A 144,179-nucleotide genomic window follows, 5' to 3' on the forward strand; every position below is an offset into this window, starting at 1 on the left:
ATAGTCTATAATTAGCATCAGCATCTGCTGTGCGATGACATGGTCTGATGTTGTAGTTATATGTCTGTGGACACACTATGTGGCCATAGTTATATATCCGTGGACATAGGGATGATGCCGTAGTTATATGTCTGAACGTGGTGTGATGTTGTAGTTTTATATCCATGGACACGGCGTGATGTCATGTGATTTTTAAAGAATATCTCTATTTAGAGCATCCAGAAAGTGATCTTTAAAATTCCATATTGGGGAGAGGAAGTGGCTCAGTGAATAAAAGACTGGCACTGAGAGTTTGGGGGAGCCTGGTTCAATTCCCGGTGTCGGCTCCTTGTGACCTTGGGCAAGTCACTTTATCTCCCTGTGCCTCAGGCACCAAAAACATAGATTGTAAGCTCCACGGGGAAGGGACCTGTGCCTGCAAAATGTCTCTGTAAAGCGCTACGTATAACTAGCAGCGCTATACAAAAACATGTTATTATTATTATTATTATTATTATATGGATGATAAGAATCTTTCAACATGGGCCTTGTGCTGCTTTGTTCACGTAGACCACTCTGGTATGGCAAAACAAGTGAAAGCTCAAACAAAGATCCTTTATGGCAAGGGTGGGCAAAATATCCGTCCCGCCAAACCTTTCTATCCAACCTGCCACAGGTAGGGCCCCCCTCTCCTAACACCCACTCCCCGGGCCCTATCTGTGGAGCGTGTCCTTACTTTGTGCGGCACAGTATGTGTTGGCGGCAGAAGCAGTGGCAGCAGTGGTCTCCCTCCATTGCCGCCGCGCACATTGACCCGCATCACAGGTAGGGCACCGGTGGCAGAGGGAGGCCTGGGATGGGGTGGGGAGGATAGAGAGAGAAGTGGGGGAGAAGGGAGAAATATTAGAAAGAAGCGAGAGTGAAGTGAGAGAGAAGGGGAGGGGCATGAATGAAAGAGAAGGGGAGGGGAGAAGAATGAGAGAGAAGGGGGAGAAGAGTGAGTGGAAGGGGGGAGAGTGAAAAAGGAGAGGGAGAGTGAGAGAAAGTAGAGTGGGGGAGAGTGAGTGAGAGAAAGGGATGGGGAAGAGTGAGGCGAGGAAGAGAGAGAAAGGGCCTTTTCTCCACATGCCCTTATGATGAGAGGTATCATCTTAAAATGCGTTGGGACAGGGGCTACACTGATTACCGCAAATCCCCTTGGTGTAAGGATTCGGGGAAACGTTCCTCGCAACGTGCCCCCTCTACAGCTCCCGCAACCACCGCTGCCTCAGCCCCTAGTCCAGCTCTTCCTCGCACGGCTGTGCCCGCTGTGACTTCCGGGTTCCTCCAGGGCTGTGCGCACCAGCCCGCTGGCGTTACAGGGCGCGCGCGGACCCGCGCTACTTCTCTGCCTCCTGTGCTTGGCCCCACCCCCGGCTATCGCGGGACGCCGCACAACGCCCACAAGCAGCGCAGCTACCCCTGACCTTCCCCCTGGCCCTGTCTTCCTATCCTTGCTGCTCAGAGGATGGGCCTCTGCTCCTTCCTCTCTCCCATTGGCCTTTGCACTGTACGTAGTTCCGGTTCCCACGTTCAGTCAGTGCTTAGCATAATCCTCTGTAGCCTTGTGCTGTCTGGTCTTGTGCTAGGCTCTTTCTTTTGTATTCCAGTTACCTCGTTCCTGACCCAGTCTGTCTGCGCACCTCCTCTCGATCTCGACATTGGCTTACGGACTCGACTACGCTTCTTCTCTAATCCTTGGACTCGGCTAACGGACACTCACTACGCAGCTCTCTCTACTCCCAGACCATTGGTTTACGGACTCGACTACGCTACATTCTACAACCCAGGATCCAGCAAGTACCCGACTAACCCTTCTCTACAGCCCAAGTCCCAGCTGCGCTCAATACGACACTCCGGGCACGCCCCCGCTGCTGTGGGTGTGTGGTGTTCCCCTTCCCCACCTCAGTACCGGGGTCTTGTCAGGTTTGCGGGCAGCACGAGCGTTATACTTGGGCTGCCACACCATACCCTCCCGTTGGAGCAGCATTATGGAGGCGGGCCTGGAAAATGCCAGATCAGAATGCATTTGGGAGCAGAAGGGCCACAAACCTTTTGCAATGTTATTTTATACATTAATGGACTTGGGAATGTAGTATATTTCAACATTTTGAAAGCAATTATAACACCTGTACCCTATATATTTACAGTACCATAACTTATGTAACAGGATCCCCCTTGAACCCCCTTACTTGCGTTCTGTTGCAGGGACCTACGCTCCATGTGCAAGGAATGGCAGGGGCGAGTGCATTGCCGGGGGCTCCCGGCGACATCAGCTACAGGGCGCCACCATGTTTATTGTGTTTGCGCATATGCGAAGGCTCGTGCATGCGCAGAAGCGCCAAGGCAGCCATCTTGCGATTGGTGAGGGATTGCGCATGTACAGAAGGTGGCCGGCGGCCATTACAGAAGTGCAGAGCTTCCCAGAGTTCGCGCAAGCGCAGGTAGGGCTAGCGGCGGCCATTACATTGTCGTGCGTGCGCAGCACCCATAGCGCACGCGACCCTAATGTTAAAGAGGCCCCTGGGGAACTACAACTCCCAGCAGCCCCAAGGCCTGGAGCACATGTGATGCAACAGCAGCCAATAGGGCTTAGAGCTTCCCCTGCAGGAAAGGATACATTGTTGTGTGCTGCAGTGAGTTGTCAGTTGAAGCTGGGTCACAGACAGGGGAGTGTGGGTAAGTGTATGGAGCCAGTGGCTCATGCACTAGGCCATACATCCCCCTTAGGCCCCAGCTAGGCCCCAATCACCTCAGCTTGTGGTTACTACAGGGACTCCCCTTAGATAGGGACAGGGCCCTGTAGAACCCAGACAAGTGAGGGTGCAGCCAGGAAGCGTGGATCTCCTGGTATTGCTGTGAAGGTGAATCACTATGCAGCTGCAGAGATGAGAGACTTTCTAAAGGTGGATCACTCCATGCGGGAGCCACCCACCGCCAGGCAGAGTTTCAGGACATCGCCGAGATCGCGGAGCGGTGGATCCTTTGTGAAGTGCCTGCAGCCCCAGGTGCTAGAGCACTGGACGCAAATAAATATATTAGAAAATTAACAGTCAAACGCTTTTTTCTAAGCAAAAATGTGGAGTCAAGAATGTCTAACATTAAGCCTATGGTTGAGAAAGAAAGTGAAACATTTAAACATACAACACTTAAGAATAAATCTTTATTCAATCCCACCTACTGTAAGGGAAATCACTTAGATGTCTTTTATAACCTTATTGTCAAGGACTTTGAGGAGCTCTCAAAAAGTAATAAATCTAAGATTAGAAATAATATGAACAAAGAAGAAAGGTCTGCCTTAGAGGAAATAACAAATAACACAAATATAGTTATAAAACAGGCAGACAAGGGAGGGGGGATAGTCATCCAAAACAGAGATGACTACCTAAAAGAAGCCCACCGCCTTTTAGGAGACAAAAAGACATATGACATCCTACCAAACAACCCTACAAAAACCTTTACGGATGATCTGAGAATTCTCCTAGATCAAGGCAAGGAATTAGGCATATTGAATGAGAATGAATATAAATTTCTATTTAACGAATGTCCCCAACTACCGATCTTTTATATATTGAGCTAAAGAAATTTGCAGACAGTTAGCAGAGCCCAGCTGTATCTACCGTTTGGGAACTGTCTTTCTGCTGTATTCACGGAGGCATAGTTTTGGACCGGCGTTCCCCCTACTCTCCGCTCTACTCACGCCCACCGGAAGTCGTCACTGCCAGGCCAGGAAGTGACGACAGACGCCATCCATCTGGCACCGGACGAGGGGGCAGCCTCGTGGAGGACAAGGAAGCGGAGTGAAGTGAGGGATCTCTCCATCTGCCGATCCAATACCCTGGTTCCTAAAGATACCATGATGTGAATGTGCTCATTTAATATATTGTGAGTACATTTCCTGCTCGTCTTCACGATAAAACTTTGTGTTATTTGGTAAAGCACTATTGTTTCCCTTATCTTTGTATGATTGCATATGACTGATTGGAAGCTGCTGCCAGAGTGAAAACATCATCTTGCCTGACACCACCCCTATCTGATGTATGCTGCTGTTTGCTGCAGCCCAAAACCTGAGGTGTCCAAAGATCCATCACAATTACAAACCTGCTATTATATATCTTACATTTTGTAAGTAGGTTATCTAAAGAGCCAAGTTTCACATATTGACATATATTTATTTTTCATACCACACTATGATGAGTTTTGTATTTTTTCTGGGTGTTCCTGATGCTGCTGCTCCCTTCCTGCCCTGGATCCTGCTAGAGCACTGGGGCAGGTATCGTATTTTAAGTGCACCAACATACATACATCAGGGATGAAGAGACCCTTTGTGGTTTCGAAACGCGTTGGATTGAGAACATTTGCGAACCCTCTATATCCCAGCACTTCCAGAGAACCGATCCGGTGTCCTGCGGACTTGCGACGAAGTCTCGCGATCTTGTGACGTCACAGACCCGGAAGTGCTCGACCAGGACGAAAAACCGCGTGTACTCCGCTGCTCCGTTACACACGAGACTCATGCAGTGACGGGCACAACGCATACAAGCGGAGGTCTTTTTCTGGACTGCTGAAGCTGCATTAGCCTTTCTTTAAGGCGAGAGGCCAAAACACCAACGTTTGGAGTGGAGATTTTCCAGGCCCTACACCGAGGTTATTGGAGTGAGAAGGAGAGAGCCACGAGACCATCACAGGCGTCCGTTGGTGTTTGGGTAACAATAACCCTGAAATGCTTGTTTAAATTTTGTTTTATGTACGCACAATACTTACCTTCTTATTTTGGTTACTAAAGATATCATTTAATGCACTATGAGCGTTGTGCGCTGTGTTTCTTGTTTTTTTGGCTGCACCATATAGTATTGTTCCAGAGGATAAACCCCATGCTCTCACTGGCGGAGGCTCAGGCCTCCTGTGAGCGTAACAGGTAAAGCACCACACTGGGTAATACATATAGATTCTCCTCACATGCACCCTATCTGCGATTGGGGGGGGGGGAGGGGGTTGTGAACTGTGTTACACTTACAAGTGAGGTTCAGTATGAAAAAGTGACTTAGCTGCCTAAGCAATTAGCATGAAATTAGCATGATATCACAGCCCTTGACAGGTCACCAGTTGAAGAGCCTGAACCTAAGGGATCTGTTTTGCGCTCTGTGTTTTCACATGTTACACATCCCAATACACTTTATTGTACTGATCGAAAGATTTCCAGTAGTTTTGGGTGCCTGGAGTGCATAGAAATGTCATTGTAAAATGCTATATTTCAGCAATGTTAAAACAAATAGTATCCCAAACACTGTTTTAGCTCCTTTGCTCCATGTTCCTGCACACGGGTTAACTTCCATGACACATTTGCTTCTCTTAAACTTCTAAAAGTTGAAGGAGTTTTATGACCAATGTTTAGAGGTAAATTGCTCCACTTATTTGGCTGGGAGGGATGAAGCAGCACAAATCATTTTGTAAATCACTCTCTAACAACATCCTGTATCTTTCCTATGATTTGTATGTGCGTGTCCAGCACAAACTCTAAGAGCCCAAGCACTCTTAAATAACACTTTATCCAATAATTAGAGGAGACGTCACCATTTAAGAACGAGCCTGAAAAAAGTAAAGAAAGGATGATAAGGATCTACAGAGTCATATAAAGGTAGACAAAGATAATCGGTTAAAGACTGTAATTATGAAGAAATGTCCGCCCCCCCCCCCCGTTATCCGATGCAGTCCTGTCTTCGTACCTCTCCCGTGTTCCAAAAAGGGTTGCAAAGACGGGACACAAATATTTCAAATCGTATACACATCTATTTTTTCATGCAGACCACTTAGCGTTGTTATTATTAGTTCCTCCCACAGTTTTGTAGAAATGTTGATTTCACATACCAGTGTCAAATCCCCCAAAATGCAGGTCTCCTCTAGGACAGAGGTACAAAGGAGGGCTCTACTAACAATTTCGGGAATGCAATTCTTCCTTTATTGTGACAGCCAAGAACAGAAGAATAGACTTTTGTAAAATAAATCTTTTGTTCCTTAAGAAGAAACTGTTAATAAAACAGTAGTGGTTCTTTGAGTTTGCATATAAAATATGTAGGGTGACCAGATTTTGAAAATGAAAAACCGGGACACATTTTTTTTTTTTTTTACATAACAGTTTATTTATTGTAGTACACGTATACTTTACTACCATTAGTCCTTGTTACATAGTTACGTGTGTGTGAGTGTGTGTGTACACTGTCACGGTAGCTTGTGACAGGCTGTAATTTACACCAAAACTATATATAAATATATATATACCTGGGTTTGAACTGGGACGAGACATAGATATAACAAATTGTATTTATTCCTTAGGATAGGTGAACACAACAGATATGTACAAATAACAGCAAAATATAGACACTTACTTAAAGATTATGACAGAAGGCCATCAGGATACAGACTGGGCCACTTCTCCCATATATTTCAGTTGACATCACAGCAAGACAGGCAAAGTTATACAGCAATACCTGCATCATCCCAAGACCTTGCATAAAGACACAGGCCTGATGACATGCAGACATGAAGATCATGAAGAACATTTGCATGAAGAACAGTGGGTAAAAGGTGGTTCTGACTTATATATCATTTTAACCCCCTCTTTCCCAGATACGGCGCCGTGCCGTCTAGCAAAAGTCCCTTTGAAGCTTTTGAAGCTCATTTTGGACTTCCAGCTTGGGGTAGCCCCCCATCAATAAACCCTTTGAAGCAGGGAGGACATTTGTCATGTTCACTCCTGCAGGAAACCTTGGTGTGTAAGTGTGAGTTACCACGTTTACAAAACCATCCTTGTCCCTGCTCATTATCATAACAGGGGGGGGAGGGGGGTTGCAGTCTTTCAGAACTCAACCAAAATTTCATATTTACTGCAAATCACTCCCTAACTTGAGTTCAGTAATACATACAGGCAGGTGAGATATATTAATACATTCCGTCACACCTGACGCTCGCAGAGAGACCAAACATTATAGTGTAATCTGAAAATTAATAGAGATATTAATATCTGGCATTTCTTAGCGGTTACATATACAGTGTTTAGACCCCAAAAGATATGCTAAATCCCACGGATACAAATATGTAATTCTTATCATTTTCAGCCAAGGACATCTCATAATATTCTTATATTTAATAAGGACACCCATTCAGATATCCTGCTTGGGGTAGCCCCACCCTGGCCCCATCAATAAAACCTTTTGAAGCAGGCTTTTGGCTTCCATTGTGAGTGTGGAGAACCAACACTTAACCATTCCCTTGTGCCTGCCTCCCGCATAAACAATTAGGGCAGTTACCTTTTGCTGCTTCCTGGGTCTCGCATAACAATACCCCTTTGAAGCAGGGCTAAATTCTAGCATCCAGCTGGCCCATTCACACCTCCCTTTTGATATGCACTTTTGCACTTCCAGAGAGGAAGCTTGCATTACAAAGGGCCGGCAGAGGCAACATTTGGTTCTGGTATGCATTTCAAAAGTGCAAAAAGTCCCTTTATCAAAAATATATGTCCCTCTTATGACAAAGTTATATTTTTAATATACGGGTACTTGGGGGGTTCCCCTGAGGCTGCACCCCAAGACTGAGGGGCTGGCTTACGCCGTTCCCAAATTACCAATTTTCAGGTAACTGTTTGTTCAGCACTGCATATAAGATTAACCCCTTAAGTCCCAGTGGGTGGGTTATGCAGCCACTGATCCAGCAACAATACATTTACACAGGAGAATAAGCATTTTCATGTTATAACAAGGGTTAAATCACATTTCTGGGCCTCAGCCCAGTTAACCCCTTGTCTCCCTGGCGAGGTTAGAGTGGGCCAATTGGGGGGGTAACCCCGTTAATCCCGAGCCAAACCCTCACGATCATCACACCTCCACCGCTCCAGGGGCCCTGGTACCCCAGCGGCCTCCCCCTGGCCCTGGGATACCACTGGCGCTCTTGGAGCACTCAATACGTCCTGAGGGGTTGACCTGGCAAAATTGTCCTCCGGTAATGACCAGTACATTGTCCTGCAAAGCCGGGCATTCTCCTTTGCCTCCCTCTGGCCCCACCCAGTGCCTTGTGAACCAAGTCCATGGTGAAAGGGGCTCCTGTGCAGACTATGCTGCACATTGCCCAGAAACTGGCATATCTCTGCACCAACAGGAGACCAGCTATCCAGCACAGACCGTCGCTTCCCTGTCAACCAAGTCTGGGAAAGGGTTATGTCACCATTCTGTAGGGACCCTACCTGCCCTGGCTCTGTGTCCACCCGTAGCTGCTCCGCTATACTCCTGACTCTCCTCCCTGGCTGCCTATCTACCCACAGCCCTCTCTTTGGGAACCCTAGGGAATCTGTCAGGGGGGTCACTCCTGGCCCGTCAGAGTAAGGGACTTTCTGCCTACCTAGCCCATCCCTAGCTTTTGCCAGCTGCCTGACACCCCACTGACCTCCTATCTTTCCCTGTTCCCCAATGTCTCCCTGCCTAGCCTCCCCTAGGCCCAGCACCTCAGCCCCTGCTGATGACTCCTGCTGCTTACCTCCCTGCAGCCCACCTGCACTCCTCTCCTCCCTGGGCAATCCTAACCCAGACCCTGGAACTACCTGAGTGCACCTACCTCCCTGACCTTGTCTCCCCCTTACCAGGGATGAGCTCAGGGGCACCTCTCCAGATGCAACCGCCTTAGCGCTTGGCTGGCAGGTATCCCTGGGGTGGCACAAGCCTGCCACTGCCCCGGATACCCCCAGCCCATAGCCAGGCTGCAACAGGGGGCTGCCGATCTGAGAAACCCCCTGAGGCTCTGCCAGGGTAACGGGAAACTCTAGCTGCAATACCTGCTGCTTTCCCTCCCTGGCTACCACCAGCCCTTCTTCTCTCACTGAGATCTGAGGCTGGCTACCTACCTGCAGCCTCCCCTCACTCCGCTTTTCCCTAGCTAACCCTAACCTGGGTCCTAGGGACACCTGAGTGAGGCCATCTCCCTGACACTGTCTCCCCCTTACCAGGGATGAGCTCAGGGGCACCTCTCCAGATGCAACCGCCTTAGCGCTTGGCTGGCAGGTATCCCTGGGGTGGCACAAGCCAGCCACTGCCCCGGATACCCCCAGCCCATCGCCAGGCTGCAACAGGGGGCTGCTGATCTGAGACACCCCCTGAGGCTCTGCCAGGGTAACGGGAAACTCTAGCTGCAATACCTGCTGCTTTCCCTCCCTGGCTACCACTAGCCCTCCTTCTCTCACTGAGATCTGAGGCTGGCTACCTACCTGCAGCCTCCCCTCACTCCGCTTCTCCCTAGCTAATCCTAACCTGGATCCCAGGGACACCTGAGTGAGGCCATCTCCCTGACACTGTCTCCCCCTTACCAGGGATGAGCTCAGGGGCACCTCTCCAGATGCAACCGCCTTAGCGCTTGGCTGGCAGGTATCCCTGGGGTGGCACAAGCCGCCACTGTCCATGATACCCCCAGCCCATAGCTAGGCTGCAACAGGGGGTTGCTGATCTGGGAAACCCCCTGAGGCTCTGCCAGGGTAATGGAGAATTCTAGCTGCCATACCTGCTGCTGTACCTCCCCGGCTATCACTAGCCCGTCTTCTCCCACTGAGAACTGATGCTGGCTACCTACCGGCAGCCTTCCCTCACTCCACTCCTCCCTAGGTACTCCAAGCCTGGATCCTAGGGACACCTGAGTGAGGCCATCTCCCTGACACTGTCTCCCCATTACCGGGAATGAGCTCAGGGTTGCTGGTGCAGATGCACCCACCTTAGCTCCTGGCTGGCAGGTAATCTGGGGGTGGTCTAACTGTGCCACAACCCCTGGTACCTCCAGCCCATCGCAAGGCTGCAACGGTGGGGCTCTTAACTGAGAGTCCCCTTGCTGCTCCGCCCAGGTAATGGGGAAGTCTGGCTGCCCTACAAGCTGCCCTTCCTTCCCCTCCCCTGAGAACTGATGCTGGCTACCTACCTGCAGCCTCCCCTCACTCCGCTTCTCCCTAGCTAATCCTAACCTGGATCCTAGGGACACCTGAGTGAGGCCATCTCCCTGACACTGTCTCCCCATTACCGGGAATGAGCTCAGGGTTGCTGGTGCAGATGCACCCACCTTAGCTCCTGGCTGGCAGGTAATCTGGGGGTGGTCTAACTGTGCCACAACCCCTGATACCTCCAGCCCATAGCTAGGCTGCAACAGTGGGGCTCTTAACTGAGAGTCCCCTTGCTGCTCCGCCAGGGTAATGGGGGAGTCTAGCTGCCCTACAAGCTGCCCTTCCTTCCCCTCCCCTGGTACCCCTATCTCCTGCCACCCCCCGGTCACCCCTATAGTGAAACAACAGGGCACAGTCATAGGGAAACATAAGTCAGAGTCAGTCTGCGACTTGGTCTGGCTTACCTTGCTGGTCCCCGCAGAGACCGCCGCCTTCGTTGGTCCCAATTGCAGGGGGACTGGAGCGGCCGCCGCCGGCCCCATCTGGGCTGGGCAGCACCGGGCCGCTGCCGCAACAGCGCCCGGGTGGCGTACAGGTAAAACGGTGCAGGACAAGGGTCCCAGGTCTTTGTGGAGGAACACAGCTCCATGCAAACTTGGTAAAATAACCCCCTCCCGCAAACCCTGCCTCTCCCCCCAAATAAAACTGCCGCCGGCAGGAGGCCAGAGTGGCGGCTTCTTCTCTGCCGCCACCGCTGGTTCTCCGCTGGGATCAGGTGGATGGCCGCTGCTCTCCGCCGCTGTTGCTGATGCAGCCCGTCCAGGTTCTCCAGGAGACGTCCCGAGGAGGGTTGTCGCCCCGGCTGGGCAGGAGCCATCAGAGGATGCCGCTAACTGGGTCATCTTTTACGCAGCTCGTGAGCGTTGGCCCTGAGGGGCTTCTTCGCCTGACCGCGCACGGTCAGGGCACTGGGCATTATTGTGGCCCATTTGTTGGCAGTGCCGCAGCAACTGCCGGTGCTTCTCCGCCACCGGTGGACTAACCACAGCAAGGGGCAACGGAGTCCAGAGCGGAGTTGCCGGAGTGCCGGGCTCATTCCAGAGCTTCTCCGCCGCCGGTGGACTAACCCCAGCAAGGGGCAACGGAGTCCAGAGCGGAGTTGCTGGAGCGCCGGGCTCTGGGAGGGGATAAGCGGGTCGGATCATTGCCAGCTTCAGCTGCTCGAGCCGCTCTGCCGGGGACATCTCTCCCTGCGCAAACATCAGGGCCAGCAATTCTGGGTAAAATGGACTGGCCGCCGCAACGGCCAATACCTCTCCTGGTGCAAGACTTCCATGGTCTCCGAGACCACCCGCTCCCTCCACAAGTCTCTGCCGTCCCTGCTCTCTGGGCGGTGTGATGGTTACAGCAGCTGCAGCTGTGGATCTTTGCTCAGCCTGCCGGGTTTCATGCTCACCGATTGCTGTCTCTCTCTCAGCCTTGCTGGCTGCTGGTCCCCGCGCCGACTTGATGCACTCCTTCGGTCTCAGAGCCCGGCTCCAGTCAGACGGACGGCCGGCACTTTGGTTCTGGAGGCAATGCTTCTCACAAGTAGGGGAACAGTGAGGAGGTGCCATATCTTGTGTTATACACTACCGACACACTTTATCACTCTGCGGCCAGATCCGCAAGCCGGGAGATTTCCCGGCTTGCTAGTGGCCGCCCCTCGGCGTGCCGCGCGTCACCGACGCGCGGTCACGCGTCATCGGGAGCCTGCGCCCCCTGCACGGGGAGCCGGCAGACCGATCGCGGGACGGCGGCAGGGGGTTCCGGGGGACCCGGCGGACCCGGCAGCGGTAGGGAGAGCGCCCCGATCGGAGGGCGCTCTTCCGCTGCTTCGGCGCGCGCCCGTCACCCTTCGGCGCGCGCCAGGATACTGCTGCGGCCAAGAACGGGCAAATGCTCGAATAAACTTGGCCGCAGCAGTATGTTGTACACTGTGTGTTCAATATCTTTAGTCCCAGGAACTTGCAATTACCATTAAGTTCCCACTGGATCACAGTACCCCGCAGAATACTGTAATCTAGGTCCAGTTCAGTCCCGCCAGCTGCCACCAGTTAATTACAAGTTTGTCACGGTAGCTTGTGACAGGCTGTAATTTACAACAAAACTATATATAAATATATATACCTGGGTTTGAACTGGGACGAGACTTAGATATAACAAATTGTATTTATTCCTTAGGATAGGTGAACACAACAGATATGTACAAATAACAGCAAAATATAGACACTTACTTAAAGATTAGGACAGAAGGCCATCAGGATACAGACTGGGCCACTTCTCCCATATATTTCAGTTGACATCACAGCAAGACAGGCAAAGTTATACAGCAATACCTACATCATCCCAAGACCTTGCATAAAGACACAGGCCTGATGACATGCAGACATGAAGATCATGAAGAACATTTGCATGAAGAACAATGTGTAAAAGGTGGTTCTGACTTATATATCATTTTAACCCCCTCTTTCCCAGATACGGCGCCGTGCCGTCTAGCAAAAGTCCCTTTGAAGCTTTTGAAGCTCATTTTGGACTTCCAGCTTGGGGTAGCCCCCCCATCAATAAACCCTTTGAAGCAGGAAGGACATTTGTCATGTTCACTCCTGCAGGAAACCTTGGTGTGTAAGTGTGAGTTACCACGTTTACAAAACCATCCTTGTCCCTGCTCATTATCATAACAGGGGGGGGGGGTTGCAGTCTTTCAGAACTCAACCAAAATTTCATATTTACTGCAAATCACTCCCTAACATGAGTTCAGTAATACATACAGGCAGGTGAGATATATTAATACATTCCGTCACACCTGACGCTCGCAGAGAGACCAAACATTATAGTGTAATCTGAAAATTAATAGAGATATTAATATCTGGCATTTCTTAGCGGTTACATATACAATGTTTAGACCCCAAAAGATATGCTAAATCCCACGGATACAAATATGTAATTCTTATCATTTTCAGCCAAGGACATCTCATAATATTCTTATATTTAATAAGGACACCCATTCAGATATCCTGCTTGGGGTAGCCCCACCCTGGCCCCATCAATAAAACCTTTTGAAGCAGGCTTTTGGCTTCCATTGTAAGTGTGAAGAACCAACACTTAACCATTCCCTTGTGCCTGCCTCCCGCATAAACAATTAGGGCAGTTACCTTTTGCTGCTTCCTGGGTCTCGCATAACAATACCCCTTTGAAGCAGGGCTAAATTCTAGCATCCAGCTGGCCCATTCACACCTCCCTTTTGATATGCACTTTTGCACTTCCAGAGAGGAAGCTTGCATTACAAAGGGCCGGCAGAGGCAACATTTGGTTCTGGTATGCATTTCAAAAGTGCAAAAAGTCACTTTATCAAAAATATATGTCCCTCTTATGGCAAAGTTATATTTTTAATATGTGGGTACTTGGGGGGTTCCCCTGAGGCTGCACCCCAAGACTCAGGGGCTGGCTTACTCCGTTCCCAAATTACCAATTTTCAGGTAACTGTTTGTTCAGCACTGCATATAAGATTAACCCCTTAAGTCCCAGTGGGTGGGTTATGCAGCCACTGATCCAGCAACAATACATTTACACAGGAGAATAAGCATTTTCATGTTATAACAAGGGTTAAATCACATTTCTGGGCCTCAGCCCAGTTAACCCCTTGTCTCCCTGGTGAGGTTAGAGGGGGCCAATTGGGGGGGTAACCCCGTTAATCCCGGGCCAAACCCTCACGATCGTCACATACACGTGTGTACACGTGTGTGTGTCGGATGACCTCACTAATCGAACAAAAAAAAAAGCCAGATGTGAATGATTCTGAACCCATTAACCAGTGTCAGGATGCCCCCTCTTCACAATTTCTAAAGCAGCATTCTCACCTAGGATCTTACCTGATCCGCAGTCCCTCAAGGTACTATACTGGAGGGGAGGTGTTCCCTACCTGTCTTCCGATGTCTCCCGCGTGAAACTTGAGTCAGATCTGGAAGAAAGCAGGGTAGGTTACTTCGGTGTAGGTAAGACATAGAGGGTGAGGGAGATAGGGAGGGAGAGGGAGACAGGGAGGGAGAGGGAGACAGAGAGGGAGACAGGGAGGAAGGGAGGGAGAGAGAGGGAGACAGGGAGGGAGAGAGAGTGAGGGAGACAGAGAAGGAGAGAGTGAGGGAGACAGGGAGGGAGAGAGAGAGAGACAGGGAGAGAGGGAGAGAGAGGGAGGGAGACAGTGAGGGAGAGAGAGACAGGGAGACAGGGAGAGAGAGGGACAGGGAGAGAGAGGGACAGGGAGGGAGAGGGACAGGGAGGGAGAGGGATAGGGAGGGGGAGGGAGAGGGACAGGGAGGGAGAGGGAAGGAGAGGGAGGGAGAGGGAGGGAGAGGGAGACAGAGAGGGAGACAGGGAGGGAGAGGGAGACAGGGAGGGAGAGGGAGACAGGGAGGGAGAGGGAGACAGGGAGGGAGAGGGAGACAGGGAGGGAGAGGGAGACAGAGGGAGACAGGGAGAGGGAGACCGAGGGAGACAGGGAGGGAGAGGGAGACAGGGAAGGAGAGGGAGACAGGGAGGGAGAGGGAGGGAGACAGGGAGGGAGAGGGAGAGACAGGGAGGGAGAGGGAGGGAGACAGAGAGGGTGAGGGAGACAGAGAGGGTGAGGGAGACAGAGAGGGTGAGGGAGACAGAGAGGGTGAGGGAGACAGAGGGGGTGAGGGAGACAGAGGGGGTGAGGGAGACAGAGGGGGTGAGGGAGACAGAGGGGTGAGGGAGACAGAGGGGGTGAGGGAGACAGAGGGGGTGAGGGTGAGGGAGACAGAGGGGGTGAGGGTGAGGGAGACAGAGAGGGTGAGGGTGAGGGAGACAGAGAGGGTGAGGTTGAGGGAGACAGAGAGGGTGAGGGTGAGGGAGACAGAGAGGGTGAGGGTGAGGGAGACACAGAGGGTGAGGGTGAGGGAGACACACCCACAAACTGATACACCAACCCACTGATACACACATACACACACTGATACACACACACACACTGATACACACACACACTGATACACACACACACACACTGATACACACACACTGATACACACACACACACACACACTGATACACACACACACTGATACACACACACACACACACACACACTGACACACACACACACACACACTGATACACACACACACACACACACTGATACACACACACACACACACACATACTGATACACACACACATTGATACACACACTGATACACACACACACACACTGATACACACACACACACACTGATACACACACACACACACACTGATACACACACACGCACACACTGATACACACACACTGATACACACACACACACACGGATACACACACACACACACACACACACACTGATACACACCCACTGATACACACCCACTGATACACACACACACACTGATACACACCCACTGATACACAAACACACACACACACACTGATACACACACACACACAGATACACACACACTGATACACACACACACACACACACACACACACACACACACACTGATACACACACACTGATACACCCCGCCTCCGCCTGCACCACCCGCCAGCCCCTGCACCCCCTGCGACCGCGCAGCCACCACTGCCTGCCCCCGAGCCCATCTCCCGCACCAAGGGGACAGAGGGAAGTGAGTGCCAGGAGAGGCAAAGGTGGGAGCGCTGGGGGGCAAAGATGGGAGCGCCAGGGGGGCAAAGGTGGGAGCGCTGGGGGGCAAAGGTCGGAGCGCCGGGGGGCAAAGGTGGGAGCGCCAGGAGAGGCAAAGGTGGGAGCGCCGGGGGGCAAAGGTGGGAGCGCGCAAAGGTGAGAGCGCCGGGGGGCAAAGGTGGGAGCGCCGGGGAGCAAAGGTACAAGGTGGTACAAAGGCAGGCGCAACCCCGCTACCACCTTCTATTACCCCCCTCCCCCTCCTGGCTGGGACCCGGGACAGAAGGGGGGCACTCACCGCGCAGCCGACAGAGGAGCCAGGAGGAGCGGGAAGACAGACACACTCACGTGTGCTCTGCACAAAGCGGAAGCCCCGCCCCCGGCTTCCTCTGACCTGCCTGCGACCAATCCCCTGCGGGCCGGCCGGCATTCTAAGTCCCGCCCCCGGCATTCTCCTTCATTCAATCCCCCGGCAGGCAGCATTCATTCATACACACACACAGAAAATACTTACCGGCCGCCGCATTCTCCTCACCGCCGCTGCCCCGCAATACCGGGACCAGGGACAAAAACCGGGACATTTCCGGGACAAACCTTAAACCGGGACAGGACAGAAAAAACCGGGACTGTCCCGGCAAAATCGGGACAAATGGTCACCCTAAAATATGGTGGTATTTTGAGTTTAGGAGTAGAAAAGTAGGGCTCGTCCGTACAGCTCAGTGAGAATTTAATTAGAAATGTTTTGCCAAAGTGCTGAGTGCACAAATGTAACTTCTTGCCACGTCTCGGGTAATGTGCAGTGCAAACACTGGGGCCTTCAGATCGGAGTAGTCACCGAGTATTAAATCCCTGGATGATAATGTGGATAATCCCTGCTGATCTGCACAGCTACTAAATATAGACATACATTAAAGCATTGCTAGTCTTAGAGTAAGAAGTTGGTCCTGCGGATTCCAGCAAAGGCTTTGCTCTCTTGCATAAGAGGCACAGAGATCACAGCTCCCACATACAGGCTTCTTACAGGTCCCTGTTGGTAAAACTATATCAGCTGTGTCAATTTGTATGTATGTAATGTATAACTTTATTGATATAGCGCCATTAATGTACATAGCGCTTCACAGCAGTAATACATGTGACAATCATATAAATAACAAATAATACAAATAATGGGAAGAAGCGCTTCAGACATAAAAGTAACATTTAGGAAAAGGAATCACTGTCCCGAAGAGCTTACAATCTAACCCCAGGGGGTGTATGGCATAGAGAAAAAGATAACTGCCAGGTCCAAGTGTAGAAAAACAACATAACATTCGTAAGACCCTTTGCTGCTACAGTAAAGCAGGGCGGAGCTGACCTATTTGCTAGTGAAATGGCTGCAGTAGAATTATACATACATGAGTCTTCATTGAAAGCTATAACAATTAGTTAGAAATCAGCGTGACTGTCTGCGCATCACCAGTCATAATGTTCAGACGTTTTATTTAGGGGAGGGAGCATAAAGAAAAAAAAATACACAATCTTTCCCTTTTTTCAAGCGAGTCCTGGGCATAGAGTTGAGATGACAAACATAAGCATTTCACATCACAGGTCTCACTTTTATACCTTCTATGAAGGGCAGCCACTTTAAAAGCTGTCAGTAGTGTATTCATTAAGGAGAATGTACAGTACAGTATCTGTGACGATTCGCAGCATGAAAAGAACATAATCACAGTAAAAAGTGTGAAAAAAGTAGTTTCAATAATAAAAAAAAAATGTGTTTTTTTGTTTTTTTAAACAGAGTTTGTGAATTTGTCCTTATAAAATGAACTGGGCAAATTAACCCAATAAGGGAGATATAGGAAAATAGGGAATGTGAGTTCCCAACAAAGTATTCCACCCTAAAATGAATAATTGTACTCACACCTTTCAGTATGGTATATTGTAAAGTAAAGATCTGAGTTGGTATTCTTTGCAGTAACAAACGCGTAATTAAAGGACAAATTAGCACATAATACATTCTTGTTTATCACACTTACACACAAATCAGATGCCCGAATAGATATAAATGGTAACTCGTTTATAAATACGTACATATTAATATAAATATATATTGGTGATACCATTTAAATCTCTTGGGACAGATCATCTGATATACTGTGGTGTGTGTATATATATATATATATATATATATATATATATATATATATATATATATATGTGTGTGTGTTCGACAAACCTATACATTTGCACGCCCCGGGCAAGTGGATTTAACATCGTGGCGAGCTGTTTTTGGCCCAAGCAGCACACGTGTGGTACTAGGTGGCGAGTAGATTTTTTTGTTCGACGAGTATATTTTTTGGTGATTTGTCGACCACTGTGTGTGTGTGTGTATGTATGTATGTATATGTGTGTGTGTGTGTGTGTGTGTGTGTGTGTGTGTGTGTGTGTGTGTGTGTATATATATATATATATATATATATAATATGGATCAAGAAGGGCTGAAGAAATAACAATAATCTGTGAAACCATTGCATTTCAGGCTACAACTTGTCTGTGGTATTACTGTTGTGCTGGACACAGTGTAACCTTACTAAACTTGTACTACTGTTCTCTGTGGGTGCTGAAAGCTCAGTCGTCTGGACTAGACCAGAGCGGCCTCTTGCTTTCTGGGATATGTAGGCTGTTGGCTGCACATACTGAGCAAAGAGAGCTGCCCACGTTCGTGCTGCAGACTACAACTCCCATGGTGCAGCGGGACACAGCTGAATCCTACCTTGTGCCACCTGTTATTGTTTAAATGTCCTGTTCACGTCACAGTCACTTGATTTGTCCTGGTTACATCACAGTCACTTGGTGCAGGCAGGATTCTGAGCACAGGTAAGGAAGGACTTGTGCTGTGACTTTGGCTAACAGAGTGGTTGGTGTATATGTAATATTGTGTTTTGTTAAACACATTATGATTAGTTATAATTGTATGATGGAGCTTATGTGAGCAGAGAGGTCAGTGGGAGGAAAAGGTGTAGTGTGTGTAGTGTGTGTGTGTAGTGTGTGTGTATAACTTACCCCTTTGCTGCCAGAGAGGCAGGCAATGTACAGTATTGTGTGGCTGAAAAAACATAATGAAATGAAAATAGTTAGCGGCTTTGCTGCTTTATGGCAGCGAAAGTGTTAAATCACTTTAAAAGTATTAAACATCGGGTTATTCAATTATAAGCTCTTAGCGACCGGTGCTGATTTGTACTTGTGTACATTTTTAGATTTGATGGATTTGTTGTGGTGCTATACCTGTTCCTGTAAAGTACAGTATGTCTATATATATCCCTTATAAGGTGAAACACATTGCTGTTCTTACTAATGCTTGGGTGCTAGGGGGACTAGCACATACTGCACATTTCATTCTGTAGAAGTCCATTTAGAGGTGCAGTTGGGTTCAAGCCACAGTGCCATTTGTGGAACTAGGTTCTGTACAAATCATGTAAGTCAGAAATTACTGTAGACTACGTTAGAGCTACTGATAGGAGATGAGACTCCCGAATACCGTGCTCAGCTATGTGGGATTCCTTGCAAAGTTGTATGCAGGTAATGTATCATATACAAGTAGTGTTCTAACATCCAGGAAGGAATAGTCTTCTATAACATGTATACCGTGTAATCCATGAGAGTAACCCCTTCCTGTGTCTGCAGGACCTGTATCTACAGGTGAAGTCAGTAATAAATGTCTGACTACCTGAGAACAGTGTATTGTCCCCTAGGAAGCATGTGGGTACATAAAAGGATAAGCCCCTAGCCGTAATGAAACGGGCTGGGGTACTCACGGTTGAAGAAGTGGATATTCCTTCGGTGTGCGTCACGCTAGTAATAAGCGTATGTAGAAATCCTCAGAGAGGTTGGAGCGGAGCACAGCAGAGTGGATGCAGGGGCTAGACACCAAAGTAGATAAAAATCCTTTATTCCACGATCAACATCATGGTAGTGGATGAATGAAACTCTCTTACGCGTTTCAGGCTTTCGCCCTTTATCAAAGAGAACCAAATCATACTGCAACTGCCCCGCTGATATAGGTCTCTCCCCCCCGCTCCCAGCTGATCATAAAACTAAGTAAGCAGTCCAGTCAGTCCAAAGAGGTCTGCATCGATCCTATGGAGCCTGCGGGAGGAGAGTTGATCCCGTGGAGCACAGAGTGGTAACATGTCCCTAACATGTCTTGCCTGATATTGATTTCATAGATGTACGTGCGATACTTACCTGTCTTTTAAATACAATATTGTTTATACATTGCACAATGAGGTTTTTTTTGGGCTGTCTTTTTTCTGTTTTTGCACTAGTTTGGTCTGTGGAGCTACACCACGAGACAGCAGCATCGCCTCAGTTTTGTTAACAGGTTTTTTTTCTTGTTTATTAATCACAAGGGTATGGTTATATAATCACTTTGCACAATTATCACGATTTATGAGCGCAGATCACTTTCTTTTCTATCTTATCAGGAAGTGGCTACTAAATAGGACCTCCCTGAAAACCAAATATACTCATACATTCAACTGTTAAACTATGGTAGAAGCCTTCATGACTATAAAAGACATATTCTGAAACACAACGCTTTCGACAGCTACTTTATGCAAGACAGGACCCCCAAACACTCCTTAGCAGACATGTATAAATTAACCTGTAAATGTATACACCTGAATAAAAAAAGATATTTAAAAAAACAGGATTGTTTTCTTTCATACGTCTGGTGCGATTGCCAATAATGTTGCACCACCTTTGCCTTGATATGTATACCATATCTCCCTTCTTTTTAGAGGTTCGTTCCAAGGGCACCAGGCTTCTTTTTTTAGAAGTTAATATTGGGTATGTAGCGGGGTACCCCCTGGCTACTATTCTACCCAATGGGCTGGCAGTAAACCCTGGTATTACAGGCTTGCCAGTAGTTGGTATGGGGTTTTCCCCTTCACCTTTTGGTACTGCACTTGAGTGACAGCAGAGGGTGGCACATCCTGTTGTAGCTTTGACATCCAGTGTACATCACATAAAAGTATCACTTGTGAGCACATTCACATCTCAGACAAGTCTGCAACTTGACATTCCCCATTATCGCTAAGCATACATTAATTCCACTGCAGCCAGGGATTCTGGGTAATGACATGGAGACCCATAGAGACTGTGATGGCAGATACAATAGATTTGTTCAAAAAAAGGTTGGACATCTTTTTAGATAGGAAAGGTATACATGGATATACCAAATAAGTATACATGGGAAGGATGTTGATCCAGGGATTAATCCGATTGCCAATTCTTGGAGTCAGGAAGGAATTAATTTTTCCCCTTAATGGGGTTTTTTGTTTGCCTTCCTCTGGATCAATAAGTATAGATATATGATAAAGTATCTGTTGTCTAAATTTAGCATAGGTTGAACTTGATGGACAGAAGTCTTTTTTCAACCTCATCTACTATGTAACTATGTAACTATGTAACTATGTAACATGCAAATGTGCCGTGTGTCGCATTTTTTGCTTATTGTCCATTTTAACATGGATTAATATTGGGTAAAATCAGTGAGCAGGAACACCCTTTCTATTTATTTGTAACTTTTATTGTGGACCAAAAAACAGCAATTTTAATGCAAAAATACAAAATTTTCTCAGTGAGACGCATAAAATCAGTGAGAGGTGAGGTCTGCTTTATGACAGCGCCATGTTAGATAGCTGCAGGTTGGACTCTTACCCACCCTGTTACCTTTGTGTTAGCATTAAGAGATTAAAGCAGCAGTTCCTCCTGCTTTCTTCCAACCTGACCCAGAAGGGTCCCCCCCCCCCAGAGCTCATCCATGAACATGTGGGGACCCCCCCCCCAGTTCAGAAATGGTGAGCCAGCTGCCCACCGGGCAAACTAATAGACACAAAATGCCCATGGGTCAAGACTTGCTCTTGCAGTCAATAGAAATCTGCGTATTTCCTGACGGCCTCAGGACTTTCTGTTGATGAATTTGCAACCATGTTCGTCGTCATGGTGACAATATCTGCCATTAACCCCCCCCGCTATATTAAAACCAGCACACAGAAACGACAAATGTCGGGCACTGGGGGGTGTCCTTGTATGTTGGGGGTACATGGATCTGCTCCAGGGGACCCCCGGCTCACGTAGGATACATTTTTATTTTAGGCGGGATTTAATCTTAAAGGCTCTATCCAATTAATGATCATTAAAGGCTGTGCACTTAAATATATATATTTTTGTTTGTTTTTGAATAATCTTGTATTATGCAGTGAATCTTTACAACAAGATCATAACAATACATCAGTCATTTTTCAAAAGAAAAAAAACCGTGCACAACGGCGCAGCGCATAACCCCATACACCTCTCATACATTTACTTTTATAAATATTTTCCCAAAAGTAAAAAAAAAAAAACTGAAGTGCACAACGGCACAGCGCATTACTTATCTGTATGTCATGCATTTAGTTCAAACAAAAAGGAAGATGAATGCTGCACTCCCCAACAAAGAAAATAATGATAAATACCGGTGCTCCTGGTATTAAGCCAGTATGATGACGTTTCGTCCCCTATGACCTTTCTCAAATGCTAATGGCATGATCATGCCATTAGCATTTGAGAAAGGCCATAGGGGCCGAACCGTCATCATACTGGCTTAATAAAGTCTTTTTTCACAAGCAGAAATCCGTAGTGCCCATGCATTTAGTGCAAAACATGTCATATATATACATCATCTCAAACTTTATTTGCACAGACAAAAATTCAGGGCCGTCAATGATGGAGTAGGCTTTGAGCAGGCTGTGAATCGGCCTGCGACAGTCCTGCACCAACATCCTCTTCCTCCCCTTGGTCAAACGTTCCCTGGCGAATAGCAAAACGTTCTTGAAACAACAAATTAGACGCCAACCGTTTTTTGTGTGTGTGTGTCTGAGAAAAGTCAGTGGAACACTGAATAGTACGTTGTGTACTTCCTCAGTATACAATCCCTTAGTTCAGAGTCCAGAGTTTGCACCAAGGCCCACGCAAAGGAGCAGTCCCAGAAGAGGTGAAAAAACGTTTCCTTCACTGGGTTGCACCTGGGGCAGTGCCTCACGTGGCTAAGTCTACTTTTGTACTTGTCGGCCCTCACGGGGAGTCCAACGTGTATGGCCCAAGTAAGTGTGTCTTTTTGTATTGTATTGTATGTCTTTATATAGCGCCATTAATGTACATAGTGCTTCCCAGTAGTAATCAAATAAATAACAGATAATATAAACCGGTCATGGGAATAAGTGCATCAGACATAAAAGTAACATTAAGGAAGAGGAGTCCCTGCTCCGAGGAGCTTACAGTCTAATTGGTGGGTAGGGAGAACGTACAGAGGGGCGTCTGCAGGGGGCCAAGCTTTATATCATTTGTCCAGTATTATCCACAGTGCTATTCATCTGCTTCTTTAAGCAAGTGTGTCTTAAGGTGGGTCTTAAAGGTGGATAGAGAGGGTGCTAGTCGGCTACTGAGGGGAAGGGCATTCCAGAGGTGTGGGGCAGTCAGTGAAAAAGGTTTAAGGCGGGAGAGGGCTTTAGATACAGAGGGGGTAGAAATAAGACATCCTTGAGAGGAATGCAAGAGTCTGGATGGTGCATAGCGAGAAATTAGGGCTGAGATGTAAGGAGGAGCAGAAGAGTGTAAACCTTTAAAAGTGAGGAGGTAGTTTGTGTAACATTGTGTGTTTTTGCCTTTTCCTGTGAATAAATTTACAATTTATTTCATTAACTCGTTTTGCTCAAATGCATGATCCTGGTAAAAAGGTGTAAATGGCCTGGTATCCTGTGACACTGACTAAGGGATATCTGGATAAATATCTAGCAGGGGGTAGCTAGAGGGAGCACAGAAGGATTATACCAGGAGGAGGACAGAGCGATCACACCAGGAAGATGTGAGAGGGATTAAACCAAGATGGAGAGAAGGTCTAACATCATGATTCTAAGGCTGCGCTTATAGTGCCGGCGATGCGACGTCGCCTGAAAACAAAAGCATTGCCGCCGTCACAAGCGCTTATAGTAAGCGCGGCGCGACGGCGGCGACCAACAATTTGGAAGCTGATAAAATGTGATTTTTCAGAGGCTGTCGCCACATGTGACAGCCTCTGAACAAATCAATCGCCAGGTCGATGAAAGTTAAATTATAACTTTTGCGGGTGGCGACGGGTGACGTCACCCGCTGCGTCTACGTCGCACGCACTATAAGCGCGGCCTTACATCAAATACTAGGATTCCACTCAAACAGAAAACTATGCAACCATCTTTGAGGATATTCTAATTTATTGGGAAGTCGTCGCCATTTTGTACTATTTTTGGACGTGAGTATTTATCTTAAAAATAAACGCTTCTTTAACATGGTGAGACCAGAATGCTGAGTACTGTGGTGCTGGGTTAATCAAAGAAATGACATAAGGACATTTTCCAGCCCTTTTTCTAGCCGTCGGGTCATTAAACTCGTACAGCCAAGGGAACAATGATAGATTAATGTCAGGACACACCGCTACAGGACAGGAAATCACTTTATATTCTCAAACTGATAGAAAATATACAGTAGTTTAGACCCACAAGTTGGATTCATCTTGATGTTGCACTTTTGTGGAACTCATTTTCTTCCCATGAATCTCTTCGGGGAAACCTATTACTGGACATCTGAAGTTACCTGTTCACAACTGCTTCACATGAGACACTGGAGGCCTCGTTTTTTTATTTTTTTACATATATAAAAATGTTTATAAACGGTCTATTCTGTTTGTTTTTTGTAAGCACTACTGTAGATCTATTTTAATCCTATTCCATTTTAGATTTAATAAATCCTGTTTTGGGGCTCTAACTGAAACATTGAATTGACGGTCTTCATTTGTGGGCACGTTTTGCCACCCTGCTTTTCTTAATTGGGCTCTTTTTCTGATGGCAAGCGTGCCGACGGTGGCAGCGTAATTGTGTTGTGGTGTGAGGACTTTTTGGGTTGTACCTGCTAATTTTAGTGCCTGTTTGCTGAGGTGTGGAACAAACTGGGTCGCTAGTTTGTGGTTAAACTCACACATCCACATGGGTGGGTGTGTATATGACCGGCATGTAATGTGTTTACGAAGGAATGAGACTTGCTCCAAATAATTGAGACTTGTAAATGACTAAAATGAGTCAATAAATTGAAGACCCAAACACCAAAGCTCTAATTGCACTCCTGGAGGATTCATATGTAGAGACCATTCTGTTTTCTGGCTCACATTTATTTATAAAATGTTTTACCAGGAAGTAATACATTGAGCGTTACCTCTCGTTTTCAAGTATGTCCTGGGCACAGAGTTATGATTAGTGTTGGACTGTGTCCTAAAAAAAAAAATTCAACCGGGTATCGGGTACTCGGAGGATTTGGCGCCTTGTACCCGGCTACCTGTTTTTTTTCACTTACCTGGCGGTGGAGGAAACTTACCTGGGGTGGAGGAAGCCCGCGGCGACATCTGAACAGGTAAGCGGGGGCGGTGGGGCAGCATCAGCGGACAGTGTGGAGCCCGGACCGGGAGCTGCAGCCAGCTGTCCAATAGGAAAGCTTCTCCTGCTCCGGTCACATGGTCCCAGCTCACAGTGCAGTATGGAGTCCTGCAGCTCCCGCGAGCGGGCTTCACACTGACGCTGATGCCGCCCCACCGCCCCCGCACCTCTGCTTACCTATTTAGATGTCCGCGCGGGCTTCCAGCAGGTAAGCAGGGCCGCCAACAGCGAGGGACAAAGGGCACTGGCGCCCCGTGGGTCAGGGGGGCCAGGCCGGGCGCCAGTTAATTAAATATTTTTTTTTTTAAATGGCGGCGATTACCCGCGGTCCCGGCGCGCATGCACAGGGCCCACTCTCCCCCTCCTCCCTCCCCCCCCCCACGCTCCCAACGTGGGACGGAGGGGGAAGGACCAGATCCTCCTGCGGCCCGCATCTCCCCACCGCTCCCAACGTGGAACGGAGGGGGAAGGACCAGATCCTCCTGCGGCCCGCATCTCCCCACCGCTCCCAACGTGGGACGGAGGGGGAGGACCAGATCCTCCTGCCGCCCGCATCTCCCCACCTCTCCCAACGTGGGACGGAGGGGGAAGGACCAGATCCTCCTGCGGCCCGCATCTCCCCACCGCTCCCAACGTGGGATGGAGGGGGAAGGACCAGATCCTCCTGCGGCCCGCATCTCCCCACCGCTCCCAACGTGGGACGGAGGGGGAAGGACCAGATCCTCCTGCGGCCCGCATCTCCCCACCGCTCCCAACGTGGGACGGAGGGGGGAAGGACAAGCTCATCTTGCGGCCTGCATCTGCCCCCCCCCCCCCGCTCCCAACATGGAACGGAGGGTGAAGTACCAGCTCCTCCTGCGGCCTGCTTCATCCAGCGGCCAGCTTCCCGCGCTCCCCCGGGGCCCACCTCCCGTCGCCCTTCCCCCCCCCTTCCTGTGCCCCTCCGAGCCCACCTCCCGTCCCGGGCAGCTGCCGCGGGGATATCGAGGGCAGGAGAGGAAAGCGTCCGGCAGAAAGCGCTGCACCCACCCGGTCAAGGTAAGTCACCCCACCCAGTCACTGCCACCCACCCAGTCACTGCCACCCACCGGCCATTCACCCACCCATCCACCGTCATTCAACTGCCATTCACTCACCCACCCACCGTCATTCAACTGCCATTCAACCGTCACGCAACTGCCATTCACCCACCCACCGTCACTCAACTGCCATTCACCCACCCACCGTCACTCAACTGCCATTCACCCACCCACCGTCACTCAACTACCATTCACCCACCCACCCACCGTCACTCAACTGCCATTCATCCACCCACCCACCGTCACTCAACTGCCATTCATCCACCCACCGTCACTCAACTACCATTCACCTACCCACCCACCGTCACTCAACTGCCATTCATCCACCCACCCACCGTCACTCAACTGCCATTCATCCACCCACCCACCGTCACTCAACTACCATTCACCCACCCACCCACCCACCGTCACTCAACTACCATTCACCCACCCACCCACCCACCGTCACTCAACTGCCATTCACCCACCCACCCACCGTCACTCAACTGCCATTCACCCACCCACCCACCGTCACTCAACTGCCATTCACCCACCCACCCACCATCACTCAACTAACATTCGCCCACCCACCCACCATCACTCAACTAACATTCGCCCACCCACCCACCGTCACTCAACTGCCATTCACCCACCCACCCACCATCACTCAACTGCCATTCACCCACCCAACCACCGTCATTCAACTGCCATTCACCCACCCACCCACTGTCATTCACCCACCCACCCACTGTCATTCACCCACCCACCCACTGTCATTCACCCACCCACCCACTGTCATTCACCCACCCACCCACTGTCATTCAACTGTCATTCACCCACCCACCCACCCACTGTCATTCACCCACCCACCCACCCACTGTCATTCACCCACCCACCCACCCACTGTCATTCACCCACCCACCCACTGTCATTCACCCACCCACCCACTGTCATTCACCCACCCACCCACTGTCATTCACCCACCCACCCACTGTCATTCACCCACCCACCCACTGTCATTCACCCACCCACCCACTGTCATTCACCCACCCACCCACTGTCATTCACCCACCCACCCACTGTCATTCACCCACCCACCCACTGTCATTCACCCACCCACCGTCATTCACCCACCCACCCACCGTCATTCACCCACCCACCCACCGTCATTCACCCACCCACCCACCGTCATTCACCCACCCACCCACCGTCATTCACCCACCCACCCACCGTCATTCACCCACCCACCCACCGTCATTCACCCATCCACCCACCCACCGTCATTCACCCATCCACCCACCCACCGTCATTCACCCATCCACCCACCCACCGTCATTCACCCACCCACCCACCGTCATTCACCCACCCACCCACCGTCATTCACCCACCCACCCACCGTCATTCACCCACCCACCCACTGTCATTCAACTGTCATTTACCCACCCACTGTCATTCAACTGTCATTTACCCACCCACTGTCATTCAACTGTCATTTACCCACCCACTGTCATTCAACTGTCATTTACCCACCGTCATTTACCCACCTACTGTCATTCAACTGTCATTTACCCACCCAACCCACTGTCATTCAATTGTCATTTACCCACCCAACCCACTGTCATTCAACTGTCATTTACCCACCCAACCCACTGTCATTCAACTGTCATTCAACTACCCACCCAACCCACTGTCATTCAACTGTCATTCAACTGTCATTCAACTGTCATTCAACTGTCATTCAACTGTCATTCAACTGTCATTCAACTGTCATTCAACTGTCATTCAACTGTCATTCAACTGTCATTCAACTGTCATACAACTGTCATTTACCCACCCACCCACTGTCATTCATATTGTCATTTACCCACCCACCCACTGTCATTCATATTGTCATTCATTCACCCACCCACCCACTGTCATTCATATTGTCATTCATCCACCCACCCACTGTCATTCATCCACTCACCCACCCACTGTCATTCATCCACCCACCCACTGTCATTCATCCACCCACCCACCCACTGTCATTCATCCACCCACCCACTGTCATTCATCCACCCACCCACCCACTGTCATTCATCCACCCACCCACTGTCATTCATCCACCCACCCACCCACCCACTGTCATTCATCCACCCACCCACTGTCATTCAACCAACTGTCATTCAACCACCCACCCACTGTCATTCAACCACCCACCCAACTGTCATTCACCCACCCACCCACTGTCATTCACCCACCCACCCAACTGTCATTCACCCACCCACCCAACTGTCATTCACCCACCCACCCAACTGTCATTCACCCACCCACCCAACTGTCATTCACCCACCCACCCAACTGTCATTCACCCACCCACCCAACTGTCATTCACCCACCCACCCAACTGTCATTCACCCACCCACCCAACTGTCATTCACCCACCCACCCAACTGTCATTCACCCACCCACCCAACTGTCATTCACCCACCCACCCAACTGTCATTCACCCACCCACCCAACTGTCATTCACCCACCCACCCAACTGTCATTCACCCACCCACCCAACTGTCATTCACCCACCCACCCAACTGTCATTCACCCACCCACCCAACTGTCATTCACCCACCCACCCAACTGTCATTCACCCACCCACCCAACTGTCATTCACCCACCCACCCAACTGTCATTCACCCACCCACCCAACTGTCATTCACCCACCCACCCACTGTCATTCAACCACCCACCCACCCACCCACTGTTATTCAACCACCCACCCACTGTCATTCACCCACCCACCCAACTGTCATTCACCCACCCACCCAACTGTCATTCACCCACCCACCCAACTGTCATTCACCCACCCACCCAACTGTCATTCACCCACCCACCCAACTGTCATTCACCCACCCACCCAACTGTCATTCACCCACCCACCCAACTGTCATTCACCCACCCACCCAACTGTCATTCACCCACCCACCCAACTGTCATTCACCCACCCACCCAACTGTCATTCACCCACCCACCCAACTGTCATTCACCCACCCACCCAACTGTCATTCAACCACCCACCCACTGTCATTCAACCACCCACCCACCCACCCACTGTTATTCAACCACCCACCCACTGTCATTCACCCAACTGTCATTCACCCACCCACCCAACCACTGTCTTTCAACTGTCATTCAACCACCCACCCACCCAACTGTCTTTCAACTGTCATTCAACCACCCACCCACTGTCATTCACCCACCCACCCACTGTCATTCCACTGTCATTCACCCACCCACCCACTGTCATTCACCCACCCACCCACTGTCATTCACCCACCCACCCACTGTCATTCAACCCACTATCATTCACCCACCCACCAACTGTCATTCACCCACTGTCATTCAAACTGTCATTCACCCACCCACTGTCATTCAAACCCACTGTCATTCACCCACCCACCCACTGTCATTCACCCACCCACTGTCATTCACCCACCCACCCACCTGTCATTCACCGACCCACCAACCCACCCAACTGTCATTCACCCACCCACCCAACTGTCATTCACCCACCCACCCAACTGTCATTCACCCACCCACCCACCTGTCATTCAACCACCCACCCACCTGTCATTCACCCACCCACCTGTCATTCACCCACCCACCCACCCTTCCCCCACCCAACCACTGTCATTCACCCACCCACCCACTGTCATTCACCCACCCACCCACTGTCATTCACCCACCCACCCACTGTCATTCACCCACCCACCCACTGTCATTCACCCACCCACCCACTGTCATTCACCCACCCACCCACTGTCATTCACCCACCCACCCACTGTCATTTACCCACCCACCCAACTGTCATTCACTTACCCACCCACCCAACTGTCATTCACCCACCCACCCACCCAACTGTCATTCACCCACCCACCCAACTGTCATTCACCCACCCACCCAACTGTCATTCACCCACCCACCCAACTGTCATTCACCCACCCACCCAACTGTCATTCACCCACCCACCCAACTGTCATTCACCCACCCACCCAACTGTCATTCACCCACCCACCCAACTGTCATTCACCCACCCACCCAACTGTCATTCACCCACCCACCCAACTGTCATTCACCCACCCACCCAACTGTCATTCACCCACCCACCCAACTGTCATTCACCCACCCACCCAACTGTCATTCACCCACCCACCCAACTGTCATTCACCCACCCACCCAACTGTCATTCACCCACCCACCCACTGTCATTCACCCACCCACCCACTGTCATTCACCCACCCACCCACTGTCATTCACTCACCAACCCACTGTCATTCACCCACCCACCCACTGTCATTCACCCACCCACCCACTGTCATTCACCCACCCACCCACTGTCATTCACCCACCCACCCACTGTCATTCACCCACCCACCCACTGTCATTCACCCACCCACCCACTGTCATTCACCCACCCACCCACTGTCATTCACCCACCCACCCACTGTCATTCACCCACCCACTGTCATTCACCCACTCACCCACGCAGGCAGGCAGTCACGTCTTTTGTTGAAAATATAAAAATAAACAGATTGCATTGTAATGTTTTTTCTGTATCACAATAAGAAAACAGTTAAGTAAAAGTTGTGCGCTAAAAGATATTTTTTCGTGGTAGGTGCGCTATGGGTTTGGGTTGGGGGGTGGGGGGCCTGCTCCTTTCATTTGTCCCGGGCCCCATGATTTCTGTTGGCGGCCCTGCAGGTAAGTAAGTGATACTTTTCAATTACCCGTATACCCGGCGCCGACTCCACTTTCCAGCTGCCGGGTCCGGGTAATTTCCGGGTAGCTGAAAACCCGCGGGTACCGGGTAGTACCCGGTACATCACTAGTTATGATGACAGGTACATGGTTACAAATACATAGTTACATTAAGTGAGCAGGGTTATACATTATATACAAGACATTGCATGCACAGTTCAAGATAATACAGTATATATTATAGGCGAATGTAACAGTTACAGGCCAGATTAAAATGTGAGACGGTTTTGGTTTTGAAAGAACTTAGACTGGAGGCGGCTGTGAGAGTCTCCGGTAGACTGTTCCAGTTGTGAGGTGCATAGTAGGAGGAGGAGCAGCCGGAGTCTTTGCTCACAACACGACCTTGTCCCTTCTTTATCTGTAAACTAACATTGCTTTATCTCTAGCAGGGCGAATCTCTTGAGGAGATGGCCTTGATGAAGAGTGGATGGCTTTGGAGACAAAGTAAGTGCACTCACTAAAATTGTTCACAAATTATGGCTATTTAAAAGTATTACAGGGAAGGAGAGAGAGAGGGTAAAATATCTGGGGCTCCTTAGCCCCCTTTTTTGTGTGCGTGTGCGCATGTGCGTGATTTACTTCTGCATTTATTCCATTGAAATATAGATATGCTTTTGAATATACCACAAACTATTTTTTGTGTACTGTTTCTGTATAATTTATTTATTTATTAAAATGTTTTACCAGGAAGTAATACATTGAGAGTTACCGCTCGTTTTCAAGTATGTCCTGGGCATAGAGTTAAGATGACAAATAATACATGGTTACAAATACATAGTTGGATAAGTGAACACGGTATACATTATATACAAGACATTGCATGCACAGTTAGAGATAATATATATTATAGGCGTATATAACAGTTACAGACCAGATTAAAATGTGAGACAGCTTTAATTTTGAAAGAACTTAAACTGGTGGTGGCTGTGAGTCTCAGGTAGAATGTTCCAGTTTTGAGGTGCACGGTAAGAGAAGGAGGAGCAACCAGATACTTTGTTGAGCCTTGGGATGGTGAGCAGTCTTTTGGAGTCTGATCTCAGATGATAAGTGCTGCATGTGGTAGGGGTGAGGAGCTTGTTCAGGTAGCTGGGTAGCTTGCCCAGAAAGTATTTGAAGGCAATACGGGAAAGGTGAACTTTGCGCCTAGACTCAAGTGATGACCAATCTAGTTCTTTGAGCATTTCGCAGTAATGTGTGTTGTAGTTGCATTGGAGAACAAAACGGCATATTGAACTGTAAAGGGTATCAACTTTGCTACGGTGGGTTTGGGGTGCCGAGCTATACTACTGTATGTCCCCATAGTCGATAATTGGCAATAGCATCTGCTGTACGATACACTTTCTGACCAGCACACTAAGGCTATGCTTATAGTGCCGGCGACATCAGGCTGCGGTTGCTGGAAAAATCAAATTGAGATGACTTAGTGATCGCGACCAAGCCGTTGCTCCTTCGTGCCGTTGCGCTTACTATAAGAACTCTAAGCGCAGCCTTACGGTGGATTTGTTCCTCTAAAGTACCCCTAGTTTGGCATATGTTTTGGATGTCAGGCTATCAATGTGCACCCTGAATGTTAAATGGGAATCAAACCATATGCCAAAGTATTTAAAACTAGTAACAGGAGTTAGGGTGGTGGTAGCGTTGGTTCTGATCTCGAGCTCAGTCACTGGAAGCTTTAAAAATTTAGCCCTGGTCCCAAATACCATTGTTACAGTCTCGTCAGTGTTTAAAAACAGTTTTGTTTTTAAACCATGTTTTCATTCCCCCCCTGGAGGCTCTATCCTGAGGCGCTGGAAGAAGCACTGGTTTGATCTGTGGATTGATGGCGGCCTCGTCTATTACCAGGATGAGAATCGACAGAACATGGAAGAGCGAATCCTCCTCAAGTATAACACTCGGGATGTCAAGGCCGGCAGAGCGTGTGGAGGTGAGGAGAGCCGAGGACTGCAGTGAATGTTGTGCGTTTTTGTGTATTATCTGATTGTAAGCTGTTTGCTTATGGATTTTCTGTGCTTGTTATGTCCTCTGCTACATCTCATTATTCCACAGAAGAATTAAATGTAGTCCCATAATCTCCCTACGTATGAAACTGCCACTCAATAGAAGTCAAACATCTTCACTTCAACTTGTTTCTTAGACCAGCTGAAGACGGGGCAGTTAAGCTTTGGAATTCATTACCCATGGAGACTGTGATGGCAGATACAATACATATCTGCAAAAAAAGGTTGGACATCTTTTTAGAAAGGAAAGTTATACAGGGATATACCAAATAAGTAAACATGGGAAGGATGTTGATACAAGAAGAAATCTGATTTGTCATTTTTTGGAGTCAGGAAGGAATTTATTTTTCCCCTTATGAGATCTTTAGATGATACAGTATGTCACTGTTTTTTTTTGGTTGCCTTGTATCAATATACTGTAAGTACGGATATAGGATAAGTATCTGTCGTCTATATTTACCATAGATTGGACTTGACGGACGTATGGCTTTTTTTTTTTCTTTTTTCAACCTCATCAACTATGTACTGTAACTATAAAAAAAATTTTTTAATTAAATGATCACCACATTAAGTTATTTATGCCTCTACTACTGACTCCAAATGCACTTGACTTCCTTGACTGCACTTTTAATAATGCGCTATTACTCTGACTGTGTCTTTAGGTCACCCAATATACCAGATACTAGATTGTAAGCTCTTTGGTGCAGATCCTAACTTTGCCTCAGTTCTCATTTACTTGCTGATCTACTTCCCACTATTTGTACTTTATTTTCCCCGTATTATAGTTCTGTAAAGCACTGCGTACACTGGCAGCATATAGATAAAATGATAACCCCGTACATAAATATTGATTGATATATATATATATCAATATAATATAATATAATATATCAATATAAAATATATATAAAATAAATCTTTGTGCTAGATCACGGGTGCGCAAAGTGGGAGGCGTGAGATATTCTGGGAGGGCGCAGCTGTTAGAGGCCCCGCACTTCCCCCGAAGCCATTTAAAATAAATGCTGAGGATCGCGCGAGGCCTCTGTACTTTTTACTGACCTTGCCTTCCAGCGACGCGTCTCCATGGCATGGCAACGTGACATCACATGACCCCGTGGAGTCAATTGATGCCGGATCCGCGCAGGGGGGAGGAGGCGTAAGCCAGAGAGGAGACAGGGGGGGGGTGTACATGAAGGAAATTTTGCGCACTTATGGTATAAGACTGCTTGGGAAATGGGGCCTCTGTTGTGTGTGTAAGTCTCTATATTTTTATTATATAGATATGTGTAGCATCCTTTCCCCTGTCCTATGTGAGATAGTGTTGCTACCGATGTAATCTCCTGCATACCTGGCTGGTAAACAGGAGGCCGGAGATCTGAGGGGTGGTATTGGGAGTACATCAGGACAGGCTTATGGGTGGTTCCTCATCATTGGCAGCGCCTCCAGCCCGAGAAGATCCTGTTGCGGCTAGGATGGGCCTCAGGGGCACTTAATCCTTGGGTGGTCATTTCAAGTAGTACACCAGATTTGGTATAACTGGGATTATTTGGTATAGCATGATGAGACACAGGATACAGTTCCCGAATGCATTACTCAGACTTGAGGCCTTGAGTAACCCCTTGTTGTTAACCTTACCCCCTAATGGGGCAAGGCCGAGGCCCACTCCTTTTGGGGAGAGACTCACTGCTGCATCCTCATAGCATGGAGGACAGTAGTGGTGTACCAATTACCCGGTACCCGGTGTTACCCGGCCCATTTCCAGCTACCCGGACATTACCCGGAACCGGCCACTGAGAAGTGGGCTCGGCCGGGTAATACCCGGCGTCGGGTAATGTCAGGGCAGCTGGAAATAATCTTTCATACTTACCTTTCCGAAGACATCTAGGACCAGCAGCAGCAGTCCTGTGACGGTGTCCGCATCGGAGGTGTCTTCAGCCGGCGGGGGAGCTGCAGGAATCACTTCCACAGCACCGGAGCAGGTAAGCAGTGTCCGTGTGAGCCGCCGGGGAACCACGTGACCGGAGCAGGAGACGGAGAGTTCCTAGTGGACAGCTGTCTGGTGCTGCACCTGCTCCGGTCACGTGGTTCCCCGGCGGCTCACACACACACTGCTTACCTGCTCCGGTGCTGTGGAAGTGATTCCTGCAGCTCCCCCGCCGGCTGAAGACACCTCCGATGCTGCCACCGTCACAGGACTGCTGCTGCTGGTCCTAGATGTCGCCGCCACCCTGCAGGTAAGTGCCAAACCGGGTGACCGGGTACAACCTTAAATTATGGCCGGGTACCCGTTACCCATTTTTTTTTTTTTAATTGAGGACCCGGTCCAACACTAGAGGACAGCCCAGAACTACTGTTACACTGAAACCTAGAGGAAACCCCTCCTTCCCAGGGGAGTGGCTTGAAAGCCGGCCTAATATACTCATAGCCCCCCCCCCCACCCCACCTTACAATAACAGGCTATTAATAACACACACAGAACAATATAACAGGCCCTGCTTAATCTACTCCTAACACTGCCCACTCCGTACTGGGATTTCCGGTGTTGGAGGGGCCAGGGAATCCGTATTCCAAGGGGGACTTGGCTACATATGTATCATTGGGGAGGTCTTCATCCAGCAGGGAATTGACAAAGGCTCAAGAGGAGGACCACGAGATATGGCGGGAGGGAAAGGGGTGTAATTTACAGATTTCACGACAAGTCATTTACCTTAAGTTTACCACCCACCAGCTTCAAAGTATTACCCCCTTGTCCTGGTGAGTGTTGTTTCTCTAAAAGACTATTTGATGCCTTTGACATATCGGTCTGTCACAAGACCTGCTGTTTTCTTTCAACCTCTGCCCTAGAAGTTACGCAGTTTCAATTATAAAACACATGCAGAGTATGTAATGTAACCAGGTACAGTTCACCGGCTTTCTCTCTTTTGCAGATGTCCACCCCCCTGAAGGGAGCAACCAGGAGTCATTGCTGACTGTAGAGATGAGGGACCACTCCAAAGTGCTGCTGTGTGCAGAGAGTGAGGACGATGCACTGTGAGTACCTGGATATTATCCAAATTACCAGTGTATCCCTTGGTAAAGAAAAAGCCACGGACAAGAGTAACCAGACCTTTCTCTGGAACCGTACACTCGCCATATTGCATTTATTCACCAATGTGCAACAGCCGTGATTAGTTCTTCATGGACATTCGATTTTTGGGCAGCCACTAGCATGTAGCAAATGGTTTTTGCATTACAGGGAGTAAGCTTTTAAGGTTGGAAGCTGCTTCCCAATGCTGGGGAGGAGTTTTTAGCGCCAATCGAATGGGTCTAAAACATTCTTTGGATTTTGATTAAAAAAAAATAAAAAAAGAAGAAATGAAAGCCGAATGAAGGTTGGTCCTATACAGGCTTCAAATCTTTTACCATGAGCTACAACCCAGTGTTAAGCAGCTTGTAAAAAAACTGTGGTTAGGGAAAATGAGGCTAGTCCCCTTTATGTTTGAGTGTGACGGTGTCGCTCAGCTGGCCGCTGCAAGCTAAGACAATCTAAGATAATAGTACAGAACAGTTGGTGATGTTTAGTGGATGACCGCTTTATGGAAGTGGAGGTTTGTTGCACAGTGTGATAGCTGGTTATGGACCATGACGGTTCTGATTAACGGCCTTGCAAATCTCTACTTGATATTTACTGTACATTAAAGCTGCAGTTCAAGCTGCCGTATTTTTTTTTTTTTGAATATTTATTTTTCCCCATTCAATATGTGCATCAATACAATCTGCACACTGACAAGTGATTAGCTAAGCTGCAGATCGATCTGTTCTCCCCTATTCAATTGCTTGCTCGGGGCTATTTAATTCAGTTCTTGCACAGCCTCTTGGGCAATGTAGTACCTGGAATATGAGTGACTGGGCAGTTACTAGATCTAATTGGTTCACTGCTAGAGAGAGGGCGGGGCTCAAGAGCCAGAGCCTATCAGAGAGGGAAGGAGGCTGTCACTTTGGAAATGCTTCCTACATTAGAAACATTAAAAATGTCTTTAAAACATTTTTTTTTTTAATTTTAAACGCTACAAGTATTTTCTCATAGTACAGAACTGATTTATTAAAAAAAAAAAAAAACACGTAGGATATTGCTTGAACTGCTGCTTTAAGAGGTACAACAAATTTGCAAGCGTGTGCAAATATAGGCAGTCCTCCGTTATCCGACACAATGCGTTACTCAAAATGGCGTCAGATAGCGAAGCGTTGTAAAGCGAATCACATTTTCCCATAGGAACCCAGCTTAAATCAAACGTTCCGTTCCTGAAGGCATTTTTAATGCTAAAATACACAAAATATTTTACTCAAGCAATTAGATTATGCTGCACACACATACATTATGATGTAAAGATTCTATTTATTGACTCCAGAACTGTATAATAAAACTGTTAGACATGTTTAAAGGCATAAATACACCACTAAACCTTCACACAGACTGATCTGGATGATTTCCCTGACTGCAGCTTTCTGATTGACATAATGTTGCAACTTTGCAAAGCGTCGTAAGAGCGTCGGATAAGCCATTTTGGCGTCATAAAGCCGGCCATAGGGATGCATTAGACAGCGTCGGAGAAGCCATTCGTCGTAAAACGAAACTTCGTAAAACGAGGACTTACTGTAATGCCCGATGTGATCTGTGACACTGACGTTCTAAAGAGGGGAAAGAACAAATCGAGGAGATTGAAAATCATGCAAGAGGCGGCTGGTTTCATGACATTTACTCCATAGTTTTGAAGAAGAAAAAATAAGGTCAAGTGCTGACTTTGATGGGATTTTACTTGACTTTTTAGTATCGTTTAAAAAAAAAACGCTTGACTTTTTCATTATCAACATTGAAAAAATGATTGCACTTACCATTTTATTTTTCATAAATCAGCAATTTTGACAACTTCCCGCAAAGCTTTTCTCTCCAATTTCTTCTGTTTAACTTCTTGCATCTCTGTAGCAGTGTGTGATGCATTTTATGCACTAAAAATAGTACTTCATAGGTAACAAAAAAAATGAGAAAATAACCCTTTCAGTGTGAGATGGGCAGGCAAATTATTGGCGATGAGGAAAAAGCAGAGGTGTTAAACAAATTATTTGCTTCTGTATTTACCAGGGAGGAATAAATTGCAAAAATAGTACCACAGGAGGAAGCCACAACTTCTATATTAACCAACAATTGATTAACTGAGGAAGAAGTGCATAGGCAGATTCAGTACAATTAAAGTAAATAGGCACCTGACCTCGATGGCATACATCCAAGAGTTCTCAATGAGTTAAATTCAGTAATAGCCAAAGCATTACATTTAATATTAAAGGACTCAATTTCCACAGGCTTAGTACTAAATGATTGGCGTAAAGCAGATGTGGTGCCTATATTTAAAAATAGAGCTAGATCACACCCGGGGAATTACAGACCTGTAAGCCTAACATCAATAGTGGGGAAGCTACTTAAAGGTTTAGTAAGGGATGCAATTCAGGATTATCTAATGGATAAAAAAATTATTATTCATAGTCGGCATGGGTTTATGAAGGGTAGGTCGGGCCAAAATAACCTTATTAGTTTCTTTGAAGAGGCAAGTAGGAATTTAAACCAGGGTAATGCAGTTGATGTGGTCTACTTAGATTTTGTAAAGGCTTTTGATACGGTTCCACACGAGGTTAGTGTACAAAATAAAGCAAATGGGACTCAGTAAAAATATTTGCACCTAGATTGAAAACTGGTTGAAGGATAGACAACAGAGTTGTCATAAATGTGGAACTTTTTCAGGTTGTGCTAAAGGTCTAAGTGGTGTACCTCAAGGATCGGCACTGGGACCCCTGCTTTTTAACTTATTTTTAAATTACCTTGAGGTTGGCATAAAGAGCAAAGTCTCCATCTTTGCTGATAATACTAAAATTGTGTAAGGTAATAGGATCAGAGCAGGATGTCATTTCTCTTCAGAAGGACTTGGAGAGACTGGAAACGTGGGCAGGTAAATGGCAGATGAGGGTTAATACAGATAAATCTAAGGTTATGCATTTGGTAAACAATAATAAACAGGCAATTTACAAATTAAATGGGGATAAATTGGGAGAATCCTTGATGGAGAAGGATTTTAGGAGTGCTTGTAGACCGCAGCCTTAGCAATAATACCCAAAGTCATGCAGTAGCTGCAAAGGCAAAGAAGATCTTATCTTGCATCAAACGGGCAATGAATGGAAGGGAAGTAAACATAATTAGGCCCCTTTATAAAGCATTAGTAAGACCACACCTTGAATATGGAGTACAATTTTGGGCACCACTCCATAGAAAAGACATTATGGAACTAGAGAGAGTGAGAGAAGAGCCACCAAATTAATAAAGGGGATGAATAATCTGATTTATGAGGCTAGCTAAATTAGATTTATTTACATTAGAAAAGAGGCGTCTAAGAGGGGATATGATAACTATATACAAATATATTCGGGGACAATACAAGGAGCTTTCAAAAGAACTGTTCATCCCACGGGCAGTACAAAGGACTCGGGACATCCCTTAAGTTTGGAGGAAAGGAGATTTCACCAGCAACAAAGGAAAGGGTTCTTTACAGTAAGGGCAGTTAAAATGTGGAATTCATTACCCACGGAGACTGTGATGGCAGATACAATAGAGATCTTCAAAATAAGGTTGGACATCTTCTTAGAAAGGAAAGGGATACAGGGATATACCAAATATGGGAAGGATGTTGATCCAGGGAGTAATCTGCCAATATTTGGAGTCGGGAAGGAATTTATTTTCCCCTTATGAGCGACCATTAGATGATATGTCACTGAGGTATTTTGTTTGCCTTCCCCTGGATCAATACTGTATACTGCAAGTACAAATATAGGATAAAGTATCTGTTGTCTAAATTTAGCATTGGTTGAACTTGATGGGCGTATGTCTTCAACCTCAACTACTATGTAACTATATAAACTGACGAATCTTGGAGCTGAACCATGGTATTCTCCGCTGTAGAAACCCTCCTGTTCCAGAATTTACCTTTTTGTATTTGCTGCTTATTTTTTCTTCTTCGGGGAGTCAATATGGCAACCAAATCAGCTGTGATCCCTTGGGCCAATATGAACCTGCAGTGTTATCGGTGAATTACATTGCAGCTTCCACCTGGATGACCACCAACAGCACACTTTTTTTTTTTTTTTTAAATTCAAATATAAAAGGTAGATGGGAGACTGTAACAGGGGACTTATCCCTGTTCAGTAATGTGCCTTTAATCTAGCAGTGTGGTAGTTAATTACTAAACACCACCTGCCTGATTAGATTGCTTACAAAAGCCTGCCTTTGAGTCAGGAAGTGACTCCTTAGCTCTGACTGAGAGCTGACCTTTGGAGACAGCACATGTCTTGAGCTCTGCCCAGCATAGCTGATTGCAAGACACCAAACAAGACTTCTAAACCTGGATGCTGATATTTTCTGTGCACGCACGGGTGCGGTTCCAGGAGAGCAGAGAAGCTTACTCTACAGAAGCTAACAGATAAGACTTTCATTATTAAGAGACTGCTTATATCTGCTTATTTTCATGCTATATGTTTTGGGGGCTGCGAGACATGCTTGACTTAGGGAGTTGTGAATTAATTGCATAGTGTTTCACTAGAAATACTCCCAAGTGAATAGAAGCTTTGTCCCCCCCCCCCCCTGTGTTTGGATGGATTTCCTGATGAAAAGGAAAAGGCACAATAAAGCCTTATTATAATTTCACCTTATAAACGTCTCCAAATTGTGTACCTCTGTGAACGTCCGTCTACAGAGACTTCTACTTTTTTTTTAATGTATTCTTAAGACCGCTTCCCCTACGCACAAAATATCCCTTTTAAGTGCAGGTACTGTACATCCTATTACTTGATTGTAAAAATTACCTTCCTTCAGTACAAGGCTCCTTGTCTGGTATATGGCTTTCTCCTGCACCTTTTTTGATGGCCTGCTTCCCAGCATGTACCAATTCTTTTATTTATTTTTTTCCCCCTTCCCCACCCCGATATAATCGCTAAGGCTATATAATCGTTATAATGGTTTTTAGGTGGGAGACGTGCTCCTATTTTTTTTTTCTTCAGTGCTTCTAATAACCAGAGCTCTTGAATCGGGACAGTAGTGAGAAAATTAGGATTAGATGATCTCGCCAACTGGCAGGTATGAAGATTAAGGAGCATCTGTGTTTCTGGCAAGAAGCCTCAGATTGGCCTTCAGAAAGACCTTTGATGACCCAAGATTAACCCCAGTGAATACACGATGGTCTTTACCTGTAACACACATTGAGAAGTCTGGGCAGACCATTGGAAATCCGTGCAAACTCTTTCACCTGGCGCCTCTCTACTGCTGTTGCCATAATTTGGTGGTTAGTGCAGTTTGTTTTCAAAGTGATGTGTTGCATTGGTAACAATGCGTACTGACATCCATTGAGTACTTTGTTGTCGTGGTACCAGTGCACTAAACCCAGTAGCATTCCAGTAGACACCGCATTGCTGGGAAAGAGGGAGTGGCTCAGTGATTAATGACACTGACTGGCACTGAGGTTGAAGCAGAGGAGCCTGGTTCAATTCCCGTGTCAGCTCCTTGTGACCTTGGGCAAGTCACCTTATCTCCCTGTGCCTCAGGCACCAAAATCATAGATTGTAAGCTCCAAGGGGCAGGGACTGTGCCTGTAAAAGGTCTCTGTAAAGTGCTACGTAAAACTAGCAGCGCTATACAAGAACATATTATTATTATTATTATTATTAAAAAATACAGGGTTTTTAAAGATACAGCTATGAATGTTGGGGGTTAAGCCCGTTCAGTTTCAGCAGTTTGAGAAATCGGCCAGAGTGCAGTTTTTCAGCAAGAATCACATTTTGTAAACTTAATGAGGATGAAATCCCCGTAACTGGCCTCATGTTGATAACTAGCTAAGCTCTATGCTACTCTATTATTAGGCTGCCGTTCAGTTCACAGTTACCACAGTATAAGATTTGATGACACAGCCAACTATGTATCAATTGTTGTGATTTAAAGTTGTAGTGGATGAGTGTTCTCAATGTAATTGGTAGAATTTCTGGATTAACAATTTCTTTTGCCTTTTTGACAACGCCCCCATCTTCTTGCCAAGATTTTTCTAGGCAATAAAAACCTCACTGGGTAACGTAATGAGTGGAGTAAATCAGATTGCTCCCTGAATTAATAATGCTGTCTCTTTTGCCATGTATACCTTTGTACTATAACTTGGGTCCGGAGTCCTCAAACTCAAGTTAATATTGCGTTTTGTTCAAAGAAAAATGTGTGTTGTTATCGCAAAAATAAGGCTGAATTCATGAATATTTGAAAAGTAAAAAAAAAAAAATGCAACTGATACCAAGACACTGTGTAAAACAGGTACTGCATATTGCAAGATACATCACGAACACTTTCACAAAAACTGCGCTAATGTTACGAGACTTCGTAACGCACACAATATTAAACTTGCAAGGGGGGATATGTAAGGCTGCGTTGAAAGTAAACCAGCTTCCAGTGCTCTTGGGAGTGAGAGAACATATTTATGCCATAAGGAGCTGGAGGTTGGTTTTGTTTTTGATATTGGAGGGATTTCTGAGTGAGTTGTCCTGCGCTTGTGTATTATTTGTATACCAGCTGAAACCCGCAAGACATTTGTAATTAAAAAAAAAAAAAAAATACAAAACGCCCAATTTTGTATTTCTTTCATTTAATCCACTTTTGTAACAAAAAAAATTAAAAAATCACAATGAAAGAATGGCAGGAGGGAAGCTGCCGAGTAGTAAATTCCATATTGGGTTCATTCACACTGCTGAATCCCTCTCATTTTTTTTTTTACAGCGCTTGGAAGATGGCCCTGCTGGAGGTAGAGTCCAACCCGGTGAGCAACCATTTCTGTACCGCAACTACATGTCTGCATTCGAGAGTTGCAATGTCCCCTTCTCTGCACCTCCTATGCTAACCATTTTGCTTCCGGTGGATTAAATACAGTATACGGTGTATATAAGAACACCGTTTTTTTTATTTTTCTGCTTCCTTGCCAAAAGCTGTATAACCCATGCAATGAAAAATCCGATTTATGTGAGGGGGGATTTAGGGAGCTTTCCACACCTGCAATGTGTTCATCTTGTGCTGTATGTCACTACGATGATGAAAGACCCTAATGCAGAACACCACCTGCTCCAGCTGTGAAATAGCTGTGTGTTCCCAAGCACTTCAGCTTGCTCTCTAAAGAGGCAGGATCGGAAATAAATTACAAATGGGAGCACCGCAAGAGCATTGCAATGCAATTTAAGAGGACTTAACATAGAATACTTGCAAAATGCAAGTATACAGTAATATGTTTATCAGCATTTTATGTAGATTTATATTAACCATGCATAGATGTGCATTTTTAGTATGAAAAATTGCATTTCACTGCAATTACATGAGGGGGGGGGGAAAGACCGTCCAAGTGCCACTCTAAGACCATCCGTATGCTAGATTTGACCACAGGCTGAGTTGGAGAGCCCTGTGATTCTATTGGTTTGGGAGAAGGAGTGGCTCCGTGAGTAAAGACACTGACTGGCACTGAGAGTTTGGAGCAGGGGAACCTGGTTCAATTCCCAGTGTTGGCTCCTTGTGACCTTGGGCAAGTCACTTTATCTCCCTGTGCCTCAGGCACCAAACACATAGATTGTAAGCTCCCCGGGGCAGGGACCTGTGCCTGCAAAATGTCTCTGTAAAGCGCTGTGTACAACTAGCAGCGCTATACAAGAACATGCTAAAAAAAGAAAAAAAAACTTCTGAGGCTCAGTTGCAGGTTGTGGAACAGTGTCTGCTTCTCAGGAGAGAGCTTACAAACCATGACTAGCCTATTCCTAAGCGAGTAGGAATGCTCTTTTTTGATTTTGTTGCGAGATAGCAGGGCAGCATCCTGTTTCCAGTGATTACAAAGATTAGCAAACCTTTAGTACAGTCAAGAGTAGCATTTATGCGAACTACATTTAAGAAGTGCAGGAGATCGTGATCTAAGGGGGAGTGACCAGCACCATGTAATGGACTAGACAGAAAAGATGGGAATGGGGAAAGATCAAGAGGTTGTGGTGGGAAGTGGGAGTTTGGCAAGCGGAAAGACAACCATATATAAATGCAGATAAAGTTCTAAAGACTAAATTCAATGGGAGTAAAAAGGCAGGAACGCATAAGCTAAAAATAGCACAGACTGGTAACCTTAAATGCATGCGTGGTACTGCAAGAAGCCTGGCCGATTTTGATTATTATTTTTTTTTTATTATTTATTTTTATGGGGAGCTTGAATGGCTACAAGGGAGCAGTATGATATAGGCATTACTGGAACATGGTGGGATGACTGGGCAGTTAATTTAGAGGTTTTAAAATCTTTAACATATATAGAAACAATTATAAGGGAAGATGTTTATGAAGGGATTGATGAAAATGTAGGGACTTGGTGGATAGTCATTGGCAGTGGTGGTAAAAGTACAAAGAACATGTTTGTAGGGATTGTCACGTACGGTACACCGCTCACAAGCTGTCCCGCTTTTCACCTTTGCAAAGGTCCCTCAAGTGAATAATTTCTCCCCTCATTCTGTTCCCATATACCATCTGTCACGGATTGCACACATGACTTAGATATGCAACCAGGGTTAATACACACGGCTACTCTAGCCAACTCACCCTTCCACCTCGCAAGGTACTATCAACGAGCTAATATTAACCCCCTTACTCCATTGCAATCAAATATATATGCTGCCACCAACCAAGAAATGCAAAAATATGTCAAAGGAATATCTATGCACTATGTCTTTCTTCTTCTTTTTGACCCTGAGGGAACATCTACATTTATCTTCACATGAAAGGAGCTGATAAGCCACTGTTTGGATGAGACTACAATTTTCATCTTCTTGTAAGTGGGCTGACATATGAGCCAAAATGTTGGCTATACATTCCCCACCTATAAAACAGTGTACACTATATTATCTTTTCTCTTTTTGGGTGAGATTGCTCCCTCTGGATTTTTGTGGAGTGGCAAAGGAATATCTCTGCCAGGGTCTCTGGTCCCTGTTTTGTTATAGAAAAACTATGTACTTAACATACAAAAATCTGTTGTTGCAAAATGTGTCCGAAAAATGTCAATACTCTCTCCAGAGTGTCCAATCAGTTAATTCAGAGTCCAAAGCATTACTTAAGTGTGTGTGTGTGTACTGTATATGTATGTGTGTATAGTTAGTATGTACACGTATGTATGTATCAGTACCGTGTTGGCCGAGCTTTAATAATCAAAAATGAGTAGACGATACCATTCTGTGGCTAATGAAATGCTTTTATTTGTGCGAGCTTTCGAGACTGACTGACCTCTTCCGGCGATGTTACATTGAATAAAGCAGGCAAGGGGTTTACTCAAAAACAGTGCATCTTGGAATGTGACCAGAGCCCTCCCCTCCCCGCTGTGTAGCTGTGCAGTGACCTGGAAGAATTCTTCAGAAGGATGCGTCTTAAGGAGTTCTTCCATGACAGACACAACCAAGATTATGCCGACACTGCAGAAGGAGAGCCGCTGCACATGAGCAGGGAGAAGCAAAAATCAAACTGGATCCCACAAACTGGGCGCAAACCCAAACTGGACCGGTATATCGAAAGCTTTACACATAGAGCCAAAACCACCATCCTGGACAAAGTAAGGAAACAAACGTATAATCTGACACTGATCAAGAGGAGAGCCATAGAATCACTAAAGGCCAATCACAACATAACAAACCTTCGGACAAGGGAGGAGCAGTGGTCATAATGACTACCTGCGGGAAGCGCACAGACAACTCTCTGATGCAAAGTATTACACCAAACTGCAGGAGGATCCAAAAAAATAAATACATAAGAGAACTCAACAGGATCATTAAAACACTCCCGACCCACACAAGAGAACAAATTCTGGACCTGATACCAGCTAACCCAAAACCTGGCACATTCGACATGCTCCCTAAAATTCACAAAGAGGGTAACCCTGGGCGTCCTATTATCTCTGGATCTGGCACACTGACTGAGAATATTTCTGGCTGGGTAGAAGGCATTCTAAAACCACTTGTCAGGAACACACCCAGCTATATCTAGGACACCACCGACCTGCTTAATAAACTTGATGCCATTGGGCCCCCTCCCAACAGAAACACTACAAGCAACCATGGATGTAGAGTCACTTTACACTAACATCCCCCACAAAGATGGGATTTCAGCCTGCAGATACTTTCTGGGACCGCAGGAGCCACTCACAGGGACAGTGACTAAATACATCTAATTTATTCTGACCAATAACTACTTCACATTTAGAAATGACACGTACCTCCAGACAACCGGAACCGTTATGGGCACTCGGATGGTGCCACAGTATGCCAATCTGTTCTGCGCAAAACTGGAAAGTGACTTTCTTTCCACCTGTCACTTGAAACCCCTTACATACCTTCGCTACATCGATGACCTCCTACAGTTCCATGAGAACTTTAATACGCTCCACCCTACCATCAACCTCAAACTCACCCATTCCCCAGACGAAGTATATTTCCAAGACACCACCATTACTATAAAGAACAACCAACTACAGACTTCTGTTTACCGCAAACCTACAGCCAGAGCCAGCTATTTGAGGGACAACAGCTTCCACCCGACACACACTAAGCATGCAACCATCTACAGTCAAGCCATACGATACAACCGGATATGCGCCGACAGCAGACAGAGACCAGCGGATTACAGCCTTGAGATCAGATTTCATAAACCGTGGATATAACCACAGAATTGTAGACCAGCAAATCCACAAAGCCACCAGAATACCAAGAAGTGATCTCCTTGAATACAGACAGAAAGCGACAGGGTACCCACACCTCGAAACCCTACGCAAGTTTGCCAGGGAACTACAACCCATTCTCCAGGAAGATACAAGACTGCAACAGGTCTTCCCTGAAACACCCTTCTTATCATACAGACAACCTCATAATCTCAAGAAAATGATGGTGAGGAGTATTCAACAGTACAACTGAATGCAGGATAAGACCATGCCAGGATGCAAAACCTGCGGAATGCTGCACACACCGGGCACAATACAAATACCACACAGGAATCTGGAGTACAAAATCAGAGGAAGGTTCACCTGTTCCTCCAGCAATGTCGTGTACCTCATCATGTGCATGAAATGCCCAGGGGGCTGCTACTACATAGGTGAGACGGGACAGGGGCTAAACAGGAGATTGAATCTGCATCGCCACAGCATCAAGTGCAGAACAAGAGTCCTGTCGGCGAACATGACTCTGGCCATAAGATGAACGATCTGAAGGTGGCCATACTCAAAGGTTATCTTAGAACACCGAAAGAGAGACGGTTGCATAAATACAAATGTATTCAACTATTCGGGACACTTAGCGGTGGCCTAAACCGAGACCGAAGTTTTGAGTCACTACCCCGACACGAGAACTCTTTTCCCATGAATGCTAAAGGCCATGTCTATACATACTGGGCTATATGTATGCACACACAGCTGTCTACTGCACATACAAATACTCCCATGTATTTCCATCCCTATATACCAATAGGGACCACATAGTATCTGCACATACTTTTAGTAATGCAACACCCTCTCACATTTTCATACCTACCCACACCATATATATATATATATATACTCCCACTCCACACACACCTTTTGTAAAGCGCTGTATACACTGTGGTCTCTTTATTTATACTTACATACTTACACACACACACACTTACATCCCTCACATTCAGGGACTATTTAACACCTCAAGTCATAAATTGCACACTACATAGGGGGGATGGATGGGCTCTGGTCACATTCCAAGATGCACTGTTTTTGAGTAAAACCCTTGTCTGCTTTATTCACTGTAACATCGCCGGAAGAAGAGATCAGTGTATCTCGAAAGCTCACACAAATAAAAGCATTTAGTTAACCACAGAACGGTATCGTCTATTCATTATTTATTTTTTATATATATACATATACAGCTTAACCCCGTTATAGCGCGGTCCTCAGGGGTCACCCGCGACCACCGCGTTATAAACGGGGTCGCGGAAAAAAATGGCCAACCGAATTTATTTTTTTTGTGGTGGTGGTACTGCGTCTGCCGGAGGGGGAAAGCTGAGAACTCTCCCAGCATTCCCAGACCCGGTGGGGCAGCGGCAACAGCACGCAGCACTTACCCGGCATCTGGCAGCTCTTTTCCCTGTCTCTGCTTCCTGCTTCCTGCTTCTGCTTCCGTCTTGCGAGAGCAAGCTCCCTTAAAGAGACAGTGTGTGTGTATTTGACTGTGTGTGTGTGTTTAACTGTGTGTGTGTATTTGTGTGTGTGCAGTGTGCTGTGAGTGTGTGCAGTGTGCTGTGAGTGTATGCAGTGTGCTGTAAGTGTGTGCAGTGTGTGCAAAAAAAAAAACTTTACATTTTTTTTTAATTCGGGGTCCACTCTCAAACTGCGTTATAAGCGGATCCACGTTATAGCAGATCGCACTATAACGGGGTTGAGCTGTATACATAACATTTTAGTAAATGCAGGACAGTTTCTTAAAATAACAGGGTAAAACATAAAATTGAAATCCCTATACAGTACATTACCAAATTGTTATAAGTTTTCTCCCAGAGATGTCACTGGCGAAGACATGAGAAATCATGTGTTTGGTCCAAAAACACACACCTGTTGAAATCTGATTTTTATAAAGCCTTGCTATGCTTTATATTAAATTCCTCCCCCTCCCCCCATATTGAAACAAGATAAACCCCTGTCGTAAATCAGCTGTGAGATTGACAGTTTTTACGACAGGGAAAAAAAACAGTTTAAATCCTGTCTCTATATAACCGCACTCATAACTTCCCTCCTCTAATACTTACACACGTGAATCACATCAATGGATTGAGATGGTTAAAACAAATGTAACGAGATGAAGTATGACAGTCTTAATCCTAAATTTGAGTGACAAATGGATATCTGTCTCTTAGTACCTGCTAGACCTCCCATGTCTGTAATAATTATATGCCATTCGTTGCCACGGTTACACACATGTAACTCTTAGCATGTACAGTAGATGTTACCTGATATTCTCATTTTTAATAAAGCCCTCCAACGAAAGCTTACCCTGTGTCGCCTCTCACTGGAATGCACCAGTAATTACTCACAAACACTTAGCTTTCTTTGAGGCTGACAGTCATGTCTGCTTATTTATGACCTTCTAAACAACACGTGTCACTTTTAGTGAGCAGTTCGTGACAGGTCCTCCAATTAAGTCCACTTTGAAGACCATCCCACATCCTGGAAAAGTCCTGACCTGTTACAAGCCCAATATATTGTATTTTGAAACACAAACTGGAGATTAACCCCTGAAGCCCCAGATTGACCAAAATACATAATATCTCCTGATCGTATCACAGGGATATGCTATAAACCACCAAATATCTGAGATTGAGGAAGTCGAAATACTTTTGCAAATTAAAGGCAGCAAAACTAGGTCAATGTTTTCATAATGGGTGATTTTCTTTATCTAGGCATAGACTGGAGCAATGAGATTAGTTGTAATGCTGAAGTAATTTTTTGTCTTTTAGCAGCCCTCCCCCCCCCCCAAAAAAAAAAAAACACATGGCTCAAATTATTGAGGAACCAACCAGGAGAGGGGCATTACTGGATTTGATATTGCTAGATATTGAAGTCGGGAAACATATGATAAACAGTGATCATATTATCAAGGTAAGTCCCAAGAAGGGGCCGGAAAAGGTCCTGTATTATGCACTCGGTGTGGGATTAAATACGTGGACAGTTAGTCCTAGAGAGCTATGTCTCAATTAGCATTGGCTCTCTAGGACTGACTGTCCCCGTATTTAATCCCACACTGAGTGCATTATAGGACCTTTTCTGGACCCGTGTTGGGACCTACCTTGATAATAGATATCTCTTTTCGTATTTGCACTGTGTTTTTTTTATATATATATATATATATATATATATATAATCACCACATTTATTAAGGTTATGGTGGGTAAAAAAAGTGACTAAAACCCTCCACAGTAAAGCATAAAGCAACTGTAAATATTCCTGTATATGCATTTGCATGTCTTAGACAGGTCTGCAACCCTGAAAGACAGGGTTGCAGACCTGTCTAAGACATGCAAATGCATATACAGGAATATTTACAGTTGATATATATATAATGATTATTACTTAAGTATTAGGTTGAGCGGTTAGGTCACCACTACTATTTTTTTTAAACAGTGATCATAACCTGGTAACATTTGCAATTAATGATCAAAAGCCATATTATACAGGTTCAACAATGACTTTTGACATTTTAGAAAGGCAGGCCTTGATAAATTAAGGCATACATGTTTTAAAGACTGCCAATTTTATCAGTGTGTACCCTTGTATAATACATATAAAAGGAACAAGTCTAAACCAATGTGGCTAACTAAACATGTAGGGGAAGAAATGGAAAAGAGGCAGGCATTTAGATTCTTGGTCAGAAGGGACGGAGGCATCATATCAGAACACCCCAGTCCTCTGTTGCCTAGACCTCTGGGTAATTACCAAAGTCACATAATTAGTTGGTAGCCTCCTGGCTACTGTGCGGTTGAAGTGGGGCCTGCCATGCGCCTGAGCAAGATGCCCCCAAACATACCTCTGGAGTCTGCTTATCTCCCCGGGTAGATCCCCCAACTGCACTGGGATCTTCCACGTGGTGAATATCTGCTACTGCACTTCAAACTGGTCTTGGGCTACCCCGTGTCAGCTCTCAGAAAATAAGAAAAACAGTGGAGGGGATCTGCTGCTGCCTGCAGTCTCGTTCTGTGCTCTGTTGACGGAGGATCTAGGATGATGTTATCCTACATTCACTCTGTGTGAGGAGACCCGGAGATAATCCACATGCTGAGCCCGAGTTATCCCACAGCTACCACCAGTTTAGGATGGATGGCGATCATGGAAAGGTCTGGTCATGCCAGACCGCCGGTATCCAAAACAGCAGGTCACCGGAATAGCAAGCGTTTCTACTTGCACTGTTATCCAGGGATTACTGGGGATAATGAGCCCCATTGGAATTTATGGGCTCAAGCTGCACCAATCGGGCAGACTATGTCAAAGCTCAGCCCCCTGGCGTGTGTGTGTGTGTTGGGGCTAACCCCAGACACTGAAGTGCCAGCAGGAGACAAAGGAGAACCCCACATGGTACTTATCCCTCCCTGTGCTGGATCGCCATCATGGCTTTCCCCCTCCATCCCACTGCTGGAGCGAGGTAGGAGGGTAGTAGTGGAGCAGGGATGCCATCAGTGGTCTGTTGGAGGCCGCGGGAGGGAGAGCAGCATTCTATGGGTTAACCTGGATGGCCCTCTCCCCCTTCTCCACTGCCACATGCCATTCCCCCTCTCCACATGCGGAGCAGGAGGAGACCGGGCCCGGCGTTGGCAGGGGAGAGGGCCTGTGTGGGTATGTGTACCTGGGTGACCTAATTTGTCTGCCGCCACCGCACACCATTCCCCATTCCACCCCTCTCTGCTTGCTTAGTGGAGCAGTGGGAGAGCGGGCATGGGCACTGGTGGCCTGCAGAGAGAGACTGCTTCAGCCACCATGCGCCTTTCCTTTCTGCCTGCTGACCAGAGCAGGGGGAGATGGGTGTGAAAAACAGAAGCTACCTCTGTGGCTGGGAAGGACACCGCCCGGGCACAAAGTACCCTCCTCCTCTCCCCTTGCAGAGCAGGACGGGCAGGGGAAGACTGAGCGGAGGGCCGGCACAGAAGGTGAGCGGAGTTGCTTAGGAAAGCAGAGGCTGTGGTTTGGGAGGGTGGCTTGGTAGCCTCCATTCGTCACAGTAGCCCATGTGCTGGAGGGAGAAGCAGGCCCGCCCAGTTTGCTGGCATTGCCGGAATGTTGGCCCAACTGCCTATCCAGGTCATCCTGGCCCTCCAGAGCAGCCGCATCCATGACATTTGTCCCAGCTGTCGATGGCTCTGGTTCTAGTAAGTTGTTAAACAGTTGTTTTGGATTATGGCTTAATCACCTCCACAGTCCCAGATCAGTGTGCTCTTGGATAACCCCCACCAGGAACTTATCTAAACCTTTTTTGTTTTACTGACAAATATCTAGGCCAATCTCTCCTTGGCTAATGTGAGTGTTCATGACACAACTATCAGAAAAAGACTGAACAAGAATGGTGTTCATGGAAGGATAGTCAGGAGGAAACCACTGCTCTCTAAAAGAACATTACTACCCATCTGAATTTCACCAAAGAGCACATGGATGATCCACAAGACTTATGGAACAATGTTCTCTCGACAGACAAGTCAAAGGTAGAACTTTTTGGCATCTATGAGAAATGTTCTGTTTGGTGAAAACCAAACACTGCGTTCGAACAGAAGAATCTCCTCCCAACTGTCAAGCATAGTGGTGGGAGTGTGATGGTTTGGGGCTGCTTTGCTGCCTCGGAACCTGGATGACTTGCCATCATTGACAGAACCATATCAGAAGATTCTAGAGGAGAATGTCAGGCCATCCGTCCGTCCGTGAGCTGAAGCTGAACCGAAAGTGGGTCATGAGTTGAAGCCGTTCTGTAATGGGCCAAAATACCTCAAAACTGATGCGAGAGACTGACCAGCAGTTACGGGAAACATTTTGTTGAAGTCATTGCTGCTCAAGGATGTGCCACAGGTACTGAATCTAATGGTTGACATACTTTTTCACACATGGATATTCAATGTTGAATCATTTTGTGGATAAATTAAATGTTGTAAAAGTATCATGGTTTTTGTGTAATTTGTCCGGGTTCTCTTTATCTATAGTTAGGACTTGGGTTAAGATCTAATAAAAATTTTGGTTTGAAATATGTGAAAATACTAAGAGGTTCACAACCTTTTTCTCTCCACTGTATATAGATCTCAATAGACATGCTACTGGGTAGTATTATAATGTAGTGGTGGGTTTTGGGTTTTGAGCTTGCAGGTACCGTGTTTTTTTTTTTGTTTTTTTTAATTTAAATGTAGGTTCGAAACAACTATTGGAAGGTTTGTGACCCCTCCTCCTTAGTATTAAGCTCCCCCTGCTTTGGCCAAAGGATTGACTAATGACCAGTTACTTATCAGAAGAATAATAACAGATAGTATTTAATGTAATAGTTTGTCATGTTTGATGTAACATTGGGGCTGTTTTTGTCCTTTTAAAAATACACATTAATCCTTTGTATACCTGATTATTAAAATACTGATTTATTGTAATGGTCTTCTCATAACTGTTATTTTAGAAGGGGGGGGGGGGGGGGGTTTCCTCCGGACTTTATGTTCCATTTGAGCACTGCGTTGTTTTACAGCATATAACAACTTTTCTGAAAACTTGGCTAATGATGAAAAAGGTACCGTATCCTGTAGGAAAGAAGGGTGTGTCGCCGTAACGTACATAGATATTTAATTTGTCAATTAGTTGGGGCCAGGGCTGTTGACAGGGAGGGGGTTGAGCTGGGACAGTTTTTTCCAACTTCCCCCCCCCACCCTTCACCTACCCCCCACCTACCCCTGCAGTAGGCCTCTCTCCGCTGTTGCGGCCTCCCGTATAGGCCCCGCACCGGAAGTTCGACGGCTGGACTGCACGGAACTAAAGGTGTGCGTGTGATGTGAAGAATGGGGGGGGGGTGATGTGCAGGGGAGTGTTACGGATGTGGTGTGCAGGAGAGTATTACGGATGTGGTGTGCAGGAGAGTGTTACGGATGTGGTGTGCAGGGGAGTGTTACGGATGTGGTGTGCAGGAGAGTGTTACGGATGTGGTGTGCAGGAGAGTGTTACGGATGTGGTGTGCAGGAGAGTGTTACGGATGTGGTGTGCAGGGGAGTGTTACGGATGTGGTGTGCAGGGCAGTATTACGGATGTGGTGTGCAGGAGAGTATTACGGATGTGGTGTGCAGGAGAGTGTTACGGATGTGGTGTGCAGGAGAGTGTTACGGATGTGGTGTGCAGGAGAGTGTTACGGATGTGGTGTGCAGGAGAGTGTTACGGATGTGGTGTGCAGGAGAGTGTTACGGATGTGGTGTGCAGGGGAGTATTACGGATGTGGTGTGCAGGGGAGTGTTACGGATGTGGTGTGCAGGAGAGTATTACGGATGTGGTGTGCAGGAGAGTGTTACGGATGTGGTGTGCAGGAGAGTGTTACGGATGTGGTGTGCAGGGGAGTGTTACGGATGTGGTGTGCAGGAGAGTGTTACGGATGTGGTGTGCAGGGGAGTGTTACGGATGTGGTGTGCAGGAGAGTGTTACGGATGTGGTGTGCAGGAGAGTGTTACGGATGTGGTGTGCAGGAGAGTGTTACGGATGTGGTGTGCAGGAGAGTATTACGGATGTGGTGTGCAGGAGAGTGTTACGGATGTGGTGTGCAGGAGAGTATTACGGATGTGGTGTGCAGGAGAGTGTTACGGATGTGGTGTGCAGGGGAGTGTTACGGATGTGGTGTGCAGGAGAGTATTACGGATGTGGTGTGCAGGAGAGTGTTACGGATGTGGTGTGCAGGAGAGTGTTACGGATGTGGTGTGCAGGGGAGTGTTACGGATGTGGTGTGCAGGGCAGTATTACGGATGTGGTGTGCAGGAGAGTGTTACGGATGTGGTGTGCAGGAGAGTGTTACGGATGTGGTGTGCAGGAGAGTGTTACGGATGTGGTGTGCAGGGGAGTGTTACGGATGTGGTGTGCAGGAGAGTGTTACGGATGTGGTGTGCAGGAGAGTGTTACGGATGTGGTGTGCAGGAGAGTGTTACGGATGTGGTGTGCAGGAGAGTGTTACGGATGTGGTGTGCAGGAGAGTGTTACGGATGTGGTGTGCAGGAGAGTGTTACGGATGTGGTGTGCAGGAGAGTGTTACGGATGTGGTGTGCAGGAGAGTGTTACGGATGTGGTGTGCAGGAGAGTGTTACGGATGTGGTGTGCAGGAGAGTGTTACGGATGTGGTGTGCAGGAGAGTGTTACGGATGTGGTGTGCAGGAGAGTGTTACGGATGTGGTGTGCAGGAGAGTGTTACGGATGTGGTGTGCAGGAGAGTGTTACGGATGTGGTGTGCAGGAGAGTGTTACGGATGTGGTGTGCAGGAGAGTGTTACGGATGTGGTGTGCAGGAGAGTGTTACGGATGTGGTGTGCAGGAGAGTGTTACGGATGTGGTGTGCAGGAGAGTGTTACGGATGTGGTGTGCAGGGGAGTGTTACGGATGTGGTGTGCAGGAGAGTGTTACGGATGTGGTGTGCAGGAGAGTGTTACGGATGTGGTGTGCAGGGGAGTGTTACGGATGTGGTGTGCAGGGGAGTGTTACGGATGTGGTGTGCAGGAGAGTGTTACGGATGTGGTGTGCAGGAGAGTGTTACGGATGTGGTGTGCAGGAGAGTGTTACGGATGTGGTGTGCAGGAGAGTATTACGGATGTGGTGTGCAGGAGAGTGTTACGGATGTGGTGTGCAGGAGAGTGTTACGGATGTGGTGTGCAGGAGAGTGTTACGGATGTGGTGTGCAGGAGAGTGTTACGGATGTGGTGTGCAGGAGAGTATTACGGATGTGGTGTGCAGGAGAGTGTTACGGATGTGGTGTGCAGGAGAGTGTTACGGATGTGGTGTGCAGGAGAGTATTACGGATGTGGTGTGCAGGAGAGTGTTACGGATGTGGTGTGCAGGAGAGTGTTACGGATGTGGTGTGCAGGAGAGTATTACGGATGTGGTGTGCAGGAGAGTGTTACGGATGTGGTGTGCAGGAGAGTATTACGGATGTGGTGTGCAGGAGAGTGTTACGGATGTGGTGTGCAGGAGAGTGTTACGGATGTGGTGTGCAGGAGAGTGTTACGGATGTGGTGTGCAGGAGAGTGTTACGGATGTGGTGTGCAGGAGAGTGTTACGGATGTGGTGTGCAGGAGAGTGTTACGGATGTGGTGTGCAGGGGAGTATTACGGATGTGGTGTGCAGGGGAGTGTTACGGATGTGGTGTGCAGGAGAGTATTACGGATGTGGTGTGCAGGAGAGTGTTACGGATGTGGTGTGCAGGAGAGTGTTACGGATGTGGTGTGCAGGAGAGTGTTACGGATGTGGTGTGCAGGGGAGTGTTACGGATGTGGTGTGCAGGAGAGTGTTACGGATGTGGTGTGCAGGGGAGTGTTACGGATGTGGTGTGCAGGAGAGTGTTACGGATGTGGTGTGCAGGAGAGTGTTACGGATGTGGTGTGCAGGAGAGTGTTACGGATGTGGTGTGCAGGAGAGTGTTACGGATGTGATGTGCAGGAGAGTATTACGGATGTGGTGTGCAGGAGAGTGTTACGGATGTGGTGTGCAGGAGAGTGTTACGGATGTGGTGTGCAGGAGAGTTACGGATGTGGTGTGCAGGAGAGTATTACGGATGTGGTGTGCAGGAGAGTGTTACGGATGTGGTGTGCAGGAGAGTGTTACGGATGTGGTGTGCAGGGGAGTGTTACGGATGTGGTGTGCAGGAGAGTGTTACGGATGTGGTGTGCAGGGGAGTGTTACGGATGTGGTGTGCAGGAGAGTGTTACGGATGTGGTGTGCAGGAGAGTATTACGGATGTGGTGTGCAGGAGAGTGTTACGGATGTGGTGTGCAGGAGAGTGTTACGGATGTGGTGTGCAGGAGAGTGTTACGGATGTGGTGTGCAGGAGAGTGTTACGGATGTGGTGTGCAGGGGAGTGTTACGGATGTGGTGTGCAGGAGAGTGTTACGGATGTGGTGTGCAGGAGAGTGTTACGGATGTGGTGTGCAGGAGAGTGTTACGGATGTGGTGTGCAGGAGAGTGTTACGGATGTGGTGTGCAGGAGAGTGTTACGGATGTGGTGTGCAGGAGAGTGTTACGGATGTGGTGTGCAGGAGAGTGTTACGGATGTGGTGTGCAGGAGAGTGTTACGGATGTGGTGTGCAGGAGAGTGTTACGGATGTGGTGTGCAGGAGAGTGTTACGGATGTGGTGTGCAGGGGAGTGTTACGGATGTGGTGTGCAGGAGAGTGTTACGGATGTGGTGTGCAGGGGAGTGTTACGGATGTGGTGTGCAGGGGAGTGTTACGGATGTGGTGTGCAGGGGAGTATTACGGATGTGGTGTGCAGGGGAGTGTTACGGATGTGGTGTGCAGGAGAGTGTTACGGATGTGGTGTGCAGGGGAGTGTTACGGATGTGGTGTGCAGGAGAGTGTTACGGATGTGGTGTGCAGGAGAGTGTTCCGGATGTGGTGTGCAGGAGAGTGTTACGGATGTGGTGTGCAGGAGAGTGTTACGGATGTGGTGTGCAGGGGAGTGTTACGGATGTGGTGTGCAGGAGAGTGTTACGGATGTGGTGTGCAGGAGAGTATTACGGATGTGGTGTGCAGGAGAGTGTTACGGATGTGATGTGCAGGAGAGTGTTACGGATGTGGTGTGCAGGAGAGTGTTACGGATGTGGTGTGCAGGAGAGTGTTACGGATGTGGTGTGCAGGAGAGTATTACGGATGTGGTGTGCAGGAGAGTGTTACGGATGTGGTGTGCAGGAGAGTGTTACGGATGTGGTGTGCAGGAGAGTGTTACGGATGTGGTGTGCAGGAGAGTGTTACGGATGTGGTGTGCAGGAGAGTGTTACGGATGTGGTGTGTAGGAGAGTTTTACGGATGTGGTGTGCAGGAGAGTGTTACGGATGTGGTGTGCAGGAGAGTGTTACGGATGTGGTGTGCAGGAGAGTGTTACGGATGTGGTGTGCAGGAGAGTGTTACGGATGTGGTGTGCAGGGGAGTATTACGGATGTGGTGTGCAGGAGAGTGTTACGGATGTGGTGTGCAGGAGAGTGTTACGGATGTGGTGTGCAGGAGAGTGTTACGGATGTGGTGTGCAGGAGAGTGTTACGGATGTGGTGTGCAGGAGAGTGTTACGGATGTGGTGTGCAGGAGAGTGTTACGGATGTGGTGTGCAGGAGAGTGTTCCGGATGTGGTGTGCAGGAGAGTGTTACGGATGTGGTGTGCAGGAGAGTGTTACGGATGTGGTGTGCAGGAGAGTGTTACGGATGTGGTGTGCAGGGGAGTGTTACGGATGTGGTGTGCAGGAGAGTGTTACGGATGTGGTGTGCAGGAGAGTGTTACGGATGTGGTGTGCAGGAGAGTGTTACGGATGTGGTGTGCAGGAGAGTGTTACGGATGTGGTGTGCAGGGGAGTGTTACGGATGTGGTGTGCAGGAGAGTGTTACGGATGTGGTGTGCAGGAGAGTGTTACGGATGTGGTGTGCAGGAGAGTGTTACGGATGTGGTGTGCAGGAGAGGGTTACGGATGTGGTGTGCAGGAGAGTGTTACGGATGTGGTGTGCAGGAGAGTGTTACGGATGTGGTGTGCAGGAGAGTGTTACGGATGTGGTGTGCAGGAGAGTGTTACGGATGTGGTGTGCAGGAGAGTGTTACGGATGTGGTGTGCAGGAGAGTGTTACGGATGTGGTGTGCAGGAGAGTGTTACGGATGTGGTGTGCAGGAGAGTGTTACGGATGTGGTGTGCAGGAGAGTGTTACGGATGTGGTGTGCAGGAGAGTGTTACGGATGTGGTGTGCAGGAGAGTGTTACGGATGTGGTGTGCAGGAGAGTGTTACGGATGTGGTGTGCAGGAGAGTGTTACGGATGTGGTGTGCAGGAGAGTTACGGATGTGGTGTGCAGGAGAGTGTTACGGATGTGGTGTGCAGGAGAGTGTTACGGATGTGGTGTGCAGGAGAGTATTACGGATGTGGTGTGCAGGAGAGTGTTACGGATGTGGTGTGCAGGAGAGTGTTACGGATGTGGTGTGCAGGAGAGTGTTACGGATGTGGTGTGCAGGAGAGTGTTACGGATGTGGTGTGCAGGAGAGTGTTACGGATGTGGTGTGCAGGAGAGTTACGGATGTGGTGTGCAGGAGAGTGTTACGGATGTGGTGTGCAGGAGAGTGTTACGGATGTGGTGTGCAGGAGAGTATTACGGATGTGGTGTGCAGGAGAGTGTTACGGATGTGGTGTGCAGGAGAGTGTTACGGATGTGGTGTGCAGGAGAGTGTTACGGATGTGATGTGCAGGAGAGTGTTACGGATGTGGTGTGCAGGAGAGTGTTACGGATGTGGTGTGCAGGAGAGTGTTACGGATGTGGTGTGCAGGGGAGTGTTACGGATGTGGTGTGCAGGGGAGTGTTACGGATGTGGTGTGCAGGAGAGTGTTACGGATGTGGTGTGCAGGAGAGTGTTACGGATGTGGTGTGCAGGAGAGTATTACGGATGTGGTGTGCAGGATAGTGTTACGGATGTGGTGTGCAGGAGAGTATTACGGATGTGGTGTGCAGGAGAGTGTTACGGATGTGGTGTGCAGGGGAGTGTTACGGATGTGGTGTGCAGGAGAGTGTTACGGATGTGGTGTGCAGGAGAGTGTTACGGATGTGGTGTGCAGGAGAGTGTTACGGATGTGGTGTGCAGGAGAGTGTTACGGATGTGGTGTGCAGGAGAGTGTTACGGATGTGGTGTGCAGGAGAGTGTTACGGATGTGGTGTGCAGGGGAGTGTTACGGATGTGGTGTGCAGGAGAGTGTTACGGATGTGGTGTGCAGGAGAGTGTTACGGATGTGGTGTGCAGGAGAGTGTTACGGATGTGGTGTGCAGGGGAGTGTTACGGATGTGGTGTGCAGGAGAGTGTTACGGATGTGGTGTGCAGGAGAGTGTTACGGATGTGGTGTGCAGGAGAGTGTTACGGATGTGGTGTGCAGGAGAGTGTTACGGATGTGGTGTGCAGGAGAGTGTTACGGATGTGGTGTGCAGGAGAGTGTTACGGATGTGGTGTGCAGGAGAGTGTTACGGATGTGGTGTGCAGGAGAGTGTTACGGATGTGGTGTGCAGGAGAGTGTTACGGATGTGGTGTGCAGGAGAGTGTTACGGATGTGGTGTGCAGGAGAGTGTTACGGATGTGGTGTGCAGGAGAGTGTTACGGATGTGGTGTGCAGGAGAGTATTACGGATGTGGTGTGCAGGAGAGTGTTACGGATGTGGTGTGCAGGAGAGTGTTACGGATGTGGTGTGCAGGGGAGTGTTACGGATGTGGTGTGCAGGAGAGTGTTACGGATGTGGTGTGCAGGAGAGTATTACGGATGTGGTGTGCAGGGGGGGCGCGCGATGTGCGGGGCGTGTGCATGGGAGATGGGAGAGTCTCGCAAGGCCGCCGACACTGGGTGGGGGGGGGGGTAGTGGAGACTCTAGTCCTGAGCCCCAGGAAAGCAGTCTGGGGCTGTCCTCAATTTGTTGAGCCAAACCATATGAGGTGTACATACCATGCAGCACAACCCGTCTAGGAAATGAATAAAATATCTTATTTATTCAGTATCAAAGTTTCTGTGTACTGTCACACCTTCATCAGGACGGTGCTATACTGCAGGTGACTTTTATATAGTAAATACAAACATCAAACAGACCCACACATCCCCGGGGATATAATTGACCCCAAAATCTAATCCAGCTGTGCGCAAACTGGTGGGCGCATGATTTTTTTTGGGGGGGGGGTGCGGGCGGTTGCAGAGGTCCCGCGCTCTTCCCCAAGGCATTGAAATTAAATGCTGGGGGACCGTGCGAGGCCTCAGCAACTTCTACTTACCGAGATTCAGCCGGCTTCAGGACCTGTGACCATGGCGTCATTTGACGTCACGGTTGCCATGGTAACGGCAAATGATGCTGCGTGAGGTAAAGGGGGGGGTGCGTGCGGTGCAACAATGGAGGAGAGTAGGCAGGGGTGGCGCATGAAAAAAAAGTTTGACAACCCTGATCTAATTGGCTAATGTGCAAACCATGAATCTACTGTATATGGTCTACATAAAAATAAAAAACATATAGGGAATAATATATAATAAGTCTGCAATATTCATCAAAACTAGACAACGGAACTGCTTGCGGGGTGGTAGAAATAAATACTCTGAGTATCGTCATGATTAAATTGTTGCAAAATAGTAGCAATATATACTGTAGGTGTAACCTTCGACCTGTTAGATCTACTGTCTAATTAAATTAGAGAGTTCTAAACTCATTCCCAAAGCATACAATGATACCTTTATGGAGACTTGTATGGTCCCATTCTTCAGTCGCTTTAGGCCTCGGCCATGTTAACCGCTTGCTGGCGGAAGCGTGCTGAGCACTGAGCCCCTACAGCCGCAATTAGAGCGGCTTTAGTAGGGGCTCACCCGCGCTACCGCGCGCTTGCGGAAGCGCAGGTCTAAGGGAAATTTAAAATTCCCCCGCTTGCCGGCGCGACAAGCCGGTCATGTGAGCGGTTCGCCAATGAGGGTGAACCAGCTCCGTGACATCACTGGCCCGCCCCCGCCCAGTGACGCGCCCGCTCCCTGACGGCCCGCTGACGGCGCGTGCGGTAAGCAACCGCAAGGCCAAGGAAAGCACCCACTTTCCCTGAGCCTCAGCACGCCAGCAGGGAGCATGGACTCAGCCTTATCCAGGGGTATCGGCAGGCGTTTAATACTAATCTCTAGTTGGGTAGAGGGCTCGTGTTAATTGAGTGGCATAGTACAGTCTTGTATTGGAAAACACATGAGAAAAGAAACTGTGGAACCCCTTAGAACAGTGATTCCCAACAGGGGGTACACAGACCCCTAGGGGTTCGTGAGGTGTGTCAAAGGGGTTTGCCCAAAAAAATAAAAAATCCATGCCAGGCAGTATAGTGGGTCCCTGCAGCCGGTGTGGTGACTGCTCCCTTAGCAAGGCCCCAAACTGCACATTAGTGTGGGTGGTATCTCTGTCCATTACAGCAGGAGCTTCCACAGTTGCTCCCCACAATGCTTTGCAGAAAGGCATTGTGGGGCATGACTTTGGAAGCTACTGCAGTGATTGACCGCTCTACCACCCATACGGTCTGCACACACTGAGGTGCAGTTAGGGGCTTTGTGTGCTCCCCCTGATCCCCCTCATGAACTTGGGACACTATGCACTCTGGGTTTGGTCAAATGGTGTTGTGAGCAGCAGTCTGAGTAGGCAATAGGATATATTAATTAGGATTTCGCAGAACAAATATGTTCTAGCAAGGTGAGCACAATGTAAGAAAAAAGACCAAGAGGCATCCCAGGTGTGCTAGATGCCTACCCCTCAAATGCATCACGTACTTGTGTGTCTGTGGAAGTATTCACTCAGGCACACTTATAAAAAGGTATGTTGTCTAGAATAGATATTGTCCAAAAGGGGAACAGGAGGGGTGGGGGACGGGGCTGTTCTTTCCTATTATGGATGCAAAGAAACCGTAGGTAGTAATGCACTCTAGCCCCAATATGTAATGGCAAGCTACTACGTTAACGTATTACGGTCCCTGGAGAAAAAAAAAAGCGTTTGTAATAAAAAAAAACATTAATACTGTATGTTAACGAGTCACAAAGTATGTATGCATATCATGTGAGGGAGATTTTCTACCAATCTCTCATCTGCAGGAGGTAGTACACAGAACAAGGAAGTGGATTGGCGGACAGCCAAAAAATGCCTGAAGCACTCACAACTCACCGGGTGGGGGATAATTAATTTTTTTTTATTAAAGACTACATAAAAAGCGTGTAAAACATAACAAACACAGAACAAAAAAGGGGGGGGGGGTTCTCCTCCCACGCGTTTCACGCCGCTACGGCGCTTTCTAAAGGAGCATGCGTGGATTGAAGTGACGCTGGTTGATATAGCCCCTCCTTTGGTAAAGCCAGCTGGTTGGAATAAAATGCAATCATACGTTAACATGGTGTGCAATAGTAATGGTAAATTTAACTCAATCTGGTCTGATATCCAAGTGATTCCATATCCTATAGCAAATTAATCTATATAATGTGCATTGCTAGCAAATATGTTGATATATATAGTAAATGAGTCAGTGATCCAAATTAGATATTTTTTGGACATAGACCCAAATAAAGATACCAAAACAAGTAATTTCAAAGATTTTTTTTTTTGAGGGGTTACTTGAATTTAAAGAAATAGGCTAAAGTGTGTATGGAATTAGATATATGACCACGTGGGTAAATTGGATGATAATAAACATGACTGTCCTAGTATTAGTGGTGAAATTACTAAATATATAGGGCAGTAGATGTGTGATAAACACCTGAGTGATATTAATAAAATGATATGTGTAGCCCTCTTCCCCCCCCCCCCCCAAGTGAGATTGGGGTGGGTAGGTGTATCTGACTACTTCTCAGTGTGGTGCGGTACCTGTTTGGCAACCAGGAGGGCTGAGCTTCCGCCACGGGGAACCTGGGGTATGTACTTACACTCGGTGCAGCGCCTCCACCTGCGATGGTTCCCAGCAGAGCGGGAATAGTTCCTCGAAGGACACATGTGAATAACCACATACACTGTATGTATAATAACCAACACCTTTACTGGTGAACATAGGAACCATATAGCATCAACAGAATAACGGGTGTCCCTCTCTAGAGGAGAGACTGACTATTTCGTCTCGCAGGACGCTCCCCCCCTACACCGGGTGATCCCACCCCGTGTCCAATAATCCCCACACAATGTCCCGCACTCTTTCAGAGAGAGGATATGTGTGACTGCGCAGTCACTGATGGCTAATAGGATTGTTGGTGCACTTGTTGATAAAGGGGCTACCTGCCGAGCACTCCAGTGCTCGGGCCTGCAACGGGCTTCACAAAGGATCAGACAAGTTCCTTCACGACATCCAGGATCCATCGTCCGGGGCGATCCCACCAGGATGGCCTCTACAGCCACAACGAAGATCTGCGCCCAACCTTCTGCACGGATGCGCAGCGTCGGCTGAGGCCCTAACTGACTCTATGAACTACGGTGATGCTCACTGTACTATAGGCCGTCCCTACAGCACAGCAACCTTGAATGGCTTACGGGGAAAACTCCTAGGGGCCTAAGGAGTAGCCTATTCTATGCAAGTGGGTCCCCGACCCCCTGCACCCGCACTACCTCTTCCCGTACCGCCCGAGTCCCCTCTGCCTCACTCCTACCTAACCCTTCCAACCCCTGCAGCAACGCACTGCAACCTTACACGGTGCCCGCTTGTCAGCCCTCACTTGCTCCCTACACCCTTCCTTCCCCTTCCTGCTCCCCACACCAACTGCCGTTCTCAGCGCGGCGAAATGTATCTTGTTCTCTCTGTGCAGGGAATCCTTGGCCCTTATTGGCCACTATGAGGCACCTGGTGTGCTTGGCCCTAAGCCTCATGGGAGTTGTAGTCCTATGGAGGCTGCAAACACATTGGGGCCGCGTGCGTGCTTTCCCTGAGCATGCGCGAACACCTAATGGCCGCCGCGACCTCTCCCTGGCTGTTCCCGCACTCGCGCGACTTCTCCCTGGCTCCTGTGAGCTTACTGCGCATGCGCGAGTATTTGCAATGGCGGCCCCCGCTAACCGGGTACGCTGCCGAGCCTCCTACGGCTCTCACCGCTCCATGCTCCGGCCCCCACCTTTAGAAGCAGCCGGCGTGTCGTGGCACCCGCAACCGCGCTGTCCCAAAGGAGGGGGGTCTCTAGGAGCCGCTGGAGACCAGGGCTACATACAGTATGCATGTTATAATAATAATAATAGCATGTTCTTGTATAGCGCTACTAATTGTACACAGCGCTTTACAGAGACATTTTGCAGGCACGGGTCCCTGCCCCATGGAGCTTACAATCTATGTTTTTGGTGCCTGTGGCACAGGGTGATAAAGTGACTTGCCCAAGGTCACAAGGAGCCAACACCGGGAATTGAACCAGGCTCCCCTGCAGCAATCTCAGTGTCAGTCAGTGTCGTTACTCACTGAGCCACTCCTTTTGAAGACATACATGGTATTAGTGAAAAAAACATCAATATCTAAATATGTAATAAAGCTGCATGTCCAATTGCACAGTTGTATAGCTTAAAATGCGCAATGATGGAGATGAAGAACATATAGATGGTAATGATACAGGTAACCATATATGATAACAATACATAAATTTGGTACCGAAAAATCTTGATTAGAAAAAATGAACATGAAATAGTTACGAGAATAAAAGATGAATATGTAATTACAGTATAACATGAGAGAACAGTCAAGTAGTGTCACATTTGGGGGAAGAAAATTGGTTGAATCTATTAACTAAGGGAATAATTTAAAGGAAATATTTTCAATCCCATTGAGAATTGAGTCCATTTGGTATCAAAGTATTAAGTGAGAAGATCCAATATACTTCTCGTTTGTAAAGCACATTGGTTCTGTCACCTCCCCTGATGTGCAATTTGACATGTTCAATGGCCATGCAGGTAAAGTTATGAACTGAACCGTTTTGACATTCGCTGAAGTGCTGTGAAACAGGATGACTAAGATCTTTTTTAAGAATGAGTCCAAAATGTTCCAAAATTCTGACCTTAAATCTCCTTGTTGTGAGGCCAATGTATCTTTTATTGCATCCACATGTAATCATGTAGATGATGAATTCAGTGTTGCAATTAATAAAAGATATAACATTGAAAGACCTTGTGCCCTCCGTCTTGTCAAAAACCCTTGTTTTTATTTTATTTTTTACATAATTACAGATTTTACAGTGTCTACAGGGGAAACATCCTTTGAGCAATGGAAAAAATTCTCTAATTGCTGTATGTTGGTCTTTTTTTTACCATACTTGGTGAGACAATATTCCCCAAAGTTGGTGATCTTTTAAAGACAAATCTGGGGTTCATGGAGGTTAGATCTCTAAGGGAACTGTCTATGGAGAGGATGTTCCAATGTTTGATGGCATATGCCTGGTCACTGAATTGGGTTATGAAAAATGGAGGGTCTCGATTTGATCTAACTTGTGTGTGACCAGCTCTTTCATTAGTCTCCTCTCGACCTGAGATATAGTAATTCATCTCTGTTTTTGTTGAAAGCATTTTGATAAGCTTCATCTAAGATCTGTGGATCGTAACCTCTAGAGAGAAAACGATTTGGTTAATTCTACTGCTCTCAATTTAAAGTTTTCTATGTCAGAGCAGTTAGGGCGCAATCGGATATGTTGGCCCATAGGTAGTACACAGGCTGTGTGCAGCATTAAAGGCAGCAACGCTGGAGACCAGCCCAAAATACTTTAGAAAATCCTTGCTGGGTGGTCTACTAGAGACCTGCTGTGTCTGAAAGCACTCCGGGTTTACCCCAGCCTTGTGTCTTGCCGGCATTGTGCGCACACACACAATAGTCTCTGCACCATGGAAAAATACCAGTGTCCAGCTGTGCCTGCCGATGTAGCAGGAGGACCATCGGGCTAGTCCTGGTGACAGTGTTGATTTTATTGAAATCCCTGCAACAAATTAAGTTGCAGCATAAAAGCTACCAGTGTCTTTAAGGCATTCGGGCAACAGTTGAAAGTTGCTCTGTAGCATTAAGCAGCTGGAGGGGGTGATGAGATTGTGCCACTGCTACTGCTTTTTAAGAGCACACAGCCAGAAGCTGCTTAAAGCTGCTCTTCCCAAGATAATATTACCAAGACTTAATAGAAGGGGCTACAAATATATACATTACAAATATTCTTTTCACAGAAGGGGAGTACACAAAATGCTTAACAACAATTTTAGTAAAGCAAATAAGATTGTAATGGTAAACAAAGCCAGACGCGTGCGCAGACCAAAAAAGGTTAGTTGGCAAATGCACAGTGACCAGTAAACAATTGGAGAAATAATGATTTGGTAGTAAATCTGAGCATGAATATATTTCCTGTCCAAAATCCTGGAGATACTCTCCTTCACACAAGAATAATACCCAGATTCAACAAACGCATTGCAAAGAAAAAAGGGCACAAACGCAATAGTGTCATATTTACTTCTAAAACCAAAAAGCAACACCGAAGGGTAAACTTGCAAACCATGACGCGAGACCGCATGAAATGTGGAGATGGCGTTTTCGGTGTGGAATCCCCGGTCCTTTGCACACCATGATACATAAAGCTTGGCCCCCTGCAGACGCACTTACCAAAACGCCCTCCTACTGTCTCTCTACGTTCTTCCTACCAATTAGATTGTAAGCTCCCCGAAGCAGGGACTCCTCTTCCGAAATGTTACTTTTATGTCTGAAGTGCTTATTCCCATTATGTGTTATTTGTATTATTTGTTATTTATATGATTGTCACATGTAATAACCCTGTGAAGCGCTATGTACACTAATGGCGCTATATAAATACATACATACAGCAGGGCCCCAGTCATGCAGTGGGTTCCGTTCTAAGGACCCGCTAGAAATTGGAACCATCGATTTTCGTTGCATGCGCAGGCCGGCAATGCGCCGTTCTACGCATGCGCAACATCGGCAAAAAAACCCACTCTGCGCATGCGCAGAAATGGCGGCCCCCTTCTCGGTACCGCCATATCGGCGGATCGCCGAAAAGCGGGGCCTTCCTGTACATACACCACGTTACTGCATTATGATGTCGCCGTGTGTGCGGACCTTACTCCCGGACTGCTCTGCTCCTCCCACAAACCATGCCTCCGAACTCTGGCCAAAAGAGCTACCCCTACTTGTTTCCTCTTCATGAGGGGGTAGCAGCAGCGCATGTGGCCTCCAGGGAACCTGATACCGAATGGTTTCCATGGCAACCAAAGCATAATGTTGCCGTGGTAACCAGGCGTTTGGCTGCCCACATAATCACAGCAGAGGACAGAAATCCCTCCATAAATAGCAGCATACGGCTCTATTCTGTAATCCAATATAAATTAAAACATATAACTTTGTTAAAGTAATTCATTAAAATGCGTATAGACTGTATAAAAACAAAATCAAACCTTAACATATCTGAAGCATGTACAAAGTTGGAAACAAATATATATATATATCTGAAGCATAATTTGAATAATACGTTTTATAGAATAATAGAAAAAGGAGAAACAAATCACTGTTAGAAAAAGGAACTTTATGAACCATTATAAAATACCAAATATGAGCACAACCAAACAAAAGTTCTTATAAACACACAGTATACAATGAAAATGTCCGTTGTGCCTAATATCATATATTCTTCTGTTTGTTTGTTTTTCTTAATTTAAAAACGAGGGAAGCATATTTCGAACCTAAATTAGAAGAAGTCTACAATATAAATAAGGTCACGTAAAAATAAAGTACATTAAAAAAATAAAAGGGTGACAGATTTTTGACATTACGAAAAAAGGACACGTTGGGGACACGTTCCCCGGGGGGCTAGAATGAGCAGATGTATCTGGCATCCTTTTAATAGCTTCTAGTGTGTGTTCTTTTCCTTTTATTTTGAAGCTCCGTTTAAATATATCTTATTTTATTTATTCTGTATGTAACCCCTGTATACCACCCTGGCCCCAGACTGACACCTGGTGCTGAGGTGGGGGCCCTGACTCTCTTTTTTTATTGCTACTCAATATGCCACACGTGGACTTCGGCCAGACGGCGGGAAATAAGTACACAGCGTGTTTGGTACAACTGCTTTATATAATTTGTTTTTATCATTGTTACCCGGTCTTTTGTGTATAGTGATCCTTTTGCTGCGGATCACATCATACATATATTATAATACTTCACAATAACGCTGCGCACGTGTGTCAGTTTGAACAGCGGTGCGGAAACTGGGGGGGGGCGCTAAATTTTAAATGCCAGGGGACCGGGCGAGGCCTTCCAGCGACGCGTCGTCTTGGTAACCCAGCGTCAAATGATGCCGCCGGGTCATGTGATGTCACGTTACCATGGCGACGTGATGTCACATGAACCCGCGCTTCATTTGACGAGGAGGGGCACGAGGCACAGAGGAGAGCAGGCAGGGGTGCGCACAGGGAAAAAATTGGCACCCCTGAGTTAGAAGATAGCCACCCATTCCTGGGTATAGGAACCTATAGAAAGGGTGCAGACACACCGTTGGGGCTCTTATTGCACCAACATGTAGCCGGCCTGTACCTCACAAAGGTGCTTCGGTACCACGGTTAACTGCAACCATTGAGGGTCCCCTCCGACGGAGGTGGAAAAAGCTCTCCGGCGCGGATCTGCTGGGCCTGGCTGCACCAGCTACTGCTCTCCCTCAGCGGGTCTGCGCTCTCCCTCAACAGGACTGAAGGCATTCAGGCTTATGCAGCTCGGACAGGTGCTGCTCTCCACAGGGTCTATCCAGCTGTGGTCTCCTCGTGCTCTCCCCCCCCCCCCCCCCCGTGTCTCTGCCTGCAGTTCCTCGTTCCCTCCCCTCTGAACCTTTTTAATTCCTTGGCTGTGTCTCTTTCAGACTACCACTCCCAGAAGCCCCTGCTACTGCTCTGTCATTGGTTTATTACCAGGAACACAGCTAGAGGGCAGCATGCATGTAGACTTCCCCTATTTTAGGTTCAATATGGTTCCCTTGTTTTTTAAATGTTAAAAGCGCATGTTATGTTATATTAAAGCTGCAGTTCAGTCTTTTTTTTTAATTTATTTTTTTACTTCAATAGTTTTATGTGGGCAATCTCTAATTACCTAAAGAACTGTATAGCTGCAGGTCAATTCGTTCTCCATGTATTGATCGGCGAAATTTGGTGACACAATTAGAGCTGATATATGTTTTTCTTCTGCTTCTGTCTCTCAGTGGAAGCTCATGAATATTCATGAGCACTCCTGCACTGACATGTGCTAGAGGGAGGGCAGGGCTGACAAAGGGGTGTGCCAGGGCTTGTGACAGGACATGAAGGGGCAGTGCCTTAGCAAATGGCTGTTAAAATAGAATACAAGAAAATTGGTCTTTCATAGTTGTTTTTTTAAAAACAGAACATGCTAAAAGTATTTTTTCTTAATATGAACTGATTTATTAAAAAAAACACACATGCAGGATATTGACTGAACTGCAGCTTTAAGCGCTATTAACCTTTTCCTTCTACATCCTCTATGGCAGCCATTACTAATGTGATAGCTCCTCCTCCTTACAGCTGGTAGGATGAGCACTTCTTGTGACCACCATGTAAGGGGCGTTACCTACCCCTAGGTCAGTTATTCTTGTCCTACCTTAGCTGAAGGAAGGACGTCGGGCAGGTGCTCCCCTACCAGTTTTTTTTTTATTTTTTGGCAAAAAAAAGGCAGCAGGTATTTAAAAAGCATTTGTTTTTCCTGCTTATTTTGTTCCCTTATTGATAGAAAGTTAGCAGCACGTCTGTTCCTTCTGCAGTTTCAAAGGAACCAGGAAACAGCGCAGCTTCAGCAGGAGGCTCAAGTCGTCAAGCCCAGAAAAACCATTTCTAAGCCTAAATATTGTGCCGAGTGCAATGTTAGGCCGTCTGTTACCTCCCGCAAAAGAGTTTGCGCAGATTGCATTAAGATGTCGGAGGAAGAACATTCTGCTGAGTTAACTACTTTCATTGACTGGATGAAAACTTTGCTCATGCAGTCTGTTAATAAATCAGTCTCGGGGGTCAGACTTCATTGGGCTTGCTATTTCCTCAATTATTCAGAACCGGCAAGTGTTTCGGAGCTTTGTCATTTTTCCTCGTCTGAGGAGAAAGAGGCCCAAGCAGACGCTTGGTCATTAAAGATGTACGCTATAGACAAGCTCATTAAGCATGAGATTCATGCTGAATATTGAGGACACCTGAGCAGAGCTGGGGTGTCTTTTACCAATATTTTTGGGGGGCTTTTAATGGGCTAGAATGTTTTCTGTTCACTGTTCTATTTATTTATTTATAAAATATTTTACCAGGAAGTAATACATTGAGAGTTACCTCTCGTTTTCAAGTATGTCCTGGGCACAGAGTTATGATGACAAATAATACATGTTACATTAGTGAACAGGACATTGCATGTATGAATATATCACTAAGTGCACTCAGCGGCTGACACAAACGATCGATTCCAACGGGTATAAGCAGCCTGCTGCGTCAACCAATGTATATAGTAAACAGCCCTATTTAGGGGAGGGCTCACAGTAGGCTCGATCGCACACAGTCACAGCTTAACAACGTATCCCAACTGGTCAATATACAGTCTGCTGCAGCATACATATAGAGTACAAACAGTGTACAATTGTGTCCCTTAGTGTAATATGGGACCGGGAAAACAGACCGACTTAAGCGGATATAGGCAGCTAGCTGCGTCATCCAGGATATGCAGTATACACCCCAGTCTCAATGATAGCCTCTATTAGGCTCGATCGCCCACTTGCGATCCTGCTGGGGAGAAGGCATATAACCTGGTCTTTCCGTCTCTCAGCTACCACTCCGACCCCGCGCCACCTGATGACGTCATAGTTGTGACATCTAAAAACGAAACCGACGTACGTTTCGCGCCGCCTGGCGCTTTCTCAAGGTAATGCAGGCACATATGTACAAACACACAGTATACAATGAAAATGTCCGTTGTGCCGAATATCATATATTCTTCTGTTTGTTTTTTTTTCTTAATTTAAAAACGAGGGAAGCATATTTCGAACCTAAATTAGAAGAAGTCTACAATATAAATAAGGTCACGTAAAAATAAAGTACATTAAAAAAATCAAAGGGTGACAGATTTTTGACATTACGAAAAAAGGACACGTTGGGGACACGTTCCCCGGGGGGCTAGAATGAGCAGATGTATCTGGCATCCTTTTAATAGCTTCTAGTGTGTGTTCTTTTTCTTTTATTTTGAAGCTCCGTTTAAATATATCTTATTTTATTTATTCTGTATGTAACCCCTGTATACCACCCTGGCCCCAGACTGACACCTGGTGCTGAGGTGGGGGCCCTGACTCTCTTTTTTTTATTGCTACTCAATATGCCACACGTGGACTTCGGTCAGACGGCGGGAAATAAGTACACAGCGTGTGTGGTACAACTGCTTTATATAATTTGTGTTTATCATTGTTACCCGGTCTTTTGTGTATAGTGATCCTTTTGCTGCGGATCACATCATACATATATTATAATACTTCACAATAACGCTGCGCACGTGTGTCAGTTTGAACAGCGGTGTGGAAACTGGGGGGGGGGGGGGGGGGGGGGCTAAATTTTAAATGCCAGGGGACCGCGCGAGGCCTTCCCGCGACGCGTCGTCTTGGTAACCCGGCGTCAAATGATGCCGCCGGGTCATGTGATGTCACGTTACCATGGCGACGTGATGTCACATGACCCCGTGCTTCATTTGACGAGGAGGGGCACGAGGCACAGAGGAGAGCAGGCAGGGGTGCGCACAGGGAAAAAATTTGGCACCCCTGAGTTAGAAGATAGCCACCCATTCCTGGGTATAGGAACCTATAGAAAGGGTGCAGACACACCGTTGGGGCTCTTATTGCACCAACATGTAGCCGGCCTGTACCTCACAAAGGTGCTTCGGTACCACGGTTAACTGCAACCATTGAGGGTCCCCTCCGACGGAGGTGGAAAAAGCTCTCCGGCGCGGATCTGCTGGGCCTGGCTGCACCAGCTACTGCTCTCCCTCAGCGGGTCTGCGCTCTCCCTCAACAGGACTCAGGCTTGATTTAACCTGAAGGCATTCAGGCTTATGCAGCTCGGACAGGTGCTGCTCTCCACAGGGTCTATCCAGCTGTGGTCTCCTCGTGCTCTCCCCTCCCCCCCCCCCCCTCGTGTCTCTGCCTGCAGTTCCTCGTTCCCTCCCCTCTGAACCTTTTTAATTCGTTGGCTGTGTCTATTTCAGACTACCACTCCCAGAAGCCCCTGCTACTGCTCTGTCATTGGTTTATTACCAGGAACACAGCTAGAGGGCAGCATGTATGCAGACTTCCCCTATTTTAGGTTCAATATGGTTCCCTTGTTTTTTAAATGTTAAAAGCGCATGTTATGTTATTGTAACGGGTGTTCCCTATGAATACCGCCGCTACTACTTGCTGTGCAACCTGTGTGGCTCTCAGGAGCCTAAGCCTCCGCTTGGGGAACCTGGGGTACATACATATCATACATCTCTAGGTGCAACGCCTCCACCTGGGAGGGATCCCAACAGAGTGGGAGGAGGCCCTCACAGGAAACAACCACACAACGCTACCGAATATAAAACAGGACTGGCTTTACTGCATGGAAACACACATATCACGTAATAACATCATAACATCATAACAGCATAACCTCATCATGCGCCATGGTGGGCGCTAACCACACTGGGTGTCACGGCGGACACTAACCACACTAGGCGTCACGGCGGACGCTACCACCTCTAGGCGTCACGGCGGACGCTATCACCTCTAGGCGTCACGGCGGACGCTAACCACCCACAATGTGACCCCACCCTGTGTCCAGTAACCCCCACCCAAATGTCTCGTGCTCCCGAAGTCAAATACCACTGTGCATGTGTATGTGTGACTGCGCAGCCACTATGTTTGGTGATAGGCCTGGTTGGTGCACGTGAGTTGCAGGTTACCTGCCCGGGCTCCAGCCACGGGTACCGCAATATAAATCCACACGATCCGACGTGGTCCTCCACACCGCGTGGGTTGAAAGTCCAGCGCGAACAATGTCACTCCTTGTCGCAGGGTCTTTGGTGGTGTCCTGAGCCCAGAACCCACCTCGCAGGGCCGCACGGCTTCAACACTGTGTCCCTGTCTATTTAACCAATAATGGGGCAGTGCCCCTATCTAGGGCCTGTCCCTAAGCTCCACAAGCTACTAGATGACTCAGGACCTAACTGGGACCTTGGGGGCTGCTGGCCTAATGCAGAGGGTCACTGACCCCTGCATCCACCTCTTACCCCTATCTGGTCCGGATCCTGACTGCCTGCGTGGCTGCAAAACCCCGCGAAATGTAGCAATCTCTTCCCAGGCAAATCCCTCAGCCCTATTGGCTCCCTGGCGTCAGGTGTCTCTGCCCCTATGCACCCTGGGGGCTGGCATTGCGCATGCGCGAGCTATCTGGTCCTCCCGCGCTGGGTTCGGGCACTGCGCATGCGCAACAGCCCTAACATGGCGGCGCCCTGCTTCCCGAGCCGCCGGGCCGGTAGCAACGCGATTGCGGCCTTAGTGACGGCCCGATCGCGTCCCCGGCAACCGGCCTGCTCGCCGCTCGCGTCCCTAGCTACCAGGGATCTCTCCTTCGCGCGCCGGCCCCCCCTCACTCCCTCGCACACAGCGTCTGCCGAAAGGGAGGAGGGGGTCAGCCATGACAGGGGGGACCTGGCTACATCCTCCCCCTGGTGAGAACTCCAACGTCCTCGCTTGAACCACATAACCTTCCAACAGTGTACAAAATTATATAATAAAAATGCAGTATTAAAATACAACTTAACGATTACTCTAAACGAGATTGTACAGTTCAACAAACATATTTATAACTGAGGCTAGCTTGGCTTTAGCTTGCTGCTGAGACTCATAGTGAGGTGCCCCTAATGAATCATAAGCCACTCTAGTGGGAGGGCGTCTCACTCGCTGGCTCCTGCGAGTCTCAGTCTCCATTTCTTCCTCTTGAGACAGACCATCGTAGGCTTGAGGCCTAGACTCTCTGGCAGAGGGTGAACCAGTTTGGGGAAAGTCTCTTTGTAACTGAACATTGTCTCTTTGAGGCACAAAACTCGGAGTGGTAGGATCTAACGGTTGGTTACTTGGTGATAATTCTGATGAAGGTACTTTGTCAGCCGGCCCCTTACCTGTTGCTCCTTCGGGAGGTGCCCACCAGTCTCTGTTGGATGTTCCCTCCAAAGGATCTTGAATTGTCTCATCTGTGGGCCCTGGATTCTCAATAGACTCTTCAGGCTCACTGTCGTTTATTACTGTTTCTGTTTCGGGTTCACTTTCTCCCAGTTGGGAGATAGGTAACAAGTGGTTTCGGTGCCAGACTTTTACCCTGCCATTCACGTCACGTATGCGATAAACAGGGAGGCCCGGCATTTGGGACTCTACTTGAAAAGGCCCCTCTCTCCAGCGATCAGCTAACTTGTGCTTGCCTGGAATCCCTAAGTTGCGTAGGAGAACTGCGTCTCCCGGTTGGAGCGCTCTATAGCGTACTTTGTGGTCGTACCGTCTTTTATTATTGGCATTCAGTCGAGCGGTGGCTCTTTCGGCTAACTGATAGGCACGGTGCAGACTGTCCTGGAGTCTCTGCACATATCGATAATGAGCCATGTTGGGTATCCCGTCGGTAGATACCCGTAGGCGGATGTCGATTGGCAGTCTGGCTTCTCTCCCGAACATCATGAAGTATGGGGTGTACCCGGTGGACTCGTGCCTAGTGCAATTGTAGGCATGCACCAAGGCCTCAACATGTTTACTCCATTCTCATTTTTGGGAATTTTTCAGAGTGCCTAGCATGTCCAGCAATGTCCGATTAAATCTTTCAGGGAGCGCATCTCCCTCTGGGTGGTAGGGAGTAGTCCTAGACTTTTGAATGTTCAACAGTGTTAGCAACTCTTTGATCAGCTTGCTCTCAAAATCCCGTCCCTGGTCAGAGTGCATCCTGCTGGGCAGACCATAATGCACAAAATACTTCTCCCACAGTACTTTAGCCACTGTGGTAGCCTTCTGGTCCTTCGTGGGGAAGGCTTGAGCGTATCGAGTGTAGTGATCTGTCACTACTAGCACATTTCCTATACCCTTTGAATCTGGCTCTATGCACAAAAAGTCCATACAAACTAAATCCATAGGCCCAGCACTTTTGAGATGGCCCATTGGAGCAGCACGGGTGGGAAGGGTCTTCCTATGAATGCACCGTAGACATTTTCTGCAGTGTTGTTCAATTGACTCCCGCATTCTAGGCCAGAAGAACCGGTCTCGCACTAAACCCAAGGTCTTATCCACCCCCAAATGTCCATGATCATCATGTAGTGATCTTAAAACGAGGCCTTGCATACGCCGAGGTAGAAATAGTTGTCGACGGTCAGGATGATTGTGGAATTGAACAACCCTATAGAGTAGGCCGTTATTCATCTCAAACTTATCCCATTCTCTCATGAGAAGACTCACATCCTCGCGAGGAGCCGTTTCACCAGTGAAGAGTCATTTTTGTGTAGGGCCTCTCGGACAGCCTTAGCCGCAGGATCATGTGTCTGTGCTAGTACCAGTTCCTTCACCGTGAAGATAACGTCTTGTGTTAGACCCATGCCATCGGGGTGGCAGTAAGCTTCTGGAAGGGCTTGAGGTCGACACCCTAAAGAATCCACTACTCGTAGCTCGGAGAATGCCACTCGGTCATTTACAATAGCAGCAGTGGAACACATAGCTCTCATTCCTGGTCCTGGAATTTCTTCCCAAGGGCCATCGTCGGCGGTCTCGCCCAGTCCCGATCTCCTAGATAGAGCATCGGCTCCTATATTGAGAGGTCCAGGCTTATATTTCATAGAAAACTGGTAATTGGCAAGGGTGGCCAACATCTGTGACCGGTCGCATCTAACTTGGCCGTGGTTTGTACATAGGTCAGCGGATTGTTGTCTGTTCGGACCTCGAAGGTGACCCCATATAGGTAATCATGTAGTTTGTCAGATATGGCCCATTTGAGGGCGAGGAACTCCAATTTGTGAACTGGATAATTCTTTTCACTGGGAGTCAAACTTCTACTTGCATATGCCACAGGACGAAGCCCAGTGGGGTACTTCTGGTGTAGCACAGCTCCCAATCCGTTGAGGCTGGCATCCACGTGCAGAATGTAAGGCTTCTCCGGGTCAGCATAGGCTAGGATGGGAGCCTCTGTTAAACTATTCTTCAGCCTCTTAAATGCTTCTTCACAAGCGGGCGTCCACCGATCCCCGAAGGGGGTCCTTGGGGTGGTCCTCTTCTGCTTGGGTTCCTCGGGATAGACCTTCAGCAGATCGTTCAGCACAGCTGCCTTCTTGGAGTATCCATCCACGAATCATCTATAGTATCCACAGAACCCGAGAAATGACCTCAGCTCCATCACATTCTCTGGTCTTGGCCAATTCACCACCACCTCCACCTTGGCCGGGTCGGTGGCCACTCCGTCTGCGGACACGATATGACCCACATAAGTGACCGATGTTCGACAGAAGCGGCACTTATCCAAGGAGAGCTTCAGGCCTTCTTTCCCTAAGCGATCCAACACTTTCATCAGCCTAGTCTCGTGTTCTTCAAGTGTGGTTCCGAACACAATTATGTCGTCTAGGTAGACCAGACACTCACGCGGACACATATCTCCAATCGTCTTTTCCATAAGCCGTTGGAAAGTGGCTGGAGTGCCACAGATACCTTGGGGCATCCGAGTGAACTGATAAAATCCCAGAGGACAGACGAACGCCGTCTTCTCTTGATCAGTGGGGCTCATCGGAACCTGGTAATACCCAGATCGAAGGTCCAACACGCTAAACCACTTGCTTCCGGACAGTGCGCTGAGGATCTCCTCTATTCGGGGTAGCGTGTATTGGTCAGGCACAGTACGTCTGTTCAATGTTCTGTAGTCCACGCACAATCGAACAGACCCATTCTTCTTTCGTACCACCACAATCGGTGAGGCATAGGGACTCCGAGATCCGGTCACTATACCGGCCGTTTCCATCTCATTCAGGACACCACGCACATCCTCCACATCTCTGGGAGCTAAGCGGCGCGACCTTTCCCTAAATGGCGTGTCATCATTCAGACGAATCGTGTGCTGAGCGCTTCTGCTGCATCCCACGTCCATCTCACTAGTAGAGAACACATCTCGTCTCTCTCTCAACTGAGCACGTAGCTTCTCTTTCCATGCTTCCTCCAGGGAAGACTCTCCGAAGTCGAATTGTAGTGCCTCGGCCTCTTCTCCCACACGGGCAGTGTGAACGGTCACTGGGTCGTCTACAGGATCCACAGGATAAATTCTACCCAACCTTTGTCCTACTTCCAGCGGCACGGTATGGAGAGACATGTTCTGGATAGACACGGTAATCTTCCTGGGGACAGTAGATGGCCAATCCCGTACTTCAGGTATCATTCGGTATCCCCACTGACTCTCAGACTCGGGGAGGGTCTCCAGCGAGAAGTATCGGTCGTGTTCGTGCCGACTGGGGTACTTGATCAGCGCTGTCACTTGCCTCACTCCCCCTGGTGGAATCTGCAATAACCCTCGCTCTTGATTAAAGATTTCACCATACTCTTCTTCATACGCCACCCTATAGCATTCTTCCCGCAGGCCAGGGGCTATATTCAGGGATGACAACGGTAGCTCGCCGGCTTCTTGTAGGAATGAGCGAATCACCGACCTCACAATATCTGCATTCGTGCCTAGTATGATGGGGGCACTGGGATGTTCTCGAGCCTCCGGACAGACCAAAGCTTCTACCAGCATGGGATGCGACTTGTTAGTGTTCAACTGCAAGATATCCAGCTTGACCGCCACTATTCCGTCTATGGGATAATCATCTTTACTCAGTCCCCATAACTTCATCTTTTCGGCTGACTGCAAGGGAAGATGGCTGAGGTGCTGGTCGTAGAATGGACGGTAGATGATGGTCACTTGTGATCCAGTGTCCAGAAGTGCTGAAGAGTATATCCCCTCCACGACGACTCTTATTACAGCAGTGGGCCCTACTCGGCAGTAAGCATCGGCCGGGGGCGTCTCCTCCGTGGAAGGCCTCCCCGACTCCTCGGCAACATCCTCGGGTACGGTTGATAGGGACGAGATTGCCTTCCGCACGGTCACGGTGTAGGTCTGGGCCTTAGTGGGGTGCGAACAGTTCCTTGCAACATGGCCCTGCTCGCCACAGTTGAAGCAACGGAAGTCTGGGTGGGGACCCGGACCGTCAAGTGACCTGGGAGCGGACCTAGGCACCTCCGGGGTGGCCGTATCCTTACCGCTCTTGCTTCCCTTTGCTTTGGGCACTGTTGCTTCCTTGGTCTCATCCTTGCGAGGGTCTTTGGCCTTCTTGGGCGTATGCAACCTAGTATAGGCCTCATGACCCTTCACCTCATCCAGTAGGTCTTCTAGAGTAGGGGGGTCCCCCTTCTGTAGCGTGCATCTGATCATTACCACGATATGGTGCGTGGGTATGGCTCCCCGCAGGAATTGAGTGCGCCTATACTCATTTACTTCTGAGGCCTTGATGACTTGGCGGGAACGTAGCTCCCACAAGAGCAATTGGATCCGTTGTATGAACTCGGATAGGTCTTCCCCCTCTTTCTGGCGGAGATTGTAATACTTAGTCCATAACTCACTCACATCATCTTCCTTACCATATGCCCGGGTAAGCGACTCCATCATCTGATGTGCGGTAACCTCAGTATGCTGATCTTTATACATCTTGATGGTAGTGGACGCAGGCAGGCGCAGGCACTCCATGATTCGTTGTCTTTTCACCTCATCAGGACAGGTCCACTCTTCCAGTACCTGTGAAGCATATTCCTTCCAAACATCAAAAGCCTCTTCACCAGTGGGAGTAGGGTTTACCCCTGAAAAGAGCTTTAACTTGCGGTATGGCTGAGGGGAAGGGGATTCGTGCTTGGGCCCACCCAGTTGTTGGATGGCCTGGGCTAGTAATTGGATTTCTCCCATTCTACTGGGGCTGGAGCTCCGTCTGCTTGAGCGACAATTAGCACAGGATAATACACTGGCCTCATCCCCGCATATACTTTCTGGTGGGGACAGGGACATGCGCATACTAGTCTCTAGCAGGTCTGTACTGGGGCTACAGGGTTCGGGTTTTATCGGCATTTCAGGATATATAACAGGACACCCTGAGCTGAGGGCCCCGTGGAAACGCAAGTTGGATGGGCCTTGCTGTGGCGACAATTCACATCCCCCAGTGATTAATACGGTGCACCATGACCCGTCTGGGTCGGAGCGGCGACCCAAGATTCTGGCATCTTCTAAGCCTGGGTACTGCATTAGGATTAAACATAGTTCATAGGATGAGGCATTGGCGGGAACTTGTCCTACAGCAAGGGTTTGTGAGGGCGGGACTTGCCTTTTTACCGCCCACGTGTACACCTCTTGGCGGGAAGGTAACGTGTAACCTAACGACATTTTTACTGAGTTCGGGCACACCAGGTCTGGATCTCAGCAGCGCCTCCAAATGTAACGGGTGTTCCCTATGAACACCGCCGCTACTACTTGCTGTGCAACCTGTGTGGCTCTCAGGAGCCTAAGCCTCCGCTTGGGGAACCTGGGGTACATACATATCATACATCTCTAGGTGCAACGCCTCCACCTGGGAGGGATCCCAACGGAGTGGGAGGAGGCCCTCACAGGAAACAACCACACAACGCTACCGAATATAAAACAGGACTGGCTTTACTGCATGGAAACACACATCACGTAATAACATCATAACATCATAACAGCATAACCTCATCATGCGCCACGGCGGGCGCTAACCACACTGGGTGTCACGGCGGACACTAACCACACTAGGCGTCACGGCGGACGCTACCACCTCTAGGCGTCACGGCGGACGCTAACCACCCACAATGTGACCCCACCCTGTGTCCAGTAACCCCCACCCAAATGTCTCGTGCTCCCGAAGTCAAATACCACTGTGCATGTGTATGTGTGACTGCGCAGCCACTATGTTTGGTGATAGGCCTGGTTGGTGCACGTGAGTTGCAGGTTACCTGCCCGGGCTCCAGCCACGGGTACCGCGATATAAATCCACATGATCCGACGTGGTCCTCCACACCGCGTGGGTTGAAAGTCCAGCGCGAATAATGTCACTCCTTGTCGCAGGGTTTTTGGTGGTGTCCTGAGCCCAGAACCCACCTCACAGAGCCGCACGACTTCAACACTGTGTCCCTGTCTATTCAACCAATAATGGGGCAGTGCCCCTATCTAGGGCCTGTCCCTAAGCTCCACAAGCTACTAGATGACTCAGGACCTAACTGGGACCTTGGGGGCTGCTGGCCTAATGCAGAGGGTCACTGACCCCTGCATCCACCTCTTACCCCTATCTGGTCCGGATCCTGACTGCCTGCATGGCTGCAAAACCCCGCGAAATGTAGCAATCTCTTCCCAGGCAAATCCCTCAGCCCTATTGGCTCCCTGGCGTCAGGTGTCTCTGCCCCTATGCACCCTGGGGGCCGGTAGCAACGCGATCGTGGCCTTAGCGACGGCCCGATCGCGTCCCCGGCAACCGGCCTGCTCGCCGCTCGCGTCCCTAGCTACCAGGGATCTCTCCTTCGCGCGCCGGCCCCCCTCACTCCCTCGCACACAGCGTCTCCCGAAAGGGAGGAGGGGGTCAGCCATGACAGGGGGGACCTGGCTACATTATATTAGGCGCTATTAACCTTTTCCTTCTACATCCTCTATGGCAGCCATTACTAATGTGATAGCTCCTCCTCCTTACAGCTGGTAGGATGAGCACTTCTTGTGACCACCATGTAAGGGGCGTTACCTACCCCTAGGTCAGTTATTCTCGTCCTACCTTAGCTGAAGGAAGGACGTCAGGCAGGTGCTCACCTACCAGTTTTTTTTTTTTTTTTTTTTGGCAAAAAAAAGGCAGCAGGTATTTAAAAAGCATTTGTTTTTCCTGCTTATTTTGTTCCCTTATTGATTGAAAGTTAGCAGCACGTCTGTTCCTTCTGCAGTTTCAAAGGAACCAGAAAACAGCGCAGCTTCAGCAAGAGGCTCAAGTCGTCAAGCCCAGAAAAAACATTTCTAAGCCTAATTATTGTGCCGAGTGCAATGTTAGGCCGTCTGTTACCTCCCGCAAAAGAGTTTGCGCAGATTGCATTAAGATGTCTGAGGAAGAACATTCTGCTGAGTTAACTACTTTCATTGACTGGATGAAAACTTTGCTCATGCAGTCTGTTAATAAATCCGTCTCGGGGGTCAGACTTCATTGGGCTTGCTATTTCCTCAATTATTCAGAACCGGCAAGTGTTTCGGAGCTTTGTCATTTTTCCTCGTCTGAGGAGAAAGAGGCCCAAGCAGACGCCTGGTCATTAAAGATGTACGCTATAGACAAGCTCATTAAGCATGAGATTCATGCTGAATATTGAGGACACCTGAGAAGAGCTGGGGTGTCTTTTACCAATATTTTTGGGGGGCTTTTAATGGGCTAGAATGTTTCCTGTTCACTGTTCTATTTATTTATTTATAAAATGTTTTACCAGGAAGTAATACATTGAGTTACCTCTCGTTTTCAAGTACAGTATGTCCTGGGCACAGAGTTATGATGACAAATAATACATGTTACATAAGTGAACAGGGTATACATTATATACAAGACATTGCATGCACAGTTATAATGCACCTAATATAGATTGTAGGCGTATGTAACAGTTACAGACCTTATTAAAATGTAAGACGGCTTTTAGTTTTGAAAGAACTTTGACTGGTGGTCGCTGTGAGAGTCTCCGGTAGATTGTTCAAGTTTTGGGGTGCACGGTAAGAGCAGGAACGTCCGGATACTTTGTTGAGCCTTGGGACCATAAACCGTCTTTTGGAGTCAGATCTCAGATGATAAGAGCTGCATGTGTTAGGGGTGAGGAGCTTGTTCAGATAGGTGAGTAGCTTGCCCGGAAAGTATTTGAAGGCAAGACAGGAAAGGTGAACTTTGCGCCTAGACTCGAGTGATGACCAATCTAGTTCTTTGAGCATTTCGCAGTGATGTGTGTTGTAGTTGCATTGGAGAACAAAATGGCATATTGATTTGTAGAGGATTTCAAGTTTGCTTAAGTGGGTCTGGGGTGCCGAACCATGTACTATGTCTCCATAGTCGATAATTGGCATAAGCATCTGCTGTGCGCTACGCTTTCTGACCAGCAGACTAAGGCTGCGCTTATACTGCCCGCGACGACGCCGTGACGTCGCAACAAAACAATTGACGCCAGCGCTAATAGTAAGCACTATTTTTTTGTTTCATACTGTCATTGGACAAGATATCAGAACATAATACACACCGTGATTGTTTGCTCATGATTAATCATCATTGTCCAAGAAAATCCAAGTTTAAGATATTATTCTTTTATATTTTCTTATTTTGCTACTTTAAGATTCCATTTGCACACTTGCACATTCCCTTGTTTTGGGATTTTCAGCATTCATATAACTTTTGTACTTTTTTTGATGGACCATCATTTGATGAAGAGGTACCAGTTGTAGCATTTACACCACCCTTAAAAAGCCACTTATCCATTTTCAGCGGGAAAATCAATTTTACTAATAACTGTTAAACAAGCTGCTCAGAAATACTGAGATCAAATCCGTGTATTTTAATAAATGGAAAAAATAAAAAAATATTGTAGTGTAAATAGTGTGACAATATACAAATTACCTCGAACCAGTGGTAAGAAATAGGCTCACCTTCGTCTCCTTATTCAAATCACCTTATAGATAGGGAAAATCCAATGAGGACAAAACAGAGCACTGCAGTCAAATGAGGGGGCTATGCACAAGCTAGAGGGTCTTTATTAGAACAAGGGTGACAGCATGGAGGTCACCTTATATGCAGATTTAATCACTGTATCTTTAACTGCTCCCACATACTGTACTTGCACCACAGGCAAGGCTTTTTCTAGGAGAGTAGATTTCCCATATAGAAACAAAGTGGTATCTCGTATAATAATGGATTAATGAACAATCTAAAAATGATTGCAGAAAAAGATTCCTTATTTCCAGTGTATCGAAGTGTCCACTGTCACAGTCGCCACTGGGTTTTTTGGGGGGGGGTTCAGGGGAGATAATGTGCTATCTTAATAGAAAAGTGCACTTTAACCTCTGTCCTCAAGCGGTACCGTTATCCTGATGGTTCATGACGTTCCCAGAGTATTACCAAATGGGTACTGTATACAACTTGTATTCCCTCCCCCAACCCCTCCCCAAATTTGTCCTGGCAGTCGCCGACTGCGCATGCGCGAAGAGCGCTTGCCAACTGCGTATGCGCGATCAGCGTTTGCCGGTCACCCATGCACATGTGCGATCGGAGCTTGACGGTCGTCATGCGCTGATTGCTCACAAGCAGCAGGCAAGTGCCAATTCGCGCATGCGCACGAGCAGCCGGCAAGTGGTCAACGCAATACATTTTGCCCAGCAATTTTGCCTATACCTAGCTACGCCGCTGTGGGTCAGTATATTCCATTGTATGCCCGAAAACAATAATAGAAAATACAAATCTGAAATGTTCTGAATCAAAAAAATGCAAAAAGTTGGCTACCTTTTGTGCAAAAGCTTTTTTTAACGTTGCAATTTTCTTGTTATATGAGGAAAAGAACACACAAACAGTGCACCGGGGGTCAGTAAAATATGTATACATTTATTGCAAGGTTACTGCATGAAGTCCAAACAAGGACCTAAAAACCGCGGTATAACGACCGATTATGATAAAATATATAAAACACGGGTAGTAAATAAATGAGTGATTGATAATAAAAAAAATAAAATAAAAAAAGAACTAGTTACTAAACCGTAACCAACCAGTGGTAATACGAACTATAAAAATCAGAACGCATAAGCCACTGACACCACAGACAAAGCACAAAAAACTTAAGTAACTAAACAATGCATGTAGCAAACAAAAACCACAAAGGGGTGTGTGTGCTAACCAGTATAGTCAGAGCGGAGCTGCCATAGGATGTGATAAGTCCAGACTGCGCACTCCAACAGCTGATGTCCCATTCGCCCGAACTTCCTGATTGCACTGCATTCTGTGAGAGACACAGAAAGTGTGAGCGAGACACTGAGAGTGAGCGAGAGTGAGGGTGTGGGTGAGACAAGGTTGAGACACAGGGAGGGTGGGTGGGACACATAGAGGTTAAGTGCTTGGGTGGGTGAGACACAGGGACGGGTGGGTGGGTGAGACACAGGGACGGGTGGGTGGGTGAGACACAGGGACGGGTGGGTGGGTGAGACACAGGGACGGGTGGGTGGGTGAGACACAGGGACGGTGGGTGGGTGAGAAACGGACGGTGGGTGAGACAGGGACACTGGGTGGGTAGCAGGGTGGCCATGTGAGTCGGGGGGGACTATCGGCGGCATAGGGGGGGGACCGTCGGCGGCAGAGGGGGAGCGTCAGCAGCGGGGGGGACCGTCGGCGGCAGAGGGGGACCGTCGGCAGCAGAGGCGGACCGTCGGCGGCAGGGGGGGACCATCGGTGGCAGGGGGGGACTGCCTTTTAATTCTTGTGCCATTTGCTGGGCACTTATGCTATTTACTTGGTAGCCAAAAGCTCGTACCTCCGCGACCATTCTGCCATGTGTCTTTCTGGTCAACTAGCAGAGAACAATGTCGACACTGGAGGTCAAGTGGATTGTTTCCCTCGTCAGCAAGGCTGCAGGCAGAGGGCTGCAGCATTTGATTCATGGTGATTGGCCATAGCAGCGGACACATTTTACGATCAGTCCCAATTTTTTCAAATTATTTTGTCCACACAGGTGTCAAACATCCTGGTTTACCGGTCAATAAAATAACATGTAAACACTTCTTATTTATGTTGCCATCCAATAGTCCTTTCACAGCAGCAAAACCAACAGAGTGCATAATCACTGGTGGTTATTCTCCGAGGCAGAGGCAGAGGAAGGCAGTTCTTTGTTCTGATGTAGAGTTGCTTTTGCAAGCGGCTGTTCCAGGAGAGGGGAATGTGTTTGGCAGTGTCAGGAATTCCATTCTCTCTGAACAGCTCCCAAACTGTACAGCGTCTGCCAAATTTGAAGCCATTATTCAAACGTGTTCCATGTACATTTTCACTGTAGTAGCTGCTTTAATGTTGATGATTTTAAATGGAGTCCAATCCCCTGCTGCAAAACTGATGTAGAAAAGAACACCACATATTACCAACAAAACAAATCCCATGAAGTTCACATGTCCTCTGCTAGGAGGCCCTTCTGGTCTGAATACATGGAAAGGCCTTATTTAAAATGCTGTGAAACATTTTGGGCCTCATGCAGAGAGCAGCGCTATTTCAAATCTCGCCATTTTTTGGGGAAATTCGCGCAGAAAACTGCCGAAAATGGCGAGTTACGGAAAACGCGCCATTTTTTTTTTCGTTTTCAAAATCTCGCCGCGCGGCTGGCGAGAACCTACATCTCGCCAGTTTTAAAAATATCCTAATGCAGAGAGCTGCGAACGGCATCTAGCGGCTGTTCACGCCTAGAAAATGGCGCGATTTGCTAGTATTTGCCTCGCCAAGAAAAGTTGGCAATTACATGGAGCTCGCCGCCTATAGGAAAGGGAAAAAAAAATGCGCAATTTTTTTTTAACACATTTCTGCAGCGCGCATCTCTCCAATTCTAACTCGCCACACGCATTAATGCCAAACATTGCAGAATTCACACATTTCTGCATATGGAGAATAAAACGCTCCAAAAAAGCTACTTTTTTTAAAACTCTCCAATTTTAAAATTCGCTGCTCTCTGCATGAGGCCCTTTGTCCCATTCATTTGACTGTCGTGGAACCCTTTTCCAGCACTAGGAAGTGATTTCACACCATATTGGATAGGGACCAAAGCAATCTGAAATATGGGGTCTCAGTAGAACAAGGTGGTGGCAGGTGGTTGAGAGGCAGTGGATGTTTGCCAGTGTCTCGCAGCTGTGTTGCTTCTGTTTGGTGACAGTGTCCAGTTCTACAGGCTCCTGGTCTATAATAACGGTAGGGCCCATCGCTAAAGTGTTTTTTCCTTTTTAATCCTTGAACATTAGGGGCCTGTGTCTGGGTCAATAGCTGTTCTAGTTTTTAGGAGTCTCTTAGTTTGTTTTTGTGTTGCGCTGTGACAGTATATAGGGACTACACTGGAAAATCTGGACAATAATGCATATAAATCATAAAAGGGCTCTATAAATGTCTTATAAAATCCTAATAAAATCTTCTTATAGTGCATCAGTTTTATAAAATGAATACTTCTTTCATGCAGCTCGTAGAGTCTGGAGCTTCATTTCCTGTATGGGTTCCAGCTTGCGTTGGACCCTCGTTACATCAACAGATCTCTGAACGTCTGCTTGTCAATCGCACACTCCAACGCGTTTCAAGTTTGGCGTTTATTAAATCTTTATTCACGTGTATGTTGCAGATATACATACATGTTGTGTTTTTGTTTTGTTTTTTAAATAGTTTCACTCTGAAATCGAAAGAGTTAACACCCAAGTTAGTTGTAAGGTATTTTTATTGGCCAGCTCATTGGTGATTTATAACTAAAGGAGACTATTTTATAGATATATCAGAGGACTTATTGCAATGCTCCCTGATGGACCCTGAATAGAGCAAAAGGTATTTGAGATTTTGACCGACAGGCAGATATTCAGAGATGTGATGTAAAAAATGTGGGTACACCAGCTGGAACGCATGACCGGTCTGGCCACATCCAGAAAGTGACGGTTCGGAACCTACTGTCCACGTACTGATGTCAGATGCTTAGTTCAGTGATTTATACCAAGACTACTCTAACCAGTATACTGCTTTCATCTATGCAAGTTGGAATTTGTGTCTATTGCGGTGAAATTCCTATCCTTCTAATTTTGGCTTTCTTTTGCACTGTCCCTTCTACATAAAAAGAAGGTGCAATTTTGGCACCGTAATGAAAACGTGAGCATTGTGTAGTTAATGCTGTCCAATTTCTATTCCTTTTACAAATCTTTGTTCCAGTTGTACCAGTGTCAAATGTCATCTTGATACCTGTACAAAGTTAAAACGCTTATTATACATACTGTACCTTGCGTAAAATATATTGGAGACTTCTGTGTGGCTACCAGGTCTCCTATCCCACTGGAGGATATTTGTTTTTGGAGCGGTGACATTGCGTGCTGTACTGTACTTGGGATCCCTTTATTGATTTGTATTGGGTTTTGCTACCTCTTAATGGATAGACCAGGGGCGAGCAAAGTTTTTTTTTTTTTTTGCTGCCCCCCCCCTCTGTGCCAGCTCCATAGCTCGAGCCCCCCTCCCCCCAGTGACCTGGCGTCAAATGACGCCGAGAGCCACGTGACGTCACGTGACCCAGCAGCATCATTTGACGCGCGTTGCCATGACTGTGTCATGTCACATGACCCCGCGGCATCATTTGTTGCTGCGTTGTCATGGCGACGTGACCAGAAACCGGCTGAATCCCGGTGAGTTGCGTGGCACCCCGGCATTTAATTTAAATGCCTCGGGGAAGAGCATGGGGCCACCGCAACTGCCCGCGCCCCCCCAGAAAAATCCCGCACCCCCCAGTTTGCGCACCGCTGGGATAGACCTTGGTATACTGACTCTTTAATTTTTCTGAGCCATGCTGTTCTTCAATAGATACCCAGACTGTGTTACTGTATATTCCGGTCAGAAAGTGGTGGACGGCCATTGGATGCACGAACTCCGCTACTTAAGATGTCCTCTTGGATTGGGAATTTGTGACTGTATATCCCTGTTAACTAGACTCATAGACACTATTCCTTTTGCTTATATGTGTATGTATTTTCATACTTTGCACTATAGGGTCTCTCCGTCCTATCCTTGACACCTTGTTGCCTTTCAATTCTTCTGTTGATATTTGTTTCTTTCACTTAAGTCTTTTCTTCTATATTTCTTCATACTCTGGTTAATTTGTTCTTCACTTACTGTCATCCTCATAATCTTTACTCTGAGTTTCAACGTTTGATTCCTTTAAAAATAAGGAGAGCGAGAGACAGAGGGCTGATTGCTAAAATAGTGGAGTTTCCTCTGGTTCGGATAGCTGTGCCCAGTTTCCATAGCTACGCCGGTCTTTTGTATTTATATGTGGAAGCCATTACAGTGTTTCCAGACACCCCTGAGGAATATTGGTTGGTACTCTGACGTAAAATGCATAGTATGTTTTATACTCCCATAAATAACTGTGACAGAGCCTTTTTTTCCCCAGTTTAAAAAGGCAGCACATCAAAAGCCTGTCTGTAGCAGAGTCCAGCAAGGAGCTGGTTAATGCCAGCTAGAGTCAATTAACCAGTCCCCCCCTGGCTCATCAAGCAGGGTGAAAGGTGTGCTGCACAGGGTTCTCTTGAGCACAGAGGGCATATGCTGCCAGCTAGATCCCGTGGAACCACACCCTCTATTCCAGGGCACAGAGGTCACTGCAACCCGCCAGGGGGTGCACCCCAGACAGGAGACTGATCTAAATAACTCCCTATTTACAGGTACCTCTTTGGTCTTTGTGGTCAGAGGCTGGTAAGAGGCCTATCCTCACATCCTGCAGATAGGGACTGGGAATGTGAGTCAGCCCTTACAAAGGGATAGGATGTTTTGTTTATTTTGTGTGCTGCCTTAAAGCTGTGTGTTTTTTTTTTTTTTTTTTTAAATATATACGGACTAAATGAAAGCCAATGTTTATATCCCCCTAATCCGTCTCCCTGGTTATACCTCTGCACTCGTCTCCTACAATAACTTATTTTATATTCGTTTGCTTTACCTAGTGCAGGGGTGCGTAAAGGTTTGACCCTACGCCCACCTGCCGGTACGCCTGCTCCCCCTCCTGCTCGGCTGTGACGTCACATGACCCCGCGGCATCATTTAACGATGTGTTACCATGGCGACGTGCCGCCGAAGACAAGCTGCAGAGGCCTACTAGCCACTGTCTTGTTTTCCGTGACCTTGGCATTGCCTTCTCTTCTGGATTACATACTCTATCTCAGGCGTGCGCAACCATTCTCTCCAGCATCGACGGCATCATTTGACGTCACCTTGTCACTTGGCGCATTGCCATTTGACCCCGCCGCGCTGTCATGGGGACACTTCGCCAGAAGCCAGCTGAGAGCAGGTAACAGGGACTTATAGGCCTAGTGCGCTCCCCTGGGATTTAATTTAAAGGTGGTGGGGAAGAGCACAGGGCCTCTAAGCGCTGCCCCCCCCCCCCCCCCCCCCCAGAAAATCTCTTGTGCCCCAGTTTGCGTACCCCTGCTCTATCTGGCAGCTTTGCTGGTCCTTGAAGACTCCACAGTCACCTAAAGGAAATCTGGAGATTATACACGGTGTCTCTTCGGGATTGCCAATTTAAGACTGCTAGCTCGAAGAGTGCTAATCCTCCCCCCTCTGCCTCAGAGCGCCTTGCGCTGGCTTCCTGGATGTTCCCTGCATTTTCACAGGCTGGAAAAATTAACCCTGGTTAAAAGGAAAAATGCAGAATCCTAAATCCAGAGTGACTGCTCTGCGAACATCCATAAAGTAACAATCTTGCAGTATTAGTAGGGTGACCAGATGTCCCGGTTTAGCCGGGACAGTCCCGTTTTTTTTTAAGGTCTGTCCCGGTTTTTTAAGGTCTGTCCCGACTGCTTGACTTACTTTAAAATGTCCTGGTTCTTTGTGGCTGTCCCGGCTTTGACCAGAGAAGGTGGGGGCAGCAGAGTGCAAGAATGCAGGGAGGAGAGCAGAGGCCGGTCTGACTGCTGATGCAGAGGGTGGGGGCGGGGTTACAGGCAGAGGGTGGGGGCAGGGTTAGAGGCAGAGGGTGGGGGCGGGGTTACAGGCAGAGGGTGGGGGCGGGGTTAGTGACAGCGGAGCCTCAGCAGTGAGAGCCGGAAGTGAGGTGGCTTCCCCCCCCCCAACCAAGATGGCTTCCTTCACCAACCAAGCTCCACAGTGAAAGGTAGGACCCCTCCCCCCCTGCAGCTGCTCCTCAGCGCTGGTGTCAGTGTCTCAGTGCAGGGTCAGTGTCTCAGTGTCTCAGTGTCTCAGTACAGGGTCAGTGTGTCAGTGTCTCAGTGCAGGGTCAGTGTCTCAGTGCAGGGTCAGAGGGTCAGTGTCTCAGTTCAGGGTCAGTGTGTGTCTGCAGGGTCAGTGTCAGTGTGTGTCTTGCCAGGGTCAGAGTGTGTCTCGGCAGGGTCAGGGTCTGTGTCACTGTCTGTGCAGGGTCTGGGTCAGTGGCTGTGCAAGTCTGTCTGTGCAGGTCAGTGGCTGTGTGACTGTCTGCACAGGTCAGTGTCTGTGTGTCTGTGCAGGTCAGAGAGAGAATGGGAGGTAGAAAGAATGGAGGAGGGTGGAGAGAGAATGGACGGGGGAGAGAGAGAATAGAGGAGGGGATTGAGACAGAATAGAGGAAGGGATTGAGAGAGAGAAAATGGAGGAGCGGAGGAAGAGAGAATGGGGGGATGGGGAGGGAATGGAGACGGAAGGGAGAGAGAATTGGGGGAGGAAGGGAGTGAAACTGGGGGTGAGGGAAGGGAGAGATACTGGTGGGGGTGAGAGAAAATGGGGGGGAGGGATAGTGGGAATGGGGGAGAAGGTAGAGAGAGAATGGGAAGAGGCAGAATAAATAATACAGCATCAATGGTGTCACTATTAGATAAATATCATAATATTCATTTTTTTTAATAATGTAATTTGTTGTATTAATAATTTTTATGTGTCCCGGTTTTTCATTTTCAAAATCTGGTCACCCCAAGTATTACAAAATATTTTATTAGCACCTTACTTGTAAAGTGAAATTTTTTTAACTTCCTATCCCTGTTGGGTTGTTAGAATATGTAATCATTAACACCTTTGCTGCCAGAGTGTTCTGCAAGCAACAGGATTAAATACATTTATTTGCACTGCTACAGCACTCACGTCCCCCACTTTTCTGTTAAGCAAATTTACCATAAATTCCCGGACGCAATGTTGAATTTGTTTATCAGATCAGGCGCCAGCGAGGCAGTGCATTACATATACTGTATCTGCTGTGTGATGCAATTTCTCCTAGTGGATGGATTAGTATTGATGCTAAACCCTTGAGCCGAGAAAGTCAATATCACCGGAAGAGAGTGAATGAGACGGGCTGCCCCCTGCAGGAGGAAATTGATTTGAATCTCAAGGGGTGATCTTTGAGGACAAAGTTTTGACATCAGTCTGGTGGCTAGGAAGAGAGGGTTAACCCCTAAAGAGCCTGTGGGGCCCATTCAAGTTTTCAGCTCGGCTTCCCCTCCCCCCCCCCGTCACCCCTTGGCTATGACTAAGGCTGCATCCATGGTGACCGGCCGCTCGCGTCCGTGCGCGTGACGGCACCCGCGTTTTAGCGGGAGTGTTTGTGGCCAGGCTAGACGCGATGGGGAGGCGCCAGGCTAGGCATGATGGGGAGGCGTGGCGGGTGGCCGTGACGTCTCGGAGCTGGTTCGCCCTCATTGAACGAACCGCTCACGTGACCTGGCCGTCGTGCCGTGGAATAAAATATTTTACGGATCCCTCGCGCGCGCGTGCCTCCGCGCCGTCTCCCGGACATGGCCACAGCCTAAGGGCCATTGTAGCGTTGCTAAGCCGTGATGCATCCTGTGGTCCTTGAATGAGCTGTAAGGTGCATTGTGGCTTAGCACTGCTTAGTAAATATAGCCCTTAGTGTGTTCCACATTCACACCCTCCCAACTGCACCATTGTAGTTTATCACTAGGTACGGGATATATAAAGCTTGTGCATCTGTCAGGAATATACAGAGAAAGTTGGGGACAGGACAAATATACGAAGCAGCCGCTCCGTCCCCTTCGGCGCATGGGGGGGGGGTTGGAGGGAGAAGGGTTTATAAGGAGGGCTGGGGGGGATTCAAGGAGGTATGGGCTGGAGGGGGAGGATACAAGGAGCTATGGGCCCTGAGGGGGATATAAGGTATGGGCCTGGGGGAGGATACAAGGAGTTATGGGCTGAGGGGGGGTCATATGAGGTATGGGCCTGGGGGGATACAAAGAGGTATGGGCCGGGGGGGAGGAGCATACAAGGAAGTATGGGCCGGGGGGGGGGGGGAGCATACAAGGAGGTATGGGCCGGGGGGGAGGAGCATACAAGGAGGTATGGGCCGGGGGGTGGGGGGAGAGGGGATACATGGAGGTATGGGCCTGGGGGGTAAAGGATACATGGAGGTATGGGCCTTGGGGGGTGGGGGGAGAGGGGATACATGGAAGTATGGGGCGGGGGGAGAGGGGATACATGGAGGTATGGGCCTGGGGGTGGGGGGAGAGGGGTACATGGAGGTATGGGGGTGGGGGGAGAGGGGATACATGGAGGTATGGGCCTTGGGGGGTGGGGGGAGAGGGGATACATGGAAGTATGGGGCGGGGGGAGAGGGGATACATGGAAGTATGGGCCTGGGGGCGGGGGGAGAGGGGATACATGGAGGAATGGGCCTGGGGGTGGGGGGAGAGGGGATACATGGAGGTATGGGGGTGGGGGGAGAGGGGATACATGGAGGTATGGGCCGGGGGGAGAGGGGATACATGGAGGTATGGGCCGGGGGGAGAGGGGATACATGGAGGTATGGGGGTGGGGGGAGAGGGGATGCATGGACGTATGGGGCGGGGGGAGAGGGGATACATGGAAGTATGGGCCTGGGGGTGGGGGGATACATGGAGGTATGGGCCGGGGGGAGAGGGGATACATGGAGGTATGGGCCGGGGGGAGAGGGGATACATGGAGGTATGGGCCTGGGGGGCGGGGGGAGGGGAGAAGGGGATACATGGAGGAATGGGCCTTGGGGGAGGGGAGAAGGGGATACATGGAGGAATGGGCCTTGGGGGCGGGGGGAGAAGGGGATACATGGAGGTATGGGCCGGGGGCGGGGGGGGGGAGAGGGGATACATGGAGGTATGGGCCTGGGGGGCGGGGGGGAGAAGGGGATACATGGAGGTATGGGCCGGGGGGGGGGAGAGGGGATACATGGAGGTCTGGGGGTGGGGGGAGAGGGGATACATGGAGGTATGGGCGTGGGGGCGGGGGGAGAAGGGGATACATGGAGGTATGGGCCTGGGGGAGAGGGGAGAGGGGATACATGGAGGTATGGGCCTTGGGGGTGGGGGGAGAGGGGATACATGGAGGTATGGGCCTTGGGGGCGGGGGGAGAGGGGATACATGGACGTATGGGGCGGGGGGAGAGGGGATACATGGAAATATGGGCCGGGGGGAGAGGGGATACATGGAGGTATGGCGGTGGGGGGAGAGGGGATACATGGAGGTATGGCGGTGGGGGGAGAGGGGATACATGGAGGTATGGGCCTGGGGGCAGGGGGATACATGGAGGTATGGGCCTTGGGGGCGGGGGGAGAGGGGATACATGCAGGTATGGGCCTTGGGGGCAGGGGGAGGGGAGAAGGGGATACATGGAGGTATGGGCCTTGGGGGCGAGGGGAGAAGGGGATACATGGAGGTATGGGCCTTGGGGGCGGGGGGAGGGGAGAAGGGGATACATGGAGGAATGGGCCTGGGGGGGAGGGTATAAAAAGAGGTATGGGCCAGAGGGGGGGGGAGGGAAGAAGGGGATACAAAGGGGAATGGGCCTTGGTGGGGGGAGGGGATAAGGGGATACAAGGAGGTATGGGTTTTGGGGGGGGGGGGGAGAAGGGGATACAAGGAGGCATGGGCCTTGGGGGGGGGGGAAGGGAGAAGGGGATACAAGGAGGTATGGGTCTTGGGAGTGGGTGGAGGGATACAAGGAGGTATGGGACTGGGGTGGGAGGGGAGAGAAAAGGATACAAGGAGGTATGGGCCTGCGGGGGAGGGGATATAAGGAGGTATGGGCCAGAGGGGGGGTGGGAAGAGGATACAAGGAAGTATGGGCCTTGGGGGGGGGGATAAGGGGGATACAATGAGGTATGGGCCTTGGGGGGGGGGGGGAGAGAAGGGGATACAAGGAGGTATGGGCCTTGTGGGGGTGGGGGTGGGGGGAGGATACAAGGAGGTATGGCCCTGGGGGGGGGGATACAAGGAGGTATAGGTGTGGGGGGGGGAATACAAGGAGGTATGGGCCTGGGGGGGGTATACAAGGAGGTATGGGCCTGGGGGGGGATACAAGGAGGTATGGGCCTGAGGTGGGAGGGGATACAAGGAGGTATAGGCGTGGGGGGAGGATACAAGGAGGTATGGGCCTGGGGGGGGGGATACAAGGAGGTATGGGCATGGGATGGGAGGGGGTACATGGATGTATGGAAGTGGATAGAGAAGAGTCTTCTCTGCCAGTGCTCAAAGTAGAATAAATTGCTTCTCCTTAGAAATGTTTAATAGCTGTGTAGCATGATCATCATTTCAATTGCACCATTTATTGTTGGAGGATCCAGGTAAGTATATAGAGTAAAACTGTAATAAGGTCAAATGTGCTCATAATTAGGGGTGTGGGTAACACATAGAAAAGGGATGTCAAGGGAACCTAAATAAACCAGGGACCCTGACCCCTATCTAAATAATAACTCCAACAACCCTTAGAGCTAGACCATATGAATAAAATACAGTGTCAAAGACAGGTTACTCACGACCCTTGTACATGCGGTCCTTCTGGTCCTGGCGTGCTCTCAGCCCAACATGTATGACAGTGGAGAATCACCCTAGATAGGGGGAAAGATGGCGAAGAAGAGAGGAGAACTCTCGAAAGCTTGTCCTATGACATAAATTGTTAGTCCAATAAAAAAGGTTTCACCTAATACTGAAGAACTCATTTATTCTGCACTATCGCAACTGGACTTTGCAAGCTACCCGCCTATCTGAAGAAGCTCCTCACCCCTACCACATGCAGCACTTATGATCTGAGACCTTACTCCAAAAGACTGTTCATGAACCAAGGTTCAACAAAGTATCCGGCCGCTCCTCCTCTTACCGTGCATCTCTCACCTGGAACAATCTACCGGAGACTCTCACAGCCGCCTCCTGTCTAAGTTCTTTCATAAGTAAGGCTGTCTCACATTTTAATCTGGTCTAACAGTTACATACGTCTGTAATATATATTATCTCTAACTGTGCATGCAATGTCTTGTATATAATGTATAACCCTGTTCACTTAATGTAAACATGTATTTGTAACCATGTATTTGCCATCATAACTCTGTGCCCAGGACAAACTGGAAAACGAGAGGTATCTCTCAATGTATTACTTCCTGGAAATGAAGGGTAAAGGAACAGGGCTCCCCGGATCTCTAAACAAACTCATTTATTGCCAACAAGATAACTTGACGTTTCGGCCACACTTGGCCTTTCTCAAAAAAAAAAAAAAAAGCTTTTGAGAAAGGCAAAGTGTGGCCGAAACATCAAGTTATCTTGTTGGCAATAAATTAGTTTGTTTAGAATTCCATGGAGCCCTGTTCCTTTACCCTTCATTATACTGTGGATTATCACGGAGAGTCCTGGAGCAGGAGCACCGGTATTTGTATCCTTTATTCATTTCTTTTACAGTGTGCAGCATTTTTCCTTTATTTACTTCCTGGTAAAACATTTTATAAATAAAGTATTAATAATAAAAAATTATTTTATATATAAAAAAAAAAATCAGGTTTTATAAATGCTTGAAGTATGATCATTTTTAAGTCTTTCATGGCTCTCCTACTTTTATTTTTTGCTGGATCTATACCCTTTGGAAAAGTAGTTGAAGAGCCCTGCTGTATGTAGGTGGGATGCACGGAGAAGCATCAGCAGGCGGTCCCACACCTCCACAATCCTTCCATAGCCACTGCATGGGGCAGCGGGGGGAGATCGGATTAAAGGGCCAACATGTAGCTTGCTCTGCTGCTTCCTGATCAAGCGGCCACATCGCTTGTAGACGGCAGCCACACACATTCTCATACTGTATGTGCAGCCACGTGCCACACGGATCATAGCCTATAACAATCAAGTGTTATTAATAGAAATCATTCTTCACGCTCCCGTCTTCGTCCTCCCACACAGTACTGCACTGCAGAACATGTTGGCAGCCTATTACTGCACTGTAATTAGCTAATGGTGACGGGGTTACGATGCATGGAAGCTACATTTGCAATTCTCAGCAGGTCTCAGTAACTGGATTATTAATCATCATCGGACGGGATTTTTGATCATTCCACTAGCAGAGAGGATTTGAAGAGAGGCGCCTCGCTTTTAACATACGGCTCCATTTGCAGTGTTCATGCCTACGACAAAGAGACAGGACATGCAGCATAAATAATGCAGACAAAAACCTGACAGCTGCGTGACGCCGGCTCTACGTTATTATCCCAGGCAATTACACTTCTGTGTTCTGACACTGCAAATTAAGGCACTTTCAGATCCCGGGCTGTGAAGATTTAATTATGCTTAAAAACAGCAATATAAGAAAATAAATGCCGAAGGTTATTTTTCCCCCACGTAAAAAAAAAAAAAGTAGAGACAGGTACGGCCGTTTCTCAAGGAATGCGTTTGCATTATACTGTCCTGTCCAACTCTCCCTTATCTGTATAGGAGACTTCCAAATAATGAACTGGGAAACAAAAAAGACACAGATTTTAATTGTGCCACCACGATTTCTTAATTAGGAAAAAGTTTCACATGCTTTCATTTTGAAAGACTCTCCCTCATTTTTGTAGCACAAATATGGTGTAAAATAGTTCTACAATTAGAGACAAATAGGTCTGCCCTGTTATTTACACTGGAAAAAAAAGAACTGTACAATTAGTTATCAGGCACGGTTTTACGGCTTTTGTTAAGCCACGGGCCTTTTAGGTCTTGATGCTATGCCTGGATTTAGGCATAGAACAACTATGCACCAGAGACACGTGGTGACAGCCTTCCCCTCACTCCCCACAGAGCCTCTCTGGCACAGGCAAACAGGTACATTCCTGTGCGGTCTCATCTAAACCCCCCGCAGAAGTCACAGCCCCCCCCCCCCTGCAGCTCCCCACAAATCATAGCCGGGGAGAGACAGGGAGTGCATCTGTGAACATCTCCCCCTCCCCCATGTGCACCATCTCCCATCAGCAAACACGGGGAGAGAGGAGCGCAGGATATGGGGAGGGGACCCTCCCAAGCCGCCTCCCTCCCCCTCCCAAGCCGCCTCCCGTCCGTAGCTCCAGACAGCGCCCCACCTCATTGGCTCACTGCCACCACGTGACGCGTCAGCGCTGCAAAACACCCGCTCCGGCAGCCCGACACGTCACAGCACGCAGTCAGCCCTGTCGGAAGGTGGCAGCGGGGACCAGCACACTTGAGGTAAGGGGGACGCGTTCGCGCGCGCCTCCGACCGCAGCGGGTGCCTCAGCTGAAAGTCCTGCGCTTGGAGCGAACGTCGGGAGCATTATTTCGGCGCATTGTTGTTGCGCTGGCACCAGGTGCATGAGAAGCTGAAGGAAAAGGTTTGGGATAGGAGCCACTGCAGCACCGGGACCCAGGGGAGCAGGATCCAGTTCTGGCCACAGTAGGTCAGAGGGAGCGTGCCCACGTGTGCATCAGAGCGCAGGATTCTGCGCACTTGTCATTTCTCTTCAATCTCTCAACACAAAACAATTTGTTTTGGGTCCGTCACAAGTCCATGCGCCGCGGGGAGTACACTCTCATTTTCTGGTACGTGGGAGCACAGAAAGTCAGGAAACCCGGCTCACTCAATTCAAAGGCACCGACTGCTATACTAGGTCTTTCTCGCATGCTTTTTCTAAATAAAATAATGGGTTTTCGGGACCACCAATGTGAATGTCCTAAAAATAAAAAATAATAAAAACCCTAGCTATAAATCGCGGCAGCCTTCTTTCGCTGGTTAGTGATTTGCTCGGGGAGAAAGCAGAATACATTGCACGTTCTGCGATAGTGGACTTTTGATTTCAGGCCTGTGTTAAAAGGAAGGCATAATAATCTGGCACCTAGGCGTACATACTTGTACCCCGTTCCCAGGCCCATACATCCATGTATGAAAGTGGAGAATCACCCTAGATAAGGGGAAAGATGGCGGCGCACAGCGTGCCAACAGGTGCCTCGTGCGTTCCGGAAGCAGGAAGTAAAGCGGACGCTGGGTGGCGATTTTCAGTGCAAAAAAACTTAAAACAATTCCACGAGTCCCTGAACTCATTCCATCCATCAATTAAACTCGAAATGGATTATTCGGCAAACCTAGTAAACTTTCTAGACACAACAGTAACACTGAAAGATGGCAAACTACACACCTCTGTATACAAGAAACCAACAGACAGGTGCAGTTACCTCCACAACTCCAGCTTCCATCCCACTCATACCAAACAAGGTATCATACACAGCCAGGCTATAAGATACCACCACATATGCTCTGACACTGAAGACAGAAACAGGCATCTCACAACCCTGACCGAAACGTTCAGACAGAAGGGATACAGACCAAAGACCATTGCCAAAACTATTACATCTGCACTAAAAGCCCCACGAGAACACCTGCTACAATACAGACAGAAAGAACCTACCACACGCATACCACTAGTGACCACATACAACCCTACGCTAGAGGGTATGCGAAAAATAATCAAGGATCTGCAACCCATGCTGGCAGAGGATGCGACATTAAAAGAAATCTTTCCCAAACCTCCCATTCTTGCATTCCGGCAACCACCAAACCTCAAACAGAAATTAGTCAGCAGAAAACTTCACAACGAACTTAAAGACACTGATAATGACACAAAACCGTGCAGCAACACACGCTGCAAACTCTGCAAACATATATGCCAAGATCCCACAGCCAGTCACAACCATGAAACACTCAATGTTAAAAGATCATACAGCTGCACATCCAGGAATATAGTGTATATGATTCAGTGCAACAAATGTGACCAAGGTTGCTACATTGGGGAAACCAGCCAAAAATTAGAAGGCAGAATGAATATGCACAGACACTCTATACTCCATCACGAAGAAGGAAGATACTGCTCACCTGTGGGACATCATTTCTCACAGCCAGATCATTCCATAAATGATTTAAAAATCAAAATCCTCAATGGAATGTTTAAAAGCACCCAAGAACGGAAAACATTTGAGCTCAGAATGATAAGACTCTCTGACACCAAAACCAAAGGACTTAATGCGGACATGGGTTTTCTCACACCCTATCAAAATTGTTTGTAATTATCCTGCTTGCCTCAATTCTTATCCACACTTTCTCTCTCCCCCCCCCCCCCCCCCACAGCATCCCTCCCCCTCCACACCTTTCCTTGTCACCCTCCCCTGGCTTCAAACACTTTTAACACTCTACCTTATCTACAGTACATATCTGTTATTTTTTCTCTCTACACTGTTTTAGCCATATATTCCTGTGTATATCCGTATTGCTTGACCTGAAGAAGAAAGGAGAACTCTCGAAAGCTTGTCCTATGACATAAATTATTAGTCCAATAAAAAAGGTATCACCTAATACTGAAGAACTCATTTATGCTGATATATATTTATATATATATATATATATATATAGGCAATACGATACTGATGAGACGAAATCAGAGGCAGCACTCCAATGGAAAGTAAAAAAAATATATTGTGAGTTATCAAGATACCATAACCGACGTTTTGGTCTGCAGACGGGACCTTTCTCAAGGTGATGCGCTTCATTTATATATATATATATGTATATATATATATATATATATATATATGTGGCACTGTGTGCTCATTTGCATGTCATTTCCCAGAATCCCTTGCTGCAGTGGAAGTGCTGGGTGATAATGGTGAAAGACAGGGTTGCAGACCTGTCTAAGACATGCAAATGAACATACAGGAATATTTACAGTTGCTATATGCTTTACTGTGGAGGGATTTTGTCACTTTTTTTTACCCAACATAACCTTAATAAGTGTATGTGTGTGTGTATATATATATATATATATATATATATATATATATATATATATATATATATATGTGTTCGACAAACCTATACATTTGCTCGCCCCGGGCGAGTGGATTTAACCCCCGGGCGAGTAAATATTGGCCCAAGCAGCACACGTTTGGTACAAGGTGGCGAGTAGATTTTTTTGTGTGGCGAGTAGATTTTTTGGTGATTTGTCAACCACTGTATATATATATCACTGTATGATTAAAAGCTCACTCCATAGCATCTCCCACTCTCAGGGGAACTTGCTTGCTTGCAGTATGAGTGTGACAAATCTATTACAGAGAGCTTTTCTTGGTAATGTACAGGTTAATAAAAGCTTCAGTCAGACTTAGAACTTTGCAACTAATATTGACAGATTTATTATAAATCATTCTTCCTGGCAATGCACAGATTATTAAGAATTTATATAAGTGTTAGGGACCCTTGAGATGTGGTCTGCCGTGTAGTGGCTCAGGGGCTTACAACAATTTAGCCAAAATGTTAAACTGAAAGACCATTTTATTTAATAGATATCTATGCATATATATTTAGACACTGTACCGTGTATGAGTTTCACTGGATGTGCACTGAGCTCTGTCTGTGTTTTATGTTATGTCTCTGGTTTTAAATATATATCGCCATGCTCAATAGCACTCCTCTGTGACACTTATATGCTTACTAATATGTTGTGGTTATTTTGGGGGTTCAATATGAGCTTGTAGGTGTCCTGTATGTATTATAATTCATTCACACACAACCTTGAATGCACTGGCAAATTGACCATGTTACGGTTGTTTAAGCACTGTCCGAATTGGTAACTATGGAATCTTTAAACATAAAGAAAAAATAATTAAAAATGCTTCTTATTTGAAAAGTTTCCAATTGTAAGAAGCACTTTGACCTTCCAAGGTAGTGTATACCTTTAAAAAAAAAAAATCAATATTGTATGTGACAAAGTTGAGACATTAGGGGGTCTGGCATAACAACATAACAGCATTTAGGATGAAGCCATTTTGTGTGAATATTTCAATCTGCCATCTTGTCTTGTCTCTGTGAGTCTAATTTCTGTGTTTCATTTCTGTATAAACAAATGTGTGAAGCCGAGAATGGAATTTTTTCGCTCCTAGCTAAATTTATTGACTCTTCCTCATCCAATCAGCTTCAAATTAAAAGAGTAAACAGGCTAAAAGTTATGAGAACCCATGAGATAAACTTAGATTCTCGCAGTGAAACTAGTTCACACACAAATGCCAGGTGACAGAATAGGCACATCCCATTTAACCCCAGAATGGTTTTTAGCTGACAGGTAGTTATACAATATTGTTATGTATTACAAAATGACATCGACTTTAATATTGTTATGTATTACAAAATGAGGTAATGTTTAGTGACGTGCAAGCCCCCCCCCATAAAGAGGTGGAGCTTTAGGATTTAGGGTATAAATATATGGCATACCATGTTTATTGGAAAAAAAATGGGTGTATATAGCGCTAAAAAATCTTGTGCAGTGACAATAATATTATAATATGATAGTGCACACAATAAAATATTAATATATAATAATAAACTTAGGCTGCCAGGTGACACCAACTCCAAGACAGGTTGGAAAAACAAGTTTATTATATACCATGTTTATTGTTTAGAGAGCTTTTGTTTTGAAGCTGTGTTATTCTGTTTTCAAAATAACCTCAGACTGTGTTTCTTATTTACGTTTTTCTCATATGTAAATAATGAATAAATATTTATTTTTAATGCACAAGAGGATAGTGCTGGTGGTGGTGGTAAGAAATGAATGGATTATGTGATAATAATACGTTATCATTTTGTCCCCAGGTGTACGTGTATGATCCATACAATGATAGTTACCAGCCTGTTCCTGTGGACGCTCACAATGCCGTGTACGTCAACCATGGATACGGCGGGCATGGCTACGGTATGAGCCATGAGATTGTTCATATGCTTTCTGGGCGCCAACCAACTCGCAGATTAAAAGAGGGTTACACTTTTCCTTTTTTTTTTAAATGTCCGTTTGTTTACATGGAGTTTGACGATCGGGGCAGTTGTTAAATGTCTTCCAGCATTTAATTCATCATTAGCAGGGAGGTAAATTCCAAGCACTTGAATATATCCAGACATGGAAAAAGTTTTATGATGAGTAAAAAAAAAAAAAAAAAGAGAGAGAGAGACACTGGGAGGAGGGAGTGAGAGACACACTGGGGGTAGGGAGAGAGAGACACTGGGGGGAGGGAGTGGTGGTGGTCTTTTAAAAATGTATTGGGGCGGTGGGGGTCTTTTAAAAATGATCTTGAACCAAGAAAAAGTTTCTTTTCTTTTTTTTTTTCCATGTGCTACGCTAAAAATATTTAAGGGGTTCCATTCTGTTTTACAAATTATAAAAGGGTTCCATGACTACATTTAATTGGGGATCACTGGTATAAAGCCTTAGTAAGACAATACCTTGAATACGGAGTACAGTTTTGGGCACCACACCATAAAAAAGACATTATGAAACTAGAAAAGGTACAGAGAAGAGCCACCAAATTAATAAAGGGGTTGGCAAATCTGACTTCTGAGGAGAAAAGCTAATTTAGATTTCTTTACATTAGAAAAGAGGCGTCTAAGTGGCTAAAAGATCTATAGACAAATATATTCGGGGACTATACAAGGAGCTTTCAATAGAACTATTCATCCCAAATACAGTACAAACGACACAGGTTCATCCCTTAAGGTTGGAGATTTCAGCAGCATCAAATGAAAGGGTTCTTTACGGTAAGGGCAGTTACAACGTGGAATTCATTACCCAGATGGCAGATTAAATAGATATCTGCAACAACAAAAAAGGTTGGACATCTTTTTAGAAAGGGATGTAGCAAATAAGTAAACATGGGAAGGATGTTAATCCAGAGAGAAATCTGCCAGTCAGGAAGGAATTTATTTTTCCCTTATGTGACAGCATTGGATAATATTTCACTGGGGGTGGAGGGGGGGGGGGGGTTGTTTGCCATCCTTTTGATCAAAATACTGTAAATACAAATATAGGATAAGTATCTGTCATCTAAATGTATCATACAGTAGGTTGAACTCTATGGGCATATGTCTTTTTTTCAACCTGTGTAACTATTCCATTAGTGGTAATCTCCACGAAACAAGAGGCCTCCTTTTTTGGATGGAGCTGCCACAGGAGCTGGTGCATAAGGTTAAAAGAACAAACACCCTGACGTCTGTACTGACCGATGACCAAGGCTTTTGTAATTGAAGAGTAACGTTTTGTTTCCGTTACTGAGCAGTGTTTTATTAGCAATCTGCCCTGTTATTAGGCTTGCACTGCCCTCTGCTGGCCAATCTCGCCATCTCACTCTGGCACGGAAAGGTTTCTTTAATCCGTTGTTTTTTCGGGGTCCCTTTTAATTTACCCGCCTGGCGCGGTCATTGTGAGATTTTGTCCCAGCACGTTTTCTAACTCTATTCCCAGCGCTGTTTTAGGCGTGTAATATAGTGCGCACGCGTCAATTACAATTGGCTGTGGGAGGCTGACGTTGAGACGTGCGCGCATGGCCGTGAGCGGTGGCGCGGCAGATCACGGCAAATACAGGAAAATGTATATTTCCGTGCTGCTGCCGCACCACGTGACGCTGTCAAGCCAATCACAGCGCGGGGCTATCGTTGTGACGTCTATAGCCACGCCCCCTGGCCGCGCACGCCACCGATTACAATATATAAACGAAACACGCGCCATGTGCATGCACAACGCCAGGCGCACGCAAACCAGCGCCTACTATATAACAAGCCTTATTCGTGATAGTCTTGTAGTGTGAGATATTCGCACCGAGCTAATGATGTCACAGAGCCGTGTATCCTGCCACCATTACGTAATCTTATGACTTTTGCATTGTTGCTCTGGTTTCGAATACAAAGTTCAGAGCTGGTAGCCATAGTCAAACTGATTACTGGAAACAGATACCCTTGAATGGGTTACTGGCTCTTTACTTCCTTATCTTGTACTTTACAGAACCCTGCAATGCATTCCTACTTCAAGATATACCTTGCACTATATAGTGAATCTGTACCTTAGTGCAGGGGTGCGCAAAGTTTTCTTCCTGCGCCCCCCCCCTGCCTGCTCTCCCCCCTGCTCGGCTTCAGGGTCATGTGCCGTCACATTGCCACGGCAACGCAATGTCACGTGACCCCGCAGCGTCATTTGACGTCGGGTGGCCATGATGACGCGTCACTGGAAGGCAAGGTAAAGGAAGTTAGAGATGCCTGACGCGCCCCACACTTTGCACACCCCATGGGGCCAGGGTGGCCGGTCCACTGGATGTTGGACCCGGCCAGAGGTCGGGCCCAAAAACTGCGTCCGGCTGCCGGGCCTAGCTCTACCCCACGGCGGCCTGGCCTCTCTGAAGCTCCACCCCCTCTTGTGCACGTTGGAAGCTGCACACACCGGAAGTCGGGCCCAAGGTAAGAGGAAGGTGCGTGCGCCGTGGAGGCCGGTGAGTGAGGAATTATGAAGTGTGAGGGGGTTTATGCAGTGTCTGAATGGGGGCTATTCAGTGTGAGGAGGGGCAGGGGGGATTAAGAAGCATGGTTGCCACCACTCTGAGTTTGACCCGGACACTACGGGTTTTGACCACCTATCTCCGGGGCTACGGGTTTAGTTTGTTAATCTCCAGGTGGTGGCGTTGGTGCGACGGCATCTTCCTGCAACACCCGTGAACATGGCTGCCCGGTGTCAAATGACAACGCGTTGCCATGACAACGGGACGCTACGTGACATCCCGGCGCCCGATTCCCATGACAACGTGACGTCGAGTAGCCTTCCGTTGTCATGGCAACACTGCGTCATTTCACAGGAGTTGCCGGGGGATGCCAGGAGACGCCACTGCACCACGCTGCCGGTAAGAGAGAATATTTTTCACATTCTTCTCCAGGTTGGCCTTCAGTAGAAGGTGGCAACCCTGTTAAGAAATATGAGGAAGGGCAGGATCAGTGGCACGTCTCAGGCAAGAAGGTTCTTTGAATCAAGGGCATCTTTATTAGCATTCTCCGTGGCAGACTGCCCATCATAGCGGCCGGTACTTAGCCGCACATCAGCATAGTTGCCCACTTCAAGGAAGTTCCCTCCTGACTCTGTAATAGAGACAGGGATATCTCTGCCACCTCTCCCCTAAGGGAGGGCCACCATCTGTGCCAGAGCCCTGACACAGTGTGGGGTCTGCTTGTCACTCTGCCACTACTTGACAGACTTGATCTGGAACTTTAGTCTCACAGATCTGACACTTGCACAAGACTAGCTTGAACAAGACACTTGCACACGACTCACTAACTTTAGGAAGTGATGCGTATTATATAGCTCCAGAAGACCCACCCCTGTGTCACTGTCAGTGGACACAGAGCATGCTGTCACTTCCTTTGCTTCACACTACACATCACAGGGGGTTGAGGGCAAACCTCCATGATAACTTCTGGCAACCTGCCCTCTTAACAGGGATTACTGCACAGAAAGAGAGAGAGGCATGTAACCCCAAAATTACACAGGGCTACAATGTGCTCAAATGTATCAGGACACTAATCACATAAATGTAGAATAGTCAATGTATAGCTAGATTGAAGAATACAGATGAAACAGGTGACATCAATAACAGTGAGTGCTGGAGTATACATGTATATGCGCATGCGTGAGATGCATAGGATATAAGTCCTGGTAGGTGATACATGTGGGAGAGCATAAAAACGACCCACTACGTCACCTCCTTCTCCAGAGTATGTAGAACCATGTGTAATATCCCAGCAAAGCCAATATGTATCAAAATTGGTTAGTTACTCACATCAGGTCACCTGTATGTCCTCCAGTAGCGTGCATCCAGATAGTAGAGGCATAATGAATCATCCTAGAAGGGAAAGGAGATGGAGCACAGCCGTGCAAGCAAGGAGTGAATCCAGGGCCAAAGGGATCCGATGAAAAATGCTTTATTGGTAAGACAACATGGTGCAGACAAGTAAAAGATTACTCTGACGCGTTTCACACCACACGCGGTGCTTCGTCATAGAGCATACTCTCACCTTATTAAGCCACACCACAGTAAGCCTGGGCCAGAACAATATGCAACGTCATAAGGTTCTTTGAAACCTTGAAGGAGAAGAAACAAGTTATCGGCGACTTGTCGACGAGCTTGACAATGAACGCATTTCTGCATTGTGTCCCTCGGGTGCAATCCTAATATATGATATTACTAAAAGTTGTGCGGAACATACATTATTTTAATTAATGTTGACCCGTAGTAACCCCTAAGTCTCTGGTTTTAAGGGATTTCCGAGGGGCTTTTAAACTTCCCAAGCATAACACCATTGGGTATCTGCGATACTGTAACTCTCCGCTCAGCTGCCATTTTAGTATACCCAGAGACATTGGTTTCCTGCGAAAACATGTAATCCCTTAATCGCTTTATTACATGCACCTGCCATTGAAACCTAAACTTTTATGACAGACCCCGACACAAGGCAACACTTTAAATCCCATTTAGCAGGAAGGTTAACCAGGTTGCCATACTGCAAAATTTAACCTTTGCAAGTCTATATCGGGACATTCTCTGCAATTTTCTAGTTCCCTCCTTCGCCTTTGCCTTCTTCTCCTCCTTCTCCTCCTTCGTAAAGAGAACATGACCGATAATTTGTTGTCTGAGGCTATTAAACTTTTTTTGTTGCCATAGAAACGTGCTTCTCCTTTTAGAGGTAGTTAGCTAAAAGGCCATGTATTTCAAAATATATGTATCCATGTAAATATACAGCTTCGCAGTTAACCAATTATCTCCATATTTATTTTTTCGTACAAATTTTTTTTTTTATTGAATTTTTTTATCGACAATTATTACAAACAGTATTCATAACATTATATAGAGCAGTTTATATGGGCTCCGTCTGCCCTTTGTGCCCATTTGCATTTTTTTCAAATAATTAAAACGGCATAAACCAAAATACAGAGAGATAAAGATAAAGCGTAGGCAGTTGGGGGGGGGGGCGGGGAGGAAGGGGTGGAGAGGAGGGGGGCGGGTGACCATCTCACTTTCTTTACCTATTGTTCGTTCCTTTCTAGATTAGCCTGATGACACTTTTAGGTTTGAGTTTCCAACCATGGGTCCCAGGTCTTCTGAAACGTATCCGTTGTATGTCTGAGGGAGGCAGAGAGTCTTTCCATAAGCATTACTTCCCCCATTCTGTTCATGGCCATTTGTTTGGAGGGGGCGATGGACACTTCCAGGCTGCCGCTATTGCGCATCTGGCACCCGCGATTATCTCCATTTTTTTAGCGTTGGTAAAAACCTTTATTTCCGGATCTACGTATATTAAATTAAATACTTAAAATAAACCTGGATATGAGAGTGTGGCTTTTATTGGAACTTGTCTGGATTTATTTATTCCCCCATCTCGTGTTGGTTTCTGTACAAGTTGCAGGGCCGCCAACAGCGGGGGAGAAAGGGCACTGGCGTCGTGGGGGTCCGGCCGTCCGGGCCCCCTGCGCGGCCGGGCACCAGTTAATTAAATACATTTTAAAAAAAAAACGTTTTTTAAAAATGGCGGAGATTTCCCGCAGTCCCGGCGCGCAGCTTCCCACGCTCCCCCCGAGCCCACCTCCCGTGGCCCCCCCCAGTCACTGTCTCCCACCCACCCAGTCACTGTCTCCCACCCACCCAGTCGCTCTCCCACCCACCCAGTCACTGTCACCCACATTAGTCACTGTCTCCCACCCAGTCACTGTCTCCCACCCAGTCACTGTCACCCACCCACCCAGTCACTGTCTCCCACCCAGTCACTGTCACCCACCCAGTCACTGTCTCCCACCCACCCAGTCACTCTCTCCCACCCACCCAGTCACTGTCTCCCACCCAGTCACTGTCTCCCACCCAGTCACTGTCTCCCACCCAGTCACTGTCTCCCACCCAGTCACTGTCTCCCACCCAGTCACTGTCACCCACCCAGTCACTGTCTCCCACCCACCCAGTCACTCTCTCCCTCCCGAGTCACTGCCTCCCAATGTCACTGTCTCTCACCCAGTCACTGTCTCCCACCCACCCAGTCACTGTCTCCAGACCCAAGTCACTGTCCACCAACCACCCTCCCTCCCTCCCGAGTCACTGTCCACCAGTCACCCTCCCACCCGAGTCACTGTCTACCAACCCGAGTCACTGTCTCCCACCCACCCAGTCACTGTCTCCCACCCAGTCACTGTCTCCCACCCAGTCACTGTCACCCACCCAGTCACTGTCACCCACCCAGTCACTGTCTCCCACCCAGTCACTGTCTCCCACCCACCCAGTCACTGTCTCCCTCCCGAGTCACTGTCTCCCAATGTCACTGTCTCTCACCCAGTCACTGTCTCCCACCCACCCAGTCACTGTCTCCCACCCACCCTCCCTCCCGAGTCACTGTCCACCACCCACCCTCCCACCCGAGTCACTGTCTACCAACCCGAGTCACTGTCTCCCACCCACCCTCCCACCCCAGTCACTGTCTCCCACCCACCCTCCCACCCGAGTCACTGTCTCCCTCCCACCCTCCCACCCGAGTCACTGTCTCCCTCCCACCCGAGTCACTGTCTCCCACCCACCCAGTCACTATCTCCCACCCACCCAGTCACTGTCTCCCACCCACCCTCCCTCCCGAGTCACTGTCTCCCACCCGAGTCACTGTCTCCCACCCACCCGAGTCACTGTCTCCCACCCAACCCACCCAAGTCACTGTCTCCCTCCCACCCGAGTCACCGTCTCCCACCCGAATCACTGTCAAAGTCACTGTTATTCACCCAACTGTCATCCTACTGTCATTCACCCACTCACCCACCCAGGCAGGCAGTCACATGTTTTTTGTTGAATATATATATATAAAAATAAACATGTTGCATTGTAATATTTTTTTCTGTATTACAATAAGAAAACAGTTAAGTAGAAGTTGCGTGCTAAAAGATATTTTTTCATGGTAGGTGCACTATGGGTTCCGGGGGGGGGCGCTATGGGTTCGGGGGGGGTGGGGCCCTGCGCCTTTCATTTGTCCCAGGCCCCATGATTTCTGTTGGCGGCCCTGACAAGTTGGTCCAGTAAAATGAAACTAATGGGAAGGTTCTTCATGTAGTTTTGTGCATACGCTTTGTTCTTTAGTCCTCTGTCTGAGCTATGAATAGACTTTGGGTAACCCTAGAGAAAATTGGGAGCCCTTAGGGTGAACGGCCTAATGCCCATATTTCCTTCGCAGTCTTCTGCCACAAGACCTTTTAAGACACCTTAAAGCCCATTGACTTGAATGGGCAGGAAGGTGTCTTATGGATTGGCTGGACCGGTGTGGGTCTCCATTCCAAGGAACCATTGAAGCCTTAATTCTACTTGACCCTGTCAGTAACGAGAAGTAATTGATACACCAATAGTAATTGTAATAAAAAATAAATAAACGTATGGTAAAACGGAACAATAAAATATACATAGAAACCCGAAAGAGTAAACCTAAAAGTAAATGTAGAATTATATTATATTATAAGACCGTTATAGCAAATTAGGCTTTATTAAAAAATCACATCAATGTCAAATTGTATTGGGCGGGAAAAAAGTACAATTAAATATTGAGGATATGTGTTTTTCTCACATATATTTGTGTAAGAAGGCATGGGGTAGTTCTTTGAACAATCTCGATCATTTGGCCCCAATGATCTTGTACTTCTCTAAATCTTCCTTCAGTATGTTAGTACGTCTTTCAATTATTTAAAATAACTTGTGTCCTGCACTGCATTGCTTTAACCCTCTTAGTTATGTGCTGTCCCTTCTCATTCCCTTGTCCCCAGTTCCTGGAGTGACACATGTCATTGTCCGAGATGACCATTATCGCAACCCATTCGGAAACCAGATGGCCCTGGGGTTGCTGGCTGGGGCAGTCACCGGCTCCGCTCTCGGCTCACTCATGTGGCTGCCATGTTGGTTTTAGGAATGTCTGGGGACGAGTCGACCATCCCTCGGTCGTCCATTAGAGGTGATGGAGTGTGCTGCATATTCCTGCCCTGCGTAGCAGATCTGTGAATCATTTCCCTGCATTTTTTTTTAGTTAGGTGCAGATCTGTATCATTAGCATTTAAGTAAAACTCCAAGCTGCTGATCTTGACTACTTCCCTGTATAAAGTAATGCTCGAATATCATGAAGAGACTGTTAAACCTACTAGGATAACGAAAATAACATGAAAGCGGCTCCAACACGTTAAAGTCCCAACTGCATTTAGGCCGATCAAAATTGGTGGAAGAAAGGGTAAAGCAATTATTTTGTTATACCAAATTACCTGCTTCATTGTCACATCATACAGCATCCTACAGTAAATATTACGGTGTGTTTATTCTGCTTTGTCATCTACGCATGCATTCCTATTCAATACACTGCTCACTAAACAGAAATGCTGTTTTGTCTGTACTAATGCTTTTTCAAGTTGTAGCCGCCGCCTACAGCCAACTGGATCCATAACTTTGGTGTGGAAGGTCCGGATTGTGGTGGCAAAAAGATTCCGGTGTATTTCAAGTCTGATTTTAAAAATGAACCCAAGACCATGTCTCTAAAGCTTGTGTGCAACCCTACATTAATACCTTTTTATCCTTGCAAGGATCCAAATCTATGAGATTTGGATGTTCTGAACCTACTAAAATTGTATTTGAATGGAAAAGTATTGTGTTTTTTTTTAAACATTTTTATTAACCAGACTTTAATAGTCTAAGACTATTTATTGATACTCCAAATGTAAATGTTAACATGTCGGCTGCGACGGATTTTTCTTTGAGTCTTACTGAAGGTATCACAACCCATAACCAACCTGTGAGTTGGTGGCAAAGTATATTTGAAGCACAATTCCCCTCCCTTTTTTACTGTGGACGTTCAAGATTTTCCTTACATATTTTGACGAGTGGAGAGCGAGCCCAGGATAAGAGGCCCTGTTGCTCCTCCAGGCTAATAAGCCCCCCCCCCCCCAATGTTCTTTATTACAGCTGTACTGGGGATGCAGAGATATTCTAATTCCTTGTCATTCTTCATGAGGGCTCCAATAAAAATTGAAGACTAATTTCATACTTCTGGTGTCTCTACTGGGTCTGTTGTTTTTACCGCTCCGAATAAAAAGGCTGTAAAATGACCGTTGATATGTGCCGTGCCGCCTAGAACATTATCCACTTTAAGGGTGACTGAAAGGGGCCTGTAGAACCAAAGTGAACCAATGGCAGTGAGAATCTTGATGGGCTAGATCAGGGGTGTTCAACTCATCTCCAGTCCCCAACCTGACCTGTTGGGGGAGCTTTTCAGGATAACCCAGCTTTAGCACAGGTGGCTCAGAGGCACAGTCAAAGACTGATCCTCTGATTGAGCCACCTGTGCTGAAGCAGGTGCTACTCCAGCACCCCCTACGTCTATATCACCAGAAACAGGGTGTCCCCGAAGTTTAAATTAATGGGGTTCACCTCCGGAGACACCCTACTTCAATACAGTATAGATAAATAAAAAAGTTAAGAAAAAAAGCACAGTGAAACATTAAACATACATTACCCCCCCTTCCTTACCTTAGTGGCTGACCGCTACGGTAATGAAGGTGTTAACTCCTCCTGTTACCAGCACCCCCCTGGGGTAACTACCGTTGTTACCCATTCCTCTATTCCCAAAAAGAGTCGTCGTCCCCTACCCAGTAATGGCGCTAAGCCTATTAGCCAAATCTGGCTAATAGCGCATTTGCCCATTCCAAAGTATACAAAATATACATTACGATAAAATACACAAACACTAGCCATGAAATCCACTGATTGACACTGTGGTTACCTATGCCCTTAACGGGGGCCCAGATACCCACATTGGCAATCAATGGACAGACGCCCTATAATAAATGTGTTACCCCTGCCAGAATGAAGGCTGTTGTCCTCCACCTCCGGAGAAACCCGTGTTTCAATACAGTATATAAAAATAATGAGACATTGACTTGCTGTAAGAGCTGCCCAGGGAGACACAGAGATACTGCTTCTCTCCGGAATGCCTCTGCTGCAGTTCTTACAGACTGTCTGGCCCGGGACGATTAACACTACATTAATCAGCAACATGCACCGCTTTCGGGTGCCGCAAAGCAACCGCATACGGGCCGCAGATTTCAGCCTCCTGTTCCACGCCGCCAGTAAGTCTTGCTACATCTGTATATCATCTTGTTTTTTTTTTCCTCTACAAATAAATGGGGATTTCTATTGAAGGGGTTTCTCATTTTTCTATTCTTTCAAAGTAAATATAGCTCAAACCTGTTGAAATTTGGTTCCAAAGATTTGCTGCTTCAAGCTCCCCTGCAATCAGTATTTTGACTGGTGCCTGGGCTTCAATATACAGTTGCATATTTATGTGTGATATTAATTGCATCCTTAATTTGCAGATTGCACACTGATTACCCTAATTACCCAGTGGTGCTTTGCCATTAGGCTCATTCCGGCACCAGAAGACACTAAAGGACACATACTTGAATGGCCAGAAGGTGTCTTATGGTGTAGCACGGCTTGGTAAATATAGGTTGTATCCCTTCAGATACTGTATGTGTTGGAACAAACCATTTTCCTATTCAACGAATGAATCCAATAATAATGCCTGTGCATTCTCCTCCGTTCTCTACATCAGCGGTGCGCAAACTGTGGGGTGCGACCCCCAGGGGGGCGCAACACTGCCGACGGGGGGCGCGGGGTTTACAGAGGCCCCGCGCGCTTCCCGAAGGCACTTAAATTAAGTGCCGGGGGAGCTGCAGGGCCTCTGTAAACCTAACTTACCGTGGCTCCGGCGGCTTCCTCCCTGTGTCGCCATGGCAACGTGGGTAAGTTGGGGTTGGGAGGGGGGCGCGGGAGTGAGGGGACAGCCGGCAGGGGGGCGCAGGGAAAAAAGTTTGCGCCCCCCTGCTCTACATCTTACTTTTACAGGCTTCAAACTGTCAACCATCTGACACTCCTCTGTTCACCCTTAGACCAGCGGTACACAAATGGGGGGGGGGCGAGATTGACTGTGGGGGGTGCTGGGTTTTCCCGAGGCCCCTCGCGCTTCCCGACGGCACTTAAATGAAGTGCCGGGGAAGCGACGAAGGCTTCTGTAAACTGCACTTACCTTGCTTCTGGAGACACGCCGCCATGACAACGCGGCATCAAATGACGCTGCGAGGTCATGTGATGTCACGTTGCCATGGTAACGTGACATGACGCCGGAGCCAAGGTAAGAGGGGCGGAGAGAACGGAGCAGGCGCAGGGGGGGCGGAAAGAATGCGCTCCCCTGCCTTAGACCACGAGAACTTTCCAGACTCCCAGTGTTCTATACACACAGCAAGCTCAGGTACACAGACCGGTGCCAGAGAACAGCCGGTGCAGCTAAGGGTCGCCCGCGTCAATCCCCACTCCGGAGAACTAATAAATCAGAGCAGGAACACGTCTGGGATATCTCCAGGGGGCAATATTTCCAATTGTTTTTCCTCTGAGCTCATTTGCTCCCGTTCCACACTTTAACAGGGGAAATAAAATACAAATGTGGAGATGGTTTTTATCAGATGGAGGAAAGCGCTGGAACCTAACCCGGTAACAATCTCGGGCACTAAAAGTAGCGCGGTGCAGCTCCGGGGAACCTTTTGGCTCGAATGCTGTAAATCGAGTAGGGGGGTGGGGTGGGCAGGGTTGCTGCTTTAAACTCCACAGATGTCCTTTTGATGTTTAATTAGAGTATCTTCTGAACCAGGAGACTTACAGTGGTAAGGTGGGGTGTGTCTTGCTCTTCTGAAGCCTGCTTGCTGCTTTGGGTGCAAGAAACCATATACAATATGTATCAGCCTCATTGCTTTCCCTGGAGTGTCGTTCTTGAAAAGATCGCAAGTATGCAATGTATATCTTTATTTATATAGCGCCATTAATGTACACAGCGCTTCCCAGCAGTAATACACGTGAACATCGTATAAATAACAAATAATACAAATAACACACGATGGGGAGAAGCGCTTCAGACATAAAAGTAACATTTAGGAAAAGGAGTCCCTGCTCCGACCTGGCGGAAGAGCGGTAAGTAGGAAGAACGTACAGAGACAGTAGGAAGGTGTTCTGTTAAGTGTGTCTACAAGGGGCCAAGGTCGATGTTTGAGATGTATAGCATCAGGCTTCGTTAAGGAGGTGGGATTTAAGATGGGTCTTAATGGAGAGAGGGGAAGCCAGTGTAGAGACAGGGTTTCTATTATGTGTAACTCCCCCACCCCCCAAAAGGCCTCCATTCTAATGAATAAATATACTGTATATAAATATTTAATAATGTTAATGATTTGCAGGTGGAATACGCCATAGAAGTTGCACTTGAGTATTCAGTTGCAGTATAATCTATATATATTTTTTTTTAAACAGCCTGTGCAAAGTATAATGCGCTCTGGCACCTTCTAAGCCCTAATCACAGGAACGGGAAGTGATCATTATGCATCTCTCGTTTGCAGAACCAAGTGTTGAATGTTAATATTCCCATTAAATAACCCCCGCAGGCTCCCTCTCCCCCCGAATCGCACCGCTTTCTTCTTCCTGTCTGCGAGAGCAGTGCCGCAGGAGAGGGAACTGGCGGTCACGCTTTGCTTTCCTTTCATTTGGCCGTGCATAAAGCGGTGCTGGGTCGGTGGGCGGCCTGATTGGCTCAGATGAAAACATCGAGAATGTCATTGCCATCCCTGGGTGTGTCGGCTCAGCGCTGTCCTGGGCAGCAGCACAGCAGACACCAGGCCTTGCTGCACGTCTCCATCTCCAAGTGTTATTAAGAACAGGGCAGCCCGTAGAGATGGAAAGGATGCTATTTACAGTGCAGAGCAGGGGGATCCTGAACCTTGCTGCCTTTTTTTATGCTGTTTCCAATTGAAGAACCTTAACCCAACTGCTACCAGAGCAGCTTGAAGCTCATTGCTGCAAAAGGGTTCTGTGCTGTAGGTGCATGATCCGAACCCCTTGGAAACTCCGTGGTATAATGAAGAGACCCCATAGGCTGTTCTTGAATATATCAATCTGAAATGATATGTTGTGCAGGAGCTTCCCCAGCATACAAATGCTCAGCTGAGCTGTTCATTTCAGCTGTTCACTTTCAGAAACCCGCCAGGGGTGGAAAGGACATGTTGCATTTTCAATTTCTCCCTCGTGCGACATGATAAATATTTGAAAGAAAAAAAAAAGGCTGAGTGGGTGTGTGAAACAAGCATTCACTGAGACAATCGTACATCTCACAATTATCTTGTACACAATTGCTTAAAATAGATTTGGATTTGTGGTAGAAGGGCAATATATATCGTTAAGTAATTCTAACGCATGCCACATACTTCCGGAAGGAGATCTTGTGTAAACTTTTATGAAACCCCACAAGTAAAATGTACTAGGCTGATAATAGACTTTATTCATGCTTCTTTGGTTGTTGCATATTTTCCTGTTACGTTAGGCTCTCTGATATACAGTACTGTAATATTTCTCCAAAATATCCTAACTGGAGAATTAAAACGCTTCAATGTAGGCCTTGAAGACTGCGCCACTGATTGAGCCACCTGTGCTGAAGCAGGGATATCCTTAAAACCTAATCTGTTGGTGGCTCTTGAGGACTGGAGTTGTTCACCCCTGCCTTAATGTCTATGTTAGAAGATGTACAATAAGTCGCAATATATATACGTATACACACTTATTAAGGTTATGGGGGGTAAAAAAAAGTGACAAAAACCCTCCACAGTAAAGCATATAACAACTGTAAATATTACCGTTGAACATTCAGTAATATTTACAGTTGCTATACGTATACATATGTATACATACGTGTGTATACGTATGCATACGTGTCTATACATATGCATACGTGTCTATACGTATGCATACGTGTCTATACATATGCATACGTGTCTATACATATGCATACGTGTCTATACATATGCATACGTGTCTATATGTATGCATACGTGTCTATACGTATGCATACGTGTCTACGTATACATGTATGTACACATATGTATAAAACTGAATGTGAAATGGTACTTCTGAAGTGCTGGTTCCCTAATGTGGGATGTTTGGCCACATGTGCGTGACTGTGTCTGAAAGACGTCAACCGCAAACTGCTCACCCAGTTTGTCTCTCACTTTCCCAACCTCTGACACAACACTGGAAATACGCGGCTATCACCAGGATTTATTTAAAGGATTACACCTACGGAGACCCCAGTCACCCAAACAAAGGCCCCAAAGAACCAAAACCAAATGAACCAGACACTTCAGAGGTAATAGGTTCAATTAGAGTTCAAAGACCGTCCTTAACATGGTTATAGGCAAAAATAATACAAAATGGCACAGTAAGAGTGAGGTTAGACTGTTTTATAAACATGAAAAGGAGTGAAACAGAAAACCTATACATTACCATACCAAGTCCTGTACTGTATCCCTCAGAGAGTCAAGAGGAAAACTGACACCCACGCACACGTTGTGTGTACCAAAGAGCACATAAAAATATCACTTGTGAGCACATTCACTGCTTCCACTGCAGCTAGGGATTCTGGGAAATGACATGCAAATGAGCACCCAATTTGAGTGTCTCAAATACAAAATCTTATACCTCGCAGTCCTTTGATCTATGAAAGAGTCCAGGTCCCTTGCCCGTCCTGTTGGCACGTGTCTTCAATGACAAATGTCCCTTTCCCTTCCTCACCTCTATGACCGGAGGTATGGGAGAAATTTTTTAACCGTAAAGTATAAACTACTGAATAACTCTCTCCGTATCTGCATAGTTAAATTCATGGTACCAACACCATCATTCTCCAGATTGGACTAGGACATTTAGCCCCCGACACATAGCCGCCAAGGTAACCCCCAACCTTACCCCTTACTCTAAAAACCCTAATGCTAACACTAATCTTTATCTTAAAAACCTTAACCCCTTACCCTAAAATCCCTTAACCCAACCCTGTAATCGGACCCCTTACCATAAAAAGCTAAACCTTAACCCCTTACTCTAACCCCCTAATTGGACCGCTTACCCTAAAACCCCTAACCTTAATGCCCTAATCGGACACCTTACCCTAAAAAGTTTAACATTAACCCATTACCTTAACTCCCTAACCGTATCCTAAAACGCCTAATGTTAACTGCTAATGCTAATCACTTACCTTAGCGGCAAAACGACCGGCGACTGACTGTCCTTGGTGACCGACGGTTCTTGGCGGCTGACTGACCCTGGCGGCTGAACGGCAGTGGCATAGCGGTGGCGGAGAAAGGTTCCATTCTGCTCTATATAACCTCCCAGACATACACATATGTGTAGCAGGGTACGCTCCCTCGCCTCTTCCCTGGCAGTGGTCCCGTCGCGTGGGAGGGTTTGAGTGAGCTGCATCGGCCATCTTGTGATTGGCGCGGCCACATACATATGGACTGTGTGTAAGGCATCGGCCATCTTGGGGTTGGCGCTGCAGGAAGAGGAGGTCCTGTCGTTCAGGATTTCCTGCGTGGACTGGAGGCGGCGTGCTCACTGCTGACGGAGTCCAGGGAGCTAGTCAAGCCCCCGTGGACTACGCCAGACCCGTTCCCCATAGGCCCCAGCTAGTTTCCCCTACACCGTAGTGGAGTACTGTAGGGCTGGCCAATAGTAAGGGACTTGCCCCTTTGTGATTGGAAGATCCAGCGGGGGATTCCCCAGGCCTGGTGGAACAGCTGCGCGTTACTACCGGACGTAAGGCGAGAGGGGATGTGCCGGGCAAAAAAAAAATGTGTATTTTCAAGCGGCGGCCGCGTCACGTGAGGGGTTCAGCCGCTCCGTGACATCATGGCCATGCCCCAGCCACGCCCCCGCATCGCCTCCTACACTATGAGCACTGATCGCTTGTGCTAATGCAGGAACAGCTCGCACGCTCGCAAGCAAGCGGAGTGTATGAGCTCGGCCTAAGTAGCAGAGGAAGGTGACGAACAGATCACCATTCAGTTTAAGGTCTGTACTAAAAATCAAAGATATCTGGGATCTGATGTGATGCACAGGATTAAAAAATACATATTTCTAATCGGCACGTTCAGCTGTTTAATTGAGTTCAAGAATGGACAAGTTAAGCTGCATATGTGAGATATCCATTTCTCCATCAAAGATGGACCTGGGCGTATCAATATAGATATGTAAACATACATTTTATCAGCTGGACACATTGGTACCGGTCACAATGTTCTAGGAGCTACAGGGATAAAGTTATGAGAATGTTTCTGTACTAAAGCATTTTTCAATTCAATAGAAAACTATTTTCTGTCCCCAAGCCATACAAATGGGAGATAAGGCGGCTACTGTGTGTGTGGTGGGTTACCTGTGGCTCACAGGAGGCTTGAACCTCCGCTGCTGGGAGCCTGAGGTGTGCCTTATCCATCTGGTGACAGCGCGTCCACACTACACACTATGTAAGTAATACACACTGGTATGGTATAACAAGTTTACACATAAGAAGAGTAATAACAGAACCACTCAGGCCTCACAGGGTCGTACCCCCACACCGTGCCCCCAACACCGTGTCCACGCCCGGTGGGGTTTACCCCAAAGTACTGAGGTGCCCCTGTGCACCCAACCACCCTGATGTCCATGGAGTCAACCCATCCAAAGTGTGTGTGATAGCGCTGCCCACACCCGCGTGTTACTGTTGGTGCACATGTAGATGGGGATACCTGCCAGGTGCTCCGGCACCCGGTATCACTGACAGAAGAGAACCGTCCGTCCCACGGCATCGTCGTCAGCGAAGGCGTCCGCCTCTACGTCTGGTGGTATCCGGCAGGAGTGTCCCACCGTGAAGATAGTCTCTGTGCCTTGTGGTGGTGAGTTGGTCCCAGACTACAGGCTGCAACTGCACGGCTTCTGCTGTGTCCCTGACACTAATGATGCTATGTGGGGCAGTGTCCCTTTCTAAGGGCCTATCCCTATAGCAGCCACAAGCTATACAGGAGTCAGGGCCTAGCTGGGGCCCAGCAGGGGGTCTCTGGCCTAGTGCAGGGGCCTACAGACGCCCTGCACCCTTACCCTCTGATGTCCCAGCTCCGACTGGCGTGTTCTCTTCAGCGCGCCAAATGTATCCACCAAGTTGCAGGGGGATCCAGCCGCGCGACTGGTTGCTGCAGCCCATGTGTCTAGCAGCCCCAGGGCCTGCTGGGGATTATAGTTTGAACAGGAAAAACCAGGGGAGCGATTGTACCTTAAAATAAAAACAAAATCTGCATAGTGTGATAATGTTACGCACAATAAAGTGGTTTCTAAGAAACTTAGAAATCTATATGGGAAGGCTATAATCATATAACCACCCAAGAATGGTATAAACACCAAGAGGAGTTAAGACCTTAAGCAGAGACAAACACAGGGATAAACAAAACACTTTTATCCATAAATGAATGAATTGGAGGCTTACAGAATCCAAAAGGATTAACAGCATAGGGAGTAGGTAATCATCCGATCATCCGGTCACTGCTACTGCTGTACTGCTGCACGCCACCCGACTGTGTCTCGAACAGCCGTCACGTCACTTCCGGAATCCCGGCCGGTTGGAGATGACGTCACAGGCTCAGTGTTCTCTCTCGCTCAGTCTCAGGGTCACACTCAACGCGTTTCGACGCACTAGAATGACGTCTTTAATGTGGTGTCCTGAGGTCAGCCAGTATAATGCAGGTGTGGTTGGCGTGCAGCAGTACAGCAGTAGCAGTGACCGGCCCCTGCTTGCCGGGTGCACCAGAGCACTCCCACCACTGCCCGCAGCCTCTCCCCCCATTCCTGCACCCGCCACGGAGGTAAACGGGGGCAAGGGGTCGGGGCTGCAAACCAATCACAATGCTCCTTGCTTCTCAAGACTGCTGTACAACCGACCGTAAGTGCGCAAATGAATGTGGGCGAAGTATGAATATGGATTGATCTGAAATCAAATGATATAGTATTTTCTTGCGAGCAGCGAGGGTGGGAGGGCGGCTAGCTGCCACTTCGCTCAGGACCCACCAGTGCAGAAATGCAGCACTGGTGTCTCCTGGCAGCAATGCTCACAAGGAGATCCGTGACATTGCCACTAGGTGGCAGTATACCAAATGAATGTCGTCGTCGTAACAATGTTACACAGACTGTGCTCTTTTCAGTGACAAACAGGTAAGCTCTTGCTGGATAAAGCACACAGTAGTGGATAGTCTTAGGCTAAGTCCATGCTGCCGCAGAGCGCACGGCGCAATCACATTGCATTAAGGAATTGATCGTGTCCATAGACCGCGCAGGCACGGCAGCAGGAAGGGGCGCGCGTTGCACGAGGAATCAGTTGAAACTGATTTCTCGGCGCGACGGGCAGGTCACGTGAGCGGTTCTCCCAATGAGGGCGACGCAGCTCTGTGACGTCATTGGCACGCCCCCTAGACACACACCCCCGATGGCGCATCTAGCATGTCCAGAAAATGCACCCCCTTCACGCGGGTGACGTCACGGACGCGCACGCCTCTGCGCGGGCGAAAACAGTGTGGACCTGCCCTTAGACTGGAATCCAAATAGTGATACTTTGTAATATATATGTGTAGCCCCCTTACCACCCCTTCCCCTTTCCTCTCCCCCGTCCCCATGGCTTGGGAAACTACCTGTGCTGCGCTACCCGAGTGACTTACAGGAGGCCTGATTCTCCGCTGAAGGGAGCCTGGGGTGACCTCATTCACTAACACACAATGCCTCCACCTGAGAAGGATTCTCACACAGTGGGATAGTCCCACCCAAGACAATACAGCAGTAAATACACACGCTTGATACTATAAGGAATATTTACGGAACATATAATCAACACTATACAACTAAGCAACACAAGTTCAGCCCCGGGGAGTATCCCCACAGTACTAGGGGTGTGGTGGCACCAGTGTCCCAGAGTCCGTCCCACAATGTCAGTCCCCACCCAAAGTGTAGGGAGCAGCGCTTCCCCTGAGGACCATTGGTGCACTTAGATGTGATACCTTCCTGGTCTCAGTCCAAACCAGGCCACCGGGGTGGCTGACGATTCACTGGGCCGCGACGAGTCCCACTCAGCTTGGATCCTCAGACGTCCGCCTCTGGAGGGATCTCCCGCTGTAGGGTGTCCCTATAAGAGTTCCTCTGATAGTATAGGCCTGGGTCTGGTCCCAGACTGCAGGCCTCGGCACCGCGTGGCGCTTTATCACTGGCGCCTGATACTAATGCTGCTGTGTTGGGTGTCCCTATCTGGGGCCTTCCCTGTAGCAGCCACAACTTAATAATGATCGGGGCCTAACTGGGGCCTGCAGGGCAACTCTAGGCCTAGTCCAGGGAAGCACTGCTCCCTGGACACTACCTGCTCTGTCGTCCTGCTCCCGACTGGCGTGGTGGCTCATTCGCGCCAAACCTAACTCTGCCCTGCTCGTGAATGCTGCAGCTCCATTGGCTGTGCTGCACCGCGTGATCTGCAGCCCCAAAGGCTGCTGGGAGCTGTAGTCCCTTGCGGAGCCCTATTGAAGATGGCCGCCGCAACTCTTGATCCATTGCACATACGGGAACTGGAATGGCCGCCGTACTGACAGTGCATGCGCCCGGCACCTAAGATGGCGGTGCCCTGCAGATGGAATGGCCGCGGATCTCCGGTGACCTGCTCGCCACGCTACTGCCTGCCCAGCGCTCCCTGCATCTACCCGAGTCCGCCGTAGCGCTGGCGGCACCCGGCGCCTTGCACAGCCGCTGTAGCCTCCAACTTCCCGCACCCGCATACGAGGTAAGGGAGGGAAAGGGGGACCTGGCTACATATGTACAGAGCTCACAGGACTATTCCTTGTGCTCACAAACATGAAGATTTGTTAGTAAACACATGAAGAAGAGACCTGAGAGGTTTACCAAGCACAATATATATTCCTATAAAAATGGTATGTCTATTAAACGTCATCACAACCTTCGTTGGAAATATGTACAGTCCATGTGGCACTGTTCTCTTCAACTAAGCTCAGACATTTGTTAATGCATTTTTTTTATAGTTTTTCAGCAATTCGCCGATGTAATTGTCCTTAAACGGTAATCCCCTTTTGTTGCCAGACAGCGCTGCAATGGAATTTCCCCCGCGCAGGGAATGGGTTACCCTGAAGAGTTTGACTAATGATGATGTCTCCTGAAGTAGAATATGGGTGACACTGCCTGCAGATAAGAAGGTTTATATAGTGTGCGCGTGTTATACAACATTTATAAAGAGTTTATATAACTACAGAACCATCTGCTTAGTAGAGTAACATGAAACTCAGACACCTTTAGGTATTTTTTAAATCATTGTTAAAGTTAGCTTGGGAACACGGGGAGCGGAGACTTGGGAGGGGGTGATTTCCTCTGGCTGCTCCCTTTTATCTGATGTCACTGTTCAACAAGAGTTTGCACAGTCAGCCCCCCTCTCTCCCTCACCTCTTATCTTTATTGGTTCTCTGATAAAGACAGGGACGGGGTAAGAGTAAAGCATACCATAAGAAATTCAATTTGTAATTCATTTGTAAGGAGAGAAATCCGGCAGAACGTTGGTCAGATGTATTTCATAATTACCGTGACGGGGGTCCAGTGACTTCAGCGTGTTACTGGACCTCTGGCACTACTCAGTCATGTGATCGCGCCAGAGGGAGATGATTATAAACTATGCGGACATAGTATACGGCTCAGCACCCCGAACCCACCTTAGCAAACTTGATACCCACTACAATTCAATTTGTCGTTTTGTTCTCCAATGCAATTACAACACACATCACTGCGAAATGCTCAAAGAACTAGATTGGTCATCACTTGAGCCTGGGCGCAAAGTTCACCTTTCCTGTCTTGCCTTCAAATACTTTCTGGGTAAGCTACCCATCTATCTGAACACGCTCCTCACCCCTACCACATGCAACACTTATCATCTGAGATCTGAAAAGACTGTTCATGGTCCCAAGGCTCAACAAAGTATCCGGCCGTTCCTCCTTCTCTTACCGTGCACCTCCCAACTGGAACAACCTACCGGAGACTCTCACATCCTCCACCAGTCTACGTTCTTTCAAAACTAAAGCTGTCTCACATTTTAATCTGGTCTGTAACTGTTACATACGCCTATAATATATATGCTATGTCTTGTATATAATGTATACCCTGCTCACTTAATGTATTTGTAACCCTGTATTTGTAATCATAACTCTGTGCCCAGGACATATTTGAAAACGAGAGGTAACTCTCAATGTATTACTTCCTGGTAAAACATTTAATAAATAAATAAACAATATGACCAGAAATGGAAGTGGACGATCAGGATCCCCACGGTAGCAGGGAGGAGTTTCTGACGGGGAAACTCCTAGGTGCACCTTCTCCCTGAGTAACTCCGCACACAGGCAAGAAGGGTCTTTCCATAGGCATCTTTATTGACATGTCTTTTGGCAGACTGCCCAACACAGCGGCCGACACTTAGCCGCACATCTTGTAGAGGCCCTCCATTCAGAAGATTCCTCCTGTCCTCTAATTAAGTTGTTCTTCCACCTCCCCCCCTAAGGGAGACCATCAGCTGTGCCAGAGCCCTGGACACAGTGTGTACTCAGCTTGTCACTTGCCACTCTGACAGACATACTAGAACTGCAGACTCAGTATCAACCTACTCTGTACTGAACTAACTTTAGGGAGTGCTGTGCAATATATAGGCTCCAGAAAGACCTACCTCTGTGTCACTAACAGTGGACACATAACATGCTGTCACTTCCTTTGCTACATATGACACATCACAGGGGTTTGAGGGCAAACCTCCATGATCACTACTGGCAACCCTGCCTTCTTACCAGGATTACTGCCAGCAAGAGAGAGAGAGATCTGTACACCAATTTTACACATGGCTACAGGCGTAACAACATTAGCATATTACTAAAATGACAGCCTAGCTGGGAATTTTCCACTCATACACATTATCTATAGCCTTGGTTTCTGTAAGCAAAGCTTGTGGCCAAGCCGATTCTAAGAAAACACAGTACTGATGTCCAGACAACAGAACAGTGCTGTTTTTCTGACAATAACTATCGAAAGCTGATAAAACGGCCTGCATGTTTGGAGGTCGTTTCTTGCGTACATATATCACTTCGTTCAGGGAAAAGGTTCAGGCAGAAATGGTGTTTCTGACAAGATGGAGGCTTGGAAATGTTGGCCGTTCCCTTTCAAATGGTAATCGACATATAGGATTGTCATGACAAGATATCCAAGGGGACCAGGTTTTCTTGAATTTGACCGCAGAACCTCGATTATGGCATACGGCTTTAAAAAAAATGACCAATGTAACTGGTTTCCATTAGCTGATTTACAAAACTATGAAGTTAAAAAGTTTGGAAATGAAGTATGTATTATTTTTCTCCTGGGTCTATGAAATGCTGAGGGCGGACTGGAGTTACTGGACCACCCATCAGCCCAGAGTGAACCTGAAGGGAGCGTCCCCTGCTCTCTCACCATAGATGACATCCACCCACCAAAGAACGCCAATACTGCCAGACCCACGGGGTAGCATTACAAATCCATGACAAGGTTTTTAACACTGCCGCGTTTTAAATCCCTAAATAGACACTATGACCTTGCCCCAATGTAGTCCTTACTACTCAACGTTGTTGTGGTTTTGTTGACGAGGTGGCAAAATGACGTCAGTCAAATGCCACCTTTTGCTAAAGGCTGTCAATACCAGAGGAGCAATGAAGGGGTTAAAAATATGTGCTCACATAATATTCTCCTCCGACCTCCCCTCTCTATTCAGTGAAATATGCAATTGGGATATTTGTGAAGTTAGTCCTTCAGGCAAAGCCAGAGCAACATGGTCAACAACATAGCAAAAGAGACATCGAGGATCGTACGTGTATCATTAATTGTATCACTATGAATTCCCGGGATTCGTTATCCTATATAAATACCATTGCTAATGGTCTGTCTGTAGTTCTTCTAACTCCTTCAGTGCTGGCCTCGCATCACAGACCTCTGGCGGCATTAAGTATCCTCGATCAATAAGACTTTAATGGGCCATTTCTTTAATCAATGCTGATATCATCCTTAGTGTTTGTGCAATGATTCTCTCTAGTGCTGGCTGTTTCACTCACCTTCCCTATTACTGTCAGCGACCTTCAGAGGGTAGAAGTACGTTAAAGTGGTGTTCAGTTGGTTTTTTTTAATCAGATTTGAAGCCGGGGGTCTCTGGAGCGGAACCGTGTTGATGTCAGCTCTGGGGAGCCCCTAATTCCAGAGCTACATTCTTCTAAAGGGGATGCCGGTAGCAGCACTGGCTGGGTTCACAATGTGGTGGGTTACAGGTGTAACACCCCTAATCCACCCTGCCCAAACACCCCGGCATGAAGGATAGGGGTACAGAAAAAATAGAAGGTCCCAATTGTGTCTTTTCCCTTTAAACAGGATATGTGCAAAAAGGTGTAGGTGGGGTGCTCAGTGGTTACCTTGAACGTCTCAGGGCTGGGGATCCGCGCTGGCTCTTGATGATAGCATTACCAACCCCTTCATAGCTGGACAGGCCCTTCTGCACTGAGGCAGTTAGATTGCCTTGCGACGGGAGCAGACAGTTTCGCGTCAGAGGCCCTTAATTAAACTAGGAAGTGATGAGCAGAGGGATGTGAAGGTGTGTGTGTGTGTGTGTGTGCGTGCGTGCGTGTGTGTGTGCACTCATCTATCATTCCGGTTTAATGAACATGGGACTCTCAGGTGGAGAATTAATGAGACGGTGGTGACAACTTGTCAAGGAGGTCTGTGTTTGTGCAGAAGGACTTTGTGAGGCAGAGGGATTCCGCTGTGTACAATGCACCTCTTCCACTTAGATGAGCTAAAACAAACCTCAGCATTACATTCTTCACACAGAGAAAAGACAATGTAAATAATGCATTGTTACATCACGGCATTGTTGGGCTTCGTGTTACCCCATGGAGTGACATACCTGCCCCCATCCCTGTTACTCAAGTGGTTAAAGGAGCAATCCACGCTCATTCTAAAGAGGCAATTCTTTCAAGGACCAAAGTGACCAAATTGTAAAATTAGGTTACTAAAATCAATATTGGACTAGTATAACCATTTTTTTTAAAAAAAATTTACGAACATTTCAAGCAAAAGCTTTGGAAGATTTTTTTTTAGAATAATTATCTAATGACTTTCGGCGATAAAACTCTTTGTCAGTCCTCGAATCCGCAGGGAAATGGTTTGGTTATTTTCTATTGTTTGTTGCTTAGAAAGTAAATCTGAAGTCATTATTAGTCAAATGGATAAGCAGACAGTAGCTGGTATCTGCTATTTAGCGGACCCTGTGAAAAGAAAGACCTCTTTAATTTTTTCACAGGATGCAAATAAGTAAGGGCTGGACCCCGCTGTGGCGGACGCTGCAGGGACGGGAGCCCTCCCCTCAATGGCGCCGGGCCCGCTGCGAGGGGGGGCCGCAGCGCTGGGGCGAGAGTTGCTCCTGCTCTCAATAGAATTGAGAGCAGGACTAGCTACGGAGTGCTAAGCCACGCCCCTGGCGGTTCAGCCAATGAGGGCGAACCTGCCGGGTGACGTCATGGCCGCGCCCCCGTCACTCCCTCGCCCCCCCCCCCCCCGGTCTTTTGCAGACCGGGGAATCGGCTGCACGCGCCGCCAGTCTCGCAGGCGCGCGTGCACCGGAGGTACTGGGGCCTCAGCCTAAATGTCCCTTGTCTCCTCCTCCTATCACATTTCTCATCCCTCCCCTCCCCCTATGCTTGTGCGCAGACACTGCAGCACCCCTCCCTCCCCTCCCCTCCCCCTATGCTTGTGCGCAGACACTGCAGCACTATGTACAGACCTCAATCACAACAATTTCTACACCCTCAATAAACAACACCCCCACAAATAAATAAATCTGTCTCTCTGTCTCTCAGCTCCTAATCCTGGACCCAGCCATATACACACCTGCTCTCGCCCATGCCTCCCTGCCTCTCTCCCTGCTTAGGGTGTTAACCCATCTAATTTAATACTGACCAACCTGAAAACTCACCTCTCTTAAATGAAGCATCCTGTCACGTATGGCAGATCTTTGAGCACGTGACCTACACACGGGACAAGGGTTAATACGCAGCTCGCAAGCTGTCCCACTTTTCACCTTCGCAAAGGTCCCTCAAATGAACAATATCTCCCCTCAATCCGTCCCCATATACCACCTGTAACGAAGAGCACACAAGTGAGCACGTGACTTAGATATGCAACTAGGGTTAATACACACGGCTACTCTAGACAACTCACCTTTCTCCTCCGCAAGGGACTTTCCATGAGTCAATATTAACCCCTTACACAATTGCAATCAGACCTATACTCTTCCACCCCCCGAGAAATTCTGCAAAATATATTTAATTTATATAAAAGTACAATGCTTCAGATGATCTTTATCTGTAATTACAAGAACATACAATTACAGTAAATGCAAAACAGTTTCTTAAAATAACAGGATAAAACATAAAACAGAAATCCATATACAATACTTTACCATATGCCATAGTTTTTCCCCCCTGAGAGGTCACTGGCGTAGAAATATGAGAGTTCTGATTTCGTAACTCCAGGGCAAGCCCTATATACCATTTTTTTCCCCTTGAGAAACACATAAGCCCACCACTGTCGTAAATCAACTGCTAGGTTGGCGGTTTTACGACTTACAAAAAATCTTGCTCTAAAAAGGCGTTTAAAATCTTGACTCAATATATTTGGCTCGTAACCTAATTTCCCCAAAACTTAGATACACGTGAGTCATATCAGTAGATTCAGGCGATTATGACGGACGTAACAAGACTAACTATGACCGTCTTGCACCTAAATTTGAGTGATAAATAGATATCTGTCCTTGGCACCTCTTACAAATGCATTCATTTGTCTTTTTCAATGATGCAGAATATGTATCTCTTAGGGGGCTATGCACTAAGCTCCGTGCTTTTGCGTCTGTTTGAAATAAAAAAATCACGTCCGATACAAAGTGAAGCCGGAGACGCGATTCACTAAGGCCTTGAGGCCATTTTCTCTTGGCCGGGCCAAAAACTGGCTTATCGTACGTGCAAGCTATTTTCCCCTGCTAGCGTTCTTAAACTTCACGTACGCTAGCTGCTAGAAAAAAAAGCCGCATGTAACATTTGCATGGAGATTTGCCATCTCCATGCAAGGCTGTTACAGGTGATCGTACACTAAATAAATACATTTGAATAATAGTGTACATAAGCAGGGGGTCTCCGGAGCTGAACAGCATTGGTTTCAGGTCCGAGGACCCCCTACTTCAGGAGATACAGGCCCCGTTATGGGGTGCCGGTATCCCCTGCAGAATTTCAATGTCCCGGTCACGTGACGCGGACGCTTGAAAGTGCAGTGGCCTGTATCTCCTGAAGTAGGGGGTCCTCGGAACTGAAACCAATGCGGTTCAGCTCCGGAGACCCCCTGCTCATGTACACTATGAAACACATGTATATTAAAAAAAGATTTAACAAACATCAATAAAGGCCCCCCCCCCCTCCGCCCTAACACATACAGTACAATAATGTGCAAAATTACTATTATCCATTCTGATTGGCTGGCATCATTCCCTTTAAGTGACGTCATGTAAAAAAAAAAATTAAAGTCGGAATATGGTTTGAACAGCCAATCAGGCCAATCATTTGAGCCCAAGAAGATGACGAGACAACATCGGTTGGGATTTACCATGGGTTTTTTTTTGGATTGACAGATGAAGATAGAAGATAAAGAAGATCAAGAAATGGTTACAGATGAAGATAGAATAAGGTGATTAAAGAAGGAAAAAAGAAGATTTGGGTACCTGATCCGGATCTTCATGGCGGATGGCATCCGATGCTGTTGGGAGGCCTTTAAGGTACGTGAGATTCCTGTTACCCCGGGAGTCAGAGGGCCACCGCTTCTAATTGTAAGTAATATATTGAATGTTTGTAAATGTCTCTTTTTACCGGTTTCTTCATTGGATGTGTTTTTTTATTTTTTTGGGGGAGGCACATTGACTAATAATATATTAAGCTGTACCACTTTAGGGTACAGATGAATACATTATTATGACAATATTTGGGGGGCATTTGTGGCTTGGTATTGCTGTTGGTTTTTTTTAATTTCTTATGTGGATGTGATTGTTTGTTTTTTTCCTGCTTAATGGTAATAAAATATTTGCGATTGGTGTTCGTTTGTAGTTAATGTTGTATTATGTTAGCTGGTAGAAAAAAGGGGGTCCTCTGGCGCGTTGCTCTGCTTGTGGCTCCACGGCGTTTAAAGCATGTAAAATAAAGGAGAGAAGAGAGGGGACCACAGTAAGGGACCAACACAGTGATTATACACAGCTCTTCGTTTGAATAAGGGGGGGGGGGGGGGGGGAGTGGGGGTGGTTAGAAGATCAGTGGAGGTTGAAAGATAATGCTGTATGAGAGGAGACACACTCACATCAAATGTCTGATATCTTGAGTTGTTGTACTCTTCTCTTTATATGACTGTATTTTTGAGGGTGAGGAAAAGACTCCTGGTATCCTCCTTAGCAAAAAATAAAAGGGAAAAAATAGTGCAATAAAATTTATTAACAGTTGAAAAAAAGAGATTGAACACTTACAAGCGGCCGATAATTTCAAGCATAGAGAGGAGATGCTGCCAGACTCCACAACACGTCCCTTCCTGGGTTGGGGTGGTTTGTCCTGGCTGTTTCCCTGTTGGCAGATGATTGCTGTGTTGGTCTTCACTGTAGGTGGCTGTGCTGAGAATTTCCAAAAGCCCGTGCACAGGCTATGTCCTCCTCAAGCCGCCTACCCCTCAGCATACACAGATTCCAGCTCCCTGCTCCGTTGTGCGTGCACATGCGCAGACGGCGGGACGCTGAGCCAGATAGAGCAGGGGAATCAAATCCTCACTACGGTGGCTTGCAGTGGCCAAAAAACGTCAAACGCGTTTCGCCAATGCTTCCTCAGTGACGTGTACAAGCACAAGGTAACAGCAGTCTTATATATCCTGTAGATTCGTCAAATTAATTCGTCAAATTCGTCAAATTAACTCCAAGGGTGCTTATAAGAGGGGACCCCTCCCCCTCCTCCCCTCCCCCCCCCCTCCATACAGAAAATGACAACGTTCCTATGAAAACACGGTCACGCCCATCTCTATCACAACTATAATCTAAGAAACTTGGAGTCCGGTCACCCGGGGAATACACGCACTACCCCCCCCCCTCTCTCCTTCTCTGTCTCCTCTCTCTTACTCTCTCACTAGCCTGAGCTTCCCTTCTTCAGGGAAGCCCCACCTTTTGGGCAAATTAGCCTTGCCCCTCTTCTACAAAAATTGAAAATTGTTTCTCTATATTGGGATGTAAACATTGTTATTTGTATGTGTCACGGTAGCTTATGACAAGATATAATGAACACCAAATATCTGGGTTGAACTGAACGAGGCGTAGATATAATAAAATATAATGTATTCCATAAATAAGGTGAACACAGCAATATAGTACAATTAACAGACAAGAAGGTAACACTTACTTAGGGTTGGGGGACATCCGGTGACATTCCAGGTGGAATCAGAAGCACAACTAAAAACTGTAGGGTTGACACAGTTTATATACCTGTGTAACCCTATTCTTAACATTGAATACAGACTATTGGTGAACAATGATCTGTATCCAATCCCTAACGTGGAGACACAGATTAACCCATGCCCCCCAGCTAATTAGCCCATGTGTACTGGGACTCTATGGGTAGCCCCATAATTAAATCAGGGGCGACGACCAGTCTATCAAATGAAGTATCTGCATTGTTTGTAGGTGTAGACATAACACTTACAAACCACTCCAGTTTGATTATTCTCCACCCTCAGGTAACAATTAGAGTGGCAGAGTCTGTTGATTAGTACTTGATCTGTTGATTAGTAATTAGTGTAAACAATCAGGCAGTTAACTTTTGATCACAGTGCTTAGGCTCAATCAGCCGGCTGCCCTTCATGACCTATTAGCATAGCAGATGGAGTCTGCATTTTCAGGGCAGATCCGAAATACCATACATATACACTTTAATATGTACACATATTAATAAGTTCCATTCTGGTGGGCTCAGTGGGTCGAAATTTGCCAGTTCTTAATGCCTACAGTGACTCCACATATTGGCCAAATATCAACTCTCTGCAACCTCCAGAACTGGAGATACAGAAATTCACTTTAAAACATCTTTAAAATACAGGATTATAATGAAACATGGGAACAGGGGAACATACATTTTCATGACATGACAAGGTGTAAATCACCTTCCTGGACCGCAGTCCAGTTAACACCTTGCCTCCCTGGTGAGATCAGGGGGTGGCCATATGGGGTGCAACCCCTTTAATACCGGGCCAACCCCCTCTCCCTCTACAGTATGTAATTGTGTAACCACCCAATAAAAAATATTTGAAAAAAAAAAAAAAAGAACTGCGTTGACGCTGCGGGGTCATTCAATGTCACGTCATGTAAACCGTGGCGTCATTTGACACGTGTGATGTCACGTCACATGACGCAGCTTTGCCATGGCGCCGCGTCACAGAGCATCTGAATCTTGGTAAATTGAGTTGCAGAGGCCTCACGCGATCCCCTGGCATTTAATTTAAATGCCCTGGGGAAGAGCGCCGTTCTTCTGCAATCACCCGCACTCTCCCAGAAAAATCTCCCGCCCCCCAGTTTGCGCACCCCTGCAGTACAGGATGGGGAGAGAACTAGGAGCACAGCAAAAAAGGGAGAACTGGAGGCCAGTGAAAAAATAACAAAAATTTATTGAGACATATCCTAGTTAAAAAGAGAAACCTCTAACGCGTTTCTCGCCAGGGGTGCTTTATCAAAGAGCACCCCTGCAGTAGATGACAGCACATGATATTGACATTTTTTAATAAAGTCACTCTCTGTTGAATATTTTCTTAGCCACGCCCCCTGAACCTTGCAGAACCCTCCAGAGAATGCCTTGAAAGTAGCTCTAAAAGGATCCTGTTTATAAAATTGTCAAGAAAGTCATATTTTAATCCCAATCTCTGGCAAAACAACTGCCTTTATCTCGAGACTATCAGCTCCATACAACACATCTTCTACTTTTAGTGAGCCATAAGTGATAACCCACCAATTTAGTCCTCTTTGATGCTTTGGACAGACCAGGAAGAGTCTTTACCTGTCATAAACCCAATATTTAGTATTTTTTTTAAATCAAACTGGACCTGCCTTAACTCCTGAAGCAGCAGATTGATTAAAAGATTGAATATCTCATTATATTATCACGACACATCCCAATAGCCTGGACTCATGGCTATGTCCCACACCCACAGTCGCTCCTACCAACCACTGTGGCCAAGCACTGCCATCTACATCTTTAAAAAAAAAAAAAAAAAAAAAAAAAAAAAAAAAAAAAACCCGGGGAGTGTGCCGAGCACGCGCGTTGCAAGACAAACTTCTTTGTGTTTTATCTGTGAAATAGTATTTTGATGTTTTTGATTTAAATTGTAATTATACCCTCAAAAGTCTTTCATTCAACGACAAAACACAAAGAAGTTTCACTTACAGTGCGCCTGCTCGGAACCTCCCCCCCCCTTTTTTTTTTAAAGCACAGAGAGGGATGAAATGAAACGAAGTTGCAATAATTTAGTAAAACTAGGGGACCAAATTAGGTATAAGGCAAGGATGATACTCACCTTTGCTACAGAACAAGTTACGGTTGGTGACCACTGGTTGATGTTGCTGTCACCTGGCTACTAACCACCCGGAGTTGTTAACCCAGCTCAGGTTTTGAACTGAGGTGTCATGCTTTGAACGCCCGACTGTCCATGGAATTGAGTGCTGAGGTCCGAGGGCATTACATATCCTCCTTGCTGTGAAGTGTATCAAGCTAGACTATTATCTTCAAATGCAAACTCCTGCCTCCTGCTACAATTACCCTCCACCATCAATGAGGCCAAGTTCAGTTAACGTAGAGGTGTTATTGACTGAAGTGCTAATTATCCTTTTCATATATCCTCTCTCTAACAGTAAAATATACAAGCACTATATATGTATACGAGCTAATCAAGTAGGCAGTGAGTCTTAGCACAATCAGTACCAGAAGTGGTTACAATGTACTGCACTATCTTCTGGTACTGAGGGGTTAAACGTAGTAACTAATTGCCCACGGGTTGAGCACTCAGTAAAGACTTTCATGAGTCAGACTATTCTTGAATTTTCACTCTGTTGTCACGTTTTCTCTCTCTCTCTTTTTGTATTGTTCACCAATTAAATACGTATGAACATTACTGCATCACTGGTTTAGGGTTCTTATGGTGGAAACATTTGGGGTGTTATTTAATCCTGATGACAGACCCATGGCTGGTGTGAAATGCTGGGGAGTATATATTTTTTTATGAGTACTTAGAAAAGCCAGTGGGGCATAACGTCTCACCTATCCTGGGCAAAGCGTAGAAAGTATCAGCATGTAAGGCAGCCAATTCTCAAGGCAGCACATTGAACCTGCGAGTGGTTCTCCCGCAGTGGATTCTGGGACACACAATCCACTGAGCTTGGCTGTCATTGGCTATTAGTGCCTCTAACTGCCAATCTCGTCCCACAATTCATTGCATCACCACATGACTCTCAGGCACTCTGTGACAGCGGAACTAGAGAGCTGGCTTGGGCCTTGACCAATCAGGCACTGCATTAGTTATACCACTGGCTGCAGACCGCTCTGGCAGTGAACGGATCATGTGCTTTATGGAAAAAGGTCACCTTCTGTGAAAACACCTTGCAGCCTCATTCGCTCGAATGAGCCGTATTTATTTAGCTGTGCTGGAAGGTGTAAATAGTGATGTAACCCCCCTTTGAGATTACCATGGCTTTAAGGAGTTCACTGTGTGGGCCCACACAGAGTAAAGCCCCCGTCTCCTTCCCATGGTGCTGGGGTGACTCAGCAGAAATTAAGCCCTGTCCACGTCTGCCTGGAGACAGTGATGTCACAAATAAATATAACTATATCTATATATATCAGACAGATAGACAGAGGGAAGCTTCTGGAACTAGATCACAAGTGTAGTGGAAGTAGTTGAATTTCACTGTGAATAATGTATATACTTTCATATGTATAGTCTAGTAGGGATATACAGGCATACCCCGCTTTAAGGACACTCACTTTAAGTACACTCACGAGTAAGTACATATCGCTCAATAGGCAAACGGCAGCTCACGCATGCGCCGGTCAGCACGTCCTGAACAGCAATACCAGCTCCCTACATGTACCGAAGCTGTGCGCAAGCGGGGAGACTATAGAACCTGTTACAAATGCGTTATTTACATCAGTTATGCACGTATATGACGATTGCAGTACAGTACATGCATCGATAAGTGGGGAAAAGGGAGTGCTTCACTTTAAGTACATTTTCGCTTTACATACATGCTCCGGTCCCATTGCGTACGTTAATGCGGGGTATGCCTGTAGTCTAAAGGGAGCCTTTTATTGTTTTATAGTGAGGGACAGTATTCTGTTTAGGTAGTGTCCCACAGAGACGGCTCCCTTCAACACTAAAGGTTTATGGAGAGACAGCCTATGTCCAGAGGGGGCTCAACAGGCTGTAGTCCCGAGGCACAGCTCGCCCCACTCCTGACTGCTATGAGGTGGTATTCAGGGAGAATAGCACCAGGCCCGGCAGGGGCCCATATGAGATGGAGCCCTAGTGAAGCCACCCAGAAGAGGGCCTACTTAGGTAACAAAGGGGATCAAGCCCCAGCACGTCCCTAGCGGACTGAGATAGGGGCAGCTAGGGAAGACAAGGTTCAGCCAAGTACATGGGAGAATGCAGCTAGGAACATATCAAGATCACTGTATATTGATGCAACAATAAAGCTGCTGTTGAATGAATAAAGTTCCTGGCTCCCATCATGCTATATCATCGCCCATCCGCACCAAGCCAGCACTCTGACAAGGTAATCAACTCTGAGTAAGCCAAGATAAGTAGACTATGGATGTGAAGTCCTTAAGAGCCGGGCAAGGAAGGTTACAGTGAGAAACGTTTTAACCCTTCGTAGAAATGTGCAAACTTGTCCCAATACTGGGACTACTGCTGCAGATGTAGAGTAGGTGACTATTCAGAGATCACCACACAGTTTAAGGACGGTCATTGCTGAGGGCACTTGGAAGTGAAGGCACCATCAGCATGACAGTGTTCACATGGTGGCAAAACTTAAAGTCAAGGGTATTTGGAAATATTAAGTACGAGACTTCTTGGAGTTTATTATCCGACTCTGCAGGTGATGAGCACCCGCCAGCACTGGGAGGCAGACACTGCAGGGGGTGAGCGCCCGCCAGCACTGGGAGGCAGACACTGCAGGTGATGAGCGCCCGCCAGCACTGGGAGGCAGACCCTGCAGGGTATGAGAACCCGCCAGCACTGGGAGGCAGACCCTGCAGGGTATGAGAACCCGCCAGCACTGGGAGGATGACCCTGCAGGGTATGAGAACCCGCCAGCACTGGGAGGCAGACACTGCAGGGTATGAGAACCCGCCAGCACTGGGAGGCAGACTCTGCAGGGTATGAGAACCCGCCAGCACTGGGAGGCAGACTCTGCAGGGTATGAGAACCCGCCAGCACTTGGAGGCAGACCCTGCAGGGTATGAGAACCCGCCAGCACTGGGAGGCAGACTCTGAAGGGTATGAGAACCCGCCAGCACTGGGAGGCAGACTCTGCAGGGTATGAGAACCTGCCAGCACTGGGAGGCAGACTCTGCAGGTGATGAGAACCCGCCAGCACTGGGAGGCAGACTCTGCAGGGTATGAGAACCCGCCAGCACTGGGAGGCAGACTCTGCAGGGTATAAGAACCCGCCAGCACTGGGAGGCAGACCCTGCAGGGGATGAGTGCCCGCCAGCACTGGGAGGCAGACTCTGCAGGGTATGAGAACCCGCCAGCACTGGGAGGCAGACCCTGCAGGGGATGAGTGCCCGCCAGCACTGGGAGGCAGACCCTGCAGGTGATGAGAACCCGCCAGCACTGGGAGGCAGACTCTGCAGGGTATGAGAACCCGCCAGCACTGGGAGGCAGACACTGCAGGGTATGAGAACCCGCCAGCACTGGGAGGCAGACCCTGCAGGGTATGAGAACCCGCCAGCACTTGGAGGCAGACCCTGCAGGGTATGAGAACCCGCCAGCACTGGGAGGCAGACCCTGCAGGGTATGAGAACCCGCCAGCACTTGGAGGCAGACCCTGCAGGGTATGAGAACCCGCCAGCACTGGGAGGCAGACACTGCAGGGTATGAGAACCCGCCAGCACTGGGAGGCAGACCCTGCAGGGTATGAGAACCCGCCAGCACTTGGAGGCAGACCCTGCAGGGTATGAGAACCCGCCAGCACTGGGAGGCAGACACTGCAGGGTATGAGAGCCCGCCAGTACTGGGAGGCAGACCCTGCAGGGGATGAGAACCCGCCAGCACTGGGAGGCAGACCCTGCAGGGTATGAGAACCCGCCAGCACTGGGAGGCAGACCCTGCAGGGTATGAGAACCCGCCAGCACTGGGAGGCAGATCCTGCAGGGTATGAGAACCCGCCAGCACTGGGAGGCAGACACTGCAGGGTATGAGAACCCGCCAGCACTGGGAGACAGACACTGCAGGGTATGAGAACCCGCCAGCACTGGGAGGCAGATCCTGCAGGGTATGAGAACCCGCCAGCACTGGGAGGCAGACACTGCAGGGTATGAGAACCCGCCAGCACTGGGAGACAGACCCTGCAGGGTATGAGAACCCGCCAGCACTGGGAGGCAGATCCTGCAGGGTATGAGAACCCGCCAGCACTGGGAGGCCGACTCTGCAGGTGATGAGCGCCCGCCAGCACTGGGAGGCAGACCCTGCAGGATATGAGAACCCGCCAGCACTGGGAGGTAGACCCTGCAGGGGATGAGAACCCGCCAGCACTTGGAAGCAGACCCTGCAGCGTATGAGAACCCGCCAGCACTGGGAGGCAGACACTGCAGGGTATGAGAACCCGCCAGCACTGGGAGGCAGACTCTGCAGGGTATGAGAACCCGCCAGCACTGGGAGGCAGACTCTGCAGGGTATGAGAACCCGCCAGCACTGGGAGGCAGACACTGCAGGTGATGAGCGCCCGCCAGCACTGGGAGGCAGACTCTGCAGGGTATGAGAACCCGCCAGCACTGGGAGGCAGACTCTGCAGGGTATGAGAACCCGCCAGCACTTGGAGGCAGACCCTGCAGGGTATGAGAACCCGCCAGCACTGGGAGGCAGACTCTGCAGGTGATGAGCGCCCGCCAGCACTGGGAGGCAGACTCTGCAGGGTATGAGAACCCACCAGCACTGGGAGGCAGACCCTGCAGGGTATGAGAACCCGCCAGCACTTGGAGGCAGACCCTGCAGGGTATGAGAACCCGCCAGCACTGGGAGGCAGACTCTGAAGGGTATGAGAACCCGCCAGCACTGGGAGGCAGACCCTGCAGGGTATGAGAACCCGCCAGCACTGGGAGGCAAACCCTGCAGGGTATGAGAGCCCGCCAGCACTGGGAGGCAGACACTGCAGGGTATGAGAACCCGCCAGCACTTGGAGGCAGACCCTGCAGGGTATGAGAACCCGCCAGCACTGGGAGGCAGACCCTGCAGGGTATGAGAACCCGCCAGCACTGGGAGGCAGACTCTGAAGGGTATGAGAACCCGCCAGCACTGGGAGGCAGACCCTGCAGGGTATGAGAACCCGCCAGCACTGGGAGGCAGACTCTGCAGGGTATGAGAACCCGCCAGCACTGGGAGGCAGACCCTGCAGGGTATGAGAACCCGCCAGCACTGGGAGGCAGACTCTGCAGGGTATGAGAACCCGCCAGCACTGGGAGGCAGACACTGCAAGTGTAGTTACTAGTGCAGAAGGTGCCAGGATGCATCACACAACCCCCTTCCCCTTCCACTAGAGAGTCCCTCCCGTCTCGCCCTACCCCCTGAGACCCAATGATATCCATTCCCCTCCTCCCCAAACAACAGTGGGTAATAAGAATTGCAGAGGGGATTCATTTTTTTTTTCCCATAGAAATTACTCTGATCACTACAAGTGCCAATAAGCGAACACAGCAAGCAGAGGCTGATTTAAAGATGGCCCTGCAGCAGGGAGGGAACAGGCGGGCCATGCAGGTGCCAGCCCTTAACTCTTGGAGTGCCACAGCCCCTCGGGTACTTTGATCACGTGACCACTTCAAGAATAGCGATCGCCTCTAATAATAGCAACAGGATTTCCCCCCTTCCACCTCCTAGCAAGGGCAGTGGATATTCACAGTTGAGTGCAAATAGCCGCACGGCTATTCGCACTCAGTAGAAAATAAAATGGAAAAAAATAAACATCCCAGCCAGGAATCGAACCCTGGTCCACTATGCTAATGGCCTGGAGCATAACCACTGAGCCATAAGTCTTTATGTTGTGTTTCTAGTGAATAAAGGCATAGAAACCTACTGACATTACACTGTTCATAACAGCTCGGCTATTCGCACTCAGTAGGAAATAAAATGGAAAAAAAAAGACAGAACACTCTCCTACTGACATTCTGTACCCCCTGCATCTGTAATCAGCGCGGCTTTAGGCTGAGTCCCCAGTCAGCACTGTGACACGCGCCCGGCGGGGGGGGCGGCGCATGCACAGCGCTAGTCCGCGATCTGCGGTCTGAGGGGAGAGAGAACGTTTGTGACGGGAGGGGGTGTGGCGGTAGGTTTGCGGGGGCGTGGCCATGACGTCCCGCGGCTGGTTCGCCCTCATTGGCTGAACCGCCGGCGGGGGCGTGGCCACGCCTCCGTCACAAATGCCAATCTCAAACTCTCAAAGCCTGAGAGGGAGCGTGGCGTGCTGGCCCACGAGCGCTGTGCCCTGCTCGGCCGTGCAATTTGTGGCTCGGTGCACGCTCATCTGGGGGCGCGGCCTCAACGGCACTGAGCTGGTTCGCCCTCATTCGGTGAACCGCTTACGTGACGCGCTTGGAGGCGGCAAATTCAATTTTGCTTGCTCTGCAAGCGTCTCAAGCCCCGATGCTCACCCTGGCCAGACACATAAGGCCTCGGCCAGGGTTCCTGCTAGCGTGCGGAGGCGCGCTGAGGCTCAGGGAAAGCGGGTGCTTTCCCTGGCCTTAGACAGCGCGCCGTCCGGGGGTGCGTCGGGGGCGTGTCGGGGGCAGGCCAGTGACGTCACGGAGCTGGTTCGCCCTCATTCGGCGAACCGCTCACGTGACCGGACCTGCGCGCCAGCAAGCGGGGAAATGTAAAATTTCCCTAAGACCTGCGCTTCCGCAAGCGTGCAGAAGCGTAGGCGAGCCCCTACTAAAGCCGCTCTCATTGCGGCTGTAGGGGCTCAGTGCCGAGCGGAAGCGTGCCTCCGCCCGCAAGCACTAAACATGGACGCGGCCTTATGCATAATGATGTATACCAATTATAAACTGGGTTACGATATATGTGCTGTACACCATTGATCTTAATCAGGGCCGCCAACAGCGGGGGAGAAAGGGTACTGGCGTCCCTGGCCCCGTGGGCCAGGGGGACCCGGCCGCCCGGGCCCCCCGCACGTCCGGGCGCTGCACCGCCACACCCCCCCCTCTGCACCGCCACCCCTCCCCCCGCATGACAGGGCTGTCCCGTCAACGCCCCGCAGACGCTAGACAACCCGCGCAGCTGCGGGAAACCCCCGTGGGTTATTTTTTTTATATTTATTTTAAACACCCCCAAAAATCAGACTTACCAGCAGGGGGGGGGGGGTGTGGCGTGAGGGTGCTTGTGGGTGGTTGCGGCGGTACTGGGGGTGGGGGAACAATGCTGCGGGTGGGGGGGGCGGCAGTACGGGGGTTTTCCGCGGCTGCGTGGGTTGTCTAGCGGCTGCGGGGGGTGACGGGACAGCCCTGTCATGTGGGGGGAGGGGTGGCGGTGCAGCGGGGGGCCCGGTGGCTGGTCACAGCAGTTGCCGCCAGCCCCGCTGCAGGGATCACGCCACTGCTCACGCACGCACCAGTGTGCTGCGGGGGTGGGGCTGATGCTGGCCCGATGGGGGGGGGTCAGAGCAGTTGACACCTTGAGAAAGAGCGGAAGCTCGAAACGCGTTGGTGGGGGCCCTAGGGCTCATTTTTTGTGTACTATGCTCTGATCCAATAAACTTTTTTATTGGGAACACACTCTCTAGCAGTTTTTCTGAACCCGGACGCGGAAGACAGCGCAGCTGGAAGGTGACCTGCAACCACGCTGATCGGAGTGCCACGGGGTGTTTTAAACAGTATTTTGTGAGTTTATTTTCTGTTCATATGTTTAATAAAATGTTCATTTTTGATTGAAGACTGTCACTGACGCCCTGCTATCATTGTCCCCCACGTATCCCTGTTTCCTGAATCGGGGAGGGGGGAGGATTGGAACGCGTGAGGGAAGGGGAACCGCCAGCCATTACTTTGCCCGCCAGCAGCTGATTACACGTTGCTACGGGAAACACCACGGACGGGTCCATTAAATAACCCCACATTATTCTCTCCCAGGATTGAGCTTACACATGGCCGTGTAAGTAGTTTATGATTATTTTTTCTAACCCCCCCCCCCCCCTTTTCGTCTGAACAATATCAGTCATTTGGGAATAGAAGTGGCTACCGGAAGCAAGATATCTCTACACATATGTGCTCATACAGGGCCGTGTGAGTATTTGATTACAATCGACTGTCATTTCGTCACCCCACCTTTATTAAACAGCTAGATATGCTATGAAGTCATCTTAGAATTGCTAATAAAGGTCCATCTCCTCTAATCCTTTGCTTCCCCTTTTTTTCCTTTTCGTTCTCCTATATCACGAGGGTACCTGGACATTGAGGGACTGCGGATCAGGTAAGATCCCAGGCGGGATTGCTGCCTTTGAAAAATGTGCATCGGGGGCATCCAGACACTGGTTAAGGGGTTCAGGAAATTAGACATTCACATCTGTTTTTTTTTCTAGATTAGTGAGTTAAAAAAACACACACACACAACCTCGGCGTGCTTGCGCAGGGTGTCCGACCTGCAGGGGTGAGATGAGTGGCGTCCAACGTGTGACGGAGGGGAAGCGCCATGGCGAGCACGCGCCCGCCATCCCAGCTCCTCCTGCACCAGCCTCCTGCCCCGGCCCCAGTCGTTAAGGTAAGCTGTTATCTTCTTGTAGTGAAGTGTTTGCCAAATGTTATTCATTATCTTATTGATGTGTGGGGTTGGACCTATATATGTATTGGGGGGGTGGGGGGTGTATTTTTGTATGTATTGTGGGGGTGTAATAAACAGATTGTATTGTAATGTTTTTTTTCCATATTACAATAAGAAGAAAACAGTTAAGTAAAAGCTGTGCGCTAACATTTTTTTCATGGTAGGTGCGCTATGGGTTGTGGGGGTGGGGGGGCCTGCTTTTTTCATTTGTCCTGGGCCCCATGATTTCTGTTGGCGGCCCTGCGCCCACATTCCTGGTGTAAAGGTTGTACCTGGTTTCTAGAGTCACAGTTTCTGAACTGTGTAGCCCTGTTTCCCATTAAACAAGATGGCTACTGGTGCTGCTCTTAAACCTGTTGGCTTGCAGGAGCCTAAGCCTCCGCCACTGGGAGCCTGGAGCGATATACTTATAACTTTGCAGCGCCTCCACCTGAGAGGGATCCCAGCGGAGTGGGAGGAGCTCCTCACAGGACACAACAATAAATACACACGCCGTAAAATAGAAAGGCCTTTACTGGCACACACAAACCTTATACTCTATACCCTATACTCTATCAAACTACAGGTACAACCACCCATGCACCTTGCAGGGCTGTATCCCACCACCGTGTAACCCACACCGTGTCCTGAGAATCCCAGTCCCTCAATGTCCCACAATGCCCACACCCAACTCCAACACCCGGGCGCACCGACAAGGATCAGAAGGGATCTGCGATCCAGCGATGTCCTCTGCTGTGCTTTTCTCCTCTGCGTGGGATGATATCCAGACGGATGATCCCACCTCAGAGAAAGTCTCTGCTTCCGTCCATGGTCTGGTCCCAGACCACAATGTCAGGATCACGCAGATGGCACTGTGTCCCTGACTCACTTATAATACAAAGGCAGTGTCCCTATGCTCATGGGCCTGTCCATGTAGTAACCACAAGCTGATATCAGTCGGGGCCTACTGGGGGTAATCTGGCCTAATACAGGAGTCACAGACCCCTGCACACATACACCCTACACTCTTGGCATCCCAGCTCCGACTAACTCCTCCTCTTCCAGCGCGCGAAGGTCTACCTCCTGTTCCAGGAAAATAACTGCACTATTGGTTCTTGGTCACATGGTCCTGCCGCCCCTAAGCATTTTGGGACTTGTAGTCCCCCGTGGAACCTTTCTCTATAGGCTACTGCGTGCACGCTGTACACTGCGCATGGGCAACACTTGACTCCTCCACCGCGACTCCTGGCGCTCCTCGCGCATGCGCAACATGGCGGCCCCCTGCAGTAAGGGCCGCCGGAGCTTCTGGCGACCCTATCGCCACCTGGACTGATCCCTGCAGCAACGGAGGTAGGAGGGGAGAGGCGCAACAACGGGGAACCGGAAAGGGACCTGGCTATAACCGTTTTAAGCTAGTTTTAACCAGGTTTTAATGATCTGTAAGATGATTGGTTTAAGAATTGAGTGGTTATCATATTCTGCTTAGCAACCTATTTTAGACAAAGGAAATCAAGTGTATATAATGCCTTCTTGGACACTCCCTTGCAGAGAGTCTGATTGACTTTTGTGGATATGATCATACTCTGTGCTTTACTGTGCAATAAACTACTTACTATCCACGAACCCGTGTTTGTGAGATTGCAAACAACAACACCCCCGTTCATTTACTATAACCATGTATTTGTCATCATAACTCTGTTCCTAGGACATACATGGAAACTCGGGGTGAAACTCTCAATGTATTACTCTAACATGAACTTATTTTTTTTTTTTTAAGAGCTTAGGGTGTTACCTATGTATTTTAGGGGTTACGGGGTTAACTTTACAGGGTTTAGCGGTTAGGGGGATAACTTGAGGGGTTTTAGCGGTTAGGGGGATAACTTGAGGGGATTTAGCGGTTAGGGAGATACCTTTAGGAGTTTTAGTGGTTAGGGTCTTAGCGGTTAGGGTAGGGGCTTAGCTTTAGGGGTATTAGTGGTTAGGGTAGGGGCTTAGCTTTAGGAGTATTAGTGGTTAGGGGCTTAGCTTTAGGGGTATTAGTGGTTAGGGTAGGGGCGTAGCTTTAGGGGTATTATTGGTTAGGGGTTTAGCTTTAGGGGTTTTAGCAGTTCGAGTAGGGGCTTAGCTTTAGGGGTTTTAGCGGTTAGGGTAGGGGCTTAGCTTTAGGGGTATTAGCAGTTAGGGAAGGTTAATTTGAGGAGTTTTAGTGTAAGGGATAGCGTTATTATTAGGGGGTTTTAGGGAAAGGGATAGCATTAGTATTAGGGGTTTTTAGTGTAAGGGATAGCGTTATTATTAGGGGGTTTTAGGGTAAGGGATAGCGTTATTATTAGGGGGTTTTATGGTAAGGGTTAGGGACTTACCTTAGCTGTGAAGCGGCCGGCAGCAACAGATCGCGGCGTTGAGGCCAAGTGCCGGCAGCAAAACATCCGTGACCAAATGTCCTAGACCACTCGTGGGTGGAATATACCTCAGGGCCCTATAGAGGGGGCCTACTCTCTAGGAGTGACGCTTTCCCTAGACTGGAAAATAACAACGTGATATTACTACTAACACACGTAGTTACAGACTAACAGGACTTGCACTATATACAGCCAGATTCACCATCTTGGTCTCCTCCTGGGATCTGATCCTAGAATGTTCCATCCCCACATATATACTAGTGACATCACTAGTCACCATGACTACTAGAGGAGGGGTATGACATTCTACTTGGTATCATTACTTAAATGACATCACTAGGAACCTTCTAGAAGGTGGGTGTGGCTAGGTTCTGCCTATTCATCCTACTCCATGTGATGGATAGAGGTGATACACTGTAGCTATACCTGCAGTTAACCCTCTAGGGCCCTTAAGTAGTATTTCCACAGGGGTGCTATACTTTTAACCACCCCTCCTTTTCCTACGTTATCCTCCCCTCTCTTCCAAACTC

The 144,179-nt window shown here is 47.9% G+C and overlaps 1 protein-coding gene across 4 annotated transcripts; it reads left to right on the plus strand.

The window, feature by feature from the left end:
• The first annotated feature begins 18,373 nt into the window (after positions 1 to 18,373).
• PLEKHB1 (pleckstrin homology domain containing B1) lies at positions 18,374 to 111,193 on the plus strand. Of its 4 annotated transcripts, none has more exons than XM_075592732.1 (7): positions 18,374 to 18,483; positions 31,348 to 31,405; positions 32,733 to 32,885; positions 35,886 to 35,988; positions 42,785 to 42,824; positions 101,943 to 102,042; positions 109,933 to 111,193. In XM_075592732.1, exons 2-7 carry the CDS (start codon positions 31,369 to 31,371, stop codon positions 110,070 to 110,072), a joined length of 573 nt encoding a protein of 190 aa, XP_075448847.1. In that variant the 5' UTR covers positions 18,374 to 18,483; positions 31,348 to 31,368; the 3' UTR covers positions 110,073 to 111,193. The 4 variants fall into 4 exon arrangements, with proteins under 4 accessions (XP_075448847.1, XP_075448848.1, XP_075448849.1 ...); XM_075592733.1 differs by having other exon boundaries at positions 18,405 to 18,483; positions 31,351 to 31,405; XM_075592734.1 differs by lacking the exon at positions 18,374 to 18,483 and adding an exon at positions 19,710 to 19,834.
• The last annotated feature ends 32,986 nt before the right edge of the window (positions 111,194 to 144,179 follow it).

This window comes from Ascaphus truei, chromosome 3 (assembly GCF_040206685.1).
Source record: "Ascaphus truei isolate aAscTru1 chromosome 3, aAscTru1.hap1, whole genome shotgun sequence".
Taxonomy (NCBI): Eukaryota; Metazoa; Chordata; class Amphibia; order Anura; family Ascaphidae; genus Ascaphus; species Ascaphus truei.

What these genes read in the sequence shown, in the direction of transcription:
- PLEKHB1 (XM_075592732.1), top strand. Translation starts at nt 31,369, where the DNA reads ATGGCCTTGATGAAGAGTGGATGGCTTTGGAGACAAA. An exon ending in TGGATGGCTTTGGAGACAAA is followed by an intron (nt 31,406 to 32,732) that starts GTAAGTGCACTC and finishes CCCCCCCTGGAG; the next exon opens with GCTCTATCCTGAGGCGCTGG. An exon ending in GAGAGTGAGGACGATGCACT is followed by an intron (nt 35,989 to 42,784) that starts GTGAGTACCTGG and finishes TTTTTTTTACAG; the next exon opens with CGCTTGGAAGATGGCCCTGC.